The following is a 137,599-nucleotide window of genomic DNA, read 5'->3' as shown; positions in this document are numbered from 1 at the left end:
CCACTGTTCTCCCCAGGGAAACACTGTCACTGTCTGCACTCCCCAGTGGTCCAGCCCTGTCCTCCAGAAGTAGCCTGTGCCATCTGCAGCAGCCCCATTCCCAAGTGTGTGCCCTGGGCTGAGGAGGCGCAGCACCCACCTTCTTCCTAACAGGGACCACTTGTCGCAGGAAAGGTACAGGCTTCTTGGCTGACATCTCCAATGGCCTGAAAACAAGAAAAATGGATTTAAGAGGAGCAAATGTCAGAAGGAGGCCCAAGCTAATATGCTGGAAGGTCATCCAGACCCTCAGAAGAACATTACTGCACAAGAGATTCTCCCAGCTCAATCCTTACCATGATATAGAAAGCAAAGAGGTGGCTCAGTCAAAAGCCACAGAAGGCTACAACAACCAAATATATCAATATGTGGTTAAAACAACCCTACAAAGAACCTGGAACAGCTCCTCTGTATCAAGTGAAAACCCACCACCTGCATCAATAATGTGTTGTACTGATTATTCCTCTCATGAAGTCACAGAATGGCTGGGGGTGGAAAGAACCTTTCCTAAAGCAGAGTCACCTAGAGCAGATTGCACAGGATTGCATCCAGGTGGGTTTTAAATATCTCCAGAGAAGGAGACTCCACAACCTCACTGAGCACTTGTTCCAGTGCTCAGTCACCCTCAGAGTGAGGAAGGTTTTCCTCATATTCAGGTGAAACTCCCTGTGTTTCAGTATTGTCCCTTGCCTGTCACTGGATGCCACTGAAAAGGGCCTGGCCCCATCCTCTTGACACCTGCCCTTTACATATTTCCAGTGATAAGGTCCCCTCTCAGTCATCTCTTCTCCAGGCTAAACAGTCCCAGCTACTTCAACCTGTTGTCACAGGAGAGATGCTCCAGTTCCCTAATTTTTTTTTTTTTTTTTCCCTCTAGTGGATTCATCCTCTCCAGGAACTCCACATCTCTCTTGTGCTGAGGATCCCAGAACTGGGCACAGCACTCCAGACTGGCCTCCCCAGGGCTGAGAGAGGGGCAGGATCCCCTCCCTGACCTGCTGGCACTGCAGTTCCTAATGCAGCCCAGGGTCCTGTTGGCCTTCTTGTCCCCCAAGGCACTGCTGGTCCAAGGACAGCTTGTTGTCCACCAGGACCCCCAGGTTCTTCTCTGCAGAGCTGCTGCCCTGCAGGTCACCCCAGCCTGTGCTGGTGCCTGGGCTTGTTCCCCCCCAGGTGCAGGGGCCTGCCCTTGCCATTGCTGAATTCCAGGAGGTTCTTTGTGCCCAGCCTGTCCAGGTCTCATGGAATGGCAGCACAGCCCTCTGTGGATCAGCTACTCCTCCCATCTTTATGCTGACAGCAAACTTGCTGAGGGACAGCTGCTGAGAGCACCCACAGCCAGACACAAGTGATGCTGGGGAGGAGCACAACCCCACAGGCACAAGTTTTCCAAATCCCTCTCAGGGCAGTGCTCAGTGTATTCTCACATCCTCTGAGGCTCCAACCCTGCGCAATGCTCTGGAGTCACTGCTGAAACCAGCTCAGTGCCAGGGGATTTCCCTGAAGCCCTTTCTTTAAGAAGCTCACTTCCATAACAAAAACATGAGAGAAAAAGCATGTGGGATTTACAGCAATACATTACTTAAAGGATTAGAGGAATTAAACAAAAGCAGAATTATGCAAACTGTGTGGCAGAAACAGAGACACTGAGAGAAGATGTTGCGCTACACAAAATCCCCCGGAGTCTTGGGTAAAATGTAAAGCAGAAAGTTATCCTAACCAACTCTTTATGGCAGGAGAAATGTATTTTGTGTTCTCTGCTTTGTGCAGGAGAAATGTATTTTGTGTTCTCTGCTTCTGCATTGAGCAGAGATTCAGAAATAAGATGGGGAGTGCCAGTGTAAGAGAGAAACCCATTCAAATCACCTGGGTGCCACTCTGAGGACTGAAAACTACCTAATTACTGCAAATAAGGGGTAAGGGTATTGCTGTTACCAGTGGGGGCCTGTGGAGAACTGTAAAAAGGTATGGTAGCTTTTGTTGTGATGAATACAGGGAAAAGCCTGTGATGGCAAGTACTGTAGAGAGGGAATAAAGGAAAATGAACACGGACAAGCCACAGATGAGACAGCAACAGAAGGATGAATGGAATTCCAGAACAATTGTCTGTGACTGTAACTCCAGCCAGTGAGAACCAGGCAGAAGATACTGATAAGCTGGAAGGGGTTTAGGAACCAGCAGGGCAACTATTTCAGGTCACGGTGGACACTGTCATAGAGCTTGAGAAGCACACCATGCCAAGGGTTACAAGTGCCTTAATTTAGAGGGTATAAAGGCATTGAGTGCCAATTTAACTGTCAAGCGACAGGTGGCTGCTGGGGATTTGAAGAGAACAGGATATTAAGAGCTCTGAAAACAGCACCAGACCATTCCCAAATGAAACTACAGTGACAGGCATTATTGTCCAGTACATTAAAGGAGATCTATGCCAGCTCCAAGGCAACATCACTGCCGTGAGGAGCTCCCAGTGTAATTTCTGGAATGCAGAGAGCACACATACACATTTTTCTGATCACAAAAGCACACATACACATTTTTCTGATCACTCTTTACCCCTTTTTGCCTTGTTGCTGCTTCAGTGTAGCTTTGGCAGGCTTTGCAGTTTTCTTCCCACCAGGCACCTTCCTGCTCACTCTCGTCCTTGCATCACTCTGCACCCGCAGGAGCTCCTCAAAAGACATGTCAGACTGATCTGGAAGAGAGCACAGGGCACACCTGAACTGAACAGCTTCTCAAGGCACTTCTTACCCCCAAACTCCCCCAAGAGGGATGCCTCAGAGCTTGGGACAGTGACACAAGCATAGTGGTGCCATCCCTGTACAACTGCACAGCAGGAAGAAACCACTGGATCTCTCAGCCTCTGATTCCTCTCCCGCTGATCACTTCAGTCTCTATCACTAGAACAGAGCAGCCTCCCCCTCTCCCCAGAGTGTCTTTGCTTCTCTCTCCACTCAACAGCACACACAAGACCAGTACAAAGCCTTTACCTGGTACAAAGAGCAGCACGAGCTCTACACTGGGCACTGCGAATTCTGAGGGGTCACCTCTCAGTCCTGACTTTCCCACTTTAATGTTTCTTTAACATCCCTTAATGTCAGTAACCTTTAATGCTTCTTATAACCAGAATGCAAAAATATTATCATCTCTATTATCATACTATTCTTTATTCTAGATTTGTACTTCTAGGTGTTCAGAACCAACAACTGAAAGCATTTCTTCAGTCAGCACTTGGATATACCCATTCCACTCGGGGTTTGCACTGTGTCCCTTCTGGAAGGGAAAGCCTTGTAGCCCACTCACTCCCAAACCCTTCCCACACAAACACAAAACCCTGTCCCATAAGCGAGGTTTGTGTGTGCTCTGCCAAATTCAGGAAGCAGCATGAGGTCAGTCACACTGGCTCAGAGCATGGACTCATCCCAAGCACTCTCATCCTGGCAAAAACCAAGACCTTCAGAAACAACTCTCATCATCCAGAAAGCATCAAGGGCACAGCCAAGAGCTGCCTCAGTAAATGTTTTCATTTTGCTTGTTCTGAATGCTCAGGAACTCTGCTCTGATGATGCTCATTAGTGCTCTGAGGTGGGATACAGGAACAGGGACTATCCAGTCTGCTGCACAAGGGACAAAGGAAATGTGAATACAGCATGATTTCATTGCACTGCTTCCCCTAAACACTGCCTCCAGTCCAAATTCTGAACAAGGACAGCCAAAAGGACAAATAAAGCATTAAAAGAAAGGAACTATGATGTGGAAGATACTCTCAGCACTTGATGAAGACAGGCACCATCACTTGCACTCCAATATTCCATTTGGCTGAAATTCCAAAACAATACTGTTTACAATAGCAAAGACTTCAATGAAAATGAGATAAAGACACCATATAAAATGATGCCAAAAGGAGATTTGGTATAAATCAGACAAAGCAAAGGCATGCAGAGTTTCCATGATAAAGTATTTCATCACTGGTACAGGAGACCAAACCTGACTACCTAAAACCTGATAGGGAAAATGATTTCCACATGGTACTATCAGTCCACAAAATACATCCTACTGCCTATTTCTAGAAGAGTGAACTAACCACTCACAGTGATAAAAACATCACTATAAAAAAAAGAAGCCTGTTCTGGAGCCGAAGTGAATGGCCCCAGCAGGCATTCACTGCTGGGCAGCAGATTTGGCAACTGTGTGTGTGTGAAAAAGTTCTAGTTTAAAAGGCAGGATTAGCTTATTTTCCTTGTTCCTTGCATTCTTGCTTGAGGACCTAATTTCCCAATTTTTTCATTCCTTTTTTCCGCTTCATATATAACTTACCTGTTCTCTGCTGTCTCTGTTGTCCATTTAATTTTCCCTCCTGCCACTTTTTCCCTTCATCCATTATTTTGTGGATTGTTTCCTTCTTTTTGCACCTCTTGATAAGCTACTGTTACCTGCAGATAACAGGGGCATTTCCTGCTCTCAAGCACAGCCTCCTCGTGTTTCCTCTCCTCCCACAGACTCCTGTGGCACATGGACATCTTGTGCCTTCCTCAGCTGAACCTGCAGGGAGCTATACAACCTGCAGAGCACACAGATGGCCTAAAGAAATGCCTGATATCTGCCCAGTCGTTTCCTGCTGAGACAAAATCAGTGCTGGACTCCAACAGAACTCCTCCTGCTCCAGAAACAAGATCACAGAGTGCCCTGACAGATGGCAAAAGCAAAACTGCTGTTCCCATTCCCATCCAGCTGTGGGAAGGAAAGAGTGCCTGTCAGTGATCCTCTCTCTGAGCTTTGCTCACCATTTCCTCACCAGAGGAAAACAAAATGCCTACAACAGATGGCGAGGCACCTTGCCCACCTCTGAATCCCATTGCCAAGATGTCACCTCCAGAGATGTGCCTTCCCCACAGACACACCCTGGAGACCCTTTCACAAGGAGCCAGTGACTCCTCACACCCGTGACACGCTATGTTGTGCCTGCAGCTAACACCAGTGCCCACTCCCTCACGATTCCCTTCAAGGGCTTTTGTGGTATTTTTTGTAAGGTTTTCATTCTCACTCGGATCGTTCTGAGACGAGGAAAACAAACTGTGCTGGCTGCAGTGGATGAGAACCCCCACCCCCCCAGCCCACACAGCCGGGCATCGCCTGCTCCTTCCCCTCTGCTGTGCTGTGAGGGCCTCTCCAGCTCCTGCACATCTGAACTGGCACACACATTGTTCCCGAGATGTGCGACATGCGACATCTTCCACAGCAACCTGCCATGGAGCGAGGTGCGCCCCTGCCACGGCAGGGCGGGTGGAGTGAAACGGGTGAGCTTTAAGGTCCCTTCCAAGCAAACCATTTAATGGCTCTGTGATTCCCTGCACTGGGAAGGACACTGGGGACAAGCGGCCCCTACACGAGTTTGTTCCAGGGACCTCTCACCCAACCCTGCTGCTGATGCTGAGCTGCTCAGCTAGGCAGGAGCTGGGATACCAGAGGGCACCGAGCTCTTTGGCAGCTCCTTTCCCACCAAACGAGCACCGGGAGCCGCGCCCGGAGCCGAGGCTGCCGCCCTTCCCGGAGTCGCTCCCGCCGGGCCCCCTCACCTTTCCCGCCAGCCCCCGCCACGCTCCCGCCGTCGTCGCTCTCGTCGCTGGAGCCAGAGCTCTCCTCCGCCGGCTCCAGCCTCCCGAGAGCCTGCTCCGCCGCCGCCTCTTCCTCGCTCTCTGTGGCGACGCCGGCGGCGACTCGTCCCCGTCCTCGGCCCTGTCCCCGTCCCCATCCCGGCCCCTCACGGCGCGGCCCCATCGCCCCCGGAACGGCCCGCGCGGCACCGGCGGAACCGGAAGCGGAGCAGAAGCGGTCACGTGGGGGAGCGGAGTTTATTGTGGTGGGTTTTTTTTTTTTTTTGTTTTGTTTTGTTTTGTTTTTTGGTTTTTTTTTAAGAAAAAATCCTTCCTTTCTGAGGAATGGGTCACGTACACAAAGGCCCTGGCGATATCCAGCTAAGTAGTCAATAAGTGTTTTTAAGTGCAAGATCTGGATCCCTTTGCGCTGCTGGACTGAGCCGTCCTGGTGGCGGATTTATCGCAGCCCAGACTAAGTTTCTAATGCGAGCACCAAGCGTACGGAACGAAGGCTTGCCATGGCCTCCAGCTGGATCAGCTACAGCTGTCAGAAGTGACCAGCAGGCTGAAATGTGGTTACACACAGCGGCCTGCATTAGGACAGGTACAGCCAGCAGACCAAGGGGTATCAGCATCCCTGAACACTCCACACCTGTGGGAGCACACTTGGAATGCTGCACCCTATTTTCTGCTCGAAGGGAAACCGAAGGAACTGGGCAGGAGGGTGCAGCAGAGAGTTCCCAAGGCAGACAGAGGCATCGTCCTCGGCTTCCTCGGGCCGAGGCCAGCGGCAGGGCACGGCGGCGGCCGGCGGCGAGAGGCTGTCGGCCAGGGCGCGGAGTTGCTCGGCCAGCCGGCCCAGATCCCGGCCCGCGGGCGGGGCGGCGGCGCGGGGCTGCCGGGCGCGCAGGTGGGCTGCCTCCTCCTCCCTGCGGCAGACACGGGGTAAGGGACGGCCTGGGGACCCTGGCTGAGCGCCAGGTGCGGGTGATGCAGAACCACCCCCCGGGATCCCGCTCACCTGAGGCAGCGGCAGGTGCAGGTGATGCAGCCCCCACCCCCCGAGTTCCCGCTCACCTGAGGCAGCGGCAGGTGCAGGTGATGCAGCCCCCACACCCCGAGTTCCCGCTCACCTGAGGCAGCGGCAGGTGCAGGTGATGCAGCCGCCGTCCCGCCGCGCCCACACGCGCAGCCAGCTCCAGGCGCGGTCCCTGCGCAGCACTCGCAGCACGGCGGTCCCCGCTGCCGGCCCGGCCCCGGCCCCCAGCGCTGCGGGCAAGGGAAGGGACTGCGTGAGCCGGCAGCAGGGCACGGCCCCGGGGTGCCGGGAGAGCCCCGCAGGCTGCCCCGATGGGCTCTGCCGCCGGCCCCAGCAGGACAGAAGCAACACAGAGCAGAGCCAGGTCCATAGCAGTCCTGCTCTCCCAAAGAGATGGGGCTCAGGTGGGCTTGTCCTTCTTCTGTATACTGTGGCAAAGCAGGATGCCCACCCCCAGCTTGGAAACTACTTATAGACAGTGTATGGGGTATGTAATCACTTCTCCACTTCATCCCTTTGGAGCAGGGAGTCACAACAGGGAGGGCTGAATTCCCTTTGTCGCTGCTGTCCCGGATAGCCACGTTTCGGGCATAACCAGACCATGGAGCCAGGGGACAGCACTCACGTTCCTGGGTGTGAGACTCACCCACGGCCCTGTGCTGGGCAGCTGCCAGCTCAGCATCCTCAGGGTGCAGGAGGCTGTACCACGACTGACCGACCAGCTCCTCCCGGTGGTAGCCGAGGTGGTAGGTGACACTGGGAAAGACAAGGGGAGTGGGGACTGAGTGCTGTACGGAGCCTGCATCCCATACACAAGCTTGGTGAAGGGAAATGATTCTTGCTGCCTGAGATGTACAGCTGGGGCTGTGGTGCGAGCAGGCACCCCTCACCTCTCCGTGACATCAATAAACGTCATGTCCAGGAGATGCATGCTCTGGAATATGTCATCCTGGGAAGCAGCTTCGCCATCTGTGGGTGACTGCACAAGGGGTGTGCAGAGAGCCAGGAAGGCTGTGGTGGAGGGGGAGGGTGGCCAGCGCAGGGCCACAAAGCGCCCGCACACTGCCACGACCCGATTGCCCCCGTGCTGCAGCCGGAAGGCCTTGGACGTGCGCATCTCGCTGACAAAAGTGACCTCTGCAGGGAAACACACCGTTCAGAGTGGGTCAGGATCTCCCTCACTCTGCTCCCAGCAGGGCTGGCCCTGCTCTCAAACTACAGCCAAGGGCCAGAGCAGAGTAGCAAGATCCATGAGATGGCATCCGAGGCCTCCCTTACCCCTGCCAGGCTCCTCCCGGGCAAGGAGGAGCTTCTTGTGCACATCCTCTCCCACTCTCCCATCCAGGATGTCAAAGACTGTGTCCCCCTGGGCGAGCAGCTCCACCTGACAAACAGAGGGCTGCCCTCAGAGACTGTGCCTGTCTCAGTGGGCCCTGGCTGCCATTGTGGGTGCACAGCCTGCTGAAGCCCAGTGTCTGCTGGGGCAGCGTGCCGTGTAGGCAATGAAGGCACCAGGATGGGTATGGGGATGGTGACTGCAAATGCCCAGTGAGCAGGCCTTACCACGGAGAGGCCCAGGACCTGAGCCACATTCTCTGAGATGTAGACCAGCTTGCTGTCTGCTGAGAGCACAAGCAGAAACCCCGGGAGCAGGGAGAGTAGTTCTGTGCCAAGGGCTGGTCCCGTAGGAGGAGCCAAGCCTGCAGGAGGATGAGGGTGAAGGGTTGTCTTGGATGAGGCAGGGGCAGTGCCCCACACAGAGCCAAGCGAGTGTGGAGTACAGCAGTGCTGAGGATACCTGGAGGGAAGAGCTGAGCCCCCCGCAGCCGGAGGCACACCAGAGCCATGGTGTGCAGGTAGGAGAGCCGCTCCTTTTCCTGAGCAGAGATGGGCAGCAGGGAGCGCAGCGCCTGCAGCTCCGCATTGATCTGGTCTCGGCGAGCCTTGGAAGCGCTCTTGGTTGACCTGCAAAGCCAACCATCTGGGACACATGTCCAGGGAGGGCAAGAGACAGCATTCCCTGCCTGTCATTGTGGGAAGAATTGCCAGCTCGGGCATATGGAGTGGAGATGCTCAGCACCCGTGCCAGCTGCTGCCTCTAGGAGAGCAAACCTTGTGGGCACAGGCAGAGGTGCTCAAGCCTACCCAGGGGCACATGCTGCTGGTATGGCTGGTGCCTCTCCTGCTGGGCACCAGGTTGGATAATGACCTGTGCCTTGGTGGGGAGCCCATGTGACACAACTCCCCACCAGGATGGAAAGTACATCCGGTGCTGGAATGCGCACCCCAGCCCAGTACAATGTGCCTTTCCTCCTAAACCACCTAAAATACCTCCCCCCATGCACTAGCTGGCAGTCCCGCTGTTCCAGGCTGGTGTCAGCACCTTGCAAGGGCCATCAGAGCCCACAGCAGCTACCCCGGGGTTCTGGGAGGCCATCGCAGCCCTGAGGGAGGGCAGGAGGTGGGAGAGAGCTCACCTGAACGGCCTCGGGGCGCTGGGTGCCTGCTTGGCCCTCGCGGGCAGGCAGCTCATCTCTGCCTGCAGTGGCCGGTGGCAGTGGCTGCAGAAGATGGTCATGCTGCCGGGGCTGGGATGGCTGGAGCTGGCAGGGAACCGCTGGCAGGGAACCGCTGCCTCCTTCGCCTCCGGCTGTGGCTGAACCTGCTGACCCTGCTGCTCCTGGCCTCCTTTTGTAGCCTCCTGGGGTGCAGAGGCCAAGCCACTCACGGGCGAGAATTACCTCTTGTGACGCAACTCCAAACAGCTCGGGGCTATTTTTAGAAGGCAGGCTGCTAAAAATAGCCCTTGCAACCAGTTGAAATTTGAGAGGGGAAGTAATAAAAGGAAGCCAGGGTCTTTAAAGCAAACCTGCCGCTCAGGAGGGGGCAGTGACAAAGGCAGCAGGGATCTCCCTGTGGGGCACACATCTGCCCAGCTCCTGCCAGCCCTGCAGAACATCCTGTGTCAAGTCTGCCTGACTGGGAGCTGCTCTCCAGCATCACTGATGACTGACCTGGGTGCTGGGAAAAGGAGCTGATAAGAAAGAAAATAGAAGTGGAGACACCAGGACCACGGTGGTGAGCAGCGTGCCATGCCCAGGCCTGCAGTGGGTTCCTGGCAGAGGCAGGTTAGAGCCACAGCACCCCTGAACCCAAGAGAACCCTTGAAGAGGAGAGGGGTGTCAGTGACCCCTCTCCCTGACGAGCCCCTTTCCTTCCCAGAGGTGACTTGTCCCCGACAAAGGTTTGCTCTCCTAGAGGCAGCTGGCAGTGGGTGCTGAGCCTTTCTGGGGCTGATTGTCTCCACTCGCTGCCCCAGAGACTGAGATTCCTCCCAGTGACAGAACTGAGGGCCTCTGTGCTCAGCACCACAGCCCAGCACAGGGACTCTGGGTGCTAGGGGGCATTTCCGAGTGCCTGGCAGCCTGCAAGGAGAGTACGCTTGGTGCTTTAGTGCACAGCAAAAAAACTGCACCATTTATTTCACAGCTTGAGAGAGGGCCTGTGGCTGAGGCAGCTGATAGAGGGAGTTAGAGCTGCTGGACAACACATGGGAAATGTTCTCCCAAGTCCTCTTGGTAACCTGCAGGTGCCAAGGACCACAAAGAATGAGGCCAGGCTGGGGCTGCTCCCCCTCAGCCAGATGTGCTGTCACAGCACACCCTGTTTCCCTCCAGGCCAACGATGCTCATCACCTTCACAGCGAGGTGCTGCCAGTGTGTGAAGAACAAGCTCTTGTCACCATTGTGGGGCTTTCTGTTCTCTTGCCACGGGGTTTCACTGCTCTCACATCACTCCAGACTGCTCCATTGTGCTTGCATTGGCCACCTCCTGCAAGCTGAGGAGCCCAGGCACCTCTGCAACCCCTCTGCTGCTGGATGAGCGCTCATCCCTGGCCATGTGCCAGCCTTCAGGGCAGCAGGGGAGACAGCCTGGGCCCTCTGCCACCCAGGTTCCTGGCATGCAGCCACCACCATCTCAGCAGCCCCTGTGACTTTACATCCCAGGACATGCCCTGAGTGCTTCCTCAGCTTTCTCTGCTCTAGCCCCACTACAGTTGCCACTGGAGCTCCTCTTCACATCGGACATCTCACGCTGGTGGGAAAGGGCTTCAGCACAGCCCTCTGTGCCACCCAGGAAGGCTGTCCCAGGCATCCCTCCACCTCCAGCCCTGAAGCAGGAAGGTCCAGAGCACCCACCTACCTGAGGCAGTGCAGCCCAGAAGACATACAGCATTTTCCTTCTGTCCTCTTGCAGGACAGCACAGCTCTGGGCAGGAGGCAGGTACCCCATGGCAGTGCTGCTGGGGGGGCCCAGCTTCCCTTCCCCACCCCAGGCAGGGCTGTGGCTCACATCAGCCACTGCCTGCTGCTGCCACAAGCCACCAGTGGCCTGCAGCAGCTTCAGGGAAAAGCACCTGGTTCAGTCTCTCCCTTCTCAAGCCTTTTCTCCCCCAGTTCATCTGCTAGGACACACAGAAACCACGTCTGCCTCACCATTTATAAAACTTCCCCCAGTTGCTGTTTTACAGTGGGAGCTGGGCAGTGTCCAGCTGGGCCCAGGCTCCCACACTGGGCTCAGCTTGGAGCTGGGGCCTGCCCTTTAGTGCCAGGAAGCTGTCAGTGCTGGCAGGAGCAGGTGTAGAGGTTCCTGCTCTCTTGAGGCAATGCAGAACAGTTCAGGTTGACCCTGACATCAACCCCAGGGCCATGGCTGGTGGTAAGAGTTGATTCAGGCCCTTGGAAAGTGGCCGGACACCGGACAGCACAGCTGCAGTTCCACAGGCAAAGGGAAAGGAAGCTCTAGAACCACCAGTGAGGAGAGGGGTCACAGCTGTGCTGCTGGGGCCAGACAGTTTTTCCCTCAGTGGCCAGCTCTGCCTGTCCACTTGTGCTGCCCAAAGCGTGACAAGGGCAGAGGGAGGCCTAGCTAGGGCAAGACAAACCGAGCTCACACATTCCTTGCTTGAAAGGGCTAAAAATTCATGCAGGCAGTGGAGCAAGAGGTCAGTATGTGGAGGGGTGAGGGCAGGGTGGTAGAAGGACGAGTTCTCTTCAGCCCTGGTTGGAGACAATGGGGCGGCTGATGGTGCTGTTCGTTGTCATGGCTGAGAGCTCCCATCTGTAACACACCAAGAGGATACACACTGAGAGAAAGCACAAACACAATGCCCAGGGCTAGAGCAGCTTTGCTTCATGTCAGCCTCAGCTACAGTCTCCAGCCCAGCCCACAAAGGTGCACAGTGCCCAGGGCCCTGGGCAGCCCTCAGCCAGGGCTGGAACAGCCCAAGGTCGGGGAGCACCCAGGGTGAGGTCCCAGCAAGGCACACCATACCTGATGTCGTGGGGAAGGCAGGACTGGTCCAGGCTGTACTGAATCACTGCTAGCTTACACAGCGTCTTCAGACTGGGGCCTGGGAAAAGAAAGCAGTTTAGCTACAGCAGCCTTTGACTGGACATCATGGAGGCCCCAGCATCATGCAGTCAGTGCCACAGGAAACAGGGCAGAGCCTTGTCTGAGGGACAAGACAGAGTGCACACCAGGGACAGGCTGGGGTGCTCCCACAAGAGGTCTTGCATGCAGGAGTGCACAAAGCATGGCTGCACCTCTGGCTGCTCTGCCTTGAGCCAAGCACACTGGTCAGACACAGCTGTCTGGCTCCAGGACATGGCACCTACAGCCACAGAGAGCACATTTAGGTGCTTCACAGCAGGGCCTGCTCACAGGGCACCTTGTGGTAAGAGGTACAAGCTGGGCAGGAAGTGCTCACGTACTGAAGTCGAGGATGTAGAGATCTGAGTGATCCATCAGGTCAAATTCATCACCCATTCCCTCCTCCGGAGATGGGCTGCAGAAACCAAGCACAGTGTGTCAGTCAGTGCCAAAATTCTTACACACCAGCTCACCAAGGGCTGAGCAAGCCCAGGAAGGTCCCTGGCCTCCCTGTCCCAGGCAGGGGCCCTGTGATCCCTCCTGGCCCTCCGAAATCCCAAGGAGCACTCAAAGTCAGCTCCTTGCAGAGTAGGCAGAGCTGCACAGGAGCCAGGGAGCAGAAACCCGCACTATTTCCTCTGCAGGGCATGGGAGATCTGCCTCCTTTTCATGGATGACCATGATGATTCCAGCCATGAGCCTCCCCCTCACCTCACCTGTCCATCACTCCTGTTCTCATGTAGTTAAGATCTACTGCATTTAGTTCAGCTTGGCCACTGAGATGCTGTGAGAGGAGTGTAGAGAAAGCAGCTAGAAAACATCTGCATGGCAGGGCAAGCACAGACATTTCTCAGTCTGACTGAGGAATCACTTTGGACTCCAGCCACAGCTGGAGTGATTGTGCCAAAATGGAGATGGCATTTCAGAAGACTGTAGCTGAGCACTGAGCAATGCAGCAGTCATTTTAAACCAATTCCAATTTGCTGATACTCCCATTTGGTGTTGGTCCAGGAATGCTGATGAGGAACTACAGCACCAGGCATTTCTAGTGAACAGCCTCACCTATGGTTTCCTGCCACAGTGGTCTTGATGGAACAACCAAAGCACCTGAGAAACTGGACACTACATCTCCTTGCACAGACAGATCAGCCTGTGCTGAAACAGGGGAAAATACTCCCTTGGCTGATGGTTGTTTGGAGAATTTGAAAGGAAGGAAAAATGTTTTAAGTCCTGCTTTGGTCTGTGACAAACCAACTTGGTGTGCCCTCACCTCTTAGCTGGGACGGACCTCATGCAGTGACTCCTTGCCCCAGTGTCACTTGTTTCCCCAGCCATGAGCCACTAAACTTCACACTCACGGGACATGAGGCAGCACCTGCTCCCCCAGGTCCCCACAACCTCAGGCCAAACTGAGAGCACAGCTCACTGCTGGCACAGAAGACCTGTTGCTGATGGGACCCATCTGCCCGGATACAGGCAGGAGCCCCCTTAACTCCACCTCGTGTGCTTACCACACCACAATCTAATCTCACATCCACGTCACAGGAAACCCCAGACCATCCCTTATCTATCAAAGGAAAGCCAACAGGCACCACGTCTGTGGCTTTAATCAGCAAAAGGAAAGTAGCAGGGTGAGCCTGGAGTTCAAGACCAGGCAACCCCCTGCAATTCCCAGGCAGCAGCGTGCAGGGCACACCTTTTCCAGCCAGAGCCCAGCAAAACTGCTCATTCCAGCTGCAAAACAACTCACCCTGCACTCATTGACAGCCCCTAATTCTCTCACTAGAGCCAGGATTCCTAAGCCTTGTCAGGGAAAACACAGTCTCAAGCCAAATCTGGATCAGCATCTCTTCAGCTGAACTGTTTCATAGCATTCCTTCTCCCCCCACTTCTTCCTTGTGGATGGTCTCTGCACACTGAATTGCTGGTGAGCTTGGGAAGAAACCAGACCAGAGCCACAACTGTGACACAGCTAATGGGAACACCAAGCTTCCTGGTCCCTTAAACGGGACACAAGTGAGGGATTGCTCCTGGCCACAGTGAGGGACCACAGCTGGGGCAAAAAGACCAAGCTCTGGCCAGGACTACCAAAGAAACAAAGCTTCTGGATGCCATAGGAGCAAGCAGTCTGCAGAAGCGCCTCTTCAGCAGGATGTGTGAATCCTGGAAAGGCAGACACAAAGGGGTTTTGCTGCCCATCCCCCAGCGCTGTTCCCTAGAAAGCTGAGCCTGCCGGCTCATCCTCTGAGAATCCCTGCAGGACAGCCCCAAGCCCTCCCCCTTCCCAGCCAGGGGAGCACAGGTCAGCAGGCAGACCGCTGGGAGTTCTCCATTACAACGACTTCCTGGAAAACTTCTTATCTCGCCAGGCAGCTCCAGAATACACCTGATAACTGTTACAGGAAGCGAGCATGGCCCACCCCCACCTCCCACTTCCCCAAGACCCTCCCTCCAGCTCAAGCAGGCTGCATTCCTGGCTGCCAGCAGCTCTTCCCAGCCCACACTAGTGCTGATGAATGTGCCTGTATTGGGGTTGAGCCTGACCTAAGAAAGAAGCTGAATTCTGAAGTGGTTCATGGAGAAGACAAGGCACTGCTGCATTGCCTGGCAAGGGTGAACCAAACTCCAAAAAGCTGGTGTCAAATTTGTTGTGGTTTGCTAGCATTTCCCAGGAGTGCCAAGGCTTAACATCAAAGTTCAGCTGCTGCTGCAACACAAATCCACACAGCACAGCATCTGGGACCACCCAAAACTCCCATAAAGCCCTACCAAGCCCTACCTTCTGCTGCACTGAGCAGCAGCCAGTATCTTTTGAGGAGACTGGACAAACTCAGCACCTCTGCATACCTCACCTGCACTGAGCACTCCCTCAAAGTCACATGGACATCCTACAGCACACTCCCCCTTCACCCCATCACACACTGGTACGGTCAGGTCACCCTTGGTTCTGTGCCCCAAGTTTGCTTCAGAAACATCCCCAAAAAGATACTGTCAAGATCCCAGAGAGAGCCCCAAAGCTTTCCCAACCATGTGGAGAGCTGAAAGCATTTAAGATGTCTCTGCAAGGTAGATACTGGCAAGCAGGACTCTGCTCCAGAGCTGCAATTTGTCACTCCAGACAGCATAGAGTGTGTCCTGGTGATAGGCCACTTCCTTTCTTTTAGCAGCTGTTAAGGCTCTTGGCCACATCCAGCTGCCCTGCACCCTGACAGTATCACTTGCAGTGTTTGACAGCTAAATCCATAACACCAGGTCCCTGTTGTGAATGGGAACGTTGCTAAGGAACACTGGCGCAGAAGGCAACATTGTCTTATCATGTGTGTAGGCTCCTCAAACAGCTCCCAGCTGAGCTGACATCCCACTGCAGCTTGGCAGCAGAACCCACACTTGCCAATGGAAGAAAGAAGCTCTGGTGGGAGAAGCAGGGCAGCATGTAGGTGAAGATAAGTCAGTTTGAGGTCTGCTCTGGCACAGCAGACTGAGATACGTGTCCTTCTGACAGCAGGATCTCCTCTCTTATCCCCATAACCTCTTTACCAGAAAGCTTGAGCACTGCACAGCCCCTCCTGAGCAGCCTGTTACACCCTTCTGTCTCTACATGTACAAGATGGCTTGTCACCAGATGCTTCACAAGCTTACATGACACCTTCAATCTCTTCCAAGGCCTTTTTTCAGGGGACCCTGATGTACAGGATTACCTACACGTGTCAGATAGGCTGACACTTGCCACGTGCCTCTCAAGTCCATCTGATGGGTCAGAGTGTGAAGGGACACTGTGCTGAAGGGACTGGCAAAGCCTCTTGAGGAGCCACCTCACACAACTCACCTGGTACCTCCAAAGAGGATGATTCTGTCCCCCACTCTGCAGCAGCACTGCCGGCGCCGAGGACACGGCCCTTTCCCCTTGGGCTCAATCTTCCTCCAAGAAAGAGAAACTAACAGGAGGAAAAGAGTGCACCAGCTTGTCACAAGAGCCTGGCCAAGACCAGCTATAAGCAGGTTATGAATTTAAACAGATCACAGGAAAAGCAGAGGCCCACTACCCCACAGACATCAGCCAGCCAATATCCAGCCTCCCCCCGACCTCCTCATTAATGGCTAATCATGCACTCCCATGAGGCTGTTCCTGAAGTGCCACTGAGATGCCAGTCACAGTCCTGGAGCTCTGCCTGCTGAGACAGGATTTGCAGGTCATATCATAGAATGGTTTGGCTTGGAAGGGACCTTAAAGACCATTTTGTCCCAACGCCCTGCCATGGGCAGGGACACCTTGCACTAAACCAGGTTGCTCAGGGCCCCATCAAGGCCTTTCACTTGCAAAGCCTGAGCACCAGGACCCACAGACTGCCATGGCAGCGGGTCCGACATCACAGGGAGCTGCAGTGGGCAGAGCTGCAGGGACAGACAGGCAGTCTCCCTTCCCCAGAGCCTGCTGCGGTCGGGATTTGGAGGAGGAAGATGCAGGAACCAGCTCCATCTGCTGGCAGGCTGCGATCGCAGAGCACTCGGGCAGAGGTGCATCAGCCGCTGGCATAGCGCGGCTGCGGGAGGAAGGCGGGGAGAACTGGACCAGGTGGAGACAGCAGCCTTTGTTCTTGCTGCTCTCTGCGGCAAGGATGCTCGGGGGCGACAAAGCACAGGACTGAAACCTGCAGGAGCTCTCTCACCAGCTCACAATCAGCTTGGAGAGCAGCTGGATGGCTGCTCTCAGGTAACTCTACTGTGCAAAGTAATTAGCAAACAAGATGAATCTGAACAGTGAAACGTGCCTGAGGACCCCAAAGCAGCTCCCAGCTGAGTGATATTCAGGGTACCAGCTGAAAAACCACCCCTTCTGCAGCACAGTTTGAGCTGGTACCAAGAGATGGTGATCCTGCAGCTCAAGTTGAATGGTTTCTCCAGCTATAGTCTCTCTCTTCCCTAAAATATATTTCTTCCCCATATCTTCTCTTCTGTCAGTACTTTTGCATATTTAAGAACAAGACAAAGTTTTTCCAATGAAATATGTCTTTCAGCAATACCTCATCTTCTATTTTATAACTGAGATCTGGAAACATCCCAAGGAGGAACAGGCACAGTAACGATTTGCTGTCAGAAGAGCCCAGAGCCATTCCCCTCCAAGCAGTACTCCTTGGACAGAATGTTTCCCTGAGCACTCACATGCCTGAGGGCCTGGAGCACTCTCACTGCAGCAAGTTAAAAGCATAAATACCTGGATTGAATTTCCAGAGGTCATGGAAGTGTCTGTTCAGGCGTGCATTGTAGCCACCAAATACATATAGTTCCCCGTTGTAGCTGACTGTAGGGAGTAAGCACAGACATCAGAGAGCCACCCAGCAGGTCCCTGACCCAACACCATACACAAAGCAATGTGGTGCTGGCTGTCCACCTCTCCTTACATCACCTTCATGTGCAGTGTGGAGTGCAAGGCTTTTTGGTGGGCAGCAGCTTTCCACAGAAACTGGGCTTTGTGCAAGCCTTTCTAACCCACAGCCCCACCCAGCAGAGCAGACACCCCTTCTAAGAGAGGCAGAAACTTCCCTCCACCCTCAGCAGAACCCCACTCACAGGCTGAATGGCTCCTCCTGCCCTCGGGGAGCACAGGGGTGTGAGGGGAGTCCAGCCAGGAGTTGGTTTCTGTATCAAACACTTTAATTCGGTTACAGTAGATCTCGTTGTTAGAGTGAAAGGGCCCAAACCGATCAGCCCTGCCACCAAACACGTACATCTTTGTTCCAATGATGGTAGCTGAATGAAAGTCTCTCCAGCGAGCTGGAGTACCCTGAAGGACAGAGTAGAAAATAAAGACAAAAGAAAGAGTGCAGATTAGCCAGGGAAATAACACATCTTGATGGGGAAGTTGGGTGGCTGCCTTCTCCTGGAGAACTTCCCATCCTGTAGATCCCAGCCACATCAGCCAGAAGCTGTGAGACAAGTGTGGGCAGCTACCCCAGAGAATAGCAGATGCAAAACTTCCTCCACAAACCAGAGGCAAAAACAGACACTGACCTTGGCAGAGATTAAGGTCCATGTCATGTTTGTGGTGTCCAATTTATGGATATCATTTGAAAAGCAGTCAGCCTGGAAGACACACAAGCAGCTTGGTCACAAAGGGACTGAGAAGCCTGGTCACATCCAACCCCAGAAAGGATGCTGCCCTGCAGACCTGGAGCATCCCTTTGGATTCAGTACTTCCTAAGAAACAAGGTGTTTGCTCAGGCAGCACTTATCACTTAACAAGAGGAAAGCAAAGCCTGTTTCTTCCCAAAGGTGTTCTGTCTCTTCCTGCAGCTTTCCCATTTATTTGGTGCTCAGTTGCTCCCCCAAAGGCTGTCCTGCACACAATACATTCATGGCAGGAGCCTGCCTCCTCTCCGTGTAGCAGCAGATAAAAGAGGCATTAGCAGGACAGTCAGAGCGGCTCTGCTAAGGCTGCCTAACGAGATGCAGAAGCCAAGATTACTTCTGGGAAGCTGAACATCCAGGAGCAAATACACTCCAGGTTCTGAGGCCCCACAAAACCCATCTGCAGCTGGCTGCCTGGAGGAGACTGCATTCACACAAACAATGTGGACTCCTGCTCCTCCAGGCAAGGTAGAGAGCAGCAAGACAAGCCAGAGGTTTATTTGGTCTTGGTTAAAAAAAAAGATATCTGAACCCCTCCTGCTGCTGTAAACAATATAAGGGATTTGGCCTGCTACCACCCTCAGAAAAGGAATGGAATAACCCAGAGGCTTCTGTAACAGGGCCTCAACTTTCTTCCAAACAAACAGATGTGACTTTGCACATCTGTTCTGGAATCTGGTGATAATTTTTATTTACCCACTTTTTAAGATTACATCATGAGGATTTGCTAAAAAGAGCATTAGGTACACTGACAGCTATTACAGGATGAACTTTGGCTCAAGGTATTCCTAATGGGAAGGCAACCAAATGTTTGCTGAAAGGGATCAACAAGATGTCAGAGCAGGTGGAGACTGCAGGGAACATACACCAGACTAGGACAAAACCTCACAGCAACACTGCACAAAGTGATTTTTCTGGCTCACTTCTGAGCCAAATTAAAATAAATCTAGATCAATATATACTTATTAAAAATGCTGTGATCCACATTTGAATATCTACATTTGGCTGAGAAATTAGCCAGGAAAAAAAATTAAATTTTTACCTCTTTGTGGTAAATATGTTTTGTGAAATTTAAAAGAAATCCAACACTTTTTTTGACTTGTTTTCCAACCATCTTCTCCACAAAGCAATTAGCATAACCTGGGTACTAATGCCATAACTTTGCTAAGTTACAAAATGACAGTGACTTGGAATACAAACACACCCCCGTGTCCTGCCTCTATCAGTGTCCTGGGTATCAACACCCTCTTTCCCAAGGGCTCACCAATTAACAGTAACAGAGACTACTCACCAGCTGTTCATAGCCTCCAAAGATAAACATGCTCTTTGCCAGGACACAAGCTGAGTGCCCATCCCTTGCCCCTGGGACCATTCCAGACACCTTTGGTGTGAACCACTTGTGTGTGTCTGAAACAAAACAAGAGGCAATGCTGAGAAAGCACAGTAGGAGTTGGGGTGGGATAGTTCTATTACTACTGTTCTTAAATTTCTAAGGCAAAAATAATTCTTGCTTTCTCACACAGCACCTGCTCTGCCAGAGAGGCTGCAGGCTTCTTTGGGCAAGGCTACCTGCCTGAGCCCCCACAGAGGGACACAGTGACAGAAGCCTCAGCCTCTTGGCAGGGCCACTGAGTGCCAGACCTGACAAAGAGCTCACATTTTAAGTGTGAGTAGTACAGCAGGGCTTGAACAATGTTACTTTTACAGAATCTTTTGCAGAGTGTACTTGTGAGTCACTTATCAACTCTCCACTCACACTTTCTATTACAATGAAGCAATAATGCTAAGTGGCACAACTGACCTCAAGGCGTGGAGATGCTCAGTAACTGAGCATGACTGAGGAAAAACAGCTCTCAAACCCAGATACAAATCACTTAATCACAAGTTCTCCATGTTAACTGTTGTGCATATCTCCACCTCTGCAGTGCAGCTCTCCCTGTCTTATCTGCTCTGCTTGTTACATTCTCATCCCCTCTTGCTCACTTTCCACCCTTCACAATGCTCCCTGTGAGCCTGCACCAAACAGATTCAGCCCCTTAGCCTGCACACTCCAGGGGCTGGCTTGATTTAGAAGATGACTTAAATCCAGGCAGAGCTGCTCTCCATGCCAGGGCCGCACAGAGCCAAGCCAGGACTCGGTGCCAAGCGCTAACAGGCACCTGCCCCAAGAGCTCCCAGAGGCACAGATAAGCCCCGAGGCTGCAGGAGACATTCCCCCACCCTCCCTAACAGCCCTTGGCTGCCAAAACCAGTGCTTATTTCAGAGAGCCATGGAGCCAAAGCACGAGGATGACTTCCCTGAACTTGGCCTGCGGACACAAGTGTCCACCTATGCTCCAGCTGGCACCACACAAAGGGTCTTGCAAGGTCAGCAGAATCCCTGGGGAGTCTCTAGTGAGAGCTCAGGGCTATCGAGTTCCTTTTCTCCCTGGGGCTGCTTCCAAACTCAGTCACACTGTATCAGCAAAAGCTCACCCAATTGCAGCATGTTAAACTAGAGATGGAAAAAACCTCAAGTTGTGATCTGCTTAACAGTGCAGGGACAAAACTGCACTCAGACAAGACTTTATTTAGCCTGATGTGACTCCTGCAGTGGAACTTACACTGCAGACATGGGACTGTGACTGCCAGCCTTACTTTCCAGGAATGGCAGGCCTGTGTGTACAGACAGCTGCAGAGGGTTTGGAGCAGGACTTTCTGTTAATTTTCACTTAATGCTAAAGCACTGGAGCTGCCAGGGAGACTAGGCAGGTCCCACTACAAAACCTCTGTGTAGGCAGAGCTTTACTGGTGGCTTCTCAGCTGCATGTGTCAGGGGAAGGAAAGGGGAAACCCTGTGCCATAAGCTGTAAGATATTTCCTGGTAAAGAAGAGATCCATGGACCAAGCACCAGAGCAAGCAGTTTCCTTGCAAGTTCAGCAAGACAGTTACTGGCCAATATTTAGATGGACTTGCATCCAGAATCCAGATATACTCCTTTTCTTTCTGGACACTTGTGTCCATGCAGTTCCTGATGGTGCCTTTCCTCCAGAGGTGCTCCAGCAGTGCTATGGAGAAGCCAACCAAAAGGCTCAAGGAGTTTGTTTTTCAGGTTTATCTAACTTGACTCATGTCTCCCGTGATTTTACCATCCTCTCCTGGACTACTCCTGTGCTTTATTCCTCACTCTCCTTCACACCTTCAGAAAGAAGGACCACACTGGAGAGGAACCACAATCATCAAGAGCCCAGCCCCTTCTTGCCACAATTAAGGAATACTATATCACATAGAGAGAACACTTCAGTTATAGCTACTATCAGAGAGAGCACACAAAGCTGATAGAAAAATTAAAACCATTTTCATTATCAGAAAAGATCAGCAATCTCTGCCCAAAGGCTTTTACAGAGATGTAAGCACAATGGCCACCATACTCTACTTCCAAAACTGCTGGAACAGACAGTGACACCATTTCCTCCAGATTGTCACCGAGGGACAAGAAAACAAGCTGGGGAGCAGACTGGGGGGCAGAGAGGAGGTCTGATCAAGAACAGCTGTGCCAAGGAGCAGTGAGAAGCTGCAACTTACTGACATCGAAAGCATAGAGCACGTTGCAGGCTCCCTCCGTGTCGTTGCGGCCGCCCCAAATGTAGACGGTGTCGTCGATGAGCACTGCTGAGTGTCCATACCTCATGTAGGGCACCTCCCTCACGTGGTCTCGGCTGTTTGTCCACACTGGAGGCAACTTGATCCAGCGCAGAGACACTGGAAACACAAGTTTGAGCCCATGTCAAATGCTAAGCCTGCTGAATTGCTCACAGTTCATAACCCATCCTGGGTGGTGCTTTTTACCCCGTGACAAGGTGCAGAAGCAGTTGAGTAAACAAGAGAAAGCTGTGTCTGACCTCAAGTAGTGGCTAGTTAAGAAATACAGAAGACAAAAACAGGCTCTGTTCTACAACAATTCATTGAGAAGGTTTCCACTCTGGCTCATCCTAGACTGTGAGTGAAAGATACAGCACGCACACAAACAAATAGGGAAAGAAAAATGAAGAAGCACAGAGGTGACCATGAATGCAGACACTGCTTCAAGCTAGTGAGATTGCTGAAGAGACTCAAAGCTGGAAGAATGGGCAGCACAGGGTGCAGTAAAATGCAAGGGAACACCTGAAGGCATCACTTGGGCTTGCAGAAGCACAGTTTAAGTAAAACAACCCAGCAGTTTTGTAGGAACTGGGTTTGTTTGCTTTTGTTTTGGTTTTCAAGCTATAGATGAGGTGGCCCTCTGCCTCCTTTACCCCATCTGTTATTCAAGTTCTCCCTGCTAACCTTGCATTACTAATAGGAGTTCCTTGGGATTACAGGTTCCCCTTCCTGTGTGTCATGTCCAGCAGCAGCCAGAACAGTCAACAGGTATTACAGGGTTTAATGACAGTGCAAGAGCCACAGCAAGTGTTACACAGCCATTACACAACAGCCCCAGTCACCCTCCTTCTATCACATACAGCCTCCAGGTTTGTTTTCTACATAGAGCTGATACAAAATATAGCAGAAAACAGTCTGCAGCTCCTCTGAAATACTAACATAGGGAAAGAGAAAAGTCAGGCATCTCAAAAGGTGGGCATCGACCCGACAGGCAGAAAGGGCACTGAGGAAGCACATCCAATGCTAAAGTCAAGCTAGACTGGATGCTTCCTACCTAAAACATAGTTTTCATCTTTGGAAGACTCATTCAAAAGCTGGTATCTTGGTTTTAGCACTGCCACCTGACAATGCTAGCTGAGCAAGGGCTTGGGAAGCCACTGTCACTTCCCATGTGGTGGCTGCAGCATTCTGACACTTTAATACTTGGGAGTGGTAAGAGGGAAAGACAACACAAGAGCATTCCTTTGGGCACAGTCACTATGCTTCCCCAGAAGATTGCTGCTCTACTTGGCACGTTCTACAACATTCAGCTGTGTTGAGTATAAAAGCCCAGTCCCTCTGGACAGAGGTGAATGTCACTGTTCACAGGATCCTGAGCTACACCCCCTCTACACTGAGAGCAGGTCACCTTGGCAGCCCTCTGTAAGCAATGCTTTTATCCCTGCTGCACATCAGTCTTAAAGGAGTGAATTCACTGCATCTTACAGACAAACTAGGTTTGTCTACATGTGGGTGCTCACAGAGCATTCAGCACACTGTCCAGTCTCCAAAACTGGTCATTGGTTCTCTGTTCTTGGCTCTGTTTAGCTGGAGCCACCCAAGCATCTGTGCAGTTTTTTAATCACCTGCCTAATTACAGGGAAATGCTTAAGGGACCAGCTCAGTAACCTCTTTAGTTCAAGGAGCACTCAATCAAGAAATACAGCCTGTGCCAGCACAACCATGGCTCCAACTCAGCCTCATGACAGGTACTGGTTACCCTACACAAATGGCTCCAGTTGCAGATGCTTTTCTAAGCTATGCTGTGAATCTGCACGATAGCTGTTACCAAAAAGGGAATGCCTCCCTCCTAGCCACATGCCCCTACTGACTCCATCATGCTGGCACCAGTTGTCAGCTGCCCCCACGGGGAATCAGCTCAGATGTCTACACCTGGAATCTTTAGTGAGTGCACTGGCTCACACCATGCTCCTTCCACACTATGGGCAGCTGAACATGGACATGCTGCCATGAGGGGGGACCTGAGCCAGCTCGATATCACCTCTTTGCACCTGGCTGACTTTGTGTTTGCAGAGAACAAGGACAAACCAAACCATTGGCTATGTGACTACTTCAGTGAGTCCTTATCCTAGCAGTCACATAAACTACAGCCCCTCTTGTAGTCCTGCCCCTCAAGCTGAAAATACAAGGCTGCACAAAGAAGGAGGCTCCTACCTACTCTGATAACATTTTCTGGAAATTTAAGAGTCAGACAGCACGTCACAGGGTATATCATGTCAGGCACCAGCAGGCAAGAAAAGCAACAACTGAGCCCAGCAAGCCAAGCCCTTTGTGCCCCACGAGGACACGTTTACCTGCGTTGAACACGTGGACGTCGATCTGCCGCAGGGTCTCATAGTCCTCTCCAGAGCAGTAGCCACCGAAGGAATAGACCTTGTGGCCCACAGCCACGGCCGCGTGGTTCACCCTCCGTGGCCCCCCTTCCAAGTGCACTGCCCACCGGAGCATTCCTCCCTGCAAGCCAGGCGGTCTTCAGGGCCCCCAGTGCCACAGCCACATGCTTCCGAGGCAACTGCAAGACACAAGGCCAAAATAACAACATCCATCCTTCCCTGAACGCCTGCTGCAAAGGTTACCTTCATGTGCCCTCATTTCACCTGCCTCCCAGCTGGAAACGTTCCTCTTGGGAAGGGGACGCAGAGCAGGGCTCAGAGGAGCAAGCAGAGGTGCCCTTGAACACAAAACCCCTCAGGGTGGCTGCACAGGCAGCCCCAGCCAAACACCTTCGGCTTGGGCACGCACGCGTCACGTTCATGTCAGAGCCATTTGTCTGCATGAATGAAAACACACAGCGAGAGCCAACGGTGAAGGTGAAAAGAACAAACCCAGAGGGAAGAGCGTGCTCTTTGAATCAGTTCTGAGAAACAGCAGAGGAAAGGATTAAAAACAAAACACCCAACAAAAAAAACTCCAAAGAACCACCCCTACATAAAGCAACCAACTTCCCGTTATAGAGGTGGGTGACAACATTAGCATTTGGACTCATTGATTTGAGCACTAGGGTTCAAGCTAATTAGACACAAGAGAGCAGAAACCCCCAAATCTCTAGGTAGAAAGCTCTTTGGTAATGCTCAGAAAAGGTCTTTTCCTCCCACAGCAAACCCAGGCATAACTATGAAAATTCTGTAGCATCACATCTTGTTAAGCAACTGATATCCTTCTTTCCTCAAACAGATGGCTTAGAGAATATCACATCTTAGAAGGTCATATCTTAGAGAAGTCACCACAGCTCATTCTTGCAGAGATTCTCCTTTGGATCTAAGAACCTAGAGGAGAGTCCTGCCCAGGTGCTTCTGAAACAGCAGGCCAGTTTGATTTTTAACAGTTTTCTCCTAGCTGAAAACAGCCATTAGAAGAGATGTCAGTGTTTCAGACAGCACAAATAAAATTGTCATATTTTATTTATTGTTTCTAGGTTATTGAAAGGTTCAGTCAGCACACTCCCATCTCACAATCAGTTTCAGCCTTTGCAGAATCCAAAGAAATTTGGAGATGCCTTTGAACAAGGACTAAATTCCTACACATGAAATTCCTATGCTCTGCCCCATTTCATTTTGGAAAGTAGTGAATTTTGGCAAGGAGGACTTCACTCCTGTTTTAGGTTTCTGAAATAGCTGGAGGGCAGCAAGAGGGGCAGTGCTGTGCTGCTCTGCTCCAGTTGGCCACCCCAAGCCCTTCAGCCAAGTGGGATCACTGCTCACAAGGAGGACCATCAGCAGCCTGAGCACCCCAGTGCCCAGCACACCCACACACTCACATTTTATCCCCTCCTGCAGGGAGAATAAGAGATGCCACCAACAGGGAGCTCCTGGCATGAAGCAGAGCTTAGGCTTCCAGTTTCATCCACTGACTCCATAGACAGCTCAAAACCACTCAGTAACCACTCACCTCATTCCAGAACTCTCAAATGTCATTAAAATTTGAGTAGCTTGTTTTAAAGTTATTGCTTCTTTGAGATGTTTTCATGCTCTGTACGTGAACTTTACAGTGACAGGACACATGCAAAGCCCAAACAGAGACCACCCTGCAGCCTTATTGCAACAGGAGTCTCTCCTGCAAACCTCCTGTTCCTGCAGCAACCACCCTAACCTAAACTGCAGTCAGTAACACACAAAATTGCAGCAAGCTTTGCTCCAGCAGAGCCCAGGAACAGCCCCCATCTTCCACAGGCCATGCTTCAATTTCAGATCTAACAGGTTTTTTTCCTTAAGCATCTTTTTTTTTTTTTTTTTAAGCCAGGCAGCACTCTTGCATAAGTCTTCTGCAAAGCTACAGAACAGATGAGTTTCCATGGAACCCACTAAAGGCACCTTCCAAGCTATTTTGAAGGCTTCACATATCTAAATCTGTTTCCTGCCTCAGTCACAAGTTATTCCTGAAAAATCTAACCAATATTTTCCTCATAATCTCTTCTTGTTTAAGTGATTCTGTAAAATACTCCTTAAGGAGCTTAACTGGTCTTTATCACCACCATCAATATTTTCAACACCATTCAGACTGAGCTCAATCCAGGAGGACCAAGAGGATGAATCTTATTTCCAAGTTCTCTGCTTGATTCCTACTGAGGTAGAGGAGCACAGATGGCAGGCATTGCACCAAGGCCCCTGCCTTTTTTGTCAGAAAGGCTGGGAACACTCTTCCTCACCCTTGGGACTTTGAGCCAGGAGCAAGGATGTTGGTCCTGTCACTGCCACAGGAGCTGGCCACCCTGCCCCAGCAGTTCTGCTATTCCCACCAGAAGGCAGCTCAGCCCAAGAGGTTAAACCTGGTCCACTGAGAAACAGCAGCTCCAGACCCAATCCCTGGCACTGCCAGAAAGATGCTGAGGTTGAAGCAACAATGTTGAAATGCTGTTTCCTACAATTACTGGGAAAGGTTTTCCCCAAATGAGTGCTTTCCAGGTGACTGGTGGGTCTGGAGTGGTGGTGAGGGCAATGGGATGGAAGTTGGCTGTGCTTTGCCTTGGCTCTGTCCGGGGATACCCCTTTAGAGCAAACACAGAGCTCTGCCAGCACAGCCTCCTGCTGCCCCTCCTCAGAGCCAAGAAAAGCAAACACTCATCTGAACACTTCACCAAGACAGAATGACCAGAAGTGTGAAGTAATCTTTACAGGTCATGGGAAAACACAGGGTTTAACAAGCTGTCAGGGATTTTTCAGACCCAAGAGCTCTTCTCTATGCTGTAACAAAAGCACCCTCCCATCTTCCTCTTCTGCCACTGGCCACAACCCTACCCTGTAACCATCACATTTTCCTGCCATCACCAGGCATTTGTTTGCCCCTTTTCAGCCACACACAGGCCTGGCCTCCCCTCCTCCCTGCACAGCCCTGTCTCCTGAGGATGCCTCCCCTGCTCCTCTCCAAGCTTTCCATGTCCAGCTTCAGATTCTCCTTGCCTGACTTATTTACAATCGTTTCTTTAGACCCATCTTCTGTCCCAAAGCATTTTCCTCCTCTGAGCCCCCTCTGTGAACTGTCTGCAAATAAGAGTTAGACACATATTTTGAGGAAAAACTGTATTTTCTGTCCTACAACTATGGACACTGTTGAATTCCATTCAAGTTTGATTTCCAATGCTAATTTTTATGACATAAATGAGGTCATAAATAAACCACTTTTCAGTCTCATTCCTATGAGGATTTCTTAGTAGGAGAAGTGCAGCACTTGACATTAAGCTACAGCTTAGATTTCTTTACAGATCACAGAGGACACAGCCAAGGAGAGAGGGGGAAAAAAGCAAAATTGATAAGAAACAATTTACTAACAATTTCCCCCAGTTGCACAATATTAGATTATGCAAAGTACATTCTGTGGTTTCTCATTTAGGATACCAGCAACAGTGATGTAGGCTATAAAACACAAAAATATTGATAAGACAGAGGCAAATTGTATTAGAGAACTGGGAGGGCACTGCAGGATGAGGCACAGAGAATCACAGCTTCTGTTCAAGCCACCCTTGCTTCCACTGACTCACCTTAGATCCTCACTTTCACTCTCCAAAAACAAACAGATCTCTTACTTCCAACCATGCAATCTTCACAACCCCCCATTTCCCTGGTCTGCCATGATCTAGCCAGAAATACAGTAAAGCACAGAGGATGCAGAGAAATGTTGAAACCCCTGGTAGGTCCTGTCATTATGGAATAAGAGCATTTCTAAAAATGAGGACATGCTTCACTTACTGGTGAAGCACCTGATGTTGGTGATGCTGGAAATTAAGTGAGAACAGCAGTGTGCTGTTCCTCTGCCACAAAGCACCTGGAGCATTTCACTGCTAAGCCAGGGAACAATCAGATTTAATTCAGCTCTGCATTCTTCCAATACAGCACCTACAGAGAGCACTCCCCTATCTCTGGTTGTGCTGTTGCCTCAAGATGCACTCATTGCCTGCAACAACCTTCATCCCAACTGCTCCAGCTCACACCTAACAAGAGCCTAACAACACAGCATATGGACACCTGAGATCAACACAAATATCACTCAATAATCTCTCACTAGCATATCTTCCAAAACTGTTGTGCTGACTTTAGCACTGTCAGGCACAGATAGAAAAAAATCCCCAAAACAACAACAAAAAAAAACAAAACAGGTTTTAGTCAGATTTTTCACTCGTTTGTTCTATTGGCTTTAGGCTTAGTATTTTCAAACCCTACAATTAGGTATGAAAATACTTCATTCAAGATAGAAAGCTATTGAGCATCTCCAAGTACAAGTAGCCAGGTGATGATCTTAAAGCAAACCCATATATCCTTGGATCCACTTCTTTGCTCAAAGGAAGCTCCTTGGGCTCTCCCACTCCTCTATGCACACAGAAGGAAACCTAGAGCCATTTCTAAAACCTGCTCAGATGAGCCTTGCTGCATCCAATTCCCAAAGCAAAGGGGAGAAACCCAGCAGCCTGGATTTTCAAGGACTCATTCTGCCACCCCCAGAATTACAGCAGTACCCCAAGAAGAGCAGCCTACCCTGCAGAGCTGCTCCAGAGAGCAAATCCTACCGTGTGGCTGCCTCAGTCCCGTCTCCCAAAAGACAACAGCCACAAGGTTTAGTAACCCTTAAAATAGCCCAGCCAGTTCACAGCAGTCCATATAGACTGTTCTATTTCAAGCACATCCAACATACTGTTAGAGATAACATGAGAACAACCCGCTTTCTTCACTTGTGCTTGACATTTATCTAATGCTTGGAGCATTTGTGCTAAGGCAGCGTGAAACTGCAAGCTTGCACATTCAACAGCTCGGATACTCACAATGCAATTCCAGCCCCAGTAAATTAGATGGTGCTAGAACAGCCCTCGAGCTCGTGCACTGAGCCTGCTCTGGAAGCTCACGTTAGCCATGGGAACCACAGACCACACTGCTCAGGCACAAATTTATCCCAGTGGTATCCCTACAGCCAACCTCGCCATCTCCTTATTTTTCACCAAATATTTTGCTCACTTACTTTTGCCTAATATTTGGACTTATTTTTGCCTAAAGCCTACTGAGATTCTGCACCTACTCAGCTGGCTTCTATTCTTCACCTTGCTTCCCAAACCCCAGCTTCTCTATGGAGCGTGCCTAAGCTTTGGAGACACTGCTTGACTTCCCCATCAGGAATTTGTCTCAGCCTGTCAAGCTGTGTCCGCCAGGCCAAGGGCAGCCCTTGGGTTGGGAAGCAGGCTCAGGAAAGCCGAGCTGACAGCTTTACACAGGGCTACATCAGATTGTTCCTCTGCCTCTCTGTTGCATTGACACTGATCCCCAGGCAGAGTGGTGCCCACAGGTGCCAGCCTTCCCTTCCCTCTGCCTGGCAAATGGGACTGGCATGCAGCCCCACAACAGCCACGACTGGGTGAGAGAACAAATGGTCTGAAACCACACGAGCCCACAGGATGGAGAGAGAAGGCACAGCAGAGGTCATGCCAGGGCAGAAGGGCAGCCTCCCTAACACAGACCTGTCAGAATGCTTTAAGGATGGAGAAGACCTCCAAGATCACAGATCCCAGCCATTAACCCAACACGGCCAGGCCCACCACTGACCCATGTCCTGAAAGTGCCACATTTACAATTTTTTTTTAACACTTCCAGGGATGGTGATTCGACCATTTCCCTGGGCAGCCTGTTCCAACACCAGACTACCCATTTCGTGAAGGATTTTTTCCTAATATCCAATCTAAGCCTTCCCTGGTGCAGCTTGAAGCTATTTCTCCTGACCTGCCTGTCAGTTGTTACCTGCGAGAAGAGACCGGCCCCCACCTGGCGACAATCTCCTTTCAGGCAGCTGTAGAAAGCGACAGGGTCTCCCCTGAGCTTCCTTTCCTTCAGGCTGAGCACCCTCACCTCTCTCAGCCGCTCCTCACAGGACTCACTCTCCGGACCCTTCAGCAGCTCCTCTGCCCAACTCTGGACATGCTCCAGCACCGTTGGCCGCCGCTCCCCTCCCGAGTCCCTCCGTGCCGCCCCGCGCCCCCACCCGCCGCCCGCGGGCCCGGCCGAGGGCACCCGGGCAGGGCGGCGGCCCCGCGCCCCCGGCCCTCACGGAGGGGCTCGGCCGGGCCTACCGGCCTCCCCCAGCCCCGGCATGGCCCCGCCGGCTCCCCCCGCCCCTGCGGCCCCGGCTCCGGCCCCAGCCCCGTACCTGTGCCCGTACAAGGAGCTCCGACAGCCCCGCTCCGACAGGAGCTCCCGCCGCTCCCTGGGACTTGTAGTGCGGCGTGGCCCCGCCCGGGTCCGCGGGCGCCCCCCCCGCCCGAGCAGCGCGGCCCCGACAGGCCTTTCCGCGGCACCGGGCCCCGGCCCCCTTCAGGGGCGGCTCCCTGGGTTCCCCGCCCCGCCCGGCCCCGGCCCAGGCCGAGATGGCGACACTCGATGGCGACGCTCGACGGCACCGGCGGCGCGTGCCGGCGGCACCGCCCACCGCGCCCGGGGCCCGCTCCGAGACTACAACACCCAGAGTACCCCGCGGCGGCGGCGGCGGTTCCGGGCGGCGGCGGCGGCACCTCCTCGGCGCCGCGCCCGGTGTATGGCGGTGGTGCGGAGCATGGGCCCCGAGCGCGTCTGTCCCCGGGAGCCCGGGCCGCCCGAGGGCCCTGACGGCGCGGCCGGGTGGAGCGGCGATGAGGAGGAGGAGGAGGAGGAAGAGGAGGAGGGCGGCGGGTACTTGTATCAGCCGCTGAGCCAGGAACCGGAGCAGGGCCTCGGCGACGCGGGCCCCGGCCTGCAGGAGCGGCTGCAGGTACCGCCCAGCGCCTCTCGCCGGGCCGGGGGTGGCGGCACCCGCGGTCCCGACCCCCGCTGCCCGCCTTTCTCCGCAGATGCTGAGGCTGCACCTGCCCGACCCGCCGGTGGACAGCGAGGAGGAGAATGAGGAGGAGGCAGCGGAAGGCGCCGCGGCTCAGAGCAGCCACAGCTCCATCCCCATGGATGCAGGTAACCGCGTCTCCGGCGGGACCCGCCCGGGGCTCCGCCGCGGTCTCACGGCCTCTCTGTTCCCAGAGCATGTAGAGCTGGTGAAGAGAACGATGGCCAGCGTGAAGCTGCCCACCCTGGGCATCCCCGCCTGGGCCAACCAGATCTCGGAGGAGCAGTGGAAGGACGTGGTGCAGCGCACGCTGCAGGCCCGGCAGAGCCTCGGCGGCCCCCGGCCGCAGTGGAATTGAGGGCTGAGCTGCGGCACAGGGGCTGCAAACCCCAGCCCTCCCTCTACCCTGGAAGCACCCACTGCCTCCGAGCCAGGTGCTGACAGGACTTGCCAGTATCAACCTCCCAGTTTGTCCCACTGACATTGTCTGGTTTTCCTTCCCACTCCTTTTTCTGGGTTCTGGCTGGTGCATAAGTCAGTGTGATGGCCTTGTGTTGGCTTCCTCTACCTCTGAGGAAGCAGATTGGTTTCCATGCCTGGATGCATATGGGATGATGGGGCTTGGCTGGCTTTGCCCAGATTCCCTCAGGACAAACACTGGACTTGGCCCCATGCTGACAGTATCAGAGAAGTCACTCTCCAGGCTAGGGCCCCTCCTCTCAGGATAGGGTCTGTGTGTTGGAATATCACAGGTGGAGCACGATGTGTCATTCCAAGAGATTGGTTTTATTTAGTTCTGTACATACAGGGACATCTGTACAAAATCCAACACTTTCATACTATGTAATGCTCTACTGAAAATAAAGTACACCATATGTACATATGAACTGTAAGCAGCTTAATACTTGTGTCCAGGGTGTGAATGCAGTAGTTTTGCTTTTTCCCTTGGGAGGAGCAAGCCAGGTGGAGTGGAAGAGGCAGCTCCAGTTCTGTCCATTTGGCTGATGTGGGGAAAGGCATAGGCAGAAATGAGCAGCACTAATGCTAGAAACCAAGTATTGAGCAAGGGGCAGCTGTAGCGTGGCAGATGCAGGTCTGCCTATGAGCAGTACATGTGGTGAGAGGGTGAGCACACTCCCCCCTGTCTCACATGGTCCCCTTCTGAGGTGTCCAGGACACTGGAATGAATAGGCAGCAAACAAAGGATGATGTGAAGGTACTAAGCCTAAGTTCCCTGACCCAAAACAAGACACAAAAAGCTATGGGAACATCAAAGCTGTACAGCACATAATCATGATGTGTTACAATCCTGCCCCTGCACATGGCACAACCCCAGCAGCATTCCTCTGGCCAGGGTCAGGGGCTGCCAGCAGAGACAGATCATCTGCAGAACAGTGCCAGCCCCTGCACACCACAAGGTTCTGCTCCCTCTGCAGGCAGAGCAGCCCACAGCGGGGAAAGGCAGCCACTGCCCAGCAGCAAGCAGGCTCAAGTGAGGGCATACCATGCTGTAGCAATCTAAAAATGAGGTCTTGGCTTACAGCACAAAGCTAAGCAGCCAGTTGGAGAGCCTGTGCTGAGACAGGAAGGAGCCTCCTGCCCAGCCCGAGCCTGGCAGCCCTCATTTCCGCTGTGCTGCTCTGGCACCACCCGGTGCATGTCCACATGCTGTGCCAGGCGTGAGGTAATCGATTGGCAGCTGATCATGAGCTCAGACTAATGTTCAAAATAAGCAATAACCTCCCTGAGGTGTTTCTGAAGTCTCCTGACTTTAGAACTGGCCCGTTGCGTGAGGCGGAGGGGAGGTGGGGCCCTGCGTGACTGGGGGATCTCACACATGCACCCGCCAGCTCCTCCCAAGAGATGGCGGCATTCCTGATAAGGGCTGAGCCGGGAGAGAGCTACACGGGGCAGGGATGCAGGATACACAGGTCAAAACAGCCTCGCTGGGGTTGGAGGAAAGATGTGCTGCACACCAGCAGAAAGATTAGAGGGGGTGATGCTCTGACCTGGAAATGGTTTTACTGGTGAGGACAAGCAGATACACCAGAACCTTCTACGACATCCCGTGCTGCTGCAAAGCAGTGTCAGGCTAGCACCAGCCCCGCAGGCTCCCTGCATTACTGCAAACCCACTTTTCAGCTTATGTGTCAAGAAAGCAGGCACAGCAGGTAAGAAGCAAGGACTCCCTCTCTATGACAAACCAGGTGGCACCTCGGCCTGGCACTAAATCTGCACCACAAACAACACGGGTGAAAGCTGGATCACAGGAGCACCCAAGTGCTGCGCAAGCCCCTGGGCTATCAGCAAGTGTTTCTAAATGCTAAGTTAGCACGGCCCCTGATGCACCAGGTGATAACTAACAAGGGCCTCGGGCCACAGCAGGTGCACACGTAACAGGACAGGTGAACTTTGCTCAGAGCACCCACGGAAGCGATTCAGCACTAGTGCTTAGCCATTGATAATAATGAGGAGACAAGTGAACACTCAAACTCAGCCACACCCCAGGAGGCGTAGCCATTGCTTCCACGAGCTTGCAGAAATGACTAGCAGCACAAGCTTCCTAGAAACCCTGGCCCTGAAGAGCTAAGGATGGGATACAGAGACAAAGGGAGAGCTGCAGGAGTATTTTAATTGAGCAGGTAGAGGAAGAAAGTAGAAGTCAGTGGCTGACACCTGCTACAAAGCGGGAAGTTAATTCTGGGCCCACAATTAACCCGAGACATCGGGAAGGAAATGAGTCAGCACGGACCAACACAAACAGCAGAAGGAATTCACTTTCTCACAAGAGAGCTTCTAAGGATGCTCTAAAGGGAGGACTGCAATAGTATGTAGTGCTTGCACCCAGCTTAACTGGGGGTGGCAAAGCACTGAACCCCCACTCCACTGACAGGGAAACAAAACAAGGGGCTTGTAGCAAAAGAAAGGTGGAAGTAAACATTTCCTCTGCTGTACATTAAGACCCTTCAGCTGTGGAGCTGCATCCCAAGGCAGGTTGGAGAGGCAGCAGAGCCTTCACAAACTCTGCTTCTGCCCCATGCTTAGCCTGGCCTCTGACCGTGGCAGGGCTCAGCTGCACAGGCAGCACAGGGGCAGGTGTGGAGGAGATGGGCACTTGGAGTTTGGAGCAGCACACTGAGCCACACACGGCAGGCTCTGCCCAACACAGAGCCTTGAGCAAGGCTCTGGCTGCCTGGCAGAGTAAAATCAGGTGGCAGCTCACAGTGAAGTGAGTCCTGCCTGGACTGATAAAAGCAGAGGTCAGGCAGGCTCCCCTAATGCCTGCAGAGCCAAGGTGGGAAAGCAGGAGGACGGAGAAAAAGCAGGAGGACAGGACAGTGGTGAGATACAAGTTCTAACATAAAACCAGATCTACCCTGGAGGTATGCAGATGGAGTGGAGGACAGGCACAGCTCACCATGTTCATTCCTTACTTATACATGAGAACCGAGTGCATTTCCATGACCCCTGGAGGAAAGGGATGGGGCAGAGCTTCCTGGGCCAGCTCCTGAGCCTGTCAGAGAGCCTCCTGGCTTGAGGTGAGAAACTCTTCTGCTCTCTTGTGGGCCTCCAAGGCTTTTATAGTGTAGACGTCCTGTGGAAGCTCAGACTTCCGGCGCAGCAAAACTTTGTCCTTCTTAATGTCTTTCAGCATCTACAAACAAATCAAAGGAGTCAGGAATCAGTAGCAAACCCCTTCATGCCTTCAGCCTCTGACTCCAACTGCTCTAGGTTATGCTGGGTGGCACTGCAGCATGCTTCAGAACAGGCTGAGAGCCAAACACAGACCAAAAGGACACAAGCTAGTCCCACTGGCACTTTTTCCAGAGTGAGAAGGTTAGAAAAACTCCACTCTTCAGACTACAGGTTGATCTCTTAATGATGAGGAGTGAGAGCAGTGGCATTTACCCTCAGAACATTTGGAAAGAGCCAGTTCTGGCTATGCTGAGTTCCTGGCTGAACTGGGAGCAAGTGTGAAAGGACTCGAGTCCCCTACGCACCTGCACAGCCTCCGTCTCCACCGTTTTCTTCAGGAGCTGTATGTCCTCTGCAGTCGGGGTCTCCGTCTCCATACAGCACACAGAAGGCAAGGGTAGAGGTGCATAATACATGGGGTACTGCAGGCAACACAGACAGCTGGAGAGTCAGCACTCCATCCAAAAGCACACCTTCTCCCCCAGCATGGCACAGTTCTTCCAGCTGCCTTCTCTGGGAAGGCAGCAGTAGGGACACAGGCAGGGAAGGGTATCCTCCCCTCCCCTGTGCCCTCTGACTCCCAGCACACTGCATGTGCAGCTGCAGTTCACAGTGTGGCCCATAAACACATACATGCTCTCTACAGGGCAGTACTTAGAGGTCAGTGCTACAGAGGGACAGCCTGATAAAACACTGCCAACATTCCCAGGACGCTGTTTTTTGGGAGAGACACACCACTGCTGCAGCAGTGTCCACAGGACTGAGATCAGATGTTAAACCTGCTCTCGCGGGCTGAGGAAGCAGGTCGTGACCCCCAGCACATTCTTGCCCCATTCATCCTAGGTCCTGTTGTCGCTCACCTGGGGGTTCAGTCGAGCCAACTCCTCTATCTTTTGCCACATTTCTTCTCGTTCCTTCATCCTGAACCTTCCCCTGCACAGAGAGAGAGCAAGTGTGAACTCCTGGGGAAAGCCCAGCTTTCATTCACAGCATGATAAAAGCAAGAGATAGCAGAAAAGTGCAGCCAAGGGGAAGTGCAGCTCTGTCATTCAGAAATCCCTAATTCTACCTAATTCTAAATCTACAGGTGAGATGAGGCAAGAAGAGGGGACACACTATGGCTAGCAGAGGGTAGGCAGGCATGCTCCTCGCTCACCTCAGAGCACAGGGTGGCAACACTGGGCTGCACAGGTACTTTTGGCCTGGCTTTGTGCTGCCAGGAGTAGAGCAGAGTGTCTGGTTTAATGCCAGAGTGTCTGGGGTAATGCCATGACACCAGTCTGGATTTCAAACACACACTTTCCTGGTGCTCCCCAGATGCAGAGGGACAAACTATATTTTCCAACAGAACTGGGGTTCCATTGCCCCACTGTTCCATCTCTCTCTAGCCATAACACACCAGAGAGCTGCCTGAAGAGCCCAGGCACAGCTCTTGAACTTGGCACAGATTTTGGCACACATGTGAAGTGATAATTCAGCAGGGTCACTGATAAATCACAGGACAGTGAATGTTCTCTGCAAACAGAGATGAGCATCCACCACCCCTTGTTATTCTGTTCTACATTTTAAACAGCTGCACTAAAATCTCAGCTTTATTTCTATTAACTACATGACTTTCATCCCAGCTACTAGTCTCTCTAGTGCCCTATGTATCCATGTTAAGGAAGTTCTTATACTCTGTAATGACATCACACTCTTTAGAGTTCATGTAGGCTCAGAATGAGAATGAAGCTGCCAAGCAGCAGATTGCTCCACCAGAAAACACAGGGTCACAAAAACACCTCCAACAAACCAACCCCAAAACACACCAAATGAATAACCCATTCAGGACAAGACACCACCTGCCCCAACTTCCTCACTGATTTTCCAAAGGATTCTGATAATCCAAACAGTTTAAAGGTATCTGGGGAGACTAGAAAGGTGCAGTCAGCCCATTTGCACTGAACAGCAGAGAGACAGCCTCTCCACATGTTCCTGCAGAGTCTGTCCCTCACGACCACCCTGGCTGTGGCTGCAGAGCTGGGGGTGCAGCAGTGACAGGCCTGAGCTGGCATGTCACTTGTAGGCATGTTACCTAATTAAAAATGAGACTAAGCCATAGTCAGACCTCTCAACATCTGCTTGCAGCCTAACAGTGAACATACAACTCTCTCTCTCTTTCCTCATTTCCTATTTACTCAGTTTGTTTGCACATGCAATCCTTCCCACACATGCTGTTTTCTAGTTCACAGTACAAGGTTTTCTGAAGCCTAATTAAGCACAGAGGCACTAGACAAAAAAAAAAAAAACATCCTAACATGAGCAGAAAACTGCAGCACTACCCATCCTTTTATTGGACAGCACTGAGCTGTTTTGTTAAGCTTTTTCAGAACAATTCTCCATCAGTCACACACCAGTGCTGGGAACAGTCACCTTCAGCAGGCCAGCAGCTAAACAGGGAGAGAAAACTCCTGATGGAAACACTAGGTAGATCTTGTAGGAAATGTACTGTCACTGTGACTTAAAGTGTATGCGAAAATATTGGTGGGCTTCATAAACACCCTAGAATGGGAAAAAAAGAAAACTTGCTTGCTCCCATTTTAGACACTAAAAAACCTTAATTTCTCCATAAGCAGGTTACTCATCTGAAGGTCTGATTCATAAATCAACTTATTACTTATTATTGAGTTACTTACTCCTATTTCACAAAACAACAGAATGTACCCCAGAGTTCCACACTCCCAGCAAGGATTAGCTCTGCTCTCCCCACCAGCAGCCCTGGCTCATCCAGGAATGAGGAGCATTTTTTTACTATTTTATTTCACTAAGTCAGCAGAAAATAGATCCAAAAAAAAAAAAAAAAAAAAAAAAAAAAAAAAAAAAAAAAAAGTTTCCTTCTTGCTTACTGGACTGACTCAGCTCACCAAGGCAAGCCATAGAAGCACCAATATCAGCACAAGGCAGCAGAAAAAGTGGAGTTCTTTCCTCTTTACAGCATCATGGCACAGGTACTTGCTGAGCACAGATTTTATCCCCACCATTCACTCTTTGAAACTGCAGGAATTATTCCATCTTTATCACTGGAAAATTGAAAGCATCCTGTGGCATGAGAGATGTATTATGCCCACTGCAGCAAAACTCTTCAGAAAAGCCTTTCTAAAGCAATAGATTCTACTGACATCACTACAACATTTATGAACTTGTAAGTATTTCCAAGGCAGAACAAAGCTGAGTATTCTCTGTGTGGCAATCTATTTGCTCATGACTCAGCAAACTTTGTCAACCTTTTCTAGGCTACCTGCTTCAGCAGGACTGAAAGGGTTTTTATCAGGGCATACCTCATCCCTACTCATAGTTATGGCTAAGGAATCCTACTTTTTGACAGAATTACTTACCACCTTTCCATTTCCCCTCTGCCTACTGCCATCTACCACATCGAGACTTTAGGATGAGCTCAAGTTACTTGGCAAAAAACTCTTACTCACTTCTGCTTCTCTGCCTTGTATTGCTGTGTGCAGTCATCAAAAAGCTTTTGGTTCATCTCCATGAAGAGCTTCAGTGCATTGTAGATCAGCCCATGAATTGTCCTGCAAAGGAAGAAGGAAAGGAGAACAAGTCATAGTGGGCAGGTTCTTCCACCTGAGCTGGCACCAGCAGCACAGACAGGAGGTAACAGCAGCAGCAACTCATTCTACAGTGATGTGACAAAAGATTCTTACACAATCCCAGCTCTTACCAAGGCAAAATCCCTTCCATAAACACTGCAGGAACTGTACAACAGAGGGAAAGAGATGGTGAAGAAAGAGAAGATCCTGGGACAGGCCTGCTGTGGTCAGATTAATGAGTGCAAAAATACACATTCATGTGTTCATTTCTTGCAGTTATAAGTGGGAAATGAAGGATCTAGGGGCCTGTTCAAGGCTCTTTTCAAGGGGACTTTAGTGCCTCCCACTGTTCACACCACACATACACAATGACTGTTTTGGGCTGCCAGTATTTGGTCATAAGCTTTTCTGCTGAGCTGCCCAAAACATAGCCAGGCAGCAGCCCTGAAGAGATGGGAACCAGCACACAGAATATCACAGAAGGAAAGTCAGCTCTGTGCCAGTGATTTATGGATAGCCTGCACTGTGTGTGAACTCCCTATGGGACAAAGACTCTCCTAGGGAATGAAAACAAGTGTTGAAGCTGTCTCTGAAAGACCTGACCCAGAGGCAAAAGATGAGATTCAGCAGACTAAGCTCTGTGTCTCTACCAGCTCTGCAAATGGAATATTGAAAAGAGATGCAATCCTGCTGGACTTAAGGCTGTCTGAGCAACCAGATGAACTATGTGAAGGAAGAGGAGACTCTGAGGTACTCAACCTGCCCTGAGAAGATGGGGATGTTGCTCAAAGACAAGGAGAAATAAGAGAAAAAGAGTTTCATTTGCAGAACTTCTTCTGCAATACCACTGGGAAGCAGACCAGAAAAGACAGGAACAGCAGAATCATGAATCTTGGCTGCTGCAGGGACATGGAACTGCTGAAGGGTTTCAGACAAGAACATAAAGTCTATTTCTGAGCTCTGGACTTGTCCTCCCACCCTAGAATCAATTTTTAGCTAATTCACTAAAGGAAGTGTGTTAAATCAAATTAATTAAACTTGAATTAACTAGGTAAGGAATTAAATGAAGAAGTCAGAAGAAAGGAAGTTGATAAGAGAACCATAAAACAGAGTAGCATCTAGGAATCAGACACAGGGACAATATTTGACATGGACAGCTGCCCAGTTAGTTCTGCTTTCTCTGTTTTTCCTGTACTCAAGGAGTCAGGCACTGTATTAGCCAAGTTCTCTGGTCACAGAGAACATAAGGGTGGGACATTAGTTAACAAGCAGCCAGAAGTCAGATGGAAAACCTACTGCACATTTCTGAAAGACTGGCAGCATTAGTGATAGGCAGGTATCAAACTCCATGCAGACTCAATGGCCCCAAGGCTGGCAAAAGCAGGTGCCTCAACCCTTGCAGAAGCAAGCCACTCTGGTCTGCTGTGGCCCTTTTCCATGCTGTGCAGAGATGGCTGGGGGCAAAATTAGAGGACACTGAGAAGTTATATTCACATCCTAACAGAAGCTGTAACAGTACAGGCTTTACAGGGTAAAATGCAGCTGCTGCTCCCTGGATGGAATGCTGCTGGTGTGCTCCAAGCCTGCTCCAGGATGGTTCTCCACAGACACAACCTGCAGCCACAGCCCCTGCTGAGGGGATGGAACAGAGGGTGGAGCAAAGTGGAAACACCACGGCCAAGTTCCCTAGGAGTCCTGGCAGGGAGGGGATCTCCATGGTGCTTTGCAGCTGATAAACTGCACAGGGCCTGCCAGCCACGGGAGATAGGAGGTGCCTTGTGGCTGAGCCAGAACAGGGGTGAATTCACCCTCCTTGGATGAGCTCAGTTCACCATAATGCAATTGTACTAACACACATTCCCTTCCCAAAATCACCCTCCTTGGATGAGCTCAGTTCACCATAACACAATTTTATGAACACATATCCCCTTCCCAAAATCACCCTCTTTGGATGAGCTCAGTTCATTACAACACAATTGTATTAACACACAACACAATTGTATTAACACACACCCCCTTCCCAAAATCACCCTCCTTGGATGAGCTTTTTTAACTACAACACAATTGTATTAACACACATCCCCTTCCCAAAATCACCCTCCTTGGATGAGCTTTTTTAACTACAACACAATTGTATTAACTCACATCCCCTTCCCAAAATCACCTCCTTGGATGAGCTTTTTTAACTACAACACAATTGTATTAACACACATCCCCTTTCCCAAAATCCCCCACCCCAGAATGTGACCACCCCTCACAGGGCACATGCTCTGTGCTTTATTGACTACACCTCTGAGCAAAGTGAGAGAATTTTACACCAATCAGTAACAAAGTCACGTATGACTAAGAGTCACTCGAGCTCCACCTAAACATAAAGAAATAGCACAAAAGTAAGCTGAGAATAGGAGTGAGTTAGGGAAGACTCCCTTGTAACTACTGGGATCAGTCAACAGGCTGAACCCATCTTCTTCCCCTGTGGGTAAGAAATGGCATCTAGGAATCAGACACGGGACAATATTTGACATGGACAGCTGCCCAGTTAGTTCTACACACTGGATACTTTTACTGGGAATTAGAGCTTCTCTGAATTGCTTTGAATATGTTTTTGCAGTCAGATACTTTCACTGGCAGTCCCTGAATCTTAACCTGCCACAATTTTATGTTTATAAGGAATGTTACTCCATGAACTGTCAGTGTAAGTCCTTCCCAGGCACTGGCAGTCACCAGCAACAGGGAACATAATCAAATAAAATGGAAGACCTGCTGAGTGGTTTCTCCTATGCTGCTGGCATACTTCCCTGAATAAGTCAGTTGAACTGACCCAGCAGGACTGTTCAATGAAGGGTCCCCCTAATAGGACACTGGCAGACTGGTTGGGTTTTGCTTTTCCTGGGGTGCTGACAGAAAACTCAGAGGGTTCAGGAAATCTTTTTCCATTATACATGCAGATACCACCACCAACCCCATGCATTGCTGCACTGCAGCAGCATGCCCCAAGACTGCCAGTGGGTCAAACAATCCTGCAAGTGTCAGAGCATGGGGGAAAGACCTACTTGTTCCAGTGACTCTTGGAGTTCTTGTAGAGTGCTGGAAACATGATTGGGAGGATTTTGGCTGCATTATCGCTGATCAGGCTCATGATGTATTCATTGTTCCAGTAGTACAGCGCTCGCTCTGCCACCTGCAGCAGGAGACAAAGGCATCCTTGAAGAGGCTCCTTCCAGGAACTCCTGTGGTGCACAGGGAAGCCACCACCCAGCCAAGGAGCCCACATGCTTCCCCACAGCACAGGGCTGACCTTCAGGAACTTCTCTGAGGCCATTCATCCTTTCTTTGCCTTAGTCTCTGCCAACACTTCTCACTTTTCTGGGACAAACCTCACGTTCTTGGATAGACAAGTCAATATATCCATGATTCCAACACCCTTTACACAACACTTAAGGACAGTAATGTCATCTACTACAGGTCCCAATTCACATTAGCTCCAAGCCTTCTTCATTTCCTCAGACTGTCCTCTGTAAAGTTCCACTCCTCCCTGGCTTTCCCACAACAGAGTCTCTCAGGGCTTTGAAGCATGCTTCAGTCACCAGTCCCACAATTCAACCCCCTGATTTAGTAAAGGTGAAAATATGGAAAATCTTGGGGCAGCCATCCTGCTCTAACAAGACAAACAAGTCAAGCAAGTTTCCACACAGTGACAGACTATGCAGGCTAATTTCTGCATTTAGTGCTAGCTTGAGAATGACTTAAAAATCTAGAAAAAGAGACATCCAGACTCAGTTTTGCATTTCAGATAATGCAGAACTTGCTATATCCCCTTAATATTCCACAGAAGTAAATGAAATTAAACTCACTTAGTGTCCACTTACCTATCTTTTGGTTTTCAAGATCTGGTTAAGCTTTTTTCTGCTAGATTAGCACACAATTCACTCAGAGAAAACTCATTCCCACCAAGGTGCTCAGACTCACCAAGAAGTCAATTCCTAATTTTGCTCTTCAGACAAGCTGTAGGCTGTTCAGCCTGACTGTATGGGACACCTTTGGGATTAATTCTCTTAGGCTCTAAAGTGTTTGCACCTTCTCCAGGTTTCTCAGCATTGTTCTTCAGAGTTTGGCAGCAGATGAGGGCTGCTATCAAGTACAGGATGTCTCTCCTCCAGCCTTTACCCTACTTAATTCAAGCTCCTCAGTTCCTTCTGGTAGCTGCCTCCACACCCAAAGGTCACATTAGTCCTTTGGCTCCCACCACCACACCAGGAATCCATGTCCAGCTGGTTTCCATCATGCTCCCCTAGACCTTTACACAAAACTCTTTTTTTGCATACATGTGTGACCTAGACTGACCTTATTTTTGGCTTGCAAACACATGACTTTGTACCTCTCTATACCCAAAGACAAACTGAAGCCAGCCTGCCTCACTGTGCACTCACTCTCACTGGGAGATAGCTGAGTCATTTCTTCTTTAACACTCCACCTATACCTGGGTCAACCAGCAAATGTGTTTGACCAGCAAGCTCTCTTCTTCCTGGGCACTCTTCATGGCAGTTTAAAACTGCCATGAGTGAGTGAAGAACACCTGCTAGGAGCTACTAGCAGGTCCCATCACCTTGTACATTTTAAACCTTAAGACAACCATCCACAGAGATATTAGCCAGCTACTACAACCAGTTTCCCTTCAGTGGAAACAAAGAAGAAACAGACTCCAGTACTTCTCCAGTATACCTCACTCTTCACTACTACCTGTGCCAGAATAAACCAAAGGACTTTCCCAGCACAGAGTCTTTAGTTGGCCTCTCTCCAATACTGCAGAGTGCTTGGTTTTACTCCAACAGGGTGACCCTGGATGGATCTCCCCTCTCCTTGCTAGCCAGAACAGGAGGTGGCAGCACCTGTGCTCCAGCCCCAGCCTGCTGCAGTACCCAGTGCTGAGCAGCACAGAGCAGCAGGAGAGGCTCCACAGATCTGCTCTGTGCTCTCCTTGGATGAGCTCAGGCTGTGGTTGTGCTGAGGATTCTCACTGTTTCCCACCACGTGTCACCCCAATACTCGCCCTGGTCACACCTCCACCTGCCAAATACAAGCCCAAAAGTGTGGTGTCACCCTCACATGCCAAGTGGATTACAAGTCAATGCTCTATCTCCTCCCTGAGCTGCAACCTACCTGGAAGTGTGGGCTGGAGACACATTTGGCCAACTGCCTGAACAAGGGCTCCATAACTTTCACAAACTCAGATGGCTCAATCACATCCAGGATCTCCTCCAGCTCATTTAAAAACATCACCTCTTTGGGACTGTGAGTTTTTGGCCAGAACTTCAGCAAGCCCACAATCACCTGAGTGGGAAGAGTACAGAGACAGTTAGAGGCTCAAAGTCAACACCAGCTGCAAAATAAATTTTTAAGTGTCTGGTCACCACATCAAGAGGGGAGGAAGTAACAGAAGAGACTTTCTCAGTGAGTCAGGGTGGGTGATCAGTGAAGAAAGAAGACAAAAGCCCAAACTCTGCAAAGTTACACTCATGGGAGCAGCTCTCCCTAGGCTGCTATGATTTATTACAAGCACAAAGCTTACAATCATTTCTTATTCCCCACCACAGCTTAACACAGAAGGGTGAAACTGGAGTGGGCAGCAGCTGGCAGATAGTGCAAAGTAACCACAGAAGTTCAACTAATAAAACTGGAAATGCTATAGAGAAGGTGGTCTCTGAAGGGTCATTATTCAAAACACTACAGAGCTTGAATACTGGGGAGCACTGAATAAATAAAGCAATGGATGGGTTTGGGACAAGGAAGGGAAATACTGCTTCACACAAAAGTAACTGGATGATGGAACTCATTCTTGCAAGACTTTGTAGAGATTCAAAGTTGAAACAGACTCCAGAATGGAACAGACAAGTTTATGGAGTTTACACCTAATGGTTATAATTAATTATGACAATGCAGATGCAACTTCTGGCTGAGTAAAACTATTGCTTACAAGAATAGGGAAGGACTGTATCTCACTAGATTTTATTTTTTTATTTTTAATGCTTCCTGTCCTACCCATCCGCTTCTAGACACTATAAAGGCAGGATCCAAGATGCTGCAGACCTTCACTCTGTTGGAAGGAGAGATTCTCACTCTGTGGACACCAGAGGCACACACAGCTGGCCACAGGAGCTGCCCTTTCAAACCTCTGTACTTCAGCTACCTGATCCTGAAGTTGGCACTTGAGAGGAAGCTCAGAGCAGCAGAGGGACAGTAGTGGGCATTGCAACAACAGGATTAGAGATATCTGAGCATTATGTTTCTGCCAACTCAAGGCTTCAGAAACCAGCAGTCCATTATTCTCAATGTTTGTCATTATTCATGTCTGCCATTCAGGCAAGAGTTAGCTTCAATGACTCAGAAGCCATTTCACCTACAAACTAAGGTGGCATGAGGTGTCTGGAGTCTGTATTTGCTATTACTGAGCACATCTGAGGCCTTGCTCACCTGACAGTCTTTCAGACTGTTGTTGAGACAAGAGCTACCACGTCAAGCCTTGCTGAGCAAGCTTCTGGGGGGCCATCTGAGGCAAGTGTGGACCCAGGGAGTAACCTGGCCTCCTTCCAGCACTGCTGGTAACATCTCCCTGTGCATTCAGACTCTTGCTGATGCACAAGCCCTGTAATTCTTCCAGACTTCAGTAACACCAGGCATCTTGGGGGTCTATTCAAAACCTTCACAAGCAAGATGCTTCAACAGAACCCAAGCTGTGGCAGTATGGTCTTGGTATGCCAGGTTGAAACACAACACAACATGCACTGAAGGTAGTGAAATTGGGTCATTCCACTGCTTTCCACAAGCACCAAGCCAGACCTGGGTCTGTAATCCAGGGGCCACTAAAGAGTTATCCAAAAATGTGATGAACTACAGAGCTTTACTGTCTGAATAAGCTACAAAGTGAAATATTGACAGATTTTTATTTCTCTCTCCTCCCTCAACCTTTGAGGTGCTTTGGCAGGAGGCTGTAGGACTGGATGTCAGCCACAGGAAGTACTCAGCATGATCAGGAAGCTACTTTAAGTGGTTTGTTTCAGAGCAGGCTTCTGGGAACATAGGAAATGGAGGAGCCAGGTTTAAAGGAAAAGCTAGGAGGTCTGCTTCAGCACTGCTGGTGTCAGAGCTGTGGAGCCAGAAAGCTGACAACAGCTGACCAGCTTCTACCCAGCACAGGCAGGCCCACCATGAGCACACACATTTGAGGCAGGGAACAGAACGACCTCAGCCAGCATTACTCATTAAAACACTCACACTTGTGGTGCTCCCTGCTACAGTGACAGAAGTGTGTGTTCTCTGCCCATCTGCTGTTTTGAGCCTGTGAAGCTCAGCTCTGTAGAAGACATTTCCTGGCCTGCAGTGGGTGGAGAAACACTTGTCTCCTTCTTGCACCCTCTGCCAAACTGGCATTTAGCCTGGTTAACACTGCAGGTTTGTGCAGACAGTAACTAGAATATGTGAGGTCACCACTTACACTGCTCACATTTTAGAACCTGCTGTTTCCCAGCACCATGTCCTGAAGGCAAATGTGTCTACAATGTCACTTACCTCTACAAAAGTAGCAAACTGATGCTAAAGCTGGAAGGAGAATACTTTCATGAAGGAACAGTGGCATGCCTAAGTAGATGTTGTGTCCCAGGTTCCTAACTTCATCCCCACAATTCTGCAGCCAACTCCAGCAGTCTGGAGGAACTCTTACTATTTCAGGGCCCCCACAGGCTTTGGTTCCATCAGATGGTCATGTATTTTGTCTCTGCAGTATCCCTCATTAGCCAGAAGCTCTGCCCTGGAAGAACAGCTTGGTATCCTATTCCTTCTGCTACACCAAGATCTGAAGCATAGAGGAAGATTACAGCCCACCTTCCTGAAGCTTGCAGGAGAAAATGCTAAAGGCTTGCACATGAGCAGTACAGCCCCTTCTACCCCAGGGAGCCAGGCAAACCCAGTAAACAATACCAGTGAATCCCAGCCTCCTTACAGCAAGGGTGAAAAAAGGGCTGCTCTAAGGAAGCTGTGAAGCTTTTTGGGACTTGACTGTCACACAGAAGTGAAGCAAGATTACTCACTGGCTCTGTCAAGCTGCTGTCTTTCTCCAAGAACTGTACAACACAGTATGCCAACTGTAGGAAAAAAACATGGCAAGATTAGAGCTTCTTCAAGTGTACCCCAGTGCTACCACCTCCTAGGCTGGAAGTAACACCATGCTCATTATGCTGCAGCTCTAAACAAATCCAGTTTACTCATGGCAAGAGAAGACTTTAAGACCAAGCAGGCAGGGCCTGAGCTCAGACATTTGTGCAATTTTAAGGACAAAACTTCAGTCACCCAGAGCAGTCCACAGCCAATACATTCAGATGAAAGCACAGCTGCACACAATGGGGAAGAACAAACCTGACTGACACAAAGCCCTGCCCCACAGAAATAGGGCTGAGACAACAGACATCTCTACTTAGTACCCATATTTTTTCACTTCCTATCCCAAGTTCTCATCTTCTCTATTCTTCTGTTATGTACTCAGAATTGGAAGAAATTAATCTCTAAGCCAATCTAGCAGACTAGCAAGCCAACTTCTCCACATATCTCAGTGGTGACTAATAGCTGATACACCACATGCACAGGCTGATGACTGCAGCTAGGAAATTTACCTCTCTGGTTTCAGCAGGCCCCTAATATTTCACAAGCTTCCAGCACAGAAAGACAAAGCAAGCCACAGCATTAAGACACTGGGAAATGTCAGGATACTCCCCTATAATCCAGTGGCACAGGCCCAGACAGCACAAGAATGGAATAACCACTATAGTATGGGACTAGTGCAGAGCCCAGAACACTTCACAGCAAGAACTTGTACAATGTGGCCTGGTGGATAGCTATAAACAATTAGCTTATAAACTAATATAAATATAGAGAGCTTTTAACAGCTATAAACTCTTGCAAAATCCCAATCTGCCCTTGAACTTGAAGCACTTCTCACCTGTGGATGGTACACACTGAGAGACTTCACTTTGTGCAGTGGTAACAAGACTCTGATGAGGAACATCTTGTGCTCTTCCTTCAGAGGCAAAGCAAACCCATTGATTATGCTGAGAAGAAACAAGAGTCTTGTTAAAATTTTGACCCAGCAGAAATACAGTGCCTCTCACCTCACAAGACACCGTAGTCCTGCAAGGACTGCTGAAGGAAGGCACTGCCTTTTCACACAGCACACTGGGCTGGGAGGCCACTCTCACTATGGGCCCTCTGGGACTCCCAAAAGTGGCCTTACCTTCCCAGGATCTCCAGTAGCTCTGCAATCCCATTGTGGTGTTCTGTTTCATAGATGAACCTAAAGAGAAGGATGAGAAGTCATTGCCAAATGCTGGAAGGAAAAATGCTGGAGACAGGGAGTCTACATGGTAGTAAGAAAGAGCTCACCTGTAAAATATATTATTGATCTGCCTCCTCACATATGCTCTCAGACCCAGGAACTTCCCATAGATCCTGTGCAGAATAGTTTTTAGGAAGTCTCGTTCTCTGGGGTCTTCACTGTCAAAGAGATCCAGCAGCTGTGGGGAGAGAAATTCAGTCAGTGCCTGCACACTGCCTCTCTGGGCAAAGCTACCAGCAACACAGGGCACTGCTCCTGTTTGGCAAAAACAGCTCTTTCAGCTGAGTGATGCCTTCAGCACCCGGAGCACAGTGGTCATTTCCCTGAAACATGTGACCTCCTAGTCACAAGCTGGAACCATCATCATTCCTTTCACCTTCAGAGGCACAGTGATGGCCTGCACATTCTACACAGCTGCACATCCCCAGATTTCCCCTGCAAGGCCCCCGTGCCTCTTTTCATCTGTACAATGAGTTATGGGTTCCAGTGACTACAGCTCACACACAGCCTTGCCCTGCACAGAAAATTCTGTCTGCTCATTCAGGACAAATAAAGAAAAGTCACATAATCAAGCACCAAAATCTGCTGCAGGTCCTTCCTAAAGGTGGTGCACAGTGGCAGGGCAGCAATTACTTACAGATAGCACAAACTTCTGGTCAATGTATTTCTTGGCTACATTTGGTTGAAAGTCAGGCGACTCCAGGAACCTGAGGAAGAACTCGTACACCAGCTGTCAGGGGAAAAGGAGAGACTACTTAGAAATCTCCCTGTCCTCTCACCAGTGTTTACTTCAGATTTTATGTCTTCCTTCTCCTTAAGGATTCAGGGAAAGGCTGGAAAGCCCAAACAGGAGCATAAAAGCCAGTGTTTCCTTACCCAGTGGGATCAACTCAGCTGCCCTTGCTTTAATGGGCAGGAGTCTCTGGTGGCACATAACTGCCCAAATCTGCCTGAGATCTCAACACATCAGGTCTCCCAAAGATAACACCCACCTACTCAGATTAAGACATTAGGCCTGGGAAACTCTTCTCCCATCTTCAGCACACATCCCTACAGAGATCAGAAACCTCCAGAGATGGCAAAGGCTCAGACTCATGTGGATGCCCTTGAGACATCCAAGGAATAACAGAAGAGCAGAGAAATTAAACAGACCCCAGAAAAACACGCAGTGTCCTCTGCCTCCTGGGTACTGACTCAAGGTTGGCTTGGCCTCACTAAGCCAGGAGAGCTGCATGCTGTGTCCCACTTGGAAAACAAAGGGCAGCTTGCTTTAAGAAGGCTGTCAGTGCTGAAACATCAAATTCTGGTCCTGCTGTTCTCTGAGAGGACTGAGTCCACTCTCATTTCTCCTAGCGGTCCTGAGGGGGCACTAGGCCAAACAAGATCAATGCATTTGAAAGGTCTGACTTTGGAATTGAAGGAATGATAGGACCGTGCATCTACAGGTAGGGCCTGGCTGCCAAGGACAGCAGTAAAGAAAAAACTGAGGTGCTGACCAAAAAGTTCAGCATTCAGTTGCCAGAAATCAATCCATGCTGGCTGCTGCTGACTCAATTCTGAGAAACAAATGCTGCCTAGCATTCACAGCATTCTGGTACTGAAGACACGCTATTTCTATCAATGCTCACATCCCTATGTCAACTGCAGCAGTGAGAAGTGATTAACCACTGCTGCAGAATGACACCTTATTTCTTCTCTGTATTTTCTGCTTCATTCTGCAGTACCTGCCTCTTTTTCTGCCTTTGTCTGCTTGACAACACATCCCTGTGCCAGTGCCTCGAGCTTTCCTCCTGACTTCCACTGCTGAGCTCTGCTAAACCACACTCACTTGTCACTTTCCTAACCCTTTTCATCTAGTCTGTCTAAAGCCATCTGCAGGAGAATGTTGCATAGAGGCATCAGCCAGTTCCCAGGACACCCTTGCTTCCTGCACTACCTAAGAGTCACCTCTGACCCCAGGGTAGCAGGCCTGGTCTTTCCCCAGCAACCCTTGCAGGCTGGTGAAGCAGCAATGGCAGGGCTGGCCGCCTCTACACGGACTCTTAACTTCTGGGAGATAAATTCACCAGATTTATATCCTCCACTGCTCCTCACCTGAAGGTGTGGCCAGGCAGCCTCTAATGTAGGCTCATCTTCTTCAGGGTCAAATTCTGCTCCTGTGGGATTGGACGATGGTGGGAGTGTCCGGAAGAGGTTCACTGAAAACTGAGGTGAGTGAAAAAGTTGCATGAATGACATTGTGACACCTCATGATGGTCCTCCATACAGCAAATCCTTCACTGCAGTGTCATTTGTCACAGCTGTGCCCACAGGCTGATCCCTTCCTGCAGGCTGCAGGGCTACAGTCTGCACAGGACCTCCCCAAGTGCAGCCTGTGCCAGAGACAAGAGCTTCCACCTCTCCCCACAGCAGGCAATATCACTACCACCACCCCCACACACACTTCTCTTTCTGGAGGTGGGGAGATAAGGAATGGGTAGGACTGGGGTCACACTCCTCTCTGACAAATCCCCATCCCCTCCTCCTCCCACACTTCCCTGTTTCTTTGGCACACAGAAGCCACACAAACACTGGCTCCGTGCCCTACCATGATAACAGCTTCAGGATAGATGGCCTCGGTGACAACATCCCGGTTGTGTGTGATGTATTCCACCATCTCATTGAGACCTGCTCGCTTCACCTCCTTGAACTTCAGGTCACTGAGGGGGTCAGAGATGAAGTCAAAAAGAACACAGCACTGCCGCAGCTTCTGGATGAAAAGCTCTTCTCGTTCGTGGGGAGGAGCATCTGTCAGAGAAAGCAGGGACATCTGTCCTTGGAGACAGGCACATCATCTTCCTGCTTTACCCAGGTAGCACCGTGGTTTGCTCCCTGTGGCTTCCCCCTCCCCTGTCACATTGCCCTTCAACTGTTGGAGGGAAGAGGGAGAGGCAGTGTTATCCCTGCTATGGACATGGGACAAGGGAGGCAGAGAGGATGTCAGGCCTCTGAAGCAGCTATCCCAAGAGGGGATTTCAAATGTGGTAGCAGTTTCTAACCTGATAAGCACTGGTCTCTTCTGTGTACAGAGTACACTAAAAAAGGAGCTCAACCAGCTCCCATCACAGAGCAGTGGCAGCCATGTCCTGCACCCCAGAGACACAAAGGGAGCTGGGCAGCACACGCTATAGCCTAACCCTCCTGCCAGAGAACAGGGCCAGGCTGGCAGGAGCTGTACATTAACAGATTCTCTTTTTGATACAACTGGAAACTACACACTGCCTCAGCCTTCCCCAAAGGCTTGTCTGTGTCTGTGAGCAGCACCAAGAAATGGCTCTGCCTCAATCACTGCTGAAAATGCTTTCTCCTTGTCCATACTCATGTTTAATTGCAACATAATGTACACTAAGTGCTAACACCAAGCTGCCCTAATGTGGACAGGTTCAATTGCACTACCATAATTTGCAATGGAAACACAATGAGGAGAAAGCCTGGTCCTTCCCCAGGAATGGGTGGATGTAGGAACCAAGGACAGTCTGCACCAAGGTCTCTGCACTTTACCACCTTCCTGCACAACCTGCTGAAGAATCTGAGGCAATCCTCAGTACACAGAAGCAGGTTTAAATACCTCAACTGGGAAGGTAAGTATGAAGTTTGCATTGAGAATACTCTGATTATTTCAGACCATCCATCAACTCTCTCTGTGCTAACAAGCCAAGCACCTTTCCATGTAACTAGCTGGAGAAACTGCAGCTTGCCATGCAGGTCACTTCCACCCCACTGCCTCTTTACCTTTGAGGGCTGGGAGTTTTTGCAGCTCCCGGTTTTTGCTCAGATTGAAACGGGAAGAGCTGTGCCGGCGCTCCTTCTTCACAATCTGGGGTCCCCCTGAGTACTTGATTTTGTTCAGCTGGGTTGGGGGGGGAGCGCTGTTGCTGGGCCGCTTGTTTGAAGTTGGCTGCTGCTGTGGCTGCTGCTGTGCCTGCTGAGGCTGCTGCTGAGGCTGCTGGGCCTGGGGAGGGAGAAAAAAACAACTCAGAAGCTTTTACTTACAAGCCTCATAAGCAGATGCCCATCAGCATCTTCTTGGAATGAAGAAACCTGGCAGGTTTTTCACTGTTGCACTTGCAGTTGAGTGCATCTCACCAGCTCTAGAGCTGCTGGTTGCCTATGCAGCATACCTGCAAAGTAAACATCAGTTTTACTCATGTCTGCAAGGTACCACAAAGACAGTGGAGCCTCTCAGCACAGCCAGTGCTATGGGTGTGGAAAGCAAAGTCACATCTTGTGACAAATTACATGGAGCAGAAATAAGAACTTTCTGTGCTCCAAACAGAAATCTCAGCGTGCTGCTGTCCCTGCAGCACTCTGTACAACACACAACAAACAAGTTTAGAAAACCAGCAATTTGCTTCCTTGTCCCTGTGCAGGGAATCACTTGTGAAAAAGCAAAGCATGTAGTACAGAGCAGACATAAAGGCCTTGGAAAGGCAATAGTGGAGACCACGACAATCATTGCTGCACTCATGGTCCATTAGCACCTGTAACCCACATGGATCATACACACAAACATATAGAACCTTAGATCCCAGGCTGTGGGCTCTCCCAGCCCATCCTGGTTGCTCTCTCCCATCTCTGCCTCACTGCTGTCTGGACTTCTGTAGATGGGCTTTTCCCACATCACTCCTTTTAGCCACACAAACTCTCTGCCTGCATTCTCCTCTCCCACTGCACTAACAGAGGCACTTTCTCATGTTTAGCATGTGACCAGAAACTCAAGCCAGTGTTTGCTCAGCTCAGCTCTCTTCTGACCTTGCTGAAGCTCTCTTGGTTCAAGTCCCACTTGGACCATAATGACTCAATAACTGACCCTTTAATTTCACACTGACCCAACCTATGGAAAACTCAGACAAAAGAGGGCAACATCCTGCCAGGAAGCAGAGGCATTAGCTGGAACCAGCACCCAGCCTACCCTGGCTGTGCTGCATGAGCCACCTCCTTCCTGCTGGTACATGAAGCCAAGGAGCTGCAGCATGAACCTGTTTAGGACACAGCAAGAACAGCACAATGGATGGGGAGCAGAGGTGAGTGAAACTCGTGGACATCACCTCCTTCTTTCCCCATAATTCTCTGCTGCCACAGAGAGCACAGTGGCAGGAATGCAGGCCTCACCAGAACAGTGACCAGCAGTGTTTTAAGGGAGTGCAGGAGCTCAGCAGAGCTTGCCACCCTCCAGATGGCCAGTCTCTTCCTGGCTGAGCTGCAGCTACTCTGCACAGTCCTTTCCCTGGTTTCCAAAGAGGTGCAGCACAGCACTGCAGTACAAGAGCAAGAGTTACTGTACCTGCAGCATGTAGGTAGGAACAGGGAAAGCTGTCTACAAGGAGATGCTGCTCTACAGATTGGGATCTGTAGAGCAAGTGTAAAGACTCCTCATGGACAACAGGGCCCAAGGCAAAACATCAATTTTTTTGCCAAGCCATTACTTTGAATGAGAAATCAAAAAATTTGGTTCTGATCTGGCTCTGTTTGAAGGAAATCTTGAGTGGTTCTGTTTCAAGCTCAGCTCCAAGTCAAGGTGGGGGGAAGACAACAGGATTTGAACTCTCTACAGTTTACATTTGTTTCAATTCCCTTCACAGAGCAGCGTTGTCCCATGATGAGAGGAGGGAGCCAGATGAGCTTGTGATAAAAGCTGCAGTGTCTGCCAAACAAAGCAGGCCCAGACTACAAACTGAAGGCAACTTATCCTAAAGAGTCTCAGTCTCTGCTCAGTTAAGCCAGGACAAAGCCTTGCTGGCGAGCCTCCAAGACTGTAAAGTTCATTTCTCACCCTGAATATGTGGGTGTCAGGGCAGTGTGAGCCACCCAAAATATTGTCCAGATGCCTTTGGGAATCCTCACCTCTGCATCACTCTCCTTCCACAGGGAAGCAGGGAAAAAATCTGAATGCTGAGCCACCACAGAGCAAAGATGGTAGAGAGAGAAACAGAAGATGCACTGGTGGCCTCCCAGGTAACACTGAAGGAAGCAGGACACATGGGCCCTCCTAGCTGATGGGACATGCCTGTGGACTCCTCATCCACCCAAAAACCCCACAGGCAAATGTTCAGAGCATGGTGTGTTTACTGTTTGTGAACAGGGGGCTGGAGAAGTCCACCAGTCTTCAACAGTCCACAGTCTTCAACATCTTGCACGAAGAGAGACAAAACATAGTTTCAGGTTTAGCTGCCAGCTATTTAAGAAACAGCCATGCACATAGAGAAGTCTCACAGCTGAGATTGCTAGGGAAAACCTGATGGCTGGAGTGGTCAGATATACTCATATGCTGCAGGGCTCAGAGGGTTTATGATGGGCTGCTTGTACAGGCACTTTCTGGGATCAAATTGAATCCCTGCTTTCAGGAGGTGCTTCCTGTGGCAGGCCTGCTGTCCTGCTGCCTTCAACACCTCCTACCTTGGCCACATGAATCAGTAGAGGCTTATTTTAAGTTTCCTAACACTTTCTTCCCTGAAGTTTCCATCCCTGAAAACACAGCAGACTACTGAACCTGAAAGCTTTTCTCTTTATGTACAGACTCTTTCCCTGATACCAACACCAGCTCCATGGCTGCAGGCACCTCCCTCCCTGAGCAGGCCCAGCCCCTCCTGACAAGCAGGGCTCACACACCGTGACAAAGCCAACAGCTTGGGGGACACTGTTTGCTGTGCCTGTTACACTGAACATGCTGAAGTAACCAGAGAACAGCACAAGGTGTTTGCACCAAGCACAGTGGGGTAGCCCCACTTCCCCCACTGCAGTGAAGCAGCTCCTTGTGCCAACAGGACAGGCCACCCTTAAATGAAACTGAATTACAACTCCTGCACACAGGCTCCCTGCCTCCAGAGCACTCCCTCCCCACTGGTTCCCACCACCTCTCCTCCTAGTTAGGAACTTGCCTGCACAAGTCAATGAGCCCCAGGCCCTGAGCTTGCTCTGTGCCATTCCTCTTCACCCCAGAGAGCAGAGATCCTCTTCCCCCAGCCCCCCTGAGCTGTGCTGGCTCCTCCTGCTCTCCCCTAGCCGTGCATGACCTCACCTCTGCAGGCACTCCTACTGCAGCTGGGTGCATCGCCACTCGGGAAGCCCTTTCTGCCTCACTGGTCCCTTGAGCATCCCCTGCTTGCTAAGCTTCCCAGCCCAGATCTGCTCTCAGCTCCTCCTCCTCCTCCTCAGATGACTGTTCCCTTCCCATCCCTCAAGTCAGTACCTGCTCTCTTTGTCTGCTGTTACACAGCTTCCCTATTAAAATGAGGCTCTCTGCCTCAGAAGTAGCACGAACACTGTAATGCCTGTCTCTGAATAATGAACTCCAGGTACTGCAGTAACAAGCCCCATGGAGATATGTGCAAAACATGAAAATACAGCCGCTCACTGAAAAGGTACACCCTCTCCCAGAGCTGCAAATCTCATCAGCAAGGCTCCAAGCTGCCCTTGAGGCTGCAGAGCAACTCCCATCTTTGCTGCTGCTAATGCCTGCTCCCACTTCCAGGTCATTAACTCTTTTCCCCACCCAGCTGCCTCTCCCAGTCTTTCTGGCCAGGAGGAGTAACTCTTTCTCATCCTCTCATTCAATGCTGCCTTGGTCTCTGACATTATTTTTTTTATTTTTCTCCTTAAATAGCTACCCAGAAATTCTCTGCATTCACATACTCATCATATTCCAGAGGGACTGAATTAAACATACCTTTCATTTCCCACTCCCTGCTCTCATGTTTTACTCCACTGCTCCTTGTCTCTTCCACAGCAAACTGCCCCCACAAAGCCAGGGGCTGGCCAAGCTCTGCTGGCTATTCACATCAGAGAGATGCTCATCTTGGAGTAAAACTGAGAGCACTGCACTACCCCTGGACTTAAGAGAGAATCCAACACTTGCCCTCCCTTGTGGATGTGCCTGCTTTTCAACATATCTGCCCTTCCACATCAGCTCCACTACAAGCTCCTTTGCTGCACAGAACAAAGCACTTTGCTTAGGGGGTTCTGGACTGGCTCCTACCCTCTTCACCTCCCTCCACAGAGATCCCCATAGGAGCTCTTTGTCCACTGCATTTGCCCAGATCCATCAAAACAGAGCTGCTCTGTAACAAGCTTTACTCATCCCACCAGCTAGACAAGTTGCCTGCAAAACAAATCATAACTTTCTGGTACCAGAAAAAATTAAAGTTGATTCTTTTCCCTGCTCCATGGAGCATGGTGTGAGAGAAAAAAGCACTGGAAGAGGGCTGCCCACATGGCTGCTCCCCTGCTGCAAGCCCATTAAACATCTACTGAGATATGAAGAAAAAGGAAAGATTTTTTTTTTAGTGCACCCAATTTTCACCCTAGAACAGGCAACCAACCAACCATAGCTCCACAAGGGAATTCACAGGGCATGAAACTCTCACAATGGCAGCAGAGGTATCCAGGTTGGGCTCAGCCCATCAACCCCACCAGACAACACCACTCCCAGCGTTTCACAAGTCAAACCACCTCTTGCTTCTGACATAAGGAAGGAGTTTTGCTCCCAGCACACATTACCTAATTCTTCACCCATTGTGAAAGTCAAAATACCTTTCTGTGTTTCCTGAAGAGCAAGAAAATCGCATTCAAACTGGCATACATTTCTTCTTATCAAGCAAAGAGCTCTCTTCCATTCTGCAGCAGAGTACTCCAGAGATAGGAAAGCACCAAGAGGGAACAAACTTCACTGCAGACTCAACAGAGAAAGGAAGAAGAGACCTGTGGCAGTACACACTGCAGAGGTGTCTCCTTTCTGCTCTGCTCTCTGTTCCTATGATCAAAGGAGACACAGCTTTCCATCTTAAAGGAGGGCTGGATTTTGTCTGGAGTATGAGGAAGTGGCTAGGTATGTTTTGTGGGAGGGAATTTTAGACACATCACTCCTAAGTTTCTCCTGCACCCAGGCAAATATTACATGCCATTTCAGGTCACAAAAGGAAGCCTGTCACCTGTGACATTCTTCCCTTCTTACTGCACCACTTGTAACCAGGAGAGCAGTGCCACAACAGCCTGATTTGGATGGGCACATCAGAGTGACCTGCTTTGCTGGCTATCCATTGCAAATCCCAGACTTTCCTACACCTTTCCAGAGCTGTGAACTCAGCAAAGAGTTCCACATAAATAAAAGGTAAGTCTGACCCCATAATGCCAACACAGGAGTTCTCTCACTTCCTTGGAGTCTGCAGGCAGCTCTCCCACCAAGCTGCTTTCAGCTGCATACACAGAATAATACAGATAGAGGCAAAGGCCAGGATGGAGGATCTACAAAACTGCAGCCTGCTCCAAGGCACACAAAGTAAGAGTGATTCCTTGCTGGCCACATGGCAGGTCAGGCATGAGCACAAAACTGAGTGGCTTGTAGTGGGTTTATTTTCTGAGGCTCTGCAATGCAGATCTGTGCTTTGGAGTGGACTCTAAAATAACATTGACTACAGCCATGCCACTGTACTACACATTTCTTCCTAGACTTGATTAGCCCTACATCTCTCCTATGCCCAACCCTCCAAATGACAAGTGCAACATGTCCCAGACAAGACTAGAGCACACAAGCTTCTATGGATGTAGAAGTGGCACAGCTTGTTTGCCAAACTGCAGCTTTGAAATAAATAAACCACACATACGTGCATGCTTCCTCAGATGTGTGTAACATTCTTCTGAGACGATTCTCAAATTCCACAACCACTGCCTGAATGCCAGACAAACTCAGAACTACCAGAAAAGTTCCAATTAACACAACTTTGTGCTAATTCTAAGGACAGCTTATCATACTATCATATTCTGCTGAGGCCATTCTAATGTATCTACCCTGGCAACATCCAAACTCAGAGTGAGACTGCACATCTGGGAATACAGACTGTGCCTTCTTGTGAGGAATGCTGCATTCAGCAACAAGGCTGTTATACCAAAGGAGAGCCATTTAATCTCTAGTAGTTCATTCTTTCAAGTGCTCCTATCCATTACTTCCTCATCTCACTCCTCCAGAAAACGCCTCAGAAGAACAGATCTTTTCCCATTGCTTCTCACTACTCTCCCACTCTGACACAAAGTGACAACAGAGTTGATGGCACTTTGCTCTGACAGGAGCAAGGAGGCTGCTCCCATCTGCCAGGCTTCCACCTCCTTGATAATCATGGCATGTCCCTTTGTGCAGCCAACTTTGCCATGCCCTGCCCACCTCTGTGAGCACCACTTGCCCTCAGCTTTGCGCCAAATGTCTTTTTGCAGGTCTGTAGGGTATGAGACTCATCAGCTGGTCTCATCCATAGTCATTGTTCCCTTTGGGCCAATTTTCCTTCTCTGACTCCTTAAGATCCTGGTGAAATGTGTTATCTGGTGGAACACCTTGAAGCAGCTAAAATGAAAGATTTTATTCCTCCCCAAAGTTTGCACATGCACACTGCTGTACCCAAGGTGAAAGCCTTACCTCTTCTGAATTCTCTGCCCCACCATCCTTCCCGCTACTGCTGCTGCTGCTGCTGCCGCTGCCAGGCTTTGTGGTGCTTTTGGTAGACTTTGGAGACTCCTGAAAGGATGAGAACACAATCAGAGAAAACTCCACCTTGCTCAGAATTTCAGCATCTCTCTGCAGAGCTCAGGTGTGAGCAGCCACAGAGCACTCCTGCAGCACGCCCTGCTCCGGACATCCACTCCCAGCCCTTTCTCCCTGGGAAAGCCATTCCGAACGGCTCCCGCGGCGCTGACGCCCAGGGCGAGGCCAACCTCCCAGCCAGGAGCGATGCTGGCATCTCCCGTCCCGGTCACCGCGGGCTGACCCCGGCGGGTGACAGGGCCCGGTGCCCACCCAGCCCTTCCCCGGGGCGCGGCCTCATCGGAGATATGCGGTGCCAGGGCACGCTCAGCCCCGACCCAGCCGCCCTCGGCGGTGGCAGAGGCGGATCCGGGCCCTCACCCCGCCGGCGGAGGGAGCAGCGGGGCCGCGGCGTGGGTGCGGCCGTACCTCACCCACCGGGAGCATCCCCGCGGCCGGCGGAGCGCGCAGGGCGGGCCGGGCCGGGCCGGGCTCGCACGGAGGCACCGCCGGCCGCCCCTCGCACCCTCGCACCCTCCCGCCCGCCTCCCCCGGGCCCGCGCGCGCCCCCGCCGCCCTCCTGCGCCACCCGACCCGCCCGCCGCGGGCGCGCGCCCGCGCCCCCGCCCCCTGCCGGCCACAGCCCCGTGCGCGCCCCCGCCCGAGGGCTGAGCCCAGGCAAGGCCGCGCCGGGGAGGGGCGGCGGGAGCGAGCCGTCGGCCGCCGCGCCGCGCGCGGGAGCTCCCCCGGCGCCGCCGCCGCCCCCGGGGCCGCACCTTCTCCTTCTTCAGCTTGTAGGGCATGGTGAGCGCCGGCCCCCAACCGCTCCGTGCCCGCCGCCGCCGCCGCCGCCTGCGCCCGGGCCCGGCTGCAGCGCCCCGCTCCCATTGGGCCAGGCGCGCCGGCCTGCCTAGCAACAGCCTCCGCCGCCGCCGCGTGCCGCTGACGCAGGGCGGCCGATTTTTCTGATTGGCCACGGGGCGCGCGGGCGCCGGGCACGCCCTGGGGGGCGGGGCTGCGGGAGCGGCTCTTCCGGGGCAGCGGCCCCGGCGCGGGTTCGGGATCGGCTCCTTCCCGCGGGAGGGAGCCGGGGCCTATGGGGCTCCCCGGGACACGGCAAACGCCTGCAGGGGGCTTCTGGAGAGCGGGAGGAAAAGTGTCTGGGCTCCTTGTCCTGCCCTGCATCGCTCGAGAAGGAGGAGCCCTAATAGCCTGAGCTGGCCCCAGGGTCTGCACCCCACCTGTGCGGGGCGGGCGCTTGTCAGTGCTCTCATGCACAGTTCTGGGGTGATTGCCGGTGGGAATAAGGGGGCGAGTGAAGCTGGTGGATCCAAGGGTGACAATGTGCCTGTGAGCACTGCGAGGCCCAGCACAGCCGGAGCTTTGTGGCTGCTGATACGGAGAAGGCTGTTCCTGGGACAGGGGGTCAGGACACTGCCCTGCTCATATGGAGCTGCCCTGTTAGCTCATTGGCAGGCGGTTCTGCATCCTCATAGGGGAGGATGGTGTCCAACAGCCTGCACGTGTCACCTTCAAGCTGGTGGTGCAGGTGGGCAAAAAGCACTGGGTAGTATCAGAGGTGCTTCACAGTCTTTTCAGGCATTGGGTGAACTGACCTGGCATGGCATGTGGGGAAGAAGTTCCCTAAGAATGTTTTGAAAGATGAGTGCATCAGCTTATCAATCTTATAATCTTCATTGACCTGACAGTCCCTGGCACTCCACAGGATCCCCAGGAGAAGAGCAAGGTCCTGGTTTCTGTTGTTCTTGCTCTATGTCATGCACAAATGGCCACAGCCCCAGCACAACTATCTGTGTGCTTGTGAGCAGGAAACTGTGCCAGTGTGAGCAGGCAAAAGGCACTTGCTTGGAGAGTTTGTAGTTATCAACATTCCTTGTCAAAAGCTCTCATGTGGAATTCTGGATTGGCTTTCCTTGGTCCTGGAGGTTGGTGAAACTCAGCTTCACCAAACTGGTATTTGGCCCCTGACTTTGTCCCAGTGTCAAGTGACTGATTGTGCCTAACTTCTGTCTAACACTGTGGCACAAGGTGGCCATCAAGGTCATCTCCAAAAAGAAGGCACTGGAAGAAAACCTTGGAAAATGCCTGCCCCACTGGATGCAGGCAGGGTGAGAAGGTGGCATTGTCAGGGGACAGCAGGAGAAGCCCCTGAACATCATGGAGTTCTGCAGCGCAGGAGGCACATGTGAGAGTCTCCAGGGGCTAAGGGGGATATGGGAGCATCCTGTGGGGAGCTTCATGGGCAGCAGTGCTACCGGATGGCTCAATGGGGCAGGGGTGTTTGAGGTTCAAAGGAGCAGGGAGTGGTTGAGGGAGTCCTGGGCACTGGGGGCACTGCGAGGCAAAGGGCAGGGATTCCGAGGGGCAGGGAGTTCTTGGGAGCTTCGGGAGGATGGAGGCGTGGTGGGCACTTGGTGGGTGACTGACGAGGGTCAGGGGAGCAGCGGTGGGCAAAGGGGATGGGGGTGCAAGGCAAAGGGGAGCCAGCGGGGGGCAGGGCCGTCCCATGCCAAGCACATGTGTCCACGGATCCCGAAGGGCTCATCCCGCTGAGCCAAGGCATGGAGACAGCTTTTTTTCTCCTCAGGGAGCATCCTAGAGCAGGGATGCTCCCAGCTGGGGAGTCATGTTCCCCAGCCCAGGGAGTGAAGGACTTCCTGAAGCCTCTCTCCATCTCCACATCTCTGACTGCTGCACTGCACCCTTAGCTATTCTCCCTCCACACCACTGCTTACCAGTCCAAGCTCTCCTCCCTGCCCTGGCCCCTCATTTACCCACAGCTCCTTCCTTGCCTCCTGACCTTCCCAGCCCCAGACCTTCATTCTGCACCTGCCTGCCCACAGCACCCTGTAGAGGGTTAAAGCTGGAAAACATTTTCCTGGACAGCAAGGAAAACATGAGGGTCCCCATCTCCAAATTTTTTTTGGAGAAGGGTGGTACTGCAGGATGTCAGTGGGGAGTCCTGTGGGGTCTCAAACATCAGGGACTGCCCACCAAGGCATCACTGAGCCAGAGCTTCTGCCAGTCCTGTGCTTCTGCATGTACTGATATCCAGCAGGAGAAGCCCTGTGACTCCTCCTGGCAAACATATGGAATCCTGAGTTCATCTTCTGCACCCTGCTCTGGGGCTACAAGTCTTGTTATGCCACCAACCTGCAGCACCTGCTGTGCCAGACCCAGCAGTCCTGTCTTGCCACAAAGTCAGCACCTGACCTAGGACTGCAGGGTGGGGGGCTGGGAGCAGCTTGGGTTAGGGGGGGCCAGCAGATTCTCCTGCCTTCCGGAAGGATAAATTCAGCATGAAAGGATGGCTCCACATTCCATCTGAGCTCTACATGGTCCAGCTAGGAGACAGTTGGGCAAGCAGATGAAGAAGCCGCTGGTGCTGAGGAGCAGAAATCTGTCCTCCTAGCAGGTCTCGCTGCATTTCCAGAGGCTGCCTTGAGCAGGATGTTGCAGTGTCTGCTCTGCCTCAATTCACCTCTCCTTGCCTTTCATTCCCTTTTCAAGTACCATCTCAAGATGGCTCAGCCCCTTTTCTGATTTCTCTGCTGCATTGAATATCTTTGTGCTCTCCAGAGACTTTTCTCACAGTGGTTTCCTAACCAGAACTTTCCCCTGGTCTTTCCAGGTCCCTTCGGTATCTCCTGCTCTGGGTTCTGTCTTTTGAGGAGATTTGTTTGAGCTCATCCACAGCCAAACACAGCTCTCATTCCTTCTCTTGAGAGTGTTACTAAAGATCAGTGCTCATTTGCTGTCGTTTGTTTTCCATCAGTCTTCCTCATCTCCAGATCAGGCTGGTAAATCCAGGTGCAACTGCCTCTGAAGAATACAGGATGGGAAGGAGGCTGACACTGGTGTAGTCCAGCAGGCTGTATCCTTGCCCCATGGTCTGTCTCCAGACCCCTTTGGGATCACTCCACACATACAGAAACTCTCTGGAATGTGCCCTTGCCCATAGCAATAGTTTCTACTATTGCTCTATTGTAATCTTTGTTCATGCCTTGAGCTAAGAAATCCCAAATTCTTTACTCTGACTTGATTTTCCTGTTCTTCCTGTACATGTTTTGTAGAACTACATGAAGTTACTGGCTGGTAAGAAATCCTGTGTCAGCACATTTCCTCAGCTGTTTTGCATTGTTCAGATACAGTATTTGTTGACCACAGATGGCAGAATTTTACCCTGGGTTGCTTATAACAGCAGCAGAAGTAAGGTTTGTAGTGGACTATGGCCTCAACAATCTCTCAAGTCGGCCAGAAATCCACCATGGGGGTTAACTTGGAATTCAGAATGGATCTTGTGCATTGATTTCTGGGGTGTGTGTGGTAATTTCTGAGGATAACTCACAGGAAGGCCTACCACTCTCTTTCAATAGGTCAGAAGGGCAAGTACTGGTCCCAAATGAAAGAACTTCTTCACACTGGTGGGATGACTCACCCAGCTGGAGTGCTGCAAGGGGTGCCTATAAACTCTTCAGCCTGGAGAAAAGGAGGCTCTGGGAAGATCTTGCTGCTCTCTACATATTCCTGAAAGGAGATTATAGTGAGGTGGGGGTTGGCATCTTCTCCCAGGTCACAAGTGACAGGACAACAGGTAAGAGCCTCAAGTGCCATTTTCCTAGGGGAGGTTTAGAGTAGGAAAAATTCGTCCCTGAAAGGGTCAGGCTCTGGAACGGGCTGCCCAGGGTGGAGTCACTATCCTGGAAGTGTTCAAAAAATGTCTAAATGTGGCATCTGGGGACATGGTTTAGTGATGAACACGGTGATGCTGAGCTAACTGTTGGACTCAATTGTTGGACTCAATGATCCTGAGGGTCTTTTCCAACCCTAATGATTGTATGGATCTACAATTCAATATTCTGGCTACCAGCAGCACAGAGGACATGACACTAAAAAAAAAAAAAAAAAAAGAAAAAAAGAAAAAAAAAAGTGGTGATTCCTTAATCTTAAATATCTTCTATGATAGGAGAGACCAAGCAAGCACCTGTTTATACACCTATGTAGTTAAGGAAGGGAAGCATTTAGAAATGTTGAGATCAGCTTAAGGGCTCCACAAAAAAATCTCACTCTGAGGCATTTTTTATGACAGCTGAGTCTGTTCCCCTTGCTTCAAAGCCTGTGGAGCAGCTTGCAATTCCCTCCTCACAGCACTACACTGCCACTCCCAAGCCCCATACACAGCCTTTGCTTTTGGAGTGACCACCGCTCGTGATGTTGTCACCAGACAAAGCTCCTGACAATGCTCAATTGCAGAACTCAGTCTTCCCAATGAGACCTAGAAAATGGAACAAAATCAAATGGACAAGAACTTTTGCTGCTCAAAGCATGCAAAAGTACAACCAGTCTTTATGAAAGCCTGGCTGGAAATTTTTGCAATTATGATCTTATCAAGAGAAAATTTCTGAAAATCTCAAATGTTAGAAGCTGGTAGAAGCAAGATAAAACACGTATCAGTTCATTACACATTGTTTTCTGCTAGTTATCTGTAACTGCCTGGTAGTACGGGCTGGTATTTTAAGAATTACTTCCTCCCTCTTGGTTCAGTACCTCCTGGGATTATTTCATTTATGTATTTCTCTGGAATCTGGGGTACAGGATCACTCGGCAACAATTCAGAAGAAATGCTTCTCACGCTAATTAGTTTGCACACCCACTCTTTCTCTTCTTCTGGATCTGTGTCTTTCTTGGTCTCGTGGTGGCCGCAGATGTAATTCCCTGACAGAATTACATTTTATCCAGTTGCAGTTGATTACAGGACAATTGCTAAGTTGGCTTTATTAATTTCTTTCTTGCTTCCTTTGGGAGTTCCACCAGGTGTCTTTGTGGCCCATAAATTGTGTCCACTATCAGCGAGTGTCCTTTTTCCAAATGTTTGTCAATGTCTCCCTAGATCTGAGATCACTGAAGCACCTCAAGACCTAAATTTTAACAAGGCAGTTAGTTTGTTTTTCTAACACATGGAAAACCAGCTTACTTGCTGACTAGGCTTAAAAGTATACAAAGATCAAACATCTAAGAACTTCCTCTCTTAAGAAAAATTTGACATATTCCACACTTTGCAGCATCCACACTTTGATAAATGCCAATCACTTGTTTTTAATATTTTAAAAGTTTAATAGTAATAAAATGGTTATAAAAATAGTAATACAATTAGAGTAATAATAATTTGGACAATTTGAATTAGGACAATATGAGACAATAGAAACAAAGAGTTACGGACGATCCGGGTACCTCTTTCTGGGCAAAATAAGCTCGAAAAAGGACACACGTTAACAGAGGATTAGCCCTTAAAAGCAGCAGCCTGTTGCATATTCATACACCTCATACAGGATGCATAAATTCCATTCAAACATAGGATTCTGTTTGTCAACTTCTTCCTCTTAATCCTAACAGCATCATCCTACCCAAGCCAGGCGGGAAGTTCGTTTCTCCTGATAATGGAGCAATAAATTCTCTTTCTCTGAAAGATTTAGGTGTCCATTCCTCACACTCCGGCTGCTGTCTCAGTGCAAGTCCTTTCTATAGAAAAAAAGTATCCTACATAGCATAGTTTCTATTTTAACATTTTGTTATAACCTAAGACTATATTTAACACACTACCTAAGAGAATTAATACAACATTACTTTCTAACACAACACATATAATGTTCATTTTAATATTTGCAAAAAGCCAATCATCAAATATGCATTTTTCACAACACAGAGCCAGGGAAGCTCTGTAACTTCCTTGCCTTGCCTATGTGGTGCCTCTTCAGGCATAAGTCAAATGAGGACCTACTTTCCAGTGTGGTATCATAACACTTCTGTGCCATCAAAGAGCTTTTTCCCTGTCCCTGTTCCCAATGCCAATTCCATCAGTAGCTTGGCTCTGACTCTCCTCACATCCCTGAACCAGCTGTGCCGTGTGAAAAATGGGTATTTTATGATTGGCTTTTTGCAAATATTAAAATGAATATTATATGTGTTATGTTAGAAAGTAATGTTGTATTAATTTTTTTAGGTAGTGTGTTAAATATACTTTTAGGTTATAACATAATGTTAAAATAGAAACCATGTATGTGAGATATTTTTTTAAGAAAGGAATGAGGTACTCGCACCAGATACCAGCCCCAGGACACCTAAATCTTTCAGAGAAAGAGAATTTATTGCTCCATTATCAGGAGAAACGAACTTCTTCCTGCCTCGCTCAGCCCTGAAGACGCCGTCAGGATTCAGAGGAAGAAGTTGACACTGACCAGACAGAATCCTATGTTTGAATGGAATTTATGCATCATGTATGAGGTGTAGGAATATGCAACAGGCTGTTGTTTTTAATGGTTAATCCTCTGTTAACGTGGGTCCTTTTCGGGCTTATGTTGCCCAGAAAAAGGTACCCGGACCGTCCGTAACTCTTTGTTTCTGTTGTCTCATATTGTCCTAATTCAAATTGTCCAAATTATGATTACTCTAATTGTATTACTATTTTTATAACCATTTTATTACTATTAAACTTTTAAAATTTTACAAACAAGTGACTGGCGTTTTTCACAAGGGGCTCTTTCACGGGCCCGCACAGCTCCCGCCCTCAGCAGCGCCGCCCCGGCCCACAGCGAAATGGCGGCCGGGCTCGTGCCCGCAGTAGAGATGGCGCCGCGGCCTCTCCGAGGCGGGGATTGGCGGGGGCGGTGGAGGGGCGTGGCAAGGGGCGCGGTCGGGGGCGGGGATTGGCGGGCGCGCCGAGGGGGCGGGGCCGGGCAGTGCCGGGCAGGGCGCGCGGCGAGTGAGCGCGGCCCCGCTCCGCTGCCGCCGTCTCCGCCGCCGCCGCTGCCGCCCCCGCCCCGGCATGAGGAAACGCAACGAGTCGGTCACGGTGGAGCATGAGCGCGCCGCCGCCGCTGCCGCCGTGCCCGGGCCCCTCGACAAGGGCTGCAGCCTGAGGCGAAGCCTGCGCCTGCCTTCCTCCGCCGCCGCCGCCGAGGGCATGAAGCGACCGCTGGGCAGGTGAGCGCCGCCGTCGCTCCGCCGGGCTTTGTTATCCCCGTGTCACCGTCTCGGGGGCACCGGGAGCCTGCCGGGGAGCGGGACGGCAGCGGGGCTGGCTTTGGCGAGCAGAGGGGAAGGGCCGAGGAGCCGGCGGGACGGACAGGTACGCGGGCCCGGGATGGTGCCCAGCTCAGCCCCGCTTCCCCGGTTTCGCTGGCTTTCCGTGGTTTCCCGGTGTGCCAGGAGGGCAGGTACCGGCCCCGCGGTGCCTTCCGTTCTCGGGGCAAAGGAGCGGTCGGAGAGCGGGGCGGTAACGGGACCGGCGGAGCCAGCCAAGGATGGGAGGGGTTTGGTGCTCGTACCTGGGCGCTGCCGCCTCCATCCCCCTTTGGAGCAGGCAGGCGTTCTCCCAAAATAAAAAATGGAAAAAATGGCTAGCATGGAATCATTCCGTCAGAGAGCGTATGTGGAGCAGCAGGGCCCTGCAGGTAGGATGTCCGCGTTTTTGGGAGAAGCCGGTGGCTGTCAAAGTGATCTCTTTGCCGTAAATGAATCAGATTTAGGGGTCACTGGGAGAAGCTGACATGCGTGACTGTTGGAAGGAGTTTAGCCGTGGCTTTTTGCCAGGTACGCGAACGTTTTAAACGTTTTGTGCGTATTTATAGTGGGGAAATGTTTGTGTGCCTTTCTAAAAAGACTGTAACAATAGAAGGTGCTTATCACCTGCACCCTTCATCGTGCAAGGTTTTTGGGGGGATGCAATACGCGATCAGGACTTGCCTCCCTGGCCCTCTGCAGCTGCGAGTCAAGATACAAGCTTTTAGTTTCCTCTAAACCAGTATGGTGGTGTTCTTTGTGTTTTGGAAGTGTGAAGAATGTGTAGAATAGCTATGTGGTTTGGGTAGCTGAAACCAAATTGCTGTGCTTCAGCAATACATCAGCCAATTTTTTTTTTTTAAAGGTGCTTATCAGTGCATTTCTAGTAAATGAGCTATTGTGGATGTTTCTCTGCTAAATTTTCTGAGATTTTTTTCTGTTCTCATAGACAAAATTAGCATTTGAAAAGAGCTGTGGATACTTGTCATGTTCAAAGACAGAGGCTTTAAAATGTGATTTCTCATATTGGGTAATAGCTATTTAATTTTGTGCCCTGGAGGTAAACCTTTGGGATGCTGTCACTGCTCTGTACATGTTATGACAAGCTTTTGGTAATTGAAAATGGCGCTGAGTTGATCTCTCAGTTTCCATGACTGTGCAGTGGATCAAACTGCGACAGTGCTCTGCTTTTAGAACATTTTGAAATTTGGCACATCTATTCTCTTTGCCCAAGTGGATGTCTTCTAGACCGGTGGCACTTGAGTGATGGCTTGCTGGCTCTTCAGCGTTGTGAATGGCACTCAAGCACCTTTTACTCAGATGGAAATGCTCTGTCGGTGGTGGTGAGCAAGCCCTAAGAGCTCCGAGTGCAGGCTGTTGGCTTGGTCTGGCAAGCAGGCAGGTGCTTTGTGGATCCCAGACACAGCACAGCTGTATTGGGAGGGCCAAGCTAAAAATAGGGAAAGCACATCCTGTCTGTGAGAAATACTCTTGCATTTATTTCTCCATTTACACGTTTGAAAACGGTCAGCAGTCAAGCTTTCCTCGGTTTTCTCCGTTTTCCACTTTTGAAGCCTGTTTCAGAAATTCCTGAAGTCCTACATGGATTCTGGCCCTTCCTCCCTGCTTCCCACCTCCCCCTGTCCTTTTTGGGTCAGGTCAACACAGCAGTGTTTCTCAAACTCGTGACATTGTAGGAGAATCTTGTTTGAAGCTGGCTTTTCCTTTTCCACGTTTTGAAATATCTGTGATGGTTTTTTTTTCTTTCATGATGTCCTGTGTTGTCTACCTTTCTTACTGACTTTCAGTGGACCTTCTCTGACTTCCTCACCTTGTGAGCCTTCAGACAGCGGTTTGCAGGCAAAGTGTCTCTGTCTGCCAGTACCTTCCATCAGTGTTTTTTTATGGGACAACAAATGCACTGGTGAATCTGAGCATGCAGGAAGGGGAGGTCCAGGCAGAAGAAGGTGTGAGGCCAAGAGATAAGGTTCTTGTCCAGAGCAATCACCCTGAGTCAGGTCAGACAGCCCTCTAGCTCCATATCCCACCCTTGGTGGACAGCAGGGAGTGTTTAAGGAAGAACACGGGGCAATGCATGCAGTGACCTCCCCAGGGCAGTTGTGTTCAGTTATGTGGCCAACAAGTTGCTGTTACACCATCTAGATCATCATATTTTAATATGCAAGGTCATGCTGTTATTGCAGCATGCCTTATACTGCTGGAAATAAAAGTAGTGCTTGATTGTTGTTTCCAATGGGTTACAGCAGCTTTACTCCCCAGCTTGCCAAAGCTGTAAGGTGAAAATTCAGCTGCAAGGTTTCTGAGGTGGTGGAGGTGGCATAATATCTGAAATTGGAGATTTGTACCAGACTGTTCTTAGCTTGCTCCTTGGTGAAAGAGTTAAAATCAACTCATGAATGCTGTGTTAAAGGGGAAGTTGGGCTCTCTGCATTTCGTGCTGCTGTTCTTTACCCTCTGCAGGCTTGGGGAAGCAGCACATATGTTTGGCTTCAATCTGTGGGTTTCCACCTCTTATTTGTAAACAATACAAGCCCCTGGCTGGGAAGGCAAACCAATCCCCAGTGGTGTGGAGTGGCTGTGTCGTTGTGCAGCCAAGGGCTGATCATGTGGCATATTCCATGGGTCAGGAGCAAGGGGAGAGGGAGCTGCAGAGGCAGCTGTGTCTGCAACTGCAGCAGTGACCAGGAGGCTGCTGTGTGCCCTTCTCCAGCACAGCTTTTCCTGCTCACATCCAGCTCCTCAGCAAAGGCTAAACAGCACCCTAGGTGATGTTTATGGGATACAGTGCTGGCTTTGTACCAGCAGCAGTTTGTTCTTACAGCAGTATTTTTGAATTTTTACCAGCACTGCGTTTGCCCCTCAGTTTTTGTTCAGTCATAGCATCACAATGTGCTCATTCATCCAGGAGCTGAAACTCATTCTAAAGAGGTGGCTGTGCATTTTGACTGGCAACTACTCTGTTACAGAAAGTGTGTGCATGGGCTTCAGAGTGTAATGGAGATGGATATCTGATAAATAAGATTTATGTGGCTTTGGCTAGTGCATAGTGCAATCAGTGTGGCTTTCCTTAAGTGGTTTACAACCAGAAATCAACAAATATAGGTATTTCCATTTTCTTCCATAGATAGCAATAATATCTACTATGATGTTTACCTAAGCACTTTACAAGTTGTGCCTTTAAAGTGCATAATTATTTTTTTAAAGGAGCTGTTTTGTCTGAAATTATTAAAAGCAATAATGCAGTAAATAAAGAAATAATAGGCAGTGCTTACTTTTCCTGGTATGTAAGTTTTGTGTGGATGGCCATTCCTCTAATATTTCTGTTGTGAGGCATTTTCCAGGTGCCAGTGTTGGAAGTGCTAGATGGATATTAGGGTAGCATTGTGTTTTGGGTACTGGCTGTGACTCATTTTTGTGGTTGGTGGCTGTTCTGAGGAAATGTGTTTGAGCAGCCATAGATGTGGAAAACCTTTATGTGGGAGTACAGAGAATAGAGAAAATCAAACGAGCTTAATACTGACATTAGATACCAGAGCAAATTCTCCTATCTCATTTCTGCTGAACCCTGATCCTGGTGATAAAAGGTCACATGCATGTTACCCTTCACTTCTGTGACCTCATGGTTATCTGATCCTCATTTAATCCCAATCAATAGTCAGACTATAGACTTGGGGTGTGAATTTTGCCATTCTCCAATTCTTTTACAAACACTCGGTTGCTACAAATGCTAGAACTTGTAGCTGTCTCTCTCCATGCTGTGGAGCAGTGAAGTGCTTCAAATCCCATGTGTGTGAGCTTTGTTCCTTGGTACTTCTGTGCTCTGCCTTGCTGCTGTCCCTTCAGCTGTCCCTGGTTCCTTTGCTCCTGGAGACCTCCTGCTGCTGGTATAAGTCCTGCAAGGGGAAGTTTTGGGACCCTTCCAGTGCCTGTCCAGCATGTGCACCCCACAAGTTTTTGGGCTGACTCTACAATTTGATGTAGTTTCAGTTCCCCTGTAGTCAGCCCTGTTCTTGTCTGTTGTGGTGCAGCTTTCTCTTGGGAGGCAGCAGGTTGCTTTTAGAGCATTTCCTGGGTGTTTTATGAACATGCTGAAGGGAAGAGGGTGCAGCAGGCTGCTCTTGTCTTCCCCTCTGATGCAGCTGAATTTCCCTGGAACAGTGAGCGTGCTCAAGTGTGACAAATGCGATGTGTGGTGACCCTTGGTGCCATCCTGCCCCAGCAGCTGAAGTGCTTCAAGCCTTCCCATGTCCCTTTGGATTTAACCAGTGGTATCTTCCCTCTGACAGAAAACTTGGCCATCTCCACTATCTGCCCCTCTGTCCTCTCAGTGCCCCATCCTTCTATCTCTAGACCTAGCCCCCTTTCTTCTGATGTTACTTTTTTAGAAGCATTTGCAGAGTCTTTTATGATTATTCCAGTCTGTTCCATTGTAGCACAGATGACAAATACTTGAATTGTTCTCCTGCAAGTTTTCATCAATATATTTAAGGGTTTTTTTTCCTCAAGTGAATTTTATGCTATTGTCTCTCTTAATTACTGTGTTCAGGTTAAACCAGTCACTTGTCAGGGCTTTCAAAAGAGGAAGGAGGCTGCCTGCATAGAGATATTTCATCAATCATGCTGCTTTTTCACCAATTCCACCTTCCTACTGGGTAACTGCCTCTATTTCAGTTTTTCTTGAGCAGAGTTCACAAAAGAGCTGTGAAATGGTTTCCAGTTGCTTGCCTGTTCTTTCTTTCATAGTAAATACAGGTTGAATCACAGTCCCTCCAATGGGTAAAATATGAAAAAACAGTTTCCTTTGTGTGAGGATTTTTTTTAGTGTGTGGGGCTCCTTTTTGGTTTTGGTTGTGTTGGGTTTTTTTTTGGTGTGGTTTTTTTTGTTTTTTTTTTGTTTTTTTTTTTTTTTTTTGTTGTTGCAGTTCTCTTGAAGAGCATGCACATTAATATTTTGCTCAGATATGTCAAAAACAGGATTGTCTAACTTTTTCCACCTGTATGTTTTCCTTTTTTTTTTTTTTCTTTAATTATTTATTTGAAGGGTATCACAGTAGCTCTGCCTCCTGTTTTTTCCTGTGCATTGTCAGCCATTTTGGCAGCTTATGGCTGGGGAATGCCTCTGAATTTCTCCCAGGTTACCAGTTTGGGGCATTAGGTATGCGTTCTCTGCAGCATCTTCCCAGTTTGCTCATCTTTTCCAGCCATTATAATTCTCTTTCCTTGTGCTCATCTTCTCCCCACTCTTTCTCAATGACACATTAGTCATTTGGCAAAAATAGCACTATTCCCTGCAATGTGGGGAATTATTTGTTTTATTATTGTGGATTGTTTTAAATCTTTTTTTTTTTTAATTTAAAGATTTTTGAAGCTATAATGTTGACATGTAGCAGTTCTGTGCCTCAGTGTGTTACTGTTACAGCCTATCTTTTTTCACCATTTTCATCACTGACTTTGGGGTTTTTTGGTGTTAAGCAGGTGTGGTTTATTCTCTTTAACATCCCTTGAGACTCATAGCATCCTCCTGCAGGTCTCTCTGCATGACCTAAAATTTCTTTCTTTGGATCCAGTGTACCCATGAGCCTCTCTGGATTTTCTGTAACAGAGCACAGCATTTTTTCTGCTGCATCTGCTCTGTTGCGTCTTTTACTCTCTGAGCAGTTTCCTCAGGTCCCCCTATTTCTCACAGAGACCTCTGCTCAAGCAGGTGTGTTCAGGCTGAAGAGAATTTGCCCTCTGGTTTGGTGCTGGTCTCCTTAAACTCTTGATTTCCTTGCAGTGCCATATTTCTGACATCATTCTTGCCCCTGGGTTCAGTTGCTCTGCTTTGATGGCTTATGTCTGAATTAATAATTACCATGGTATTGCTAATTGCTACTGCTTTACAGTACTTTCTACTTGGGAGCTGTATGAATTGCCTCTGCTTGTTTGAGCATACCTAAACTCCCCTTGGGTTTGGTAACTCCTGGCACCAACAGGGCTTCCCTGTCATCTCTGGAGGGAGGGTGCCTGTGCAGATCAGGGTCTGCTCAGCATTGTCACCTTCTCTTCTGTCCTTTCTGGCATGTGGTTGCTGAGCCAGAAATCAAGTTCTCTGCAGAGGCAGTCACAGGTCACTGCAGTGAATCTGTAGGTTTTCTCCAGGGTGCAACGTAGACGCGTTTCTTTTTGGTGAAAACAATGTTGGGGTGTTTTTATTAAAACTGATGATGGTGACATCATTTCCTCTCCAGAATCCCCTTTCTGCTCTATATTCAAGAGCCTGGTGTACCCCAGCAGGGCTTCTGCTGTATTTGAAGAGCGCTGCCAGCTGAGTGTGGGCTCCTTTGAAAGGAGCAGTGCCTGCTTAGGAGGCTGCAGCCAAGTTACTTTATCCTCCTAGGCCTGAAGGGCAGGGCAGATTATTTTGGTAATCATGTCAGGATGTGAAATTAGTGAATTCCACAGCAATTCCCCTATAAAACCTGGGGTTTTGTGAGCTCATTGGGTAGCTGTGCTGTGTCCTGTTGGATCTCCAGCAGCAGCTGGCTTCTGGCATGGGGAGGGAGTGAGTGACTGCAAGCAAGGGAAGTTTACTAAGGATGTAATGTGAGAGCACTATGTTAATGTAGCCGTGACTGAATCAGTACCACAAGAAGATTAAAAGAAAGTGCTTCAGCTGTATTAAAAGGGTAACAGGAGACCTAGGAGACTCTAAAGCCATTAGCCTGAGGTGGAGTCAGTGCAATTTAAATTGCAAGAGTTAATTTGAAATTCAGTGGAAGAAGATTTAACAGCTAAATATATATATACTAATGAAAGTAGATCTGTCCTGTGGAAGGACACTGTAAAATGCAACAGGTTTGTCAAGATTACAGGCTGGTTGATCCAAGTATCAGCAATAAAATTGTTTCTCCAAAGCACTTGACTTTGTACTGTAGTTTTATTGACATTGCTTACACTGCTAATGGAAAGCGTGATATCTCTATTGAAAATAGGCTCAATGGAGAGAGAAACAACTGGGAAATTGGAGTGGGATTGATCCTTGAGTTCAAAGGTGTGTAATTTTGTATATCAATCATCCCAAGGATGAGTTGGTTATCAGTCACTATTGATAAACGTGGGAGGAGGAGGAGGAGAGGATTGATAAGGGTTGATGGATGGGGAAGTCAGCAGTTCAGAGCAGATGGCCAAATAGTGAAAAGGTCACCAGGACACAAGTAAAGCTGGCAGGATGGTGGGGGAGAGAGGGCAGGGGTTGTAACAGGGATAGGAATGGTGACAGAGGGTGAGGCTGTCCTAGGTAAGTCACCTCTGTAAGCTGTCATGTGTCCCTGAATATCCCTTATCCAGACAGGGAGGCTGCCACCTAGGCTGTGGACTTTTGCCTTGCTGGCACACATCTCCTTCCTTCTCTCTCTCTCTCTCTCTAAGCAGCTGGTGAAACTAGTGCAACACTTGGCTTCAGAAATCTGCCTCTTTCTTATTGAAGGCAATTCAAACTTTCAAACGGAATTTCCTAATTTTAGACTCTATCACGTGCCTTGATCGTTCACTGAGCTAACAGGAATCATGACTATTTACTTTCCAAATCAAAGTGTTTATTTAACTCAGATTTATATCAAGATTGTAACTCTTACTGAGAAATGGAGCAATAGAAAAGATTGTGTTTTAGAAGTTAATCTTCTAGTCTAACAAACACTTGAAAACATTCGAGATAAGTCCCACGGCTGCCCTTGTTCAAAACTATCTGTCCAATTTGTACCCACTTAAAATGGTTGTTAATTCCTCTTGAAAAAGAGATTAGTGTTGAGTAATAAGGGCCATAAGGTCATGTGAAGTCTCATCTCCCTTTTTACTAAAAGTGTGCAGAATAAAGGATTTCATGTGGCATAGCTGAAGAAATGAATAAAATGAAGAATATGTGAATAACTGAAGAAACCCTTTTTCTTCTTTGGTACTCTTCAGTGGCATTGTGCAAGCTCAGAGCAGAGTACAGAAAATGCATTTACCCTCTCCAGAGCCTGGTTTCTCTTCCCCTGGCAGTAAAGCTTCCCCTGGGGTGACTATTCTGAGACAGAGGAGCCTACACTAATGAGGATGATGTAAACTGGAAACTTGGAGTCAGGGCTCCCAGGCTGCAGCATCCTTGCTTGTGGAGCAAAGTGTGTTCAAGGTGCTTTAAGAACTGAATAGATGTTAAAACTTCTTACAATGCTCAGGAAGGGAAGCCTGGCACTCTTTTCTCCCTTAAAGCAGTCTGATTTCACTTTTTGTCAAGTTTTGATTAGTTTCAGAGCAGCTTCAGGAAGCAGGAATAAAGCTGACAATACAAGTTTTATACTGCTGAATGTGAAAACTGTGAATTGCACACAGTCATTGGAAATAGCCCATTCTCTTGTTCTTGCAAGTCCAGCAGAAATGCAGTGACTGACCTTTGCTTTCAGTTTCCGATAGCCTTGTGCTGGCTCTTATAAAACATTATTTTCCCCTTTCATTACCAGAGTAGGGGACCACATTTCATTTTAAACTTTGGCAGGCTGATGTACAAGTGTTGCTTAGCACAGCTGGTCAGAGCATGGTGCTAATGACACCAAGGTTGTGGGTTCAGTCCCTCTGTGGGCCATTTGCTCAGGAGTTGGACTTGATGATCCTTGTGGGTCCCTTGCAACTGGGAATATTCTGTGCATCTGTTTCGTTTCCCTGCAGTTAAGTAAAAACTCCAACACCTGGTTTTCACCTTGGAGTTTGTGCTTTCTGGGTTGGCTCTTGAAGATTTTGTAGTGTTAGCAATGGATTTGGTTTTAATTGTCCTTAATTTTTTAAGCCTTTGTCATTTTGGAGTTCTTTCCTCCACGAGATGATAGCTAGAGCTGGAATCCCTGAATAGAGCATAGATGAACACAGATTTATCTGCCTGCCTATATGCAAAATGACCCCCTGTTCAAAGCATGTCAGGGCCAACAGCAGTTCTATATCTGCTCATACATCTGTTCTTTAACTCTGGCTGTTGTTTCATGGCCATGCACTGTTTGTTAAGCCTCCCTTTTTAAACGGGTCACAATTACAGAGGACACTGTGACTGCCAGCTGAATGTAACTGTGCTGGGCTGACAGTCAGCATATGTAATGTTTTGGCATTGTTTAATGTTCTTGTTTGCTTGTATGCTTCCAACGGGGAACAGTTGGTCTATTGTAATCAAAATGTATTGCTAACGATGTGTTCTGAATCTAAAAGGTGGCAGAATCACTGCTAACACAAAAACATTCTTTTTCTTCAGGCTTCTCAGAAGGAATGGCTTCTGATCTCTGCCAGCAAAAGTAGAGCTTTTTTTCAGCTGGAAAGTATAAGATGACCATTTTCATGTGTTTGGAAGGAAAAATGTCTACAATACACAAATGAATCTTTTGCTCAGGTGATTTAGATGAGAGCCAGAGCCACAGAGCCTGCTGCTAGTGGCAATTCTCAGGCTGTGTGGCTGCCTCACATGAACTGCTGTGTGAAAAAGTGATTTCATGCTTACAAAGTTGTGCTGCTTGGAAATACAGATCTGTTCCCTCACATGCATCCACAAGAGCAAAGAGTGAACCTGGATTCTTGTTCTTGCTGCAAGGTCAACGCACTCATGAAGGTCTGTGGGGTTTACAGCACGTTAACAAGGGGTAAATGGTGGTGGGGGAATTGGCTTGGCTGTACTCTGTGCTGCCTCAATTATTATATGCATTCAGCAGGCAAATGGCTTTAAATGCAGGTTGGGAGCTGTGGTGGAGCATTATGTGTCTGAACTAGTTGTGCTCTTGAACCTCTGCTTGTGCACCTTGATACTCCTCCCCATGAGAGCTGAGTGTGGTTGGGAGAAATGAGAATTTCCAGACTTGGCTGGTCTCAAGCTTCTGTTTTGCACTTCCAGTTCTGTTTCTGTCTTTTGGTGTTTATGTTCTGGTTTTTTCTCTTTCATTAGCAGACAGCTAATGTGTTCCCCAGCTCACAGAGTAGTGGGAAGGCTGTGCCTTTAATATAAACCAGCTGTCAGCTGTGAAATGAGTAAAAAACTTAAGAATTCGGTAAACACCGTGGAAGGAGTGTACTTGTTGTATCTCAATGCCAAGCTCGACTAAAATCTAATGTGGATGACTTCAGATTTGATTAGTGTCAGCAGCATTGCTGGTGAGCTCTGGAGAAAGTATGTCCTTAGAATTTAAACAAGGGCTCATACCAGAAAGGTTTGGGCACAGACTAAGTGGCTGTTGCAGAAAATGCATTCAGGAAAAGTCAACAACCTTAAAACCAGAATCCCCAAGCCTGCTCTTCTGTCCCAAAAGTCAGTTGTTCTGTTGCTGAGGGTTTAATTATTCGTTGTTTGCTACATACTTAAAATGACAGAAGCATCTGCCCCTTCCTTTTTAAAATGTTGCTTTCAGGTTAATCTTGTCACATGCAGTTCACACTAATGGTAATACCAGTGTACCCAAGCATTGAGAAATAACATAGTTGCTGCTTGGGCCATGCTGTCAGCATACATTTAAAATAAATTGGTGCTGTATTGCCAAATGTTCAGCCCATTCTTGTCTCCTGCTCTGTGAAACATGTACATTTCATGCAACTGGAATGTAAAGTAATCAAGACTGCTGTTCCAATCTCCTGTACTTCAAAGGATGTGCCAATGCATAGTGATTTAATCAGACAAGCTGTGTTATTACTGCATTTAGGGTAGTCAGCTTAGACAGTGGTTGTGGAGAGGAGAGCCCAAGCCATGACCTTGGGAAGGGATGGGGTGCTGATGGGGGAAAAATTAGATGTTCCATGTCCCTGTCCTGTTAAATGCTTGTGAGAGCCTTTCCCTCCCTTGCTTAATTGATTCTGCTTTTTGCAAGTGTGTTCCATGGACAAAGACCTGTACATTACCTGCAAGCTCCTCTGTTATTTCTGCTCATTAATGCTGTACTCTTGCCTTTCCCTCCCTTCACAGGCTTGTTTTTGTTTTTCTTTTTTCCTGCAGCGCTCTGAGTCCTGGCATAACCTTTGCTGGCATTTCAGTGCTATCGACCTGCTCAGCAGTGCTTTCCTCTCACCCTGAGTGCTGATGCCACATTGCCCCCACTTGATGCATCAGGATCTTGATTCTTTCAGGTCCTACCCTGAGCATTCCTTCTTCTCTAAGCTGAAATGTGGTTGTGAGGGTCTCAATAGCTGGAGCTTGATGGCCCCTCCTGAAAAAATTAATTGAGATGCTCTCCTTTACTTTGCAATTATATCTCTTGGAGGAACAGAGCTAAATCCTTGACTGGCTAGATGGCTTCCTTCTTGCTGTTTAGTGTTTTAAGTTAATGCTTAACCACTTGATATTAATCAGAAGGAGGCACAGAAGCAGTGTGTGATAATCTGGGTTGTAAGAGGGGGATGAAGTAGTGAAGTGAGGGAATTTGGGAGCTTAAAGTTTCAAACCTCAACTGCATTCAGGTGGGTGGGACAACCCTGAAGCTCTTAGCCCAGCCAAAAGATGGTTTGTAGGCTTTGTGGGAATAGAGAGTTTGCAATAAAGGAGGGAAAGGAATGTGTCCAAGGCAGCAGTTGTACAATCTCTGTAAGCTGATGCCATGACCAAAACAAAAAGTCCTGGAGGCTCCTTCTTTGGAACCTTCTTAGGTGTTTCTACCACAGGTACTAAACCATCTCCACAAACTTAGGTATTTGAAAGGCTGATTTTATGTGCGTTTGCATTTATCTGTTACAATGCAGATGCAGGGTTGGGTCTTTTCTACAATGAACTTCTTTTTGTGGCCCCACTAACCAGTGCCAGCTTCAGGCTGCATAGGGCTGGGAGTGAATGGAAGATGGGATAAACTGCATAGTTTACTCATGGAGAGCTTGTCAAATGAACTGAGGTAACTTCTCTGACTGCAGGTGATGTGGGGGGATTTTTAAAGGTGATAGAAGTTCCAGAGGGCCTAACTGAAAGCAGCATCAGTAGTCATGTGATTGATGTTAGATGGGGTGTTTCTAATGGAAAATAAGGGGTGAGGTGCTAAAAGTGCTGGTTAGCATACAGACAAAGCATTGTGGTTCTGTTTGCTGACATGCAGCACTTCTCTGGAGCTGTGTTGTCTGAAGCTTTCATGGTCTGTCTGTGATACTGCTAGAAACAGAGAAATAAGTTAGTGCTTATAACTTTCTGTTGTGCTTTAGATGTACAACATCCTAATCAGCAAAAAAAAAAAAAAAGAAAAAAAAAAGAAAAAATTCTATAATAGTAGCAAAGAAGAATAAATTTCAGTAGCCAGTAGTGTTTTTTATTGTTAGAATTGTTTGTTATCATTTGACAGGAAATTCAAAGTTTTATGAGTGTATTGACATCTTGTAATTTCTCAGTTTTGAAGTTTTTCCTCTGTTGGGACACCTTTACTTTCCATCACTGATGGTGGTGTGTCTGTTGACAAAATAAGTTGTCACAATATTGTGAGAAACTTGGAAGTAGAGCTTGCATGTTTAAAGATATTATCAAAAAGCTCAGCTTGCTTTTCTTTTGTCTTTTTGGTTATTTTTTAATGAAAACCCTTAGGCTTTAAAGTTGTTGCCTTCCCCCTACCTTATTAAGCTGATTATTCCTGTTAATTTGTCTTTTTATTTAAAGAGAAATAGCAGAACATCCCAAATCTTTGCTTCTGGGTACAGTCAGACTATGGAGTGCTATAGCTTTTCTGGGACTCTCCTGATGGAGGCTTAAATACCTGGCTTCATCCTAGTTTTTAAGGCAAATATTTAAGAAGGTTCGTTTAGTGTTTTATTCACCTCTCTCTCCCACTTTTCCATTGATCCAAATAGGAGCATTTAGCAGCTTTAGCCAGATCTTGAGGTTTGGGTAGCTTTTTCTGTTTCTGCCTAGTGGGCAAATTATTCAGCTTTCTTTGTATTCTGGGAGCCTTCTTATTTCCTGTGAAAAATCACTGTTCAGTGAGAATGCAGCCAGTCTGATTTGTTGCTTGAACCTGGCAAATTTTAGCCCATTCAGCTCAGCTCTGGGTCACCAGAGGGAGTTTGTGAAGCGTGGGCTGTCACAGTTTGCCAAGTGTTTGTGGGAGGAATTAAGTGGACAGCTGTGTAAGGTAGTCTGTCTTTTCTGGGATGAGGAGGAGAAGGGACTGGGTGACTTCTTGGGATCTTCTGTAGCCTCTTTGCTCTTCATGTATCTGTGATGTGACTAAAACAGTCTCTGATTTAAAATGCTTATTTTAAGTTAAGTGATGAACATTTTGGATGCTACAGTGATGAGGGCAGTAGGATCAGGTATAAACTTTCCTGTTGCATTTTCTGTACCTTTGATGGCATAGAATAATAGTGTACCTTGTATTAATTGACTGATACTTCCACACAACAGATCCAACTGCTCTTAAGGCTTGGGTTTACAGGCAGGTGGATTTGTACTTGAATTATAGAAGTTGTCAAAGAACAAATAAGGTACCTGGACTTTCCTACCTCATCCCAATAGCTGAAAGATCAGTTTGTCTTTTGAAACATTAAAGCAAATCATGTCTTTCAAAGACATGACATGTGTCAGTAACAATTTATTCCACTGCTGGATGCCTGAAAAATCTCAGAGTCCTTTATCCTTATTAAAATATGTTCTGTATGGCTCTGTGCAATAGACTACCTTCATTATTTTGAATAAGTGATACTTGTGTTTTAGCCCCAGCTGTCGACTCAGCACCACACAGCTGCTTGGAATAATCACATTTTAAGTCTAGTAGTTGTCTTCCTAAGTAATCCAGTGATTATTTAGGAAAACAAGCACCATCACTTTGAATATCCCTCCTTTCCTACTTCTTTCCCCAGCTGTGTGTGCTGATCCATGATGCCATATGGGCTGGAATATCCCTTTGGTCAGTTGGGGTCAGCTGTTCCAGCTGTGTCCCCTCCCATCCCACCCATAGCCTCCTTTCTGGTGGGGTAGTGCTATTCTGCAGTGTAGTTTGTGAAGGGGAGACTAGAATATTTCTTCAGAAAGAGCAAAGATTTTAAGGAACTTCTTGTAAGAGATGGCAAAGGAATCTAGTAGAGCTAATTTTGTTTTTATTTTCCAGATCTTTCTGAGAGCAAAAGTTTTCAGGAACTGGTGGAAACTAAAATTCTCTGGGACTGTAGTTTGCCATGCAGGTTTTGTACATGATATTTTAGTTGTTTTATGAAATAAGTTGGGGGTGGGGGGGAAAGAGCAGAGCAAAGCCTTTACATTTGTGTCTTGTTTCCAGGATTGGGGTTTGACTTTTTTTTTTTTTTTTTTTTTTTTTTTTTAATGTTTGCTTAATCCCTAGAATAGGAAGATGCATTTGGAGGATTTGATTTTTCTCTTTGTGTTGTTTTGCAGAGAACTCATCCTGTTAAAGGGATCTTAGTGCCAGAGGGAGGGATCAGTCACTCAGATCCTTAGAGTTCTGGCAAATACTGCTGTTACCAATGGCTTTCATGGATTCAGGGAAGATCTGTTTTCAGGATTGGATGAATTTTCTATAATTTAAGCTCCCTTTTCTCTATACAGTACCTACAGTGAAGCTGCTGGTTGCAGCTTTCATTGGGAATTCTATAGCAGTGCCCAAAATGAGTCATGTGATTGCCTGTTTGCCCATGCAGGTTTATTCACTGTGCACAGAAACCAGGAGAGGGTAAAGCCCTGCACATGAGCATCTTTTCACTTTGCATTGAGCTCCACATAAAGCAGCTTTTGCAGGAAACCCGTAGGGGAAAGAATTCATATTAATCTTGTAGTGGAACATTACATTGTTGAGTGTTGCTGCTCGAGCTGTCCAAAAGCTGCTGGTACCAAGTCCAGATGGAGAGGGGAGACACTGCCTGTGAACTCAAATTCAGGAGCTGAGAGGCTGTTTCTGTGTGCAGCTGAAAGGCTGATAGGTTTCTTCCTTTTTCTTTTTTTTAACTTTTTTGAGAAGGAACAAGTGGAATAAAATGAAAGCTTAATTGGATTGGGTGGCTCAGGTGGTGGAGGAAAAAAAAAATTGGATGCTCCTTCAGGACCTGCAAGGGGCCCTGTGCAGCACCACTGTCCAGGTGTGCAGAAAAGGAAAATGAGTGCTCTTAATGATCCTACCTGGGCTAGAAATAATCTCTTGTTCAAAACAAGGAAAGCTGGAAGGATTGCCAGGGACCTGATGTGTGGGCTGTCCTGCCTTTTGCATGGCTGCTGTATTGTTTCTTTGCCCCTGTATATCTTGGGACTCTGTTGCAGTTTCCAAGTTGTAGAATAGGTTGTTTTGGATACAACTCTGTTTACCCCCCAAAAAATCATCCCAGTCCTTTAAACTTCCTTTAGCCCTCATTCTTTTCAATCTTTTGCTCATGTCTTTATCTAACTCCTGATTTTATGCTCTTGATCCCTGTCTGGGGGAATAAATGTATTTTTTAAAATATGTTTTGTGTTAGGAGAGTGGGAGGATATGTTCTTTGTCACGGTGTTCACAGGGGTTTTCAGATTGGGGAAGAGATGAGGATCTGACTCCATGTTTCAGAAGGCTGATTTATTATTTTATGATATATATTACATTAAAACTATACTAAAAGAATAGAAGAAAAGGTTTCATCAGAAGGCTAGCTAAGAATAGAATAGCAAAGAATGATAACAAAAGCTTCTGTCTGGGACAGAGAGTCCAAGCCAGTTCCCTGTGATTGGCCATTAATTAGAAACAACCACATGAGACCAATCACAGATGCACCTGTTGCATTCCACAGCAGCAGATAACCATTGTTTACATTTTGTTCCTGAGGCTTCTTAGCTTCTCAGGAGGAAAAATTTGAAAGAAAAGATTTTTCATAAAAGTTGTCTGCAACAGTCCTTGTTATGCCATGTATTTTGGTTTTTTCCTCTACCACCCATAAAGTCACTTCTGTCACTTGTGTGATCAAGGTCTTTGCTTTCCAAACCCTGTGCTCTGAGTTCCTGCTGGGAGAGCTCTGCTGTTTGCAGTTTGGAGAGCTGGGGACATGAGGGGCTGCAGAGCAGGGCAGGGTGACAGCATTCCCTGTCACTATTGAACAAACAGAGCCTCGTGCTCTGGTGTCTGCGGGAGTTCTGATTCACTCCTGCCCCAGGCAGATCACAAGGGGCACGGTGGGCTGTGGGTGCCTTTGTCTGTAGATCCTTTAGGCACTGCAAGCACAGCCTGTGTGTGTTTCTGGTAAATGTTGTCCTTGCTCTGCTGCAGCTCTGACAGGATCAGTTTTAGTCTCTTGTTTCACCCTTGGCCTGCCCTTTCACCCTGCTAGCACATCTGATCAGGAGATGCTAATGGAAGCACTCCCGGTGTAGAAATGATTCAGATGATCTGCAGGAGAAATTATTTTCATCTGAATCTGGATGCCAGAGCATGGCACAGGACTCTGGTGATTGGACATTGTTCATGAAACCTCCCAAGTTTGCTGGAGAGGAGGGGGCTGCACTCAGGGGATGCTGTCACAAGAGGACCCCCAGCTTCTCCTTGCCAGCCAGACACTCCCACTGTGCCCAAATGCAGAATGTGCTTGTTCTGGGTGAGTGTGGCACCTTCATCCAGGTGGAAGCTACGAGGAAAACCTTCTGTTTCTGATGTCACACTTCCAGGAAAGAATTCCTTCTGTCAGACTGAAGTATGTCTGGAGAGGGAATGTACTTTTCTATGTTCACTTGTGGAAAGTGCATGAAGCAAAAACCACTTCATGTTTTGCCTGTGTTTGGGCAGAATCCAGATGTTGGGAAAAAGCCTTTGGTAAATGCAGGGGGGAATGTGATGCTGGGGATTTTGTTTTATTTTGGGCTGACTTGGGGTTGGGTGTTCTGTGTTGCACGAGATGTTTTGTTGTTTTGAGGCTTTTTTTACACATTGTTTTTATTGTTCCAGGAAATCAGTTTCTGATATTCTTAAATACCTTCAGTTTGCAGCTTCTTATTTTCTACATCACTTGTATTTTCCAGCTAAGACCTGCTGAGTTTTCTGGTGAAAAGGTGAAGACAAGTATGTTGCTTTTGCCTGAGCACACCAAAATTTCCTTTTGCAGGGCATATATTTCCTGAAATAGCTTTTCTACCAAGCAATAGGAGTTTAATTTAGCTAAATTACTCACTGAAGGTTTACCTGATAACTTCATAATGTCTGTATTTCAGCATATATTCTTGGATTTATCAGGGGAAAAGCTGTCTGGTGGATAGAAGCTTTGCCCTGGTTACATTGTAAGTAGACATCTCCCTGGAGATGAGGTGTAAATGTCACATTGCTGATTAGCATCTGACATGGGGCATGGGAGCAAAGAAAGGGATGCCTCAGTTCAGTCTCCAAAAAGCAGAAACTGGAATCATTCCTGAGCTCTGACAGTGCTACCTGGATAAATGTCCTCCTGTGTGTTTTCTGTTCCTGGTTCCAGCTTGTGGCTGGGCTCTGGGAAGTGCTTTGCCACCCACATCTCTGAGGAGCCCCTGTTTTGATGTGCTCTGGTTGTGCCTGGAGGAATTAAGACCTGACTCTGTTGTCCTCCTAAGCGAGTGGGGGTTTTATTCTGGCATATGCAAAATTCCCCTGGCAGAGCTCTTTTTGGCTGCTGCAGGATCTAAGCCCCAGGCAGGAAAACTTGCTGGGAAGCCCCATCCTGCCTGGCTGCTCACCTGGACTCTGGTTCTTACTGGGAAGGTGGTGAGGACAGAGTGTCTTGGCTTAAGGCATTTGAAGGCATGGACACCCCAAAATGAGTTACCTCCCCTTTTAGCTTTAACCACTCCCCTTTTTGCCAATAAGGAGAGATGAATGGGAGTTAGATCTAAGTGAAAAAATAACTAGACAAAGTGTTTTAACAAAACCACACACTTTTCTCATTGAAGAGAGCTAAGTTACATTTCAGTTGCTCAGCAGTTAAATGGCAGCTATCCTTTAGTGATCTCCCTTTGTCTTCCACAAATCCATTCCAGCTATGAAAATAGGTGGTAGGTGCTGATGTAGTGGAAAGCTGGGTTTAATCTGAGAGTAGGGAGCAATGATCAGCTCAGTGATTAGCCCAAACAAAATGTTGTGTGGCTTTTTTTCCCAAAGTTGTGGGCATAAGGTGGGTTGGCCTGAGGCTTTGGTACTCACTTCTGTTCTTCTAAATCCCATTTTGTATCATTTCCTCTGCTAGTCCTTTGCTGGTTTTGCTTTTCTTACTTTAGAAAACTGGGCTTGAGGTGTGGAAATGTCACTGGAAGCCTTGATGGAGTTCTTTACCTCTTCAATCATCAAATTTGCTGTGGGAAGTATAAAAATCTGTTGAACCTTTCAACGTGGGCTTGTTGCAGCCACAGCTGGGTGACAGTGACTTAGTAATCTATTTTTCCCCCTTTTGAAAAATGACAGCTGTTTTGGCTTGTGAAGAAAAGGGCTTTAATTTTGGTAGCACGTGTTTCTGAAGTCCAGAATGTGGTTCCAGGGTGACAGGAGGCAGACAGGCACTTGTAGGTGTGTAGCAGTGTGCTGAAGGCAGGGTTTGGATGAATAACAGGATATCCTTTTCCCTGTGAGCACCTTAGCAGTCATGCCAAAAACTTAGGGGGAGCAGGGGAGATTGGAATGTCTCCACTTCTGCTGTGCTGAAAAAGTGTTCCTGAAAGTCTTGGCTTTTGGTTCCCAAAAGCTATTGAGATTTTGAAAATTTTGGTACATCATTAAACTCTTTCCAACCCAGTTCTATCTGTACACTCATTTTTCTTGTACAAATGTGTAAAAACCAGGTCTTTAGGCTCTCTATTTGACAATTTCACCTAGATGACAGTGGCTAAACCCTCTTAGCTCGAGTCTAGAGCAAGTTTAGCTTGTCAGCTCCAAGAATTGCCAAATGGCAGATTAATAATTTCATGCCTTTTGGAAAGAGTGTTCTCTGATTTTAGTAGCCTACAGTTCCCAACACTGAGAACTGTTTGCTCACTGGCATGGAACATGATTCTTGCTCAAGACTGTCTGCTGAAAAGGAGCAGCAATTGTGTTGCCTGAAGGCTTCCCATGGATTTTAGTTCTTGATTGCAGGGCTGGTTGAGAAACCTCAGTGCACGTGAAATGTTGGTCAACTAAATCATTACACATAAGCCTTTATGTAAGCACATGTGCATATATAAACACACATATATGAATGTGTATTTGGTAGTTATTCTGATACAATAAAGGGAATTTTGAGATATATCACTTGACTAGCTGCTGTGTGTTACTTGATTTTTTTTGGTTGGTTTTTTTGTTGTTGATTAGGATTTTCTTCTCTTTTTTTTTTTTTTTTTTTTTTGGTAGCTTATTCGTCCTAATTAAGTAGAAAAGAGAAAATTGAGATACAGTGTTGGGGCAAATCTTAGAGAATAATGCTGCAGTTTATGAAATTTATTATATTTTAGAATTTAAAAGGGTTTGCTTTTTAGGGCATTGAGAGGTAATCCATTTAGCTGGACAAAGCAGAATGTCTGCTCCAGTCTGTTCATGAGATAATGTGTAACTTTATCAGTCTCATTACATATAGTTCCTCAAAATATGTGAAAATAGAACTGAACAAAATCTGATAGTGATCTAAATGGAAGTATGATTGGGCTACTTTTTGGAGATGAACATGTGATATGCATTCTAGAGATTCTGAAATCTGTTAAGTTAGCAGGAAGAAAAGCTCTTGTTACAGAGTCTTTTAAAATGTAATCAGTAGGGAGTTTCTATTCCCTTTTTCTAAGCTATATGTCATCAGCTGGTATTTTGGTTACTTCTGCTTCTCTCAAACAACTGAGGCCACACAAACTGTTTGAAATTAGCTTTTGTTTAAAGTGTAAATGACCAGATTTTCAAAACCACCAAGCAGGCAGAGATCATTGTGAAAATTGCTCCATAAATATTCTGCTGTATTCAGCTCTGTCTTTCTATTTTTTATTTTTTTTTTTCTTTTATGCAGGCGATACGGATTATGGTTTCGATTGAGGAAGTTAATACTCTGGTTGCTGGGAGTGTACATAGCCATCCCATTTCTAGTGAAGCTTTGCCCTGCTATTCAGGCAAAGCTGGTCTTCCTAAACTTTGGTAAGTGACTCAGTGGCTGGGTGGAGAGGGGACAAGGGGAGTTTGTTTGCCTTCACTTTCACCCTGCATGTGAAGGACATGAACTTTCACAGGTTGTAGACTTCCCCAGACTGTGGTTTGGAAAGCATTCTGTGTGGTTGGTGTAGCATGTCTTTATATAAATAGAGTGACCAAACTGAAGCCAATTTTCAGCCAAAAGAGTTTTTCCTTCAGGAAAACTGTGCAATATGTCACCTGTGTTTTTCTGAGGGGTTCCACACAGTTGCATGAGTAGACAGCAAGCAAGTGAAATTAAACCCAGCAATCTAAATTTGCATTTAAACCTTACTTGTATTTTACAATGAAATTTTGAAAAATATCTTCCTCTCTGTCAAAGCTAGAAGGACCAACTATGGATACATTGTTTTTTACATAACTTGTCTAATTTTGACTGCATGCTTTGCATGTTCTCACACCTTGGACTGTGGTTGCTGTGAAGTGTGCACATGTGCAGGGCAGCTCTTATGCTTTGATTGTCAGAAGTGACAGCCACATAACCTGAACAGTGCAGGCTTCAGTGATTTTGCTTTTACAGAGCTTTGTTAGGTCTCACTGAAGTTCCTGCCTTTGCTCATTGACAAGTGACCAAAATAATTGTCCTGTAGCATGTTCTTGTTGCTGTATTTGCCAGGTTTCCTCAGTATAGTCTACAATGTGTTTGGAGTCAGAACAGAAATTTCTGGGGAAATTGTCCAGAAACCTGCCCTGGAGGTGGATAGTCATGAGCAGCATGGAGAGTGGGAGAAAATGGGCCAGATTTTGAAGGAGCATTCTGCTCTAGTGGTTTTGGAAGCTCACCCCTGAACTAATACAAGACCTTGGTAAAGTGGCAGAATATTTGGAAGAAAATCACCATGGCAGTTCCAAAGAGGGGGAATCTGCTGCAATGAGTTGGGCCCTGGCTGCTGATTATTGGACACTGCTCATTACTGGGCAGCACCCTCAGGGGCAGGGGAAGGAAAGCAGGGCACAAGCACTGTGGCCACTCAAACTGCAGCTGAACCTGTGCCAGGAGCAGTCAGCCCTGCACAGAACAAGAAATCCAATATAAATCAATTTGTGTAGTGAGTGATGAAGAGGAAGCAGGGCCCTCACAACCAGAGGAAGAGGCAGGGCCAGAGATCATCTCCTGATCCCTACCCCCAGGTGAGCTGTGAGGTGAGTCCCTGGTTACCTGGCTGCTCCAAGGAACCCAAGCCATTTGGGTTCCTGTCCCAGGATGCAGGCATTGGCTGGGGATTGGGAAAAGACCAGAAACTCTCAGCCTCTGGAAGTGGCTCCTGTCAAGCATGAGGGAAAGATATCTTTGCAAGGATGACCTTTGAGTGCACTGAGACAAGTGGGACACCATGGAGCAAGGTATCCAGTACCTGAGAGAATCAGCTGTGCTGGGGGTGATCTGTAGGGGTTCAAAGAAGGAGCAGTTCCTTGTAAACCCAGATGACATCCAGTGTACACAAACCATGTCTTGGGAGCACACCAGGATCATGTGTCAGCTCACTGGCGCTGATGTTGAGGAAAAGAGGAGACCAAAAAGTGGACAATTTGTTTCCCAAGCTCCTACTGTATGAAGAAACCATCTCCTCCCTGGTATGGGCCTGAGTCTCATCTGTGAAAAGACTATCCAAGAAATTAAAAGTTTAAATTAAAGAAGAAATTTAAGAGGACCAAATTAAAGAGGACCACCAGCAATTCAAGGAGGAAATGTCCCATGTTCCAGACCAGAGTCTCTGCTGTTGGGAGCAGGCACTTCCCTGCCTGGGAGAGAGGTTTCACACTTGAGGCACACTGTGGTTTGACCTGCCATGGTGGTGAAATATCAGTGATGCCACCATAATGCAATTTTCTTCATTCCTTCAGGACCAGAATACAGGCCACAGTTTGCCTTTAGCTGGAGAGGTGTACATCTGGAATTGACTGCCCCAGGGGTGAAAACACAGTCTTACTGTTTGGAGTGATCATGGACTGATCCAGACTGCCCTGGAAAAGGATGAGGTTCCAGAACACTTGCAGTGCATTGATGACTTTTGGGTGATCATTTGGGACAGTACAGCAGAGGAAGTTTTTGACAAAAGGGAGCAGATAATCCAGATCCTCCTGAAGGCCAGCTTTACCACAAAACAAAGTAAGGTCAGGGGACCTGCCCAGGAAATTCAGTTTTTAGGAGGTAAAGTGGACATCATCAGATTGGAGGTGGTCAACAGAATAGCAGCCATGTTCCCACCAACCAGCAAGAAGGAAACACAGCTTTCCTAGGAGCTCTGGGTTTTTGGGAGATGTAGATCCCAGAGGACAGCCAGACTCTAAGCTCTCTCTGTCTTGTGACATGGAAGAAGAAGGGTTCCAAGTGGGGCCCTGAACAACAGCAAGTCTTTGAACAGATCAAACAGGAGACTGCCCATGAAGTAGCTCAAATCCCATATGCTTTGGCATGACAGCAGACACTTGCACAGATAAAGATTTGCAGTCTGAGGGCCCACATCTGTCCAGTTAACATTGGCTGTTTTCTGCATTGGTTTTTATGTCTGTGTGAAGTTTAAGAGTTTTTGAGAGGGCAAGTGAAGTGAGATTTGGCTGTCACCATTAGCAGTATTTCTTTTTGTGTCAATAGCACAAAAGCTTTGGTGTGTTAATTGCTGTAGCACTAAATCTCAAGGAGACAGATTCTTTCCTGGTTCTGCTGTAGTGGAGCTCCATTTTATGGGAAAAGACTGAATCCAAATCAGCTAACCCATGCCACTGATGCAGCAGAGATCTATAAAGCAGACTGCACAGAGATGGTTAAATGTTTGTCAAAGGAAGCTTTGTCTTCCCCACCTTCTCTTAATTTTAGCCTGTTCCCTGTTTTTTTGGTGGTTGCCTGTGTCTTCTTACCTTGCTCTCTTTGCTGTTCATGTTTTAAATCACAGCTGTAGCAAATTCATCCTTTTACACAAAAAGGTCTTCCCAGCACAGCAGACCAGCTAATACAACCCTCCAGTGCTTTGGTTAAGCAGTTTTGTGAGAAAATAAATTAAAATTAAAATGATTCTTTTTCTTTTTTTTCCTTTCTCTCTTTTCATTTCAGTGAGGGTCCCATATTTCATTGACTTGAAAAGACCACAGGATCAAGGTTTAAACCACACCTGTAATTATTATTTGCAGCCAGAGGAGGATGTAACCATTGGAGTCTGGTAAGGAATCCAGTTCTGTGCAGTATGTGCCATGCATCTTTATCCTTCTCTTTGTTCTAGATGTTGCCTATTCAGTCTTTTTGCTGTGCATGCTCTCATTTGTGGATGTTTGTATTTTCCTCTGCCAAGTGACCGAGTTCATGTTGAAAAGTATGCAAATCTCTGGGGCTCATCTGAGCTAGGATCAGTAATGCACAAAACACAGTCAGACAACCTGTGCATTCAGAGAAACATCAAAATTTGGAATTATAAAGGTTACAGGTCTGCATCACTACAAAGATCCTGCCTCCAGATCAGACCAGACCCATGGAGTTAGATATTTTGTCATTCAACTCTGATTCGTGTTTTGTTTTGCAAAATACATGTGGGGGAAGATAGGAAAACAGATCAAAGTGTTCAGAGTGGGAGGAAGAAAATTCTGTTCATAAAACATATGTAAGATTGGGAGAGTGGGTGAAAACAGAACACACAGTTTACACTCTTCACAAAACAAGTGACAGTGTCAGAGCTCATTTGTCATTTCTTTCTCTCAGTGATGATTTTCTGGTCCCAGGTAAGGACAATTCATTTTAGCTCCTTATTACCCTGGATTGTGTCAGGTATGGAGGGAAGGGGGTATTCCCTTAATACAGACAGTGATGTTCAGTCTGTGAAGTGCAGGGTTTGGGGTTTTCAGTTGTGTGTGTAACTTAGATGGGTCCTTCAATGCAGTAGAGATTTTCTCTTCACTGGGTGCATAACCTTTAAATGGGATAGAGATATTCTTATCATTGTCATTAGGACATTTTCTTTCCTTTAAGTAAATTTTAGTGAAAGATATGTTTAGAAACTTGAAAACTTCAGTCTTTCCAAGATAGGCTGATAAATAGTGGTTTGATTCTTCACTAGCACAATTAAAATTCTACCTGTTAAGCTGTTAAATAAGTTTTTATTGCAGTCCTGAGATTTGTATTTTGTTTCTCTTGCAAGTGTACTGTCTATCTTTGCTAAAACAGAACTTCCAGCTTGTGGTGGCAATTCAGAGGCTGTCATTTATCTGAATATTTATGGAAGATTTTCACAAAAGTTTGGAGCCTTGCTTTTAAAAGCCACTGCAAAGTCTTGTGTTTGGTACATTTGTGAAACAAAATCCTCACAGAACAGTTGAATTTTTGAGTCTCACAGTTACTGAGGCTTTTTGCCTCTTCAAGAGCTTGGTGTGTGCTGGCTGCATGCAAGCAAATTGACTTTTTACATAGTTTTCCCCTGTGTGCTCTGAGCTATACATCTGGGGAGGATTGCTGTGGTAGGTGCAAGCTTGTCTGCCTTTCAGGTAAAAAGCCATGTGAGTGCCTAAATTACTTCTGATGGCTCTAAGCCAGCCCCCTTCTCAACAACTCAGATGGCTGTGGGCATGTCCTTGCTTTGTGTCTGTATTTTAATTATCCACTTTAATTACCTGCCTTCTGTTCAGTCTGTCATTCCTCTTACTGTTCCACCAGTGTTGAATTCTTTCTCACAGGCCACATAGGTACATTATCTGCAGAAGAAGTGCTGCGAGTTAAAAATTCCTGCCTCTTGTAGATTGTAACCTTTGCAGCTAAAATGTTACAACTTCAAGAACCTTGTGCCTGAAAACAAAACATTTTATCTTCTCCTCAGAGCCCGGGCTCCTCCTTTTCCTCAGATTGGCTGTAAAGTCAGATATGCCTCTTAATCACTGAACATTCTTTCCAAGCCCAACTGGCTTTGATTACTCTGTACATCTGCTGACCTAGCAGTGAATCTTGTTTATGGCATATAAGTTATGTTAATTGAAGTAATTAAGTGCCATAAAAGCTGAGGAACTGTGATTATTTTGCCAGAGCAGCAGGAAGTTCAGTAATTGTGCCTTTGAAGTTTGATGCCTTGCACAGACAGTTCTACATCTTGAAGGCAGTGGTGATGGAGGTGAAAATGTAGAAATAAGTGTAGCCACTGCCTTTTCAATTTGACCATTTCTCAGCTGATCAGGACAGTTTTATAAACATTGTGTGTGAGGTATGCAATCCTGAGTGAAGGAGTTGAACAGAAAATCTCAGAGTTCAAGTGGCAGACACTTGAGTGTTGAGGAGCAGCAGGACAGGGCAGATTTCCCTTCTGTTCACAGGCACACAGTCCCTGCAGCCTTATGGAAGAATGCCCGAGGGAAGGACCAGCCATGGTTTGAAGAGGCTTTGGGCTCCAGCCACCCTGTAATCCTTTACCTGCACGGCAATGCAGGGACAAGGTGAGGCACAAAACACTGATGGCTCTGTTTCAGGAGGTGTTTTCCTGGCTTGTCACAGCTTCAGCACCTTCAGAAAGACAAGAAAAACTCCTTAGGGGCTGTAGTGACAGGACAAGGGATGATGGTTTTAAACTACAAGAGGGTTGGTTTAGATCAGAGACAGGGCAGAAGTTGCTCACAGTGAGGGTGGTGGTCAAACACTGGAACAGGTTGTCCAGAGAGGTGGCAGAGGCCATGGAAACATTCAAGGTCAGGCTGGATGGAGATCTGAGCAAACTGATCTGGTTGAAGATGTCCCTGCTTGTTGCAGGGGATTTGGACTAGATGGCCTTTGGAGGTCTCTTCCAGCCCAAACTATTCTATAATTAAAACCAAAATAAAAGCTAAAATTAATTTGGTGCTTCTCCTTTTTAAAAGAAGGCACATACATTTTATGGAATGATCCCTCTCCATTATTGAATGTGGAAATGGATTTATTGCAGTTATCAGAGATATCAGATATTATAAATTACCTTGTATCCTTTGCTGGAAGCCAGGAGGGTGTGACCTTTCCTGAATCAGGAGTTGGGAAGTACTTATTTTCTGTATAGTAATGAAATTTTCTGAATTGAGACAGGGGATGGTATTAGTGCTTCTGTATATGTGGCTCACAGACATTAAATAAACCTTCCAGTTCCTTTTGTGAGTTTATTTTAGTAATTAACACATTCTGAGGAAGGAAAATCAGAAGGAAAGAGGAAGGTTATGTGCTGATCTTGTTTCATTATTGCATCTGTCCAGGACATTTGTCTGGACCAGGAGCACTTCTAAAACTTGTAATTTTATAGTTGACTGTTTATTGGCTAAAGTAGTAGATCAGTTCTCTGTACTTTGTTGCTGGATGATAAAAACCATTAATGCAGTGTGAAGATATTTCTCAGGATCATGTTCTTCCTGCCACCTCTCCACATGTTACAGTGCTTTTGTTTGTTTCTTAGAACGTGGTCTTTTTTCCTAAAAATATGCATTTTACAAAAGAGTATTAATCCCCTGCTGGATTTTGAGTGCCAGTTCTTGGGATGTTTTTTCTTGGTTGCATCTTCTTTTGAAGCTGATGTCTGCCCATAGATACTTTGCAAGAGCAGCAGCATTGCAGGAAAACAAGTTCCATGATGTAAAGTAAAGAAACAGTTTTAGCTGTGCTGGTAGTGAAGGTTTGCTAACCTCTACATCACAGGAACATTTTTCACACCAATTCTTGTCTCAGCACTGTGCTTTTCTTGGTACAAGGGCACAGTGTGGAAGGTGTGTGCTGCAACCCAGGAAATGCATGAACAGATGGGTTTTTTGCAAACTGCCCTTGCCTTCTTGTGCTGATGCATTGCAAGGTTTAATCAAATTGTTGCATTGTTTTTCAAACACTTCTTCACTTTTTTTTTTTTTTTTTTGCCTTGATTGGGTATAGCAAATGATACTAAGGGAAGCTTAAGGGAAACTTCCTGCAGCTTAATGGTGGCTGTTTGGGGCCAGTATCCCTGCTTTTTGTGTATTGATTAGATTTCCTTCTCAGCTCCCCCAAGTGCTGCTGGGATGAAGGACTGAGCTAGGGATCAGTTGCATATTTCCCATTTCACTCTGTGCTCTGGAGGAGCTGGAGGTGTCTTGGCTTTGTCATTTCAGATTCAATGTGTGTTGCTGTATGTTTGTTTTCTGTGCTGCACATTCAGTTCCTTGTCCCAGGGCTGCTTTACTGCTGCAGGCTGCATTAACCAGGAGTGAAATACACTGCCTTGGCTTCCTGGTTTGGCTTGAGTGATCTGGGGCTGAGGCAAAAATGTTGTGTACTCAATCCCCTTAGAAAATAGAAAATCCCCTCGGTAACACTTCAAGGAAAGCATGAAAAAGCATAAAGGTGTGCATGTGAATGGTGACTTTTCAAGCAAGTGGATCATCATCTTCAGGCTTGTATGATTCAAAATGTCTTACAAGCAACCCCTTGCATTTTGCCCTGAGTGTTTTTGACTGGATTAGGTGTTTTCAAGCATGGTTGGAGCTGACAGCTTTTGGTAGGTAGGCAAGTGCATGTGTTCTTAGAGGGACATCTGGCATTTTGGTTTAGAGTCTACACTGACCAAGCCAGTCATAGTATGAAATTTCTAGAGTTTTCATAAGTGCAAGAGTACATTTACTATAATACCAATACTAGACTGAAGTTTGAGTATGGGTTAGCCATATCATGTTGTGCATGTATTTTAAGGTATGTAATGGCACACTCATATTCCTTTCTGTCATCTAGGTTTCAGTTTATATTTATAAATGAAAGCAGATTCTTCCCCTGGACTTTACAGTTTTCAGTTCTGCTTTTCTCTGCTCATGTTTTTGCACATGTCCTTTCTTTCCCTGTGCTTGGAGCCAGGTGAGGAAATCTAAGGGCCACCTGCTTGGCTAAATGTCATTATTTCTGCTGGGAGCATCAAAGTTTTGAGAGGCAGGGCTACTGACTGGGGCAGCACTTGTGGCAGGAGATCAGGGTAGGCAGAGCAAAAAGGGACAGGCTGTTCTGGATGTATTACAGGCTTTGGAAAAGGCAGACAGCAGGGTGGGTTGAAAAGTTCATTTTTACCTGCTGTGAGGCAAGATTTACGTGGAGAAGTTGACTTCAAAATTGGGTCCTGCATAGCTCAGCAAAGCCTGGCTGTCTCCTTGAAGCCTGTGACAAAGCATTTATGGTGTTTCTTATGTTTGGCATGTTTTTGTTAGATTACCTAAGGCAATTGGGAAGTGTGTTTCTGGAAACTTAAATGTGGTTGGTTTGGGGTTTTTTTAATGTGTTTGGTTTTTTTGTTTGGTTGTTTAATGTTTTTCTTTTTTTTTTTTTTTTCCTCTTTCCTTTTTTTCTTCATCTATGGCTCTTGCCAGAGGAGGGGATCACCGGGTGGAGCTTTACAAGGTAAGAGGCTGCCTTGTAAAAGGAGATTGTCCAAACAGCTGCATTGAAAACAGCTTTCCAAAGAGCTTGGGGAATGGGTGACAGCTGCATTAACACCTCAGGTGTGCACAGAGCTGAGGAGACTGCTCAAACAGCCCCACTGCCACAGCCCTTGGGGCTCTCAGGGTCCTTCCAAGAGGAAGCCTGTAAGGGAAAAGGCTCTGTAAGCTGTGAGCAAGCACACTTCTCCCATCTTCAAAGATCTTTGAAAGGTCTTTCATTTGCTGTTGTTAACTCCCAGCCCCAGCTGGGCTAACCAAGACAGTTTCTGGGAAAAATCAAGAGTATTATTTAATTATAGCCCCAATTTAATTGATTAGTGTACTAATTTAAGGTACCATTTAAGAGCATTGAGCCTGGATTTCCCCTTTCCTCAAGGCACAGTGCATTTGTATGAGTGGTGCCATCTCAAGTGCAGAAGGTTTTGTAGAAAACCCAATGAATTCCCCAGGTGTAGCACTATGATGTGAGTTATATGAGAACACAGCTGCTTTGAGTGTTTTGTTTAATGATTTTTGGGGTAATTTACTTTATTAAACTCTCTTTTGGCTGAAATTCCCACCCACAGTTTCTTGGTCTCATATCACATGTTTCTAAGAGAGACATAATTGTTTTTGCTGGCTCATTTCAGAGAGGTCTGAGTCTGTTCTTCTCTTTATTTGTGTCAATGTTGGCACTCATAAAGCTTTATTGCAATTCAATGCAAGATCCCCTGCTGCAAAATCTTTTAAATTCAGATTGCTTAGAAAATAGTGTTTAGCAACCCCAAGAAGGCAGGTGATACTTCATTTCCTTTGAGGAAAAAAAAAAAAAAGATTAGCTAATTTGCAGAAAATTGGTTGAGGAGACTGTCATGTATGATTTATTTTGTCATTTTTCTTGGAACCAGCCTGTGCTGTGATGCATTTTGTGCTGGCCAAGACAAGCAGAGGAGTTGGTTTTGATTTTGATGGACAAGAGTAGGAGTACTTCAGAATATACAGACTTGGTGTGTTTCTGTGTACATATACAGAGAACACAGTTTACCAAACCCCCAGGTTTCTGTTCCTGGCTCTGGTATTCTTTGCTTCTGAGAACATCCAGACAAGCTGCTTAGTTTGCCTTTTTCAGTCAGTGAACACACACATGGGCTTAGCAGAACCACTCCAGAAACTCCAGGTTTGTGTTTATTCCAGCAGAATGAACCAGTTTGGGATGCTGTCCTTTTTGCTGGTGCTTTGAATAGGCCTTCAATGCAGCCAACACATAAAACATGTATAGAAGACAGGTGAACTCTCAACAGATTAAATAATTTTTAATGGCCTGGAAAAGGTGAGATTGTATATGATATCTTAGCTGTAAAATCACATTGTAAAGCTAAAAACCAAACTTTTCAGGAAGAAACTTCATCCTCTGCATGTCTAGTCAGAGAATTCAATGTGTGAGTGAACTTATAAAAATGTCATATAGTGATTCCATTGGAAACAGCTGTCCTGAAGGATCTAATTTGTCTGGTGGGACAATGGAAGTGTTCTCTCCCTTTCCAGTCAGTTGTCATTGTGAGCTCCACTTGATACTGTGTGCCTCAAAGTGGTTGTGAAATGTTTAATTGTTCATAAATCTACCCAATACATGTAATCTCTTAAAACTGTGCTCTAAGTAATGCTCACTTGACAGGTGTAATTTCATTTGTGGACTACAACTAATTTCATTTGTAGACTACAATAGTCCCAGTACCACTAGAAAGGGTGTTGGTTTTATATTTCCTCTTTAGAGTATAGAATAATACTAATGTTGCTTTTTTTAAAAATCATGTATCATACATAGACCAAAAGAGAAACATTTTAATCATTTTGTAACTTTCTGTTGATTTTTTTTTTTTTTTGTCTACCACAGAGCTTTTAGGTTCATATCAAGCAATGGTAGCTTGGAATGCTTGTATTGTTTTTACCAAGGCACTTTTTCCAAGCAAGTTGGTCTAACATTGAGTGGTTTTACTTACTTTTAACAGATTTTGTTAGGATTACCATTGGCTATAACATGAATATTTATAATAGAGCAAAAGCACATTTTTGTGCTATACATTTAAGCCTTCAGCCACAGGCTCCTGTATGTTATTCTTACATTTATGCCAATTTGAGTAATGTAATTGAAACAGTTGTACTCCTTCACTGGAAAACATGAAAGTCTTTGTAGGGGAAACAGTAGGATATTTGCAGATCTTAAGGTCAAAGCTGTTAAAGGAATAATCAACATCTTAGGTAGGCTGATATGAGGTCCAGGAAACAAACAGAGTAGAACCAGTGGGCTGAGATTAGTGTTTGGAAAGCTCTGTGCCTGCTACCTTGAAAAGCTGTAAATGGACCATTTAGCATGTCAGTAATTTTATAAAATGAATGCCTGCACCTTGTCCTGATGCAGGAGCATGGCTGGTGTGCAAGACTCTGCAATGGGCTCTGAGTGTTTCTCTGCCTTGCAGGTCCTCAGCTCCCTGGGGTACCACGTGGTGACGTTTGACTATCGAGGTATGTGGGCTGCTTCTGCCAACCCTTGCTGCCAGCTCATTAGCTGTGCTTATTGCTTCTCTTTTTCCCCCTCATGGCTATCTAGAGAATTTCCAGAAATTTCCTTTTGCTGATGTCCAGCTGGGTGGGCTGTGGCTCCTGTCTGTCCTCATGCACAGGGCTTGTTGGTTTGGGAGCTGAGGAGCAGAGAGTGAGCCAGGCTGTCACAGCATCCACTTCAGGCACTCCCCAGGTGCACACATGAGAGCTAGGGGCTTGCCTAGGTGCAATCCTTCTGGATAAGATCTAGTTGACTTTCCTAAGGTCACACAGGGAACTGAATTTGCACTTCCTTCTAAAAGCTCATAGGTGAGATAAGACAGAGTAAATGATTTGCTAACAATACTTGGCAGAAGCCACGACTGCTTTGCACCTCTGCACCAGCAGTCAGGCATCTGCTGCTCCTTTTTAACCTTCTTAGTATTTAAGCCATGGCTGCAGTGTAATGCCACTGCAGATACCAGAAAGAAATTAATCCATTGCATTTTTATCAAGAAGACACCTGGGAGAAGTTTATTTGTAGGAGCCTGCCCTGTTTTTCAGTCCTGCTGGCAGCTGCTTCTCTGGCTGCTTATTGGGAATCAGAAGGGATGTGGGGGGCTGGCTGCTAAGGGCATACAATGTGTGGATGTGCTGCAATGGTGATGGAGCCAGAACAGTCAGGAGGATGGAAAGTTGCTGGAGGGCACTGATTGAACAGCACAGACAAACTGACAAACTGATGTTGCAACAGCTCTGTGAGGCACGATTGGGTTTTGGCCGTAAGCATCCAATCCTGTGCTGTCAGAGACTGCACTTAAAAATTGGTGACATGCATGGAGAAGCAGGGAAGGTTTGGGAGCTGAGCTGTTGCAGGTGGGTACATGCAAGAATGCTGTTGTAGCAGTGTTTGAGATCCAATCTTTGGTTTTGTTGTTGACTAAATCCACAAAACCTCCTTGGCAGACAGCAGTCACCTGGATTAAATGACTGTGAGTCAACCAGAGCTTTCAGCCCCAAATTGTAGAGGTGCACAGTGATGTGAACAGCAAGTACCCATGTCCCAGGCCCCTTTGCAGTTGCAGATGGGCTGCATGGGAGGAGCTGGCTGGTTCTGCTGAGCAGTTGGAGCGATTCTCAGCAGGACTCTTTGTGTTCCAGGCTGGGGTGACTCAATAGGCAGCCCTTCAGAGAGGGGAATGACCTACGACGCCCTTCATGTCTTCGACTGGATAAAAGCCCGGAGCGGAGACAACCCCGTCTATATTTGGGGACACTCCCTGGGCACAGGGTAAGCATCTAATCTTAGTGGCACTTCTAAAGAAGCAGCTTCTAAAGAACATTAAGCACTGACCTTGGATGAAGGTGCTGTTTTGCAATAATCCCTGGGCTGGCTTGGCTTGGCATCTGTGGCATAATTTCTGGAGGGTGGCTTCCCCCTTTGCACTGTACAGAGTGAGAAGGGCTACAGTGAATGACTGCAGCAATGGATCTTGAACCTTCATTGTCCACAGGGTTCACACTAGAAAGACACTTAGAATAATAGATTGCAGATTGTCTTTCAGAGCAGAGCATCAGACTTATCTGATATTCTGAAAGTGTCTCAGACCAGCCACGCCTGTGTGTGCCTTGTTCTTTCAAAAGGTTTTCCTCCTGTCCTGATGAACATGCTGTGTGTAATCAGTGCTTGGGCAGATGCTTGCATGACTATGCTCCTGGCCACTTCTGACATTTGCATGACCATGGCACAGGGAAGTTCAAGGTGTCAAGTGCCTTTGCCTTCATGCTTTTAACTTTCATTTCCTGCATCCTCCCTTTCCATGGTTGTCTGGAGGCAAGTCAGGTTCAGCACCACACGCTCTTACCCTTGTGATTGTGGAGGAGCAGAGGGCAAACACAAGAGTTACCTTTGAGTTGAGCTGTGTACAGATAAACTGTGAGACCACAAAGGCTGTGAAACACATGCTGGGACAGGGAGGTATTTCAGGGAAGTGGCTCTTCATTGCTGTGACACTAAACACCTTGCTTGGTTTGACAGAAGACAAAGACTTTTTCTTGGTTCGTCCTCTATATTTTTTGTGCTGTTCAGAATCCCTTTCTTGTTCAGAGCATGATTGTGGTGTTTCTCAGCACTGCAGTCAGAGTGTCCTGAGACTGGTCCCCAGCTGAGCTCTCTAGTGACCACAGCCAGTCTGGAGTTCAAGGTTTGTGAAATGCTCTGTGCTTGGAGAACTTGGCAACTTTGGAAATATCCCTGTCCCATTAGGGTGATGCGTAGGAGAGACCTTGCTGCTTTCTGTCCCAGTTGGGGAAGCTCCTTGCAGTGTAGCCCTGGGATGCTGCACTCCAGCTGCCTGGAACACAGCACCCCTCTGCCTACTCCCCTCTTGCTTGCTCAGCCCTTGTGGTCTGGAGGAAGGAGGCTGTGTCAACCTGCTGTGGATGTGCTGAGAGCCGCCTGAAAGGAGGCTGTCCAAGGGGCTGCCTGGTCTGTTTCTTCCTTGCACTTGTTCACTTAAACACAGGCCCCTGATGTCACTTGGGGCAGTTGGGTATGTGAGGTCACAGGTCACTGTGGGCCAGCTGCCAGACCTTGAGCAGTGTGCAGGATCGACCTTGTGGCTGTGGAGTTGTAGGGAATTCACAGGGATCCCCCTACCAGGGGAGAGAATGATGCATCTGACTCCATCTTATCAGAAGGCTAATTAATTACTTTATTATACTACATTATTCTATCTTATATTACATTGCATCTCAACTGAATCTGCCAAGCATTCAACTGCACAGAATCTCATGACTGTCAGCTGACAGTCCCAACACACACAAGGAAACAAAACACCATCACTTTGGGTAAACAGTCTCCATATTGCATTCTCCTTTTGCACAAACACAGGCACAGCAAATGAGATAAGAATATTCTTGGGAAGAATTGTGCCTTGATTTTCTCTGTGAAGAGAAATGTGGGGCTACAGAGTTGTACCTGTGCCACCTCTGGAGCTGCTGCTCTGCTGCAGAGGGCCTGTGCCAACTCAATGTTCCTTCTTCTTTCCAGAGTTGCAACAAACCTGGTGCGGCGCCTCTGCGAGAGAGGTGAGTGTGACACGTGGATGCACTTCCCAGCAGCCTCCTGCTGCTGCTGTCCCAGATTCCCACAGACATTTGGGGAGCTGGCAGAGCTGTCCTTGGTGCACCGTGGTGGCAGCTGCTCTCACGAGGCAGAGCCTGACCTTGCTGGCTGTCTGCAGCCCTGCATTTCAGCACATTGCCTTTGGCTTTTCAGAAACGCCCCCGGATGCCCTGATCCTGGAATCTCCATTCACCAACATACGGGAGGAGGCACGGAGTCATCCCTTTTCTGTGGCAAGTACACAGGGACACTCACACTGCTGGCATGGAATTGTGGGCATGGAAATGAACCTTCAGAAGTGCTGGAGCTGAGCTAACTGCACAACTTGTGGTATCTGTAAACATTGGGGGTAAAGAGCTGCACTTGAGACAGCTGCTGGGAGCACACAATGGGCAATGCCAGAGCCGTGTGTCCAGCATGGGAATGAGCTGGCTCTGAACTGAGCACACACCCAGCCCCGGCCTCGCGTACAGCCAAGCTGGTGAGGTGCCCTGGAATAAAGCTCTTCCAGGAAGGACTGCCAACAGTCCTGCATGGTACCTGGGGACTTTGACCATGCCAGCACCCACAGGGCCTGCTCCTGAGCAGGCTGGTAAGATAGGCCTGAAACAGGGGAGGAAAAATAATGCTGGTGGAAACAGGGGCAGTCTTACTGCAAAGAGCATGGTCAGCAGCCAGGGGATGTTATGGGATGGCAGTGGCCTGCCCTGTTAGTGCTCTTTGTACCAATGGACAAAGAGCTGGTGCCTGCCACTAATGCACATCTTTCCTCTCAGATATACAGATACTTCCCTGGATTTGACTGGTTCTTCCTTGACCCCATCACAACAAGTGGAATTAAATTTGCAAACGATGAGAAGTGAGTTCCCTCTTTGCTGGGGTTTCAGTTGTGGCTGCAGTGAGCCATGGCAAGCATCAATGAGGATAGACATGACACTGCACTCTGGCTTTTTTTTTTTGTTGCTGCATTGCTCTTACTGGAGTGATTTCAATTACTCTCACAGCCCTGAGAGCAGCACAGTGGAGCTCTGTCTTTTTAAGTTGTTCATAGTAAGGACAGATGCAACAGAGAGAACAGAGACTACTCAGGGATATCCTGATTGGGTTCATGCCATTTATGCTTTTCAAGTGTACCTTACATTTTAAACAGTAGCATTGGAACATGGAAGGAAGGTTTGGGAAGATTTCTTTGCTGTGTATTTGCCTAAGCCACCTTGCCTGTAATCACATTGTCTCCTTTTACTGAGTCTTTCATTGAAGGGCCAGAGCATTTGTGAGCTTCCAGTATTGAAACCAAGCCAGACCTGGGGGCAGGGGGGGTGATGATTTACAGTGGAATGAGCCACATTTCTCTGGTCTAAGCAGCAAGAAAATTTTATAAGCATGACTTTCACTAAAAAATTTTCTACAGACCAAATGAATGGTGCCCAGATAAGGTTTTAAATTGTAGTTAATAACCCACAGGACATGCTTGTCATTACAATTTTCTTTAAAATGCACACGTGTTGGTGTTGGAGAATGATAGGATTGCTCTGAGCCTTTGTGACATTGTTTTCTGTTTTACAGTGTGAAATACATTTCTTGCTCCCTGCTCATCCTTCATGCTGAGGATGATCCAGTGGTACCATTTCATCTAGGAAAAAAGGTACACACGTGGCTCTGCAAACTGATCTGGTGGGAGGAGCTGGTGTGGATAGAACACCTCAGCCAGGCAAGAAGTCAGTAATGGACAGGGGTAAAGCATAGCCCAGAGGGACTGCAGATTCTGTAGTGTGGCAAATCAGTGGTGCAACGAGGCTGAAGCTACCAAAGCCATGCCTGAGGGCGCGGTGGGTTTGGCAGGGGGAGCTGGCTCGGAGTGACACAAATCCCTCACCTGCCTCCCCTTGGGTCCAGCTTTACAACATCGCAGCGACGTCGCGGAGCTTCCGGGACTACAAGGTGCAGTTTGTGCCCTTCCACACAGACCTGGGCTACCGGCACAAGTACATCTACAGGAGTCCAGAGCTACCTCGGATACTGCGGTAACCGCGCCCCCGGGGCCGCGCTGGGCACCCTGTGCTCTCCATACTGGGCTGATGTGGCTCTGGGGTTTTCGGGATCCCCCCAAAAATGGCTGCTGTGGGTGTCCCAAACAGCGAAGTTTAGTAAAGCACAACTTGTCTGGGCCCCTTAGGCAGGCTCTAGAGCCACAGGCAATCTTAGCAAGCTCAGCTCTCAAGTGATTCTCAGCTTATTAGTGATTTTCAGCTCTTTGCTTGCTAAGTGACTCAGCAGCAGATGCAGGGAGAGAGAGGAGAAGCATTGTATGAGGTTCTACAGAGATGGCTTTATTGGCAGCTTCTGGAAGGGGTCTCAGTGACAGCTCTTCTCCTGAACTGGGCAGAAGTAGAGGTTCATATAGGGTTACAGGAGTTTTGGGAAACACCCTAATAGTAAGGGTGGAGGTGAAAAGTGACTTATTGTCTTACAGAGAGGTAACAAGGGTCTGAGTGCAGGAGAGGGGTTTCTTAGTTCCAGTCATCATGACTAGGCATTTGTTATCTTAGGCACCTGACTGCCAGGGAGGCCTTGCACACCCTGTGCTTGCTACACCGGGGCTGGCTTAGCACAGGAGTCAGAGCTCTCCACCTCCTTGCAAAGCAGGTTTTGGGAAGGGGAGCCACAGAAATCTGGGAGCACTTTCTGGCTCATCTCTGCTGTGAGCTGGATGCTGTGGAGGAGCTGTTTGCAGAGTGGTTGCTTCAGTTTGGCTCTTTCAGTGGGAGCCTCTGATGGGTATGAGAGCAAAGCTCAGTGCTGTTCCCTGTAGCTGCAAATGCTCAAGTGCTTGCCAGGGCAATGGGAAGACCTGCAGGCTGTAGCATGCACCAGAGTACAGGAGAGTCACTGCTTTGTAATTTCCTTTTCTAGGGAATTCCTGGGAAAATCTGAACATGAGCATCATCACTGAAGACTGCTTGTCAGCACAGAGATTTTCATTTCCTTCCTCTCTCTTTTTCCTCCCCGCTCCCTGTGGGTCAGTCTGCCGTTCTTCCATCCCTGGCCCTAGAGGAGGCCAGGGATTCCCATTCCAGTCCTGATGTGTACCCTTGGCAACTCCAGCTTCTGGCATCAGCATCTGTGACGGCAGAAGGAAGAAGTTCTTGGCTTCTTTTTGGACTTGGACAGAGGGGTGGTAACAGCCCAGGAGCCAGTACCAAACCAAGTGAAAAATGTAAGCGCAGCAAAGCCTCGCCCGTCCCTCGTGGTACTGCTGAGGACAGATGTTCCTAGGACACTGTGTCATGACCAAGGATGTTTCTTTCACTTTTAAACACTGCTGCTGTTTCTGGATCATGTAGAGATACATTTGTAGGCAAAAGGCTTTTGCCACGTCTCCTTACCACAGGTGTCTTGCTTGAGTTTGAGGTGTTCTCTTTCTAGAAAATACATGTTTTGCCTTTCCTCTTTGATCAGTGGCTGTAATTGCAAATACACGGAGGATCCAGGTAGTGAGAGGTATTTTTATTTAGCTCTTCAGTGACGATGTGCTGCAAATGTTGGGGTAATTGCACACATTTGGAAATAAAATGAAAGATTTTTTTTTTTTTGTTCTTCCTTTTGAAACATCTATGTAATGGGCAAGGCTAGTGCCCTTTCATCTTTCCTGTACCTTTTTCCTTCTGAACATTATTTTTTGCTCTCATCCCTGCTATTCTCTGTGGACCTCCTCCCCTTCTTCACAAGTATTCCTATTAGGATTGGAATGACACATGTATATAAACTGCAGATGTGGGCGTTTAAGCCAGAAACTGTGAGATTACTTTTTTGCTTGATCTCCTCTTCCATGGACAGTGTGTGCCCAGGCTGCTGGAATGGATGTCTTCCATTACCCCTGTACAAACCCAGACAGCCATGTGCTGCTTTTAGGTGAGAAGGGCAAGGGTTTTTTTCCTCAACTACTTTTTAACTCCTTAGGTTAGGTTTTCCTGTTCCTGACGGCAGTGCTGTTCCACTGTAGTTAAAAGCAGGCAGTGATAGAGTTTTTGATGCACAAATAAGTCTGGGGTGCCATTCCCCATCTCTCCCCCCCTGCCTTCTGTGCACTTCCAGTAGCACATCTTAGCCCCTCCGACACCCATTGTTCAGGAGGCAGAGGTGGAAATGAGCCTTTCCCACAGGAAGAGGTTCTGGGGGTGTCCTTGCCCTGCTTGGGGCTAAAAGTGGGGCTGGTTTATGCCACTGAAGAGCTCTGCACTGAAAGAGGAGTCAGTGACACACTGCCTTGCTGGGGTCCTGCCCCTTGTCAGTCCACACAGACAGTACCAGGTGCTGTAGGTTTAGTCACTAGTGCTCAAAGGGAATTGTGCTGCCCCAAGGATCCGGTCAGGGGTGTACAGCATAGTAATAAACTGCTCAGCATGCATCAGAATTATAGCTGCAGGCTCATACTAGCTGCAAAAGAGACAGTAGCTTGTTCTTGTACCAAGATTCTTCTGCCATTAGTGCAGCTGTCCCTGAGGTTTCTGACCCCTGATACTCACGACGTAGCTGTGCCACTACGATACGAGTGCGGCAACCTTCATTTATCGCACTGACAGACAGAAATACTTACCTGGCTCTGGAGAGTAACACACACATTCCAGTCAGTGCTGCTGCTGGCAGCTGGCTTGGGGCAAAGTGCAGCCTGAGCTGAGGCCTGCCTGGCTGCCTTCCTCCTGCTGGGACAGAGCTGGGAGTCCAGCACGAGAACTGCTGCTCTTGGTGGTCCCACCACCACCCTTCCTGTTAGCAGCCCAGTGATACGCTTGGAAATTTGAACTGAAATGTTTATCTAAAAGTGGTGTAGTTTTAATAAAGGCATTGACTGCTGATCACTTTAGCTTTACCAGTCTTACCTGGCAGTTTTTGGGACATTTTCCCCACACTGAGCAGGTCAGCTGGGTGTGGGGCTGGGCTGCAGTAGGGCTGTGTGTGGGAGGTGAGCTTGCAGCTGGGAGTGGGCAAATCGTTGTGGCTGCTGTCAGCTCTAGAGGAGCAACTCACCTGGAGCCCAGAGGCTCTGTGCCTTTCTTTTGGCTGCAGTTATGCTATTTTGGCTGAGACTATGCTTCTCCTCTGGGAATGGGGGAGATGGGAATTGCTTGTGTGACTTCTAGTTCAGGAGCTCTGTGTGCCATTTGCAGGGCAAACCCAACACTAACCCCCAGCCCAGTGCATAGAGTCAGCTGTCATGGGCACGTTATCCCCCCATGGTGGGGCCAGCACCCTGCCAGCTGCAAGGGACTACAAACCACAAAGCCACAGCTGGGCAAGGACAGCAGTGATTGCTGTGACCTGAACTTGGCATTGTTCAGGCATTGTGGCCTGAACTTGTTGCAACCTGAACCCAGAGGCATGGAGTAGTCACAAGTCAGTCCAAAGTCAAACCAGCAGGTGTTTGGGTTGTTTTAATGAGTTGGTGTCAAACAGGGCAGTACTGGTGCACTATACAGCATTATGGGTGTTAAACTGTGACCCCAGCACTGGGAGGGACATGTGGAGCAGCATGACCCTGCTAAGGAAGAGTACTAGGGATGTGATCCATGTTCACCCCGAGTAGCACACACACACAGCTGTATCTGCAGAGCCAAGAGCCAGCAGGCTCAGCTGCCCAGCTGGCAGTGGCAGGTACAGCCCTCCCTGTGCAGAGATGGAGGCTAAAAATCCCTGGAGTGGCTTGGTTACTGGGCCTTTAGTTAGGGAAGAGGTGTGGTAGGAGGCTACAGTAAGCTCTGTGGCAAGGAAGTGGCTGATCCCAGGCTCTCCTGCTTCTGGCACAGTGTTTGTGCCTGCCCTGGGGCCAGCTGCTTCCACAGTCAGCCCCCCCTTCTTTAGGTGATACTGGGGAAGGGGATGGGCAGGGATTGGCCTCTCCCTCGCCCAGCTTTGGGCCTGGCAGACCCCTGCAGGAGAAAGACACACTCTGTGTTGGCTAATCCTACTTGTGTGGCAGGGTCAAGGAGGCCAGGCACTTGCACACAGGTGCAGGGGAAGGTTTACTTGGAAAGCCCTTGTTAAGCATGGAGCACAGCCGTGGAAGACTTATCCATGGTCATCTCACTAAAAGCACTATGCAGCACATGCAGGCTAGATAGGTGCAAACACAAGGTCCTTTCTCCTGCCCTCCAGCTCTTGTTCCTTGGTCAGGGCTCCTCCTCAGAGCATCCTTCTATCCCTCTGAGGGAAAGGCCTTGTTTCTGCAGAGCTGAGCCCATCTGACTGGTAGTGAAATGCAGGTGAGGCCTCCTGCGATGGGAGCATATCCCTCCTTCCTTCCCTTGGTGCTTGCATCAGTTTCGGGGCAGGTTGGGCGGGGGGATTGCTGTGGCAGAAGGCTCCACCCCCCAGATCTCACGGGCATACTCCGTGATGGTTCTGTCACTGGAGAACTTGCCCGAGCACGCAATGTTCCTGATCACTTTCCTCGTCCATTCACGGGGATCCTGGGAAGAGGAGAGGCAGTGTCAGTACTCAGCTGCTCACTCAGCTCCGTCCTGGCTTGCAGGGCACTGGCTAGTTTAAAACCCCTTAGTGTGGGGCTGCTGAAGCAGCCAAACCTGCCTCACCCTGCCCCAGGGCACCCACATGCAGCGGTGTCCATGAGAAGGGCTCCACTGGAGCACACTCATCCCAGTTACCCCCAGTGCTCCCACTCAGCAGTGGGCAAATCTTACCATGAACAGCTGGTCCACTTGCCCTTGGCACTTGATGTAGGCCTCATAGTCTGCAAACACCTTAAACCTGAAACCCAAAGCAGAGTCCGGCTGGGGTTTGCCTTCTAGGCAGGACAGACATCTTCCCTCCCATGAGCAGGCAGTGCTCCCCCCTGCACAGGGATGCTCCCAGGACTCACCTGTCGTGGTACATGAGCATGTTCACCACATCCTTGAAGCAGCCGGGGTCCCGAGGGGAGAAGAAGCCGCTGGTGATCTGGTCGATGGCCTGGCGCAGCTCGGGCAGGCGCTCGTAGTACTCCCGGGCATTGTACCTGTGCCAGCAGAGACAGCCTCAGGCACTGCTGCTGCTCCTCCTTGTGTCTGGGCAGGGAGGGCAGGCAGGGATGTGGGACAGCTCCTGAGTGAGGGGCCATGCTCCCAGGGCTGTGCCCATCAGAGCTCGTGGCTCAGACCAGCAGCAATTTCTGATACTTCGTGTCATGTCCCACTGCTGACTCCTTGCAGCCCAAGGCAAAGACTGCCTCCAGCCCCCTGCTTTTTCCTGCTCCAGAGCTGCCCAGAGAGGAAGGTGTCCCTCCCAGAGAACACGGCTCTTCCCACCAGAGCTGAGCCCTGCATCCCCATCTGACAAGCCCTGGCGTTCACCAACCCTTTCTGATCCAGGGCCTCCACATCCTCCACCCGCATGCCAAATATGAAGAGATTTTCCTCGCCCGCCTCCTCAGCCATCTCCACGTTGGCCCCGTCCATGGTACCAATGGTGAGGGCCCCGTTCACCATGAACTTCATGTTGCCAGTACCCGAGGCCTCCGTGCCAGCTGTGGAGATCTGCTGGGAGAGATCCGCTGCTGGGATCACTGCCAGGTGCAAGAGAAGTGGGAGTTAATCCTTGGCAAATTGCAGCTCCCCACAACCAGGACTGGCCCTTCTGACCTCGCCCTCAGCCCAAACAGCACAACTGTGAGAAGATTAGACATACCCTTCTCAGCCAAGGACACCCGGTAGTTCTCCAGGAAGATGACCTTGAGCTTGTCCCCCACGTAGGGGTCGTTGTTGATGACCTCACCAATGGATGTGATGAGTTTGATGATCATCTTGGCCATGTGGTAGCCAGGGGCTGCCTGAGGAAGAGCAGTCCAGAAATGGGGAAGGCTTTTAAGGAAGGGAGAGCATAAGAGATAACAGTGTGGGGTTCTCACTGCAGTGAGTCTGAGTCTCACTTCTGCTGTTCACATGGAATCACAGCATGGTTTGGGTTGGAAAGGACCTTTGAAAGATATCTAGTCCAACCCCCCTGCAATAAGCAGGGACATCTTCAACTAGACCAGGTTGCTGACAGCCCCATCCAACCTATCTTGAATGTTTCCAGAGATGGAGCATGTATCACCTCAGGGCAACCTGTTCCAGTGGGTCACCACACTGATTGAAAAAATTTCCACCTTAGATCTAATCTAAATTAACTCTTCTTCAATTTAAAACCACTATCCCTTGTCCTAGCACAACAGGTCCTGCTAAAACATTTTCCCCCATCTTTCTTAAAAGGCCCACTTCAAGCCCTTAAAGGCTACAATAAAGTCTCCCCAGAGCCTGAACAATTCTAATTCTCCCAGCCATGAATTAGGAAGAACACCCTATTGGGAGGAGAAGTCCTGAGCCATGGGGTAATAGTGATGGAGCCTTGCTCAGTCCAGTTAGTTCATGGAGGTGTTCCCTGCTGCTGGCTAATCTACAGCAGGCCCAGCAAAGCCACAGAAAGGGGACAGGACCTTCCCCATCCACCCCCCGAGCCACGCATGCATGGAGTCTGGAATGCAGGTTACCTTTCCTCCAATCATAATGGTCCTGGGCACAAAGGATTTGGATGGATTACATCTGATGCCTGAAAGAGCAGGGATCTTTCTTCAAAATTTTTTCAAATTTGAAAGCTCAAATTTGATCTTAAAAAAACCCCCAAAAAATTAAAAATCTTCAGAACTGAAGATAAGCTGGGCAGAGTTTACTGCCTGATCAGAGGTGGGCTGGGTTCTCAGCCCATGTCACAAGGACCCATCAACCTTGTAGGACCCTGACGCCCAACCAGACATCTGCTGGAGCTGTGGTGGGCAAAAAAAGGCCACAGAATCCTTGGGGATTCAGATCCTTGGAGAACTCCTCAAGCCAGAACAATGCAGAGCTCCAGTGACTTGCCGCCCTTTGGGAATGGGCAGGGGCCCCAAGTATACAATGGGAAATGGGGCCTTAACTTGTACCAGGTCAGTCTCGACCTGTAGAACAGGTGTGGAGGTTACCTGGGCTGGAGATTTGGGCTGTGAGCTTTTCCCCAGAGCTCTGTATGAGCCTTCAGCCACTCTGTCTTCCCTCCTGGAGAGAAGCCCTGGCAGTGAGAGGCTGGGGGACTTACGGTTGTAGAGGGTGATGGCGTGCAGGCAGTTCAGCAGCTGCCGCTTGTACTCATGGATTCGCTTCACCTGGACATCAAACATGGACATAGGGTTGATCTTCACCTTGTAATGCTCCTCCAGGTAGGCTGCAAACTTCAGCTTGTTCTCCTGGCAGAAAAATTTGAGGAACAGGCATGAGTTGCCAGGGCTTGCATCAGAAGTGAGCATTTGCTGCTGGGATGTTCCTGGCAGCATGGTGCTTTTAGCCTTCCTCCCCCAGTGCACATTACCTGCTTGACTTTTGCCACATCCCTGATAAAAGTCTCATTATCGATGAACTCCAGTAGCTTCTTCAGCTGGCTCAGATCTGTGATAAAGCCTTCCCCAATTTTCTAAAACAACAAATCAGGAATGTCATGAGACACTTCACCCAGTCCACAACTGCCCTTTCCCAGCAGAGGTGCCACAGTCCCCCTTGGGAACTGGAAGAGGCAGTGTGCCACATTGGAAAAGGGGCACATAGGAAAAGAGGCACAGTTTCTTATTATGAGATTATTTCTCTGCATCACAAAGAAGCCCAATGGAAACAGGGCACTTGCAAAAATTCAGACAAACCCCCCCCCTCAAGGAGTTTTAGCAGGAAGAAGGAGATGTGTGCACATGTGCCATGGCCTCCTGGCAGCTGGAGAAACCAATGGGCAGGACATGAAGATTCATTTAACTACTGGATGATATTCAGTCATGGCATGTTGCAGTGTGATGTAAAAACCTGCCCTAAAGGGCCTGGGAAATAAAAGGGACAGAACTGGAGCTGGGCCTCCATGAGAGGAGCTCCTTTGTGCCTATGAAGCTGAACACTTGTCCAGACACCCTATGGTTGTGCCTGTGTGCACGTGTCCCACAAGGGCAGGGACCAGATCCAGATTTCTGCCGCTTTTTTTGGCCAACTCTTCATCATCAGCTTTAGAGCCCTGCCAATCTCACACCTACACGTGCCACAGCATGGTCCTCCCAGGCTGTCCCCACAGAGCTGCCAGGTGTCACATGTCATGGACATATTTTCTGAAAAATACTTCTGCTAGGCTTTTTCTCCTGAGAAGCTGAGAAGCCTCAGAGGAAAAGAAAAACAATAATTATCTGCTGCTGTGGAATGTAACAGGTGCATCTGGGATTGGTCCATGTGAGCTGTTTTTTACTTGATGACCAATGACAGCCCCCTGTGTTGAGGCTGTGAGCAGTCACAAGATTTTATTATCATTCTTTTCTATTCCTTTCAAGCCTTCTGATGAAATCCTTTCTTCTATTCTTTAGTATAGTTTTAGTATATAATTTTCTTTAATATAATATATATAATAAAATAATAAATCAGCCTTCTGAAACATGGAGTCAAGATTCTCATCTCTTCCCTCTCCTGGGACCACCACAGTCACCTTCAGGGCTGACCAGACCACAGGAAGAGGTGACCAAAGGGATCACACTCAGCTCCTCACTTCACATGATCACCACTCACCTCAGCAATAATGTCAGCCAATCCTGGGTTGCACAGCAGGAGCCAGCGCCTCGGCGTGATCCCATTGGTCTTGTTCTGAAACTTTTCTGGCTCCAGTTCATAGAAATCCTTGAACCTGGAACACCACGGAGCTCTGAGCCACCCACCACCACCCGAGCTACAGCTGAGCCCCCCCAGTGTGTGCTCCTGACTTAGGGCAGGCTCTATCACTCTTTGCTTCCTCAGCTGTACTGCCAAGAGTTTCACCAGCTCCAAAGGGAGAGAGTCTCCCCAGCAAGGCAACTAAAGCAGAGCTGGGACACCCAGCTGCCCCAGCTAACCCTTCCCAGCCGGCAGGCAAAGCCCAGTGAGGGGAGGGGGTGTGCTGCTGGCTGTGTCCCAACTCACACCGAGTTCTTCACGATGTCGGAGTGGATGCGGGCCACGCCGTTGACGGCGTGGGAGCCGATGACGCAGAGATGAGCCATGTTGATCCTCTTGCAGTCCCCCTCCTCGATCACCGACATCCTCCGCAGCCGGTCGATGTCCCCCGGGTACAGAGCTGCCACGCGCTGCAGGCAGGGAGAGGGACATGGGTGACACAGCCACAGCACCTGGGAGCACTCCCATCCTAAAGGCGGTCACACCAAGGTCCCCAGAGTCCCCGCAGCCTGGCGCCGGCCCCTTACATCCAGGTGCATTTGGTTGAGGGCGTAAATGATCTCCAGGTGCCGCGGCAGCAGCTTCTCAAACATGGAGACCGGCCAGCGCTCCAGGGCTTCGGGCAGCACGGTGTGGTTGGTGTAGGCACAGGTCCTTTTTGTGATCTCCCAGGCCTGTGTTGCAGACAGCAGCTTAGTGCACGTGCACCCAGGCCAGGCAGGAAAAGGAAATCCCACAGGTCCTTCCCCTGTGAGCTCCCCAGAGCTCCCAGCTCTGCTCACCTTGTCCCAGTCCACCTTCTCCACATCCACCAGGATTCTCATGAGCTCTGGTATGGACAGGGCAGGGTGGGTGTCATTTAGCTGAATAGCCACCTGTAACACAGACTTGCTGGTCTCAGTTCTGGCAGTGACAGGACTGTGACAGTGCCCTGCATGCATGGGGTTGGCTAAGGGTCAGCCCCAAGGCTCTTCTCATGACTCACAACCCAGAAACAGACAGACCTCTCAGTAATGGAGCTATTCAAACTTCACAAGTTTTGCTCCAAATTGCAATTTTTTTCCCTGGGAAAACAGGCCTGGAGATCATCTGTTTTACAACCCAAATTGCCAGGGTGTTTGTATAAATGCCCCCATTTAGTCCTGAGCATCCTGCTCTCCCTCGAGAGAGGCAGGTCTGGCTGAAATTTCCCCAGTGCCTCTGCCCACTGACTCACCTTGTCTGGGAAGGTTTCAAAGCATGTTCTCACAGGGTCTCGGCAGCCAAACTTGGAGGACTTGAAGCGGCGGATGATGTCCTGGAGGGTGGCAGCCACCACGAAGTACTCCTGCTTCAGCCGCAGCTCCTTGCCTTCAAAGAACTGCAAGAGGGGGCACCACATCCATCAGAGCTGCAGCTGCCATCCCCACCTGGCAGCCAAAGCCCTGGAGATGCTCCTCTCCACCCCGAGGGGCTTCCCAACAGGCTTCACACGTTTGGCTCCTCACCAGGGCAAATGTGGGTGTTTCTCATCTGTCTCTGATGTGGACAGCAGCTGTAGGGACTCACAAAGGGGCTTGGCATCCCAAACAGCTGCTTCCAGAGAGAGCAACTGAGAGAGAGAGCCTGCCCCATCCATGCTACTCCTACAGAGCCAGCATAGATCCCTCCCTCGTGGCAAAATCCTTTGCAGGGTTTTTTGGCAAAGGATTTTGGGCTTTCTGCAATAGCCAGGAGTGTCTCTGGACACAGCAGCTGCCTCACACACACTATGCTTTCTGCTGGTCTATTTTAAAACACCAGCAGGTTTGATAGGGTGTGAGGCAAAGTGCAGGGGATTTGCTTTTCCAGATGCCAATCCATGACTAGATATGAGGGCTCTTCCCTTTTGGACCCAGGGCCCAGTGAGTGCTTGGCCTGGGACAGCACTTGCAGTGAGAAATCCCTTGAACTGGGGATGGAAATGAGTCCCCACTGTGTAAACTGGCAACTGCCTTGAAATTGAAGGAGTAATGTCTTCCTCTCCATACAGTATGGAACAAAGCAGCTACACCAGACAGGTGTAGCCATATGGGCCAGACTCTCAGCTGCTAATCAGCCAGCAAAGACCCTCTGGAGCCAGCAGAGCCACTCCTGTTCACTGGCAATTATAGGGACAACCTATTCTGTATTAAAGCAGAGCAACAAGCATCAGATGGCCATGACCTTCCAGTGTTGGCAAACAAGGAGATACAACTGCAAGAAGGAAGATTCTGAGCAACAGGGAAAGAGGCAAGCAAGTCACTCACGTTATCATTTGGGTACAGCACTCTGGATATGTTTTCTGCCAGGTTTCTGTCCAACACAGCCTCGATGTAGTCACCCATGTTGACTGCAGGGAGAGAAACACACACAGCATTGCAGCAGCTGTAGAGATTCAGGCAGATCCCTGACACCACACTTTTCCCTCTTCTCTTGCAGAGAGGTTTTGTAACAGGAATATTCAGGCTGGTACTAATGGAACAGGATGGGAATGTACATGTGTGAAAGGCACTAGAGTGACAGGAGGAGATGGGTGGGTATCCTGGTGTATGAGGGCTCTGGAAGCAGCTGGGAAGTAGTGTGATCCATGGATGTGCACACAGTGCTGTGGTTTGGAGATAGCTATGAAATAAACACAAAGCAGGGCAGATGTGAAGTGCTGCACCATGCAGGTGCCATGCACAAAGGGACAGATGTGTCCCAGCCTGGCCAGAGGAGAGGCAGTGGAGGGACAGCACTTACACTCCTGGAGGTTGAAGTCGTTTGGAGCCTTGGCAGACCAGAGTCTCATGGTGTTCACAGTGTTGTTCTTGTATCCAGGCACTGGGGTGTCGTAAGGCATGGCAAGGACAACCTGAAAAGGACAGTAAGAACAACCTGAAAAGGACAGTGTCCCCCCCTGGTTACAGCACAGTGATCTGGAGAATGTGGGACAGTGGCTGAAACCTCTGCAAGAAGAATCCAGAGGACAAAGACAAGTCCTGGCTGTGGAAGGAATCTCACCTCACTAAAATACATGTGCTGAGCTTCACAGACTTCCCTGCTATGATGGGCACTTCCACCACCTAATGGGAAACATTCACAGGAGAACCAGAGCTGTCTGGAGCTTTACTGACCAACTTGACTTTCAACCCCATCAATGACATGCAAAAGAGACTTGCAGGAAACCTGCTGACCTTCCTGTATTAACTGGAGTACCTATCAAAGCACTGAAAACACCCTCAGCTGCCCACTGGGATTCTGTTTGTGCTGGGAAAAAGCCAGGGCAGGTTGGACTTTTGTGTTTCCATCTGGAATTAACTCCACAGCCTGAATCCTGCCCATTAGCCTTCTGCAACCTGCCAGGACCAAACCCTACAACTGCAGCTCCATTTCCAGAGCCATCCACCCAATATTCAGAGTTTGTTGAACCTGCCTGGATAACTCCACTGAGATCTCCAGCACCTGAACTGAGCATGAGTGTGAAACTCCTTGTGCAGTTTGCAGATGATGCTTAAGCTTCAGGAGGCTACAGGGAGTAACCCTGGACCTCCCAGTTCACACAGCAGGGAAAACCTGGGCAGATCAGCATGTGGGTCATGAACAACAGCCTCTTTGTGCTGGCATGGGCAGCAGCTCCCCTCTGGGGACAGCCAGCAAGAGCTCAGGCTCTCCAAGCTGCTGTTACCAGCTCCGAACATGGAAGCAGGCAGGGAGCCTGGCCAGGGACTGGGGCACACATCACATGAACTCAGCCATGCTATATTTGGAGACTGCATCTTTGGCTTTTTTGAACCTTTCCAACTTGTTCCTTTAACAGCACTATCTGAAAAGTCACCTCCTTGTAGGAAGCAGTGTTTGGGATCCCTGAAACCCCAGACTACCACCAGGATCAGAAGAGAGACATGTTGAACTGCAATGGCACTTGGTCCCCAGATGGATGCCTGCTGCACTTGGGGGCCAGAGAGCTCTGGCACAGTGCTCCCAAGAGGTTCACTGTGCTGGGGATGTGGTGTCGAACCCCTGCACTGTTAACGTGGCAATGACCTGGGTCACTTCACAGCCTCTGACAACCAGAGACAAAATGGTTTATTTCTCCTCTGAGCAGGCCCAGGTGACTCTGTAACAGCTTCAGCTCTTGGTGCTGAAGAGAATGGCTGAGCTCTGTGGCTGTGAGCTCCTCGGATTAACTGAGCTGGTTCATCAGGCTGAGAGACCGCTGAACATTATGGGAACAAGGCTAGGTCATCTCCCTGAATCACAGAGAAATTAATTGTCCTTCCTTCCTCCAGCCTGAGTAGTGCTTACAGAGGAGAGGCTGAAGCATTTTAGATTCACCTGTGTCTTTGATAGCAGCAAAATGGGAATGCACCCCCATGATGCAGTAGCCTGAACAAGCACGAGCTCCTGAAGTACAGCATTACCTCCTCAGCTGTGGGACAGGCTGAAGGAGTGGTGGTGCTCCATGATGCCACAAAACAAGGCCTCCAGGCATCCTGGAGACTGGAATCCACACCTCTAGCCTCCCCTGACAGCACCCTGCCCATTGGGCTGCTCTGGGAAAAAGGAACTTGCTCTCACAACAAGAGTTAAACACCCACAGCGTTGCTCCATGCCTCTGCACAGCAGCAGCATCAGAACCAGCTGAAAATCCACAGTGTGAATGGCCAGCAGCATGGAAGGAGCCTACAATTCTCCTCCAACATAAATCCATGTAAGACTGTGCAGCTTTGCCCTGGAGATCAACAGATCTCTCTTTTTTCTCAAATCCTGCTGCAACAATTCAACAAAAGCTTTTATCTCCTCAAACCCCATAGGCTATGAAGTCACCTTTGTAAACTGAAGTTTGGCTAGTCCGGGAGAGAAGCAGAGCCTGAAGACCTCAGGCAGCCCCAGGGTTACCCTGTCCGGCCTTCCCCAGCCCAGCAGGGGGAGACTGACGGTGGTACCTGGGTGTCGATCCACTTCACGCCCTCGGCAGTGTGCTCCACGCGGCCGTAGAAGTGCACCGGGAGCATGTACTCGGGGCGGGCCTTCTCCCAGGGGTTCCCGTAGCGCAGCCAGTCGTCCGCCTCCTCCACCTGCAAGGGGCACACGGGATCAAGGAAAGCTTGTGGCTCCAGGAGAAGGCTGAACGTGGCTCTTCACTGGGAGACCGGTTTAAAAGCAAAGCTTCAGCAAGCTGCCTTTAAAAATGGATGTGCAGAGGCCTCTAGAGGATAGCCGGGTGTGAAAAATGCATGTATTTGATGATTGGCTTTTCGCAAATATTCAAATGAATATTATATGTGTTGTGTTAGAAAGTAATGCTGTATTAATTCTCTTAAGTACTGTGTTAAATATAGTTTTAGGTTATAAAAATTTTTAAAATAGAAACTATGTTATGTAGGATACTTTTTTTAAAGAGAGGACTTGCAGCGAGATAGCAGCCACAGGACACCTCAATCTTTCAGAGAAAAAGAATTTATTGCTCCATTATCAGGAGAAACCAACTTCTTCCTGCCTCGAAGGCGCTGTTAGGATTCAGAGGAAGAAGTTGATGATGACCAGACAGAATCCTGTATTTGAATAGAATTTCTGCATCATGTATGAAGTGTATGAATATGCAACAGGCTGCTGCTTTTAAGGGTTAATCCTCTGTTAACGTGGGTCCTTTTTCGGGCTCATGCTGCCCAGAAAAAGGTACCCGGACGTCTGTAACTCTTTGTTTCTATTGTCTTATAATGTCGTAATTCAAATTGTCCAAATTATTATTACTCTAATTGTATTACTATTTTTATAACCATTTTATTACTATTAAACTTTTAAAATTTTAAAAACAAGTGATTGGCGTTTTTCACACCAGGCTTTCCAAAGCTTGGATGATGCATCCCAGCTGGTATAAATAAATCAGCCTCTACAGATCTTTGTTAAGGTTTAAGCCATGCAAACTGCACAGACCCCTGCTCTCGGTCTGTCTCCAGGCCTTCACATCCAGTTTGACTGTGGATGCTGTGGAATATGTCGGATGTGGCAGCCAGTGGTGATGTTCCTGGCCACAAGCCACACCTGGTAAGCCAGGCCTTGTTAACTGCTCTGCCCTCTGCCAGAGGGGGATTCTCCCCTCAGCTCACAACTGTGGCAATGGGAGCGAAGTGAATCCATCGGAGCCACCCAGGCTGGTGTTATCCAGAGATGCTTTGTGCCTCCACGCATTTCTCTGCTGTGCGGGGAGGGACTTAAAGGAAGGGGGAGATAGTGGGACAAGGAGGGGCAAGGCAGGGGGGAGGGCCACAGCCCAGCATGCCACCACCCCTGGTCTTTTTTAAGAAACATGAAGTCAAATACAGGGGAAGCTTTCCCCTCCCTGTTTTCACCATTTATGGGGCCTGGCATTGCAGCTTCTTTGTGGAGAAGCAGGAAAAAACAACTTTCAAACCTCTCATGGTCCCTGACCTACAGAGTGGTATTTTAAGGAGAAAACGATACTTTATACCCCAAAGCAAGGTGAGTCTTCTAATGAAAACCATTTCCAGACACACACTAAAGGAAAACTGCCAGCTGAGGCAGTTTTTTTAGCCTATTTTCACTGGAAAATAGAATGATCACTAATGCTACAGGAAAATTCCTGTTTAATCCCTGTCTGCCACTGACCAGGGAACCCACAGGAGCAGCAATCACCCCAGACACTTGCCTATGTTCCATACTGATCAAACACATCCTTTGCCAGACACCTTCCTGAGGTACTTAGGCACATCTCCATCCTTAGCCTGACTGCTTTGCTGACTCACAGCCAGTCTGGATGGGTCTCTGGGGCTGTTGCAGCTGCACTGTGGAGACCCAGGCAGGCAAACCTCTGGTCTCAGCCGTACCCTGTGGCTCAACTCCCACATCATCTTGCCCAGTGATGGACTCAAATGCCCAGTTTAAGAGCAGCTCAAGGCACTGCAGTGCCTTTTACATCCAGGCCTTGTCCACAGCATGAAAGAGAGGGAGAAAGAGGGACCTGAGTTTTCCAAGTACCTGCCAGCCATCGACAATCTTCTGGTTGAAGATCCCAAACTCGTAGCGGATGCCGTAACCATACGCTGCCAGCCCCAGTGTGGCCATGGAGTCCAGGAAACAGGCTGAAAGGGTGAAGGAAACAGGCTGAAAGGGTGAAGGAAACAGGCTGTAGGAGCAGAGCATGGGCACTCTGCAAGGAACCTCACTCCTTGCTTGCTGCACGTGCTACAGACTGCTGTGCATGGAGATGAGGAGCTGCCACAACAGTGCTGCTGGAAATGTTCATTACTCAGAGGAAACCCATGTGCAAAAGGGAGACAAGGAGGCAGTCTGCAGCAGGACTCTATGCATGTCCTGCTGAGCAACCACAAATACCCAAAATTGCTGGTGACAAGGACAGATCACCAAAACCCCAAATCCAGCTTTGTTGCAGTGAGAGCTCTTCTAAACTTGCCTTGCTCTAAGCCTGTCTGCCCAGTACAGCAGAGCTTCTGACCCCAACCTGCTGCACCACCAGCTCCTTAACTATTATTGCTTCCAAAGGAAGCCTTTCCAGCCCTCAATCCAGGCAGTTCTGGTAAAGATCAGCCCCAGCATTTACTCTGTGCTGGGGAGCTCTCATCTCCAGCTGTCCCATGGGACAGGCAGACTAAAATAGCAGCCAGCAATCTGCCTGTGTGAGAGCTGTTGAGTGCCTCTGAGAAGTGAGAGGTTTCACAGGGAGGTGAGGAGAAAGGCTCCAGACAGCCTCTTCCAGCCACAGCCCTGCCTGCTGCACTGCAGAACATACACCTACAGCTCTGGGCTGCTCTCCCTGGGGAGAAGGTGTTTCTGGCCAGCCAGGAGCAGGCAGGAGGGTCCCACTAGCAGATGCCAGTGGTGAGGGTGTGACAGCCACACCACCCTCGGTCCCTGTGCACTCTGCATGAGGAGGGAACTCCCCTCCCCCTGTATTACCTGCCAGGCGGCCCAGGCCTCCATTTCCCAGACCAGCATCTTCTTCAATTTCTTCCAGCTCCTCCAAGTCCAAACCCAGCTATTGGAGAAAACCACAGCAGAACACGTCACCAAACAAACCCCATGTCCTGAGCTGCTCTCCAAGGAGCACAAACACATCCCAAAACCACCCACACTGAAGGAAATTAAACCCACAAGGTCTCTGATTCCCTCCCCACAAAGCATCTCACCAGCACCTAGTCCTTGGGCAGCCCAACTAATTGGAAAACAATTTAGCCCATCACCAGATGTTGCTTTCCCATGAAGAAGGTTTCCTTAGAGAATTCAGACAAAACTCTGATGCCCTAGCAGCCCCTCAGGTGAGGATGCCCTTTGACCAAACCTGGCATTGGTGACAATATGGGGGGAATGGTCAAGCCAGTGTGCAAGGGACCCCTGAGTACTGCCTGGGCAGGGGAGGTCATCCCTCTGCTTGTGCACTGAGTCCTTGAGGAAGGGCATGGCCAGGCTGGCAGCAGTGACTGCAGCATTCACCATCACTCTCTGTGCTTCCCACATCCTGCCCAGCCTGCCACCGAGCTCCTTGGCTGCAGTCTGTGGCTGGAAGTGGTTGCCTGCATCTCTTGAGCCATTTGTTCTGTGGTCTGGGGGCCCCTGCCAGAGGCAGGCTAAGGCTGCCAGCAGCAAGGACTCTTCAGGAGTCCAGGGGTGCAGACTCTCAGGGGGCAGCAGCAGCTCACCCCGGTGCCAGGGGGGACAGCACGGTGTCAAGTCAATACAGCTGCTCCCCAAATTGTTTTCCCAGCACTTCAACGGTCTGCAACCACAAGATGGGAAAGCCTCATGTGCAGAGTGATGGGGACACAAACACTGAGACAAATTCTCTCAGTGACAGAGCCATGCTGGATGTGAGACCTTTGAAGCAACCTGGCCACGGGCCATGATGAGCTCCACAGGCTGGAGGCTACAGCAAGGGAAGCCTTGGCCTGTCGGGCCAAATCTGCACTTGGAAAATGTCTTGCAAAGGAACTTAGAGGAGGTTCCTGGAAAAAGCCAGCCTGCTCTCTGAGGCACAATACCTCAGAGAGGAAACAGGTGCCTTCCTGGAAATCCCTTCCGATCTCTTGGCAGGGAAAGTGCATGCCAGGATGTTTCAGCAGCAACTGTAGCACCTCACGTAGAGAGACAGTGAAGTGCCCAACTTCTGCTACAAAGTGAACCATGGATCAATCTGGTAGGGCAGAGGGGAAGCTGGGAGAAATAAAGGGTTTGGGTGAGAAAGCCAAAAACCTCATTCTGTCAGAAAAGGTCACTTGTGCTGTTGCAGAGGTGCCTGCAAATAACCATATAAGTAAGTAACAATGGCCTCACATTAGTGATTGCCTTGGTGATATCCAGCTATGTTTTTTTCAAGATGGAAATCATCTGAGGACATTTTATTTCCAGCAAATTATTTCCCTCCTTTCTCCTTTCCCACCAATTAACTTCTACCTGCCAGCATGGCTGCTATGCCTTGTGTACCTCAATGTATGAACTGCAATTTGGTGTTTTGCTGCTCGAGTCCCAGTCTCTCCCATTAGACTATATCTCCTGTGATAAACCATCATCTCTCCTACTAATGGAAAGCTCTTTGCAGCCTGTGACTCTCATGTCATTTAGGATACTGGGTGTTGTTTTCAGTACACACTTTTGGGTTCTCCCATTCACTACAGGGTGGTTTGGAAAATGTACTCCAACTCCAATGGCAGTTTGGAAAAATGTACTCCAACTCCAAGGAACCCCAAGGCCCCCCTATTGTCTTCTCTAGAGAATGAAAAACACTAAGAAAGAGCCAAGTTCCATTTTGTGTAGTCCAAATAACAACCTTCTCAGGCGAAGACCTGAGAAATAAAGATACTCAGCCATCTGTGTATGGAAAAGTTTAGCCTCAGGGGGACCCTGGTATCCCCAAGACTTTACCTGGTAAATGGCTTCATCACAAGCATTCTGCAGGCCCAGGTTCACCATGGTGTTCTGCAGAGTGCGGCCCATGTAGAACTCCAGGGACAGGTAGTAAATGCGCTGGGGAGGCAAAGCGAGACGCTTACACACAGCACAGCACTTTGCTTTCACTGAAGCTGCTTCAAATCAAGAGCAGACCCAAGCATTTTCCAGAGCAGGGATGTCTTCCCAGACTGGCTTCTGGCGCCTGCTCCTGAACACCACGCACCAGAGTTGTTTGTCAGAAGAATTTCATGCGGGACGCCGGCCAAGCCTCCACCATGCATCTCCCTGCCAACAGCCTTCTATAGAAAAATCTCGCTGCCTGTTAAGTGTTTCCCTAATTAACTCAGGGCAACTATTATCTAGGATGCTGAATGATATATTTATACACTGTCAGGCTCAGCTGAGGTGATGTTTACGTTGGGCTTTTAAAGTTTTACTAGGCTGAGCTGATCCAGTCTCCCAAAAGCCAGAGCAAGCCCCCTGCCCCTGCAGGCTGGCTGGGCTGAGGGCCAGCACCTTCCTGTGAGTAATTTTCCAGCACTCCCATCTCATGGGTCCTCCTGCTCACCCCACACTGAGTTTCACTCCCGTTTCACCCTGTTGAACAAGTAAATTGTCCCATAGGTGGCAGGGTTCCTGGCACAACTGTGCAGTGACCTTCCAAGTTTGAGAGGAGCCGTGTCTGTGCTGCAAATGCTAACGAAAGCCTCTCTGTGGGATGAGAAGCAGGCTGTGCAAACTTTTGCCCTCACTCAGATTCATCCCTATGGATATTTCTATAAATAAACCAGAATTCTTAATGGAGCAATTACCTGACTTCAAACTGCGCTTTCCTTTGAATCTCTTCCCACTGTAGTGTGGAATTTTTCCTGCTAAGCAGCAGCATTCCCCACTCTGCCACCTCTGCTGGGAGTCTGAAAGGGTCAGTCTGTTCCCCAGGGCTCATCAGAAAGACAGGAATCATCGCACACAAATGATCTGCTCCTTTCAGTCTCCCATCTCTAATGAAAATCTAAGTGTAGAGGACAGTAAGCAAACTCACTCCAGTCTCCTCTGAGCCTTTATGGGATCTGTGCAACTCCTTCTGTTGGTGCTGCAATACAGATCAGGGCACATTTGTGTGAGCTGGGAAAAAAGGGAGAGTCCCATGCACCAGTGTAACTCTCAGTGCACATGCAGCCATTCTGTCGTGAAAGTGCACTTTGTTTCTTGTGTCAAGGCAATATTCATCATCTTGGGAAAAGAGCTGACTCAGGGAGGTGGCTGCCTGCCTGCACCCTGGGAGGGTATCTGTCTTTCTCTGTACACACCTGCTCTCTGTGGCTCTCCAGTCAAGTGCTGGATTAGGTCTTAATTCAAAAGGATTAAGTCTGAATTATGTCTTGCACCCCCCAATACCTCCAGCATCACTGTTCTGACTTGGCAAGTGACGAGGAACCCCTGGGTTTGGTGACCTGGGAGAGCTTATCTGGTTTTCACAAGGCAAGAAACTCCTCTCCAGCCTCAAAGCTGAGCTGCCTGCATGCCCTGCAGGAGTGAAGTCAGGACACAGCTGTGCTGAGCCATGGAGGTGATGATGCCCACAGGGACACACCGCAGCAGTGTGAGTGCAGGACGTGACCGTGGTGGAGCATGCAGAGGAGCTGGCAGCAGCAAGGCCCATGCAAGGACCTGCTCAGAGTGGGACCACAGGGGACCTGGCTGTGACAAGGTGCAGGGGGACGCAGTTATGGGGGTGTCTGAGGGGGGACAGTGCTGCAGCAGGGTTCAGTGGAACACGACTGCAGAAGAGTTTGTGGAGACACAGTCACGGCAAACTGCACAAGGGACATGGCTGTGGTGATGTCTGTGGGGACATAGGCATGGCAAGATGTGCATGAGGGACACAGATGAGGCAAGGCTCATGGGGACACAGCCATACCGAGGTGTGTACAAGGGACACTGCCACGGGGACACAGCAACAGCGGGGTGTGTGTGAGGGATACAGGTGTCATGATGCCCGCAGGGAAGAAATCACTGTGGGATGTATGAAGGGCACGGCCATGGCAAGGCGCCCCACAGGCAGGTGCACGCAAGGGACAAGTCCCAGGGGTCACACCCACAGTGACACCTGGCAGGTAGACACGGAAACACCCTTGGTGAAGGCACAGCCGCCCAGCCCCCGTCCCTCGTCCCGCCGGGGCTCACCTTGGGGTCCCGCTCGTAGTAGTGCTGCTGGGTGCGGATCCAGCGGCCCACCAGGTGGTCGCGCACCGTGTGGGCCAGCGCGAAGTAGTAGTCGCGGGGGGTGGCGACGTTGCGGTCCTTGACGAGGGTGAAGTGGAGGTGGCGATTGAAGCTCTTGCGCACCTCGGCCACATCCCCCAGCCCCGCGATGCCCCGCACGCTGATCTGCTTCCGACGGTCCCCATCGCTCAGCGGCGCCGCCATCCCGCCGCTGCCGCCGCCGCCGCCCCGCCCGCGCCGCCGCTGCCTCCGCCGCAGCCGGGCTGGGGCAGGGCCGGGGCCGCCGCGCCTGCGCCTCCTCCGCCCGCGGCGAGGCGGGGCCGGCAACGCTGCCGGGGCGGGCCGAGGGGCACCGGGAGGGCCACTGGGGACCGCAGGGGCTGAGGGGCTGGGGCGGCACCGGAGCGCTTGGATGGCGGAGTGACTTCCATCCCACCCCCGTGCGGGCTCTGGCGGTAAAAGGCTCCTCACCACCACGTTCTGATTTCAAATTGGGGGTTTATTGTCGGCACCGCGAGGTTCAAGTGTCCCCACACAGCAGGTCACTGTGTCATGTACTGCTGCCCTGAGCCCATGAGTCAGGGCTCTCGGGGAAGCTGGACTCTTCTGCACCCCCAAAAGACCACTTGGGCCTTCTCTATACATTCATTAAATACATCACAAATTCACAGTTAGATTACAAATAACACAGCATATCTCCTCCTGCCCCTGTGATCACTCCCTGCCTGCATACCAGGCACTGTAGGAGTGGAGCACATCGGCTACCCTGCCCTGGCTCATTGCGATCACAATACATCCATGTAGCACAGATGTGTCTGCAGGAAAACTCACCCAAAATACCATGCAAATGCATTAATCCCCAGCCCTGCATCAACCTTGCCAGGGCACAAAAGTCTGCAATGTCCAGTAAGCCATGCTCAGGGTTTATTTTTGTGGCTGCATCTTGTTGCTCTATCTTCCTCTGATCAGCTCTAGAAGTGTCAAATCCATCATTATCCTTGTACCCAGCTTCCAGGCCTTGCTCATTCAGCAAATCTGATGTTGCCTTCCATCATCCACCTCCCAACAGCCAGGGAATCAACATTAGGCTTTGACCCTACAGGTACACAGGCTCCAACTCATGCCTCCAAGCCTATATCCAGTTCTAGAGTCTTCCTGAGCTTTTCTCCTTTGGCAACTGGAACACAGAGCTGTGACTTCCATGCTGCATTTCAAAGCTGCTGCCTGTCAGCAGCATAATGTGTAAATGCACCATTTTTGCACACACACAAGTTTACCTTCGAACACAGGAGTAGTAAAATAAAAATCATCACTGAAAACTGCTGACAAACAGGAAAAAAAACACCCTGAAATCAGGACAGTAAAGAGTTCCTTCTGGAGTGACCGTTCAGCAACTTCAGCACACGGTGAGCACATAGTACAGGCATATTCCAAAAAAGGTGTGTTTTTCTCATAGAGATCATAGATGTCCTGCAGAGTCCTGGTTCTCCTTCCAAAAGGATCAAGTTTTACATTAAGCTGATGGCACATGCTGTCAAATCAAGGCTTTTCCTTTACACTCTGCACTGTAAAAAAGAGCTAGCGATGGTGGGGGCTTGGCAGGGGCTGGGAGGAAAGTAGTGTAGTTCATGGTGATCTTCCAAAGGACTCTGGAAGCCAAAAGCACACCCTTCAACAGGGTCTCCCATGCTGGGCTTCCAAAAAAAGGAAATTCCAAAAAGTCACCTTCTAGGAGTGCTAGTACTGCAGTCTGTTCAGTGAGTCAATGTAATGGAAAGTGGCTCCCAATGCCCAGCTCGTTTCAACATTGTCAATTTTCCGGGCAAGCTGGACAAAAAAAAAAAACCAAAAACACAAGCAGAAAAGTTAAACCACATTTTTTTTTGGGAGAATCTGAAGCATGCAAGTGCTGATACAGTGCTGAAGATTATGACACACAGTTACCAGCATTGCGGGGAGAGTGTTGCTGCACCCACCATGTGTTGTAGCAAGAAGGTAAATCAAGAACCAAGCTCCTGGCAGGATGACTCCTGCCTTGGCACCCTCCTGCCCACTCCCCCCAGAAACCCTCTTTGAGCTTCACCTTAAAGCTTTGGCTCTTTGGGAAGCCCAGTTCCTGCAGCAGGAAGGTGATGTATGTGAGGTCCATGCAGAGAAAAGGGTTGTTTCCAGGGCTGATTTCCATGGTCTTACAAACTGAGAAGAAAGAAAACAGTGTCTGAATGCACATGTGGGCTCAGGTCTAACAACAGCCCCACTGTGAAACATCTCAAATGAATCCACAAAACAGCACTTGTCAGTGATGGAACCTGTTACAAGGGGCTGAAATGACATACACACATTAGGATAAGCACATAAACTTTGTAAGGAAGTCAAGACATTCTGTCTCTCCCCTAACAGCAGTTTCTTGTATCTCTCCAGGAAAAGAGCCTTTCTTCAATCTACTTCAATTCTTTGAATATCTGAGCAACCACAGGTGTGTTATCTTTCTTGAGCACCAGCACTTAACAAATGTTGACAAAACCAAATTAAAAAAAGCCCAACAATATAAAAGAAAAAGAAAAACTCAAAATAAAACCCACTGCAAAAGCAGAAGTGAATATAAAAATAGGTGAGATTTTCAGAAATAAGCAGAAATGTTGGTTAGATGCTATTTAGAGGGACTGAATATTTACTTAAAAGCATCAGGCTTCTTAGTGTGTCTCACATTTGCCACCTGGAATGAATTTACACACAATTACTAGTGTGTGTTTGTATTTTACTCACCATATTTAGCTGCAATTTCAAAGTCACTGACAGTTAAGCTTCCTCCTTTTTCTTTATCTAAAAGAAAAAAAAACAAACAGTTTTTTACGGTCTTTGTATAAAGGCAATTGTAGACTCAAATCATAAAAGTTGTTTAGAAATTAAACCTTGAGCCACTGAAATCAATGTCAAAATTCAGGCTGGTTTTAAAGTAAAAGAACATTTAAAAGATTCTCAATATAGATTCAAAAGCCTTGGTTTATAAGGAACCTTTAGCCTTGTTTCCTGCAGAAACAGAGCTTACAGACCATCTCACCTGATCCCCATTTCTCCACTGCCCTGTCCAGTGAACACCTGTGACCAGATCTGACAGGGCAGTGGTGCTCTGCAACACATTCAATCTGAAATTATTTGTAAAAAGAGAGTAGCTGAGATGGAAGGTGTGTTTGTCCAAACTAACTTGAGATCTCATTATCTGCTTTTTACCATTGAGTATGACAGCCTTTTGTACACAAGCACACCACTGGAAAAGAGATGTGATGCATTCTGAATGCATGTGGAAATATCTGAAAATCTTCATTCCATCAAAAGGTCAGTGGAGCAAACACACAGCCCAAATAATTTTTACTGCTTTACTGCTCAAGAAATTTGTTTATCATCATGAAGTTTTTTCTATTTCAGACTGTAGAGCTAATTGGGTAACAACCATTTCTGAAATTCAAGCTGTTTAAAAACTATTATCAGAGGCTGTAGGTCCTATTTCACAGGCCCATATCTTCTTTCACAGAAGAAACTTCTATATTATAGACAATAATATTGTCTATATTGTAGACAATAATATCAAGTCAATGCTGCACAGCAGTGTTAACAGACTAATTTCCATGACAGCTTAGCAAAGCATTGTGATGTGTGTAAGTGTTCCCACTGCTTCCATAACTTGCCATTTAAAATGAAATTAACTCAGAAGCAGACATACCTATGAGACCAGCCTCTGCTGCACAGTCATAGTAGTAGGAGAAAATGTAAAAGTCCAGGTCCTTCACTTCCCCAGCTCTATGAACTTTCTTGTAGAGCATCTTTGCCACTTTATTAGAACAAGACTCATACAGAGGCTCACCTGAAAGAAGACAAAAAAATCATATTACAGGCTGAGAGTTAAATATATATATAGACTTTATTTAGGATCTGCCAGGAAACAGGCACCTTTTTGCAAAATAGCAAAACTCTTCACAGAGAACTGAAATCTGAATCTTCTTCTAGAGGCAGACACCTACCATCCTCATGTTGGGACTATGTGATAGATCAGAGATGAACAACATCATTTGAAGCAGAAGGGTTTTGAAAGACCTATTCAAGGGCTGCTCAACTCCATCTGCATCATGTCTAGCAGCTTTACTGACTGGACAGACACATCATGGCACAAGACAAAGGAACTGCAGGATCTCTTTGACAGCACATCAAGAGAAGCCAGACAGAGCAGTAAACAGAGTCTGGTGTCTTTGAAAGAGGATGAGTGTGTATTTACTGTGCTAATAGCAGCTAACCTAGATAGCAAGAGTGATAAATCACTATACCTGCCTTCTGTCCTTTAATTTTGTACACTATCTCAGCGTGTTGCCATTCGGATTTGAAGCCAGGTGGTAAACAAGGGCTGATCAATTCCTCCCCTTCTCCTACTGCAGAAGTAAAACAAAGCCACATTAGGTAAAAACATAAAGAGTAAATTCAGATCCTTCATCCCCAGCCCTTCTCCATACTGTCCTGCAGCTTCAGCAAGGTCCCTCCACAGCCCAGTCACGGTTTGGATGTCCCATGCCACCCCCAACCTAGGGCTGGCAAGAAGCCAGGTCTCCTGGGAGCTGTCAGTGTCACCTCCTGCATTCATCTCAAATGCACCCAGCCATGGTGACAGGAGCCCACATGCCACTCAGGAACCTCAAGCCCAGTGGGAAGGGGATACACAGCTCCTCCCCCCACCACAGGACTACACACCCTGAGCTCAGAACCAGGATCTGAAGACTGCCCATAACTTACAGGGTTTTCCCTCAACTCCTCCCAAAATGGCAAGCCTTGCTGACATCAGCCCAAGTCCCAGGTAACTGCAAAGGGAGAAAAGCCTCTGTGAGCAACAGACATCCTTCCTTCCTCTGATACTCCACTGACAACCTAGCTGGGACATGCCAGTCTCCTCTTGACAGCCATGGTAATTAAAGTGGCTCAAGTCAGCAGCTCATGCACATGAGTGGAACAGTGTGACAGCCTGTTCTCATATTACCTTATCCAGAAGGATAATTTATCTTTGAAAAAGCTCAGGCAATAGCTGTCAGTTGTAATCTGGTTCTTGGAGAACTGGCAATGGCATTTCTCTAACTCCACCCCTAGTACCTCACTGGGTGCTCCTACCCTCCTCAAAGGCAGCACAGACACTTACATATAGAACTGATTTTCTGAGCCCAACCACACCCCACGGCAAACAGGGGTGGGAGGAAGCTGCTGGCCCAAAACACTGGGAGCAGAGAAGACAGTGAGGAAGAAGAAATAACAGAGACAAAGCATTATGAACTGACTGCAACCCCCATTCTCCATCTTCCTGTGCTGCTCAGTGGTCAGAAGGTATAAAAGTTGGAAGTGAAGCTGAGCCTGGGAAGGAGGGAGAGGTGGAGGGAAAGCATCTTTGATTTTGTTCTTATTTCTCATTATCTTACTGTTTAATTGGCAATAAATTAAATACTAAAAAATTAGACTAAAGTCAACTCTGTTTCACCCATGACAATAACTGGTGACCTCCCTGGCTATCTTCACCCATGAACTTTTTGTCCTATTTTCTTCCCCTGTCCTGTTAATAGAATGGAAGTGATAGAAGGACTTGGTGGGCACATGGTGGGCAGCCAAGGTTAATCCACCAAAATCACATGGCTCAAGTTTCTCTGCTTCTTCATGGTATTCATTTGCAAGGACCCCACTCCAGAAAAACACCTCAGTCTCCCTGGCTTCACAGAAAGCTTCCATCTGAGCACTGTGCCCTCTTTTCCACAACTAACCTGTATGAATACAGTTTGTAGGTGTGGTTAAACATCTGAAATGAAGTTGTGTGGCCAGATGGTGATGTCTGGAGAGTTGCCTGGAGGGAGAAAAAGATGTCACTGGCAGGTTTCTAGTTGTTTACCAGCCAGCAGCAAACATCAACAAGGTAATCTTCCAACACATTAGGAAAAAAGTGAAACAATCCTAGCATGATTCAGAGAGAAATGATGAATTTGCAAGGATTTCAATTTGACTGCTGATGCACAAGACAGCCACAAAACCTGGAGCTAAGAGTGTCTTCACATGACAGGGTTCAAACTGGTTATATTTGTGTCCACACCAATATGCTGTATAAAACAGTTACTTTCATTAAAAAGGAATCCTTACTCCAGCTCTTAACTGCTTTTGTCCAGAGCTCCAGCAACTGCCTCTTCACATGATCCCTACTACAGGAACTGTGTGCAAACTAATAGGCAGGCCAGGCACGCATTAACTTCCTACTCCAGTGAATTCATCTGTGAACTTGCACAAGCCAGAGGAAAAGCACATCCTTGTGCTTGCCAAGGAACAGAGCAAGGATCAGCCTGTGGTCTGAAGGAATGAAAGGGTAGCCTGTTCCCCAAGTGCATCAGCTCAGTAGGGTGTTTGTGGGGAGCAAAGCTCTGGCCACAGTGCTGCTCATATCTTAACTCCTTCTCTATCTCCAGAATTTCCACATCCTGGACCCTTCACATCCCTTGTCATTCTGCTGAAACAGTGCAATGTCTTGATTAGCCCAGCCTGGGACACTCCCTCTGCTTTTGTGCAGCTTTACTATGAGTGCTATCTCTGCTCAGGCCAGAGCCTTACAATAACAGAACCACAGAGCTTCAGAGAACAGCTGTAAATATGCCAGGAAGCTAAAATGGCATTCATTTGCAACTGAGTGAACTCAGGACAATCAGAAACAAGGATTGAGAAGGCACCTCACTGTGTTCTTAAACCCCAGTGCAGGCCATATGCTGGACTTGAATTCATTAAGAGCCTTGGTTTTTGTGCTCTTTGTTATAAGCTGTGCAAACTGAAAGTCAAGGATTCAGACATTCAGAACATGGTGTCCTCCACGAGATAAAGCAGCCCTGGCAGACTCACCACAAGCACCACTGACCCATGGAGCTGGATGAAGAGGATGGGCAAAGAGTTGTGAATGCCTCTGGGGCTGACTATAAAAAGGCACATATGACCAAGTCACAAGTGTGGCTTCACGTCACACTGACAAAACTCTTGCTCTGTTTCCAAGGGAAAGAAACCTGAGCAGTTACAGATTCCTGCAGCAGCATTTCCCAACAGTGTGCATGCTCACGTTACCTTGGTACGTGGAAGGAAGGTGATCTGTGTTGATCCACCACCCAAATCCAGCATCCCTACACTTCTCCTCTGTGGGTCATCTAGCCTGCCTGAAATGTGTGACAGAACAGAGAAAGCCATGGTGGGCACTGGGAAAAAAACTGGCTAGGAACAAAACCAGAAGTACAGTGGTAAGGAAAGAGAACAATCTAACTCTACTCTCAGCTTTCACACAGCACTAAATTACACTGTTTTCTACTGGGCACTGATTTTGGCTTTATCAGACCTGAAAATCTTAAAGTGACAAGAGTCTCTTACTTCTTCACTGGCTGTTCCTGCCCTAATCACAGCAGCTTTAGTTATTGCTTTCCTAAACACTTTGGATGCAAAGACCTTTTGCAAACTCTGCTCTGGTAACCACTTTGTAACACAGAGGAATGTGGTTGTCTTGGCCACCTCTCCCTGATCCCTTGGCAATATTTTGCAGATTCCTATGGCCAAAGGGATGACAGAGTGAAAAGAGCTGGCCTGAGAGACTCAGCTCTCTTGGAATTCTTCCTGCTGCCAGCCAAGACCTCTGGTCTCATTTAGATCTAGTTCTTTTCAGTTAGATCCTTCAAATGCACCCTTCTGACAAGGACAATTTGTGCCAAGTACCTGAGTCTACCTCATGATAGCTGATGTTTGAAGATCCCTGACCTTTCTGGTATTTCCTGGGAGCACAAAAAGCTCCAGAGCACACTGCCCCACATGCTGTGTGCTGATCAGAGCACTTGGATGGCAGAGTGCTTTATGTATTGTCAGAGAGGTCTTCAGCTCAGTTTTCTCTCTACTCTTCAGCTACCCTTTTCTCACTCAGCAGTGTAAACACCCGTGGCATTTCTGTGTTATAAATCTGTAAGGAAGTACCACAGCACTTTCTTTTACTCTCTGCAGCTGCCAAGCACATCTAGAATACTCATACAAAAAATTTAGCCCGAGTCACAGCAGGCTCTAAAAAGGAATAAAATGCTCTGGTACCCTAGAGGGAACTGAAAGAAAAGCTACATTAAACATCTAGGAAAAAGGATTAAACTCCTCACTCCATCAAGTAAATGGACAAAATCCTAATGACTTAAATAGGCCAAGCCAAAAGCAAACTGCTGACTTATTCTCAGAGCCTTCTTTCTCCCATTCCACCCCAATGAATGAGCAAATTCCACACAGGGGCAGAAAAGAGCAGGAATTTCACAGCATTGGTCATATCTTTATACACATGCTCATGTACACATACCTGTTAAAAAATTTATTGTGATCCAGGCTGAAATACCTAATAAGGAAAAGATTCAGAAGACACATGCTTAGATCATAACATTTAATTTTATCTAACAGCAGCAACAAGTAAGTCAAGCCATATTAGAAGGTTTCCAGAACTGTCAATGGCTGACAAACTCAAGATTAGGCTATTTGAACAAAGACAATGACCTTCTCTATCAGAGCTTATGTGATATTTGGGAGAGAAACCCCATGCATGAAATGCCTGGAGAACTCTGTATTTCACAGGTCAAAAACCTAGGCAGGAAGTCACAAAGGCTTCAGTCCTTAGCTAAAAGACAAAAAGATGACTGAAACTCACATTGTTCATTTTCTAGGAAAACATCCACGGTTGGCTTTTGTTTGATGTCAGGCACTCCACTTATCTTTATGAATACTAAGAATTTTCATCTTTCAGTGTTCTAATTTTGCCTGCTTTCCTCTAAGCAATTTTGTGAGCTATGCTGTTTTTGTCCTCTTCTTGTTTTAGAAACTGGTCCCCATAAATTAGGTGAACCAGTGACCTTATGTTAACAAATTCAAATATTTATTCATGTGGTTAAAACTCAAGGCATGCCAGAGAGCATGGCCTACTTCAATCCTTAGCTGAACCCAGGCTATCACTGCTATTACTGATTTTAAAACAAAAGAAAAAGAATATATTTCCTCCATTAAGCAGCAAGAACAGAAACTCATGAACAGCTTCAGCTATTTTGAAGCTTGGTTTCTGAGCAGATTAAAACACATTTCAACACTCAGTTACTTAAAATTTTGACATTCTGTCCTCAACATTTTTGGATCAACATGAACTTACTTCAGCATGTATTTTCTTCCCTATATAACATTTTTTTTTCAGATTGAACTCACATTCCCACTTGTTAGATGAGTTATAATTAACATTATGATCATCAAGTACATCCAGAAAGCTCTGATAAGCATTGTCAAGAGCAGAGTGGGGTAACCCAATTGTTGAAGACCATTTCAACAAGCAGATATTCAGAAATTTCTCCAAAAGTGCTGACTGCACAGTGGCTTTCTGATGATCCTACAGGAACTCCTCAACACTAAGAGCTTTCAAGATCAGGACAGAGCTCAGGACTTCAAATTGGAAAACAGTACACAAGATTTTTTTTGGCAGGCACTGCCTGTGGCTGCTTAAAAACTCTGCTTCTGTCAAACCTGCTGCTTATGGGTTCCCACTAGAGCAGGCAGGGACTTGTCACAGTGCAGAGGAATTTCCAGGACTGCAGAAAGAGTCTCCCTAAAGTTGCTTACCTTCATCAGTTCCATTCATTATCGACACGCAATTGTCCCTTACAAAGAAGGGCGAGGCCTGAAAAATCTCTTTCACCTGTAGTTCAAATAAAAGCTACATTCAGAGAAATACTTTTTCAAGCTTTTTAAAACCCCAGTTTTACACTACTACTCCTCTGCTTAGGCCAGATCCTGACTGCTGCTCACCACTTTGTTTGAAGTTCAAGAGTCCAACAAGCAGCAGCCTTTATGTGCTGGCCCTGCAGTTTGGTGCAGAAACAGGGATGGATGTGAGGGGTTTTCAAGCTTGAAGACTGCTCAGAAATGCCATTAACAAGGGATGGACATGGGTAGGGAAGGGAACCCCATTTGCTTTGTTGGAATTGGTATCATAGATAACATGGGAAAGGCAGGAGATGGACACCCTAGCTTGCAGGAATGTCCCAGGGTGCTGCATTTTTAACAGGAGCATGTTTTTTTGGAAAGCAAATGGAAAGCCAAGAGATAATACCTTTTCCAGCAACTTCTGAGCTTTCTCTCCTGGCAGCAACCGTAGGCCAGCTGTGGCTTTCAGGACCAGAGGAGTAAACTTCCACAGCTCCATAGGAACCTCCTTCTTTGCCACCTCCAGGAGCTCTTTTATTCCCTGGCCACTCTGTGAGGAAAGAATAAAAGACATGCTAAAAACTCTTTTGAAGGATCAAAAGGGTGATCAGAGCTATGATTCACTGTAAATGTCAAACAGAGACAAATTAATATCAAAAGGGGTCAAGAGAAGGTGCAGGACTCACTATCTCACCAGCATAAAGCCTAGTGGATATAATGGGAAATACTGAGCAACTGGTCCAAAACAAAGTCACTATTTCAAACAGGGAAACAGAACTCTGCCACAATTTTTTTGGCTACAAAAAGCTCAAAAGGCAGTATGACAAATTCTCAAAAAGCAAAGGCTTTCGTAAAACACTATGAGCTGGGTCTACATCTGGCTCTTAGGAGTCCCTAAATCCCTGCAAACCAGAAGGTAAGGGAGACAGGAAAGAAGTAACTGAAATTACCTTTTCAACATCATCAGCATATGCAGACAGACCTGGTTTCAGTGCTTTAAACGTCTCATGGGTTAATCTGGGAGTCTCTGTTCAAAAGCAGTATTCCAAAATAAGTAATGGTACAAATAAATTTGCATGCAGAAAAAGAAAACCATTAAAAAATTCCATTATTATGTGCTAATAGAAGTCAATTGAAGCCTCTGTCTAATGAACTATTATCAGCCACCTGACCTTTAAATACAGCCCTGGATGTGGAATTAGAACCTGAGAAAAGCACTTTTAAAGCCATGACTGGTTGTCAGGTGCTGCTGTCCACTATGCACATCAGTCACCAGATGGGTGCAAGCTCTCTTTGAGGCCTTACACCTGCCATGTGCAGCTTTTCAAACTGCACCTGCAAAAAAGACTTCTTGTTTCAGCCTACCCTGCTCTGGCTAAACTTGATTCCAGTGAAACCTAATGGAAGCTTTTCTCCTATTTTCAATGGCAGCAGAGGGATGCAGACTTCAGTACTTTGGAAAACTGCAGTACCTTGTATAAACCAGCAGTCCAGGCAACACTTACACTCCATTGATACATTCTGAAATTGTGTTTCAAATGAAGCAGGCAAGGAAGAAGCAAAAACTTGGAGATACAGGGAAAGAAGGAAATCCATGGACTGTTGTTTAACCTAAGGGGCCAATCCCACCATACACCACACTGCTAATCCTCAACACAGCCTTTAAATCACCCACTAACAGCACCCACACAGGCTCTGATCTTCAAGAGTTTCACAAAGGGGAGCTGACAACATACAAAAAATGGAGCTTAGTACTGCAGAGGAAAGCTGGAGCTTTCTTGTACACTTTGTCTCAGTTCTCCAAAGCAGTCCTGATGCAACATACAGCAATTTTAATAGAACTATTCGCAATTTTTGCTTTGTTTTGCAGTTTAAACCCAACACTGAAGCCAAGGATGCACTAAACCAGACACTGTAGAGAGAAGCAGCTCACTGCCAGGAACTGGAGACACCAAACAACCTAAAATTTTGGGGAAATTAGGCAGTTTGAATTTATAATTGTCTCTTCCACCAGTGTGATGAAAAACTGCCTTTCTTCAAGACAGTACTCTAAAAGTACAGCTGCTATTTACTTCATATTCTGACATTACAGCATTTTCTCCTTGTTGAACATTTTCATAATTTCATCCAAATACACATTACTGAATCATTTCATACCTCCTGACGGCTCTCTGGAAAGACCTGAAGCATGTATATTCAAGTAGACCCTAGAAAACTGTCATCAATAATCTCCTCCACAATTTATGGAAGACTTAATCTGTCATGCAATGAGCAGGACATACCTCTTGGCTGCTGAGCAAATTTAAATATATGGATGCGAGTTCCCGTGCTTCCCGCGTCAAACATAATTCCATAAAAGACAGAGAGGTCTGTGGTCACTGCCTGATGGGTCAGTTTATCTCCTCTGCTTTCAGCAACTCCTTCTGTGGCTCCCACAAACGGTTTGGAGCCCAAGTGCCATTTTACATATGCAACATAAACAGCTATGCATGTCAAAATCCCAAAAGCGAAGAAGCGCTTTGATATCTTCATGGCTTCCATTTAATGGGATGTTTTGTTTCTTCCCTTTATCAAGTGGTCTGTTCCTTGTCCTTCATGCAGAACAGCTGGTTCCCACATCACTCCTACATCCAACAGAAGAGAAAGGATCTGTTTTATTTCACCAACCTGAGAGAGGGATCTAAAAGTATGATGCCCACGACACTGGACCCTACTTTCCCAATGAACAGAAGGAAAGCAACCTCCTTCAGCACCTCTTCCAGCCCCACAGCTCACTTTAAGGCATGGAGCAGCACAAATCTGCTTTTCCCCCATTTCTACAGAGGCCAAATAAGGCACAAAATAAGGAGGGTTCAGAGAAGCTATGTACAGTGACTAAGGTGGGAGGGAACCTCATCCAACATCCTGCTCACGGCAGGGACCCTCCATATCCAAGAGCATTCTGAAAACCTCTGAGGATGAATATTCCACAGCTTCTCTGGGCAGTTATCTTTGTTAGTTCCTGGATGGTGAGGGAGGCCCCAGAAGACTGGACAAGGACAACTTAAAATCAACTTTGAATGGCAAGATGCAAAGATCCAGGGAATTGAGTGCCCTCCTCCCCAATCACCAACACCAGGAAAGAAACCACAGCAAAGCACAACCCACAAAATCTACAAGCCCTCACACAGCATCATTCAGATGATTAAAAAGCAGTTCAGTGGTAATTTATGGGGAGAAAAATTACATACAGTTTTTCCTTTTTTGACAGAGTAATGAAGAGAAAGGAAAACAATTGATGAAGGTGAGTTAAACAAGGTTTTTTACACATATGTAACCTCTTGATGAGAATTCAGGAAGGTGTGAAGGGGAGGAACTTAAAATCAAAGTGATTACAGAGTATTTCCAAAAACAGGTAAGACAACATTTCCTAAAAATGGAGGAAAACAAAATCACAGGCACATATACACATAAAGAATGGATCAGCTTAAGGGAAAGGGAACTGTAGATTATCATGACACAGAAATCAGGAAGACGGCATTGCAAGAAAATTAAAAAATCAAATTGCAGTTAAAAAAAAAAATTAATTGCAGGTAAATTAAAAATCTTCCTGGCTTCTACCAGCAGGCAGATGCCAATCGCTGCGGCTCTGTGGGGCGATCGGTGCCGGGAAGGCCTCGGCTGCAGCCACAGCAGAGCTAAATGTCACAAGGGGGAGAAAAGCAGCAGGGACCGGCGGATCCTTCCAGGAGACACGAGAGAGGCTGGAAAATGAGGAGGCTCAGCAGCCTGGAAGCGCCAACCCCGCTTGCCTGGAGAGAACCGCGACCGTCCCTTCCCCGCCTTTGTCAGGGGACGCCACGATTTGCTGCGAGGGAGAAGCTTCCCGCTGGCGCCCCGGAGCCGGGAATGCAGCCGGGAGCCCGGCCCAACCCACCCCGCGGGGTGCCCCTCGCTGACACACAGACCTCTGTCCCTCTGTCCCACTGTCCCGCCGCCCGCACTTCCTTCTTCCTCCCGGCTCCCTCTTCCGTCCCTCCCTCCTTCCCAAACTCACGCCGCCCCCGCCGGCCCCGCCATGGCGCCGCCGCCGCCCGGCTCGCGGGCGGCCCCGCCCGCACGGCGCAGGCGCGAGGCCGGCGCGCGGCCCCCGTGAGGGGGCGGCCCCACGAGCGGCCGAGCCCCTCGGTGCCGAGGGCTCCGCGGAAACGCCCTTAAAAAAACAAACGAAATAAATAAAAAAAGGTGAAATGCCGCAAGGTCAGAAAGGTGTGGAGAAACAATGTCGGAAAATGTAGAATGTGTCAGGAGTGTCTCGAATCAGGTGGTAGTTTGTGACCGTGTTCGCGGGGATCTTAGGTTGAGGGAAGAGACGACGATCTGACTCCCATGTTTCAGAAGGCT

At 48.4% G+C, this 137,599-nt stretch overlaps 8 protein-coding genes across 12 annotated transcripts in view; 2 read left to right on the top strand and 6 right to left on the bottom strand.

The window, feature by feature from the left end:
- The window catches only part of RRP36 (ribosomal RNA processing 36), an 8,394-nt gene extending 2,564 nt beyond the window's left edge, over positions 1 to 5,830 (bottom strand). Inside the window, exons 1-3 of one of the 2 annotated variants that reach the window (XM_071420771.1) lie at positions 5,613 to 5,830; positions 2,593 to 2,731; positions 140 to 206 (exon numbers count right to left, since the gene is read on the bottom strand). In XM_071420771.1, coding sequence (XP_071276872.1) covers positions 140 to 206; positions 2,593 to 2,731; positions 5,613 to 5,814 — 408 coding nt within the window. In that variant the 5' untranslated portion in view covers positions 5,815 to 5,830. Of the gene's footprint in view, positions 1 to 139; positions 207 to 2,592; positions 2,732 to 4,353; positions 5,136 to 5,612 lie in introns of those variants that run through there. The other variant, XM_071420837.1, reaches the window with a different exon arrangement.
- A 20-nt stretch (positions 5,831 to 5,850) lies between these two features.
- On the bottom strand, positions 5,851 to 11,003 carry LOC139586651 (neuronal PAS domain-containing protein 4-like). Its single transcript, XM_071420241.1, has 8 exons — positions 9,150 to 11,003; positions 8,471 to 8,637; positions 8,236 to 8,372; positions 7,951 to 8,056; positions 7,563 to 7,809; positions 7,319 to 7,428; positions 6,767 to 6,902; positions 5,851 to 6,562 (listed from the first exon to the last, which is right to left on the bottom strand). Exons 1-8 carry the CDS (start codon positions 9,248 to 9,250, stop codon positions 6,262 to 6,264), a joined length of 1,305 nt encoding a protein of 434 aa, XP_071276342.1. The 5' UTR covers positions 9,251 to 11,003; the 3' UTR covers positions 5,851 to 6,261.
- A 150-nt stretch (positions 11,004 to 11,153) lies between these two features.
- KLHDC3 (kelch domain containing 3) lies at positions 11,154 to 30,739 on the bottom strand. Of its 2 annotated transcripts, none has more exons than XM_071420343.1 (11): positions 30,533 to 30,739; positions 24,208 to 24,425; positions 21,797 to 21,973; positions 19,523 to 19,638; positions 18,115 to 18,186; positions 17,674 to 17,887; positions 17,318 to 17,404; positions 15,932 to 16,040; positions 12,447 to 12,520; positions 12,007 to 12,085; positions 11,154 to 11,793 (listed from the first exon to the last, which is right to left on the bottom strand). In XM_071420343.1, exons 2-11 carry the CDS (start codon positions 24,359 to 24,361, stop codon positions 11,727 to 11,729), a joined length of 1,149 nt encoding a protein of 382 aa, XP_071276444.1. In that variant the 5' UTR covers positions 24,362 to 24,425; positions 30,533 to 30,739; the 3' UTR covers positions 11,154 to 11,726. The 2 variants fall into 2 exon arrangements, with proteins under 2 accessions (XP_071276444.1, XP_071276502.1); XM_071420401.1 differs by lacking the exon at positions 30,533 to 30,739 and adding an exon at positions 30,235 to 30,355.
- A 119-nt stretch (positions 30,740 to 30,858) lies between these two features.
- Positions 30,859 to 32,082, top strand: MEA1 (male-enhanced antigen 1). The gene is made up of 3 exons (XM_071420945.1): positions 30,859 to 31,129; positions 31,209 to 31,323; positions 31,390 to 32,082. The coding sequence occupies exons 1-3, from the start codon at positions 30,917 to 30,919 to the stop codon at positions 31,551 to 31,553; spliced, it is 492 nt and encodes a 163-aa protein (XP_071277046.1). The 5' UTR covers positions 30,859 to 30,916; the 3' UTR covers positions 31,554 to 32,082.
- Positions 31,961 to 59,339, bottom strand: PPP2R5D (protein phosphatase 2 regulatory subunit B'delta). Of its 2 annotated transcripts, none has more exons than XM_071420064.1 (16): positions 59,180 to 59,339; positions 58,299 to 58,397; positions 51,629 to 51,848; positions 50,445 to 50,644; positions 49,952 to 50,062; positions 48,495 to 48,587; positions 47,905 to 48,035; positions 47,756 to 47,815; positions 47,465 to 47,573; positions 46,560 to 46,613; positions 43,636 to 43,806; positions 41,529 to 41,656; positions 38,356 to 38,457; positions 35,752 to 35,824; positions 35,197 to 35,313; positions 31,961 to 34,850 (listed from the first exon to the last, which is right to left on the bottom strand). In XM_071420064.1, exons 1-16 carry the CDS (start codon positions 59,204 to 59,206, stop codon positions 34,713 to 34,715), a joined length of 1,833 nt encoding a protein of 610 aa, XP_071276165.1. In that variant the 5' UTR covers positions 59,207 to 59,339; the 3' UTR covers positions 31,961 to 34,712. The 2 variants fall into 2 exon arrangements, with proteins under 2 accessions (XP_071276165.1, XP_071276239.1); XM_071420138.1 differs by lacking the exon at positions 59,180 to 59,339 and adding an exon at positions 58,833 to 58,968.
- Positions 59,340 to 66,136: 6,797 nt separating this feature from the next.
- ABHD12 (abhydrolase domain containing 12, lysophospholipase) lies at positions 66,137 to 104,194 on the top strand. Its single transcript, XM_071419945.1, has 13 exons — positions 66,137 to 66,404; positions 86,403 to 86,527; positions 89,634 to 89,739; positions 91,868 to 91,987; positions 94,886 to 94,916; positions 97,414 to 97,459; positions 98,639 to 98,768; positions 100,530 to 100,567; positions 100,758 to 100,837; positions 101,381 to 101,463; positions 102,171 to 102,249; positions 102,501 to 102,628; positions 103,518 to 104,194. Exons 1-13 carry the CDS (start codon positions 66,247 to 66,249, stop codon positions 103,555 to 103,557), a joined length of 1,164 nt encoding a protein of 387 aa, XP_071276046.1. The 5' UTR covers positions 66,137 to 66,246; the 3' UTR covers positions 103,558 to 104,194.
- Positions 104,195 to 106,010: 1,816 nt separating this feature from the next.
- Positions 106,011 to 123,773, bottom strand: PYGB (glycogen phosphorylase B). The gene is made up of 20 exons (XM_071419634.1): positions 123,431 to 123,773; positions 121,217 to 121,318; positions 119,258 to 119,336; positions 118,319 to 118,422; positions 116,266 to 116,397; positions 114,080 to 114,191; positions 113,605 to 113,687; positions 112,554 to 112,697; positions 112,120 to 112,212; positions 111,865 to 112,011; positions 111,584 to 111,747; positions 111,197 to 111,311; positions 109,977 to 110,078; positions 109,707 to 109,854; positions 109,126 to 109,184; positions 108,285 to 108,426; positions 107,955 to 108,162; positions 107,482 to 107,616; positions 107,303 to 107,369; positions 106,011 to 107,071 (listed from the first exon to the last, which is right to left on the bottom strand). Exons 1-20 carry the CDS (start codon positions 123,671 to 123,673, stop codon positions 106,919 to 106,921), a joined length of 2,532 nt encoding a protein of 843 aa, XP_071275735.1. The 5' UTR covers positions 123,674 to 123,773; the 3' UTR covers positions 106,011 to 106,918.
- Positions 123,774 to 123,947: 174 nt separating this feature from the next.
- Positions 123,948 to 137,371, bottom strand: ENTPD6 (ectonucleoside triphosphate diphosphohydrolase 6). Of its 2 annotated transcripts, none has more exons than XM_071419735.1 (14): positions 137,253 to 137,371; positions 135,499 to 135,840; positions 134,167 to 134,243; positions 133,623 to 133,766; positions 133,133 to 133,208; positions 131,838 to 131,873; positions 130,586 to 130,674; positions 129,256 to 129,335; positions 128,249 to 128,313; positions 127,789 to 127,890; positions 127,191 to 127,331; positions 126,236 to 126,292; positions 125,553 to 125,665; positions 123,948 to 125,296 (listed from the first exon to the last, which is right to left on the bottom strand). In XM_071419735.1, exons 2-14 carry the CDS (start codon positions 135,755 to 135,757, stop codon positions 125,207 to 125,209), a joined length of 1,329 nt encoding a protein of 442 aa, XP_071275836.1. In that variant the 5' UTR covers positions 135,758 to 135,840; positions 137,253 to 137,371; the 3' UTR covers positions 123,948 to 125,206. The 2 variants fall into 2 exon arrangements, with proteins under 2 accessions (XP_071275836.1, XP_071275913.1); XM_071419812.1 differs by having other exon boundaries at positions 137,164 to 137,316.
- Positions 137,372 to 137,599: the final 228 nt, after the last annotated feature.

This window comes from Agelaius tricolor, unplaced genomic scaffold (genome assembly GCF_023055355.1).
Source record: "Agelaius tricolor isolate 1412-34295 unplaced genomic scaffold, bAgeTri1.0.p SCAF_1, whole genome shotgun sequence".
NCBI classification, from domain to species: Eukaryota; Metazoa; Chordata; class Aves; order Passeriformes; family Icteridae; genus Agelaius; species Agelaius tricolor.
This window is presented reverse-complemented; position numbering and strand designations above follow the sequence as displayed.

Excerpts from the sequence above, each read along its gene's own strand:
- LOC139586651 (XM_071420241.1), bottom strand. The coding sequence starts at position 9,250 with ATGACCATCTTCTGCAGCCACTGCCACCGGCCACTGCAGGCAGAGATG. Across the intron at positions 6,903-7,318 it reads TGCCCAGCACAGGGCCGTGG|CGCTGGGGGCCGGGGCCGGG; the intron begins GTGAGTCTCACA and ends CCTTGCCCGCAG. Across the intron at positions 6,563-6,766 it reads TGCACCTGCCGCTGCCTCAG|GGAGGAGGAGGCAGCCCACC; the intron begins GTGAGCGGGAAC and ends TGTCTGCCGCAG.
- PPP2R5D (XM_071420064.1), bottom strand. The coding sequence starts at position 59,206 with ATGCCCTACAAGCTGAAGAAGGAGAAG. Across the intron at positions 58,398-59,179 it reads ACAAGCTGAAGAAGGAGAAG|GAGTCTCCAAAGTCTACCAA; the intron begins GTGCGGCCCCGG and ends TCATCCTTTCAG. Across the intron at positions 46,614-47,464 it reads TCAGTGTGTACCATCCACAG|TTGGCATACTGTGTTGTACA; the intron begins GTGAGAAGTGCT and ends TTTTTCCTACAG.
- PYGB (XM_071419634.1), bottom strand. The coding sequence starts at position 123,673 with ATGGCGGCGCCGCTGAGCGATGGGGACCGTCGGAAGCAGATCAGCGTG. Across the intron at positions 114,192-116,265 it reads TGAAGTGGATCGACACCCAG|GTTGTCCTTGCCATGCCTTA; the intron begins GTACCACCGTCA and ends TGTCCTTTTCAG. Across the intron at positions 111,312-111,583 it reads GACATCGTGAAGAACTCGGT|GTTCAAGGATTTCTATGAAC; the intron begins GTGAGTTGGGAC and ends GTGGTGTTCCAG.
- ENTPD6 (XM_071419735.1), bottom strand. The coding sequence starts at position 135,757 with ATGGAAGCCATGAAGATATCAAAGCGCTTCTTCGCTTTTGGGATTTTG. Across the intron at positions 134,244-135,498 it reads ATTTGCTCAGCAGCCAAGAG|AGACTCCCAGATTAACCCAT; the intron begins GTATGTCCTGCT and ends GCTTTTGAACAG. Across the intron at positions 129,336-130,585 it reads CCTTCCTTCCACGTACCAAG|GCAACTCTCCAGACATCACC; the intron begins GTAACGTGAGCA and ends TTCTCCCTCCAG.
- MEA1 (XM_071420945.1), top strand. The coding sequence starts at position 30,917 with ATGGCGGTGGTGCGGAGCATGGGCCCCGAGCGCGTCTGTCCCCGGGAG. Across the intron at positions 31,130-31,208 it reads GCCTGCAGGAGCGGCTGCAG|ATGCTGAGGCTGCACCTGCC; the intron begins GTACCGCCCAGC and ends CTTTCTCCGCAG. Across the intron at positions 31,324-31,389 it reads CTCCATCCCCATGGATGCAG|AGCATGTAGAGCTGGTGAAG; the intron begins GTAACCGCGTCT and ends CTCTGTTCCCAG.
- ABHD12 (XM_071419945.1), top strand. The coding sequence starts at position 66,247 with ATGAGGAAACGCAACGAGTCGGTCACGGTGGAGCATGAGCGCGCCGCC. Across the intron at positions 66,405-86,402 it reads ATGAAGCGACCGCTGGGCAG|GCGATACGGATTATGGTTTC; the intron begins GTGAGCGCCGCC and ends TCTTTTATGCAG. Across the intron at positions 97,460-98,638 it reads GGTGACGTTTGACTATCGAG|GCTGGGGTGACTCAATAGGC; the intron begins GTATGTGGGCTG and ends TTTGTGTTCCAG.
- KLHDC3 (XM_071420343.1), bottom strand. The coding sequence starts at position 24,361 with ATGCTCCGGTGGGCAGTGCACTTGGAAGGGGGGCCACGGAGGGTGAAC. Across the intron at positions 21,974-24,207 it reads CGTCCACGTGTTCAACGCAG|TGTCTCTGCGCTGGATCAAG; the intron begins GTAAACGTGTCC and ends TTGTGTTTCCAG. Across the intron at positions 16,041-17,317 it reads CCTCTGGAAATTCAATCCAG|TTTCTCTTTCTTGGAGGAAG; the intron begins GTATTTATGCTT and ends TCCTCCTGTTAG.